This window comes from Accipiter gentilis, chromosome 5 (assembly GCF_929443795.1).
Source record: "Accipiter gentilis chromosome 5, bAccGen1.1, whole genome shotgun sequence".
Taxonomy (NCBI): Eukaryota; Metazoa; Chordata; class Aves; order Accipitriformes; family Accipitridae; genus Astur; species Astur gentilis.
This window is the reverse complement of record NC_064884.1, coordinates 20,634,988-20,777,932: the sequence shown is the minus strand read 5'-3', so window position 1 is coordinate 20,777,932 and position 142,945 is coordinate 20,634,988. Positions and strand designations below refer to the sequence as shown.

General features: G+C 43.8%; 3 protein-coding genes and 1 long non-coding RNA gene across 31 annotated transcripts in view; 3 read left to right on the top strand and 1 right to left on the bottom strand.

The window, feature by feature from the left end:
* B3GNT2 (UDP-GlcNAc:betaGal beta-1,3-N-acetylglucosaminyltransferase 2) overlaps window positions 1–7,523 on the top strand; it is a 553,121-nt gene extending 545,598 nt beyond the window's left edge. The window contains exons 2-3 of the transcript XR_007505966.1: window positions 6,159–6,198; window positions 7,416–7,523. The gene's annotated coding sequence lies outside the window, so the exon portion shown is untranslated. The remainder of the gene's footprint in view (window positions 1–6,158; window positions 6,199–7,415) is intronic.
* Window positions 7,524–39,356: 31,833 nt separating this feature from the next.
* TMEM17 (transmembrane protein 17) lies at window positions 39,357–44,275 on the bottom strand. 6 transcript variants are annotated; one of them, XM_049799774.1, is made up of 6 exons: window positions 44,094–44,195; window positions 42,015–42,133; window positions 41,189–41,257; window positions 40,808–40,911; window positions 40,439–40,552; window positions 39,357–40,035 (listed from the first exon to the last, which is right to left on the bottom strand). In XM_049799774.1, the coding sequence occupies exons 3-6, from the start codon at window positions 41,250–41,252 to the stop codon at window positions 39,694–39,696; spliced, it is 624 nt and encodes a 207-aa protein (XP_049655731.1). In that variant the 5' UTR covers window positions 41,253–41,257; window positions 42,015–42,133; window positions 44,094–44,195; the 3' UTR covers window positions 39,357–39,693. The 6 variants fall into 6 exon arrangements, with proteins under 6 accessions (XP_049655731.1, XP_049655732.1, XP_049655730.1 ...); XM_049799775.1 differs by lacking the exon at window positions 44,094–44,195 and adding an exon at window positions 43,732–43,784; XM_049799773.1 differs by lacking the exon at window positions 44,094–44,195 and adding an exon at window positions 43,530–43,640.
* Window positions 44,276–44,278: 3 nt separating this feature from the next.
* Window positions 44,279–103,252, top strand: LOC126038268 (uncharacterized). 14 transcript variants are annotated; one of them, XR_007505979.1, is made up of 9 exons: window positions 44,279–47,216; window positions 47,654–47,857; window positions 70,948–71,017; window positions 76,737–76,962; window positions 86,789–87,124; window positions 89,449–89,533; window positions 90,793–91,897; window positions 98,443–99,762; window positions 100,641–103,252. It is a non-coding gene; the product is annotated as an uncharacterized LOC126038268 (long non-coding RNA). The 14 variants fall into 14 exon arrangements; XR_007505971.1 differs by adding an exon at window positions 94,561–94,695 and having other exon boundaries at window positions 98,443–103,252; XR_007505974.1 differs by adding an exon at window positions 89,241–89,306 and having other exon boundaries at window positions 98,443–103,252.
* Window positions 103,253–103,853: 601 nt separating this feature from the next.
* Window positions 103,854–142,945, top strand: part of EHBP1 (EH domain binding protein 1) — a 226,635-nt gene continuing 187,543 nt past the window's right edge. For all 10 annotated transcript variants that reach the window (XM_049799736.1, XM_049799732.1, XM_049799731.1 and 7 more), the window contains exons 1-3: window positions 103,854–104,143; window positions 105,207–105,564; window positions 136,630–136,687. In XM_049799736.1, coding sequence (XP_049655693.1) covers window positions 105,461–105,564; window positions 136,630–136,687 — 162 coding nt within the window. In that variant the 5' untranslated portion in view covers window positions 103,854–104,143; window positions 105,207–105,460. The remainder of the gene's footprint in view (window positions 104,144–105,206; window positions 105,565–136,629; window positions 136,688–142,945) is intronic.

Here is a 142,945-nt window from a genome sequence, read left to right as displayed (position 1 = left end):
TCAGTAACGAGGGTGGCGAATTTCCAAGGTTACTCATTAACTGGGTGCTGATACTCTGTACGGAGAAGGGTATTTGGTAACCATGGCATGTGTTTTTCCCTCTAGCGCTGCCCAATTGCCAGGGAGGAAAGCCAGGCAGGAGGTGCCACCTCAGCCACCTGCCTGCTGCCTTGGGGCGGATCTGCAGCTAGAAAAACCAGTATATTCCTACCAGACACAGACTTAGAAGCTTGCTGTTTTTTCTCTTTGCCTGTTTTTATTTTGTTCTTTCCCCCCTTCTTCCTCTTTTTTCCTTTTACCTTTTTTCTCCCTCTTTTTCTTCTCCTTCTCCTCTTTCTTTCCTTTTTCCTTTTTTCCTTCTTTCTTTTTTCTTTTACCTTTTTACCTTCTTTCCTTTTTCCTTTGCTTTTTTTTTCCTTTCCCTCTTTTTCTCCTCCTTTTTTTCCTTTTTCCCTTTTCCTTTTTTCTTTTTCCACCCCTTTTCTTCTTTTTTTCAAAATTTTTTCCAGACCATGGGGGAACAAAGTCACCATATCCCCTGTAGGGAAGGTGGTGGTTTCAGATGAGCCCTCCTCATTTTAATCACAAAGGGGTTTTGGGGGAAATCACCTGGTTTGCTCATGGGGCATTTTCAATTTGGGTCCAGCCCTCAGCTGGTCTCTGTGGCCCCTCACAGGGCTTTGCTCTTGCTATGGGGCATGTAGGAACCGAGCTCCTTGTCCATGGGAAAAGGGGCTAAAATACACATTTTGCTAATTAATCAGCTGAAAAATAACTATCATTGATGCAGGAGACTAATCAATGGCCCTTTAGTTCAACCTTGTGTCTTCACCACAGATTATTGCAACTGGAAGTGGGGGCTACTTTCGGCTGAGGAAAATAACCGACCAAGCTTTGGGGGATGTTTGAGAGGCACAGGCAGTGTCGCCTTGCTTGTGGCTCCCCTCTGTGCTGCCCCGGCATTCCGCTGATGTTGCATCTCCCACAAAGGCTGAGCTAGATAAAAAGAGTATAAAAATTTAGTTTAGTTGGAAAATAGTAAAAAACAGTTTAAGAAAATGAATTTTAAAGTAACTCCATAGAGCCCTAACTTGAGTTCTAGCTGCAGCCTGCAAAAGGCTCCTTGCCTTGAGCTGGAAACTACATGGCCTTTGTGGGCTGGCTGGGGTGATGGCTGCTCTGACCCTCTTATCACCAGGTGAACCATGTCTAAGGCACTGCTAAACCCACCTCAGCAGCTTTCATCTTCTTTTTTGGTTGCAAAGCAGCTTTTCTCTCTGGACACAGGCCTGCTGGGCAGTGGCAGTGGCTGCCATGAGCCTCTATGTTGAAGTAGCAAGTCACTCTACAGGGAAAAAAAGAAAAAGCAGGGATTTTTTTCCTGCTAATGAGCTGAAGTGGCAGACCAAGGTGTCAAGGAGATGCTCGATCCAGCAGCAGGACGCACCCTATGAACCCCTCCTCTACCCTGCAGGATAACCAGATGGAGAAAAAAATAGTGCCAACACCTGAGGCTGCCCCCATGGGCTAAACAGGATGTTGCAGCTTGGGTGTTAAACTTGGACTTCTTGGTGGTTTCTGTTTTGTTTTATTTGAGCAATACTGTTTTTTAGCTGGATTTGTGCCTTCCAACTGCGGTCAGAGCTGACTGCAGGTGTTGGTGCAACTGGTTGTGCTTCTTTGGGGAGCGGGAGCATCCTTCGAGGTAAGGTGGGAGGTCAGAAGTGGGTCAGGACCAACAGCTCTTGTTTTGTGGATGTGGGAGTGGGTCTAACCAAGCCTTCCACATCTCAGTTGTGGAAAAGACAGGGACAATATTTTGAGTCTAAGCAGACAATTGCCTTGTGCACCTGCCTGGGTTTCTGGGATCCTGGAGATGTGCAAAACCTCCCCATCATCCTCCTCACACCACTGCTGGGAGAGCCTGCATCCCAGTGCTCATGAGTTTTAATAATATTCCACATCAAGCTATTCCAATTGTATTTGGAAATGACCTGACATTCCACGTGGTTTTCCCTCTGCCACCACCTGTTACCCCATGAGGAATCAAGGGCATTCCATGGGGGGATACTGTAGAGCTGCAGCAAAGTGTGATTTTTCCAAACCCTTATGTCCTGCTTCATGGGGATCCTCCTGGGGGGGTGTCATGACTTCAGGTGGCAGGAACTGAGGCTGTGCTTGGGTCCGAGGTGACAGCAAAAGCCATGCAGGAAAAACACATTTTGTGCTGCATGGGGTGCTGCTCCCTGGCCTGGGACTTTACACCAGTGACAGGGAGTCCTGGGAAGAGAGTTTGCCATAGGTATGTGCCACAGCCTTGGGAGCCCGGGACCTGGACCCAGGGGATATCATGGACCTCCAACACAAAGCCTTACATGAGTGGCAGCAAGTGCTTTGGGTGTTGGGAATGAAATACAGTCAAGGCAGAGATGGGGGCAAAGGACTGCAGGAGCCCTGCGCCAGCCTGCTTTTGGGTCAAGACCTCAGCTGGCCAGTGGGGTTGGAGGCACGTGTCCCACCGTTGTCTGCTGGGAAATGACTGTGAGCCATTGTTTTCTTGGCATGCAGCAACATTTGTTTCCATCTCATCTCATAAACAGGTCGAAACTCAGAAGTCTGTGGTCTTTCAAGCCAGGATGGGCTGTAAGTGCCCCCCCCAGGTACCATTTACAGGTCAAAGCGGAAACTGGGTCCTGCTGGTGTAGCTCTGTCTGCTTACCAGGTAAATGAAGAGAGCTAGGGACTTGCTCACTTTATGCAATTTATTATCATATTCAGGACTTTTTATGCTGTTTTACAGAGAAAGGGCCATAGATACATGTGGGGTCTACATCTGGACATTGCCACACAAACATCTGGGCTCTAAGGGCTCTGGAGAATGGCTCCATGCATACATGTGATGCTCTGCAATCAACAGTAGGAATCTTTAAGTCAAGATCTACGTTGCATATGGATCCTGTAGCTTTCTCCCACTGAGGTTAAATAACAGTGTCCACAGACTCCCAGGTCAGGATAAAGAAGGAATAGGTGCCTTGAAGGCATCAGAAAGCCCAGAGAAAAATCACTTTAGCTCTCCCATGCTACACATCTTCTTACACAAAACTTGCAGGTGTGCTATTTATGCTATTTGTCTGTAGAACTCCCACAAAGCATGAAGTCTAAACTATATATAGGTTTTATTAATAGTATTACAGTTCATCAGCAACACAGGTAAAACAGTCACCATGATAAACTGCAGCGTGATGGCATTGCTCATTTAAAACATCCCTGAGCACAGTCCAGAGGATTAGCAGCCAAATCAATGAAAAGTAGCTGGTGATCAAGGAAAGACAACTCCGTATTTAAGGAAAACATCAGCTCCTGAGAAATCCCTTACCTTTAATTGTATCTAAGAGCATAATTGCATCTTTGACCCCAACTGACCTAAAATCAATCAATCAGCCTAATGAGTGACACAAAGAAATGGGAATTAAACTGTGCTTATCTCTGGCAACTAAATACAGGGATCTCATTCTACATAATGTATATATAAATAATAGAGTAGCTCCTGCAGGCACAGCACTGTCAGCTCACTTGGAGGGACCAAGCCATTAAGATGGCCACCCCAGATGCATCTCCTGGTATTTAGCTGGGCACCTTGCTGAGCTCTAAATAGTAACACGACTTTTGAAACCTGTTAGAAAAAGACCTTATTGGTGACATTACCACTTTTTCCTAAAAATATTCTTGACTTTGATACACTGTTCCTCAAACATTTTTGCAGCAGCATTTAGCTGCCATCCATGTAACTCTTTGGTTTGTCCCCCTGTACTCAGCACTGGTGAGGCCGCACCTCGAATACTGTGTTCAGTTTTGGGCCCCTCACTACAGGAAAGACATTGAGGTGCTGGAGCACGTCCAGAGAAGGGCAACGAAGCTGGTGAAGGGTCTAGAGCACAAGTCTTATGAGGAGCAGCTGAAGGAACTGGGGTTGTTTAGCCTGGAGAAGAGGAGGCTGAGGGGAGGGAGACCTTACCACTCTCTGCAACTGCCTGAAAGGAGGTTGTAATGAGGTGGGGGTTGGTCTCTTCTATCAAGTAACTAGTGATAGGAAGAGAGGAAATGGCCTCAAGTTGATTCAGGGGAGGTTTAGATTGGATATTAGGAAAAATGTCTTCACCGAAAGGGAACAGGCTGCCCAGGGAAGTGGTTAGGTCACCATCCCTGGAGGTATTTAAAAGACATGTAGATGTGGTGCTTTGGGACATGGGTTTGTGGTGAACTTGGCAGTGTTAGGTTTATGGTTGGACTTGATTATCTTAAAGGTCTTTTCCAACCTAAATGATTCTATGGTTCTATGGTAAGTGTGGAGTGGTGTTTGCAGGTCTGTCTGTGCCTGCCATAGGACAGCGAGAGGGAATTTGGGGTGACTTTGGACATATGTAGTTACACAGGCAGCCGTGGGAGGAGGAGGTTACAGCCTCTCACTGGCCTTTTGGCCAGGGGGACTGCATGCAGGATGGGCAGAAAAGCTTAAAAACAGGGAACTAGGATGCAGTCGCTTGCACCAACGCCATTACAAACCCCAGGCAGCTGGTGAAGGTCTGACACACTGCTTGTTTCAGCTCATGAAAAAAATGGGTGTATTTGTCCCTGAACATCTGTCAGCTTGTCAAGCTGTAATGACTTAGAAGAAAGAAAGGATTTTTTATTTTATTTTGCTAAATCATGATTGACATTTTAAAAGGAATATTGTCAGAGCCGCATGTCAAACAGCCTAATTGCCTTATCTGCATGGCCCCTAATGACAAGTTAGACTATTACAGCTGAAAGAATTTTAAGCATCTAATAATTTACACATCATCACCTGGGCTATTTGCTTTCCACTCCTCGTCTCTAAGTGTAGATGAGGAGAGGAGCCACTTGTGTTTCAAGGCAGTTTCACCTGTTTCACTCAGTCCTGCATCAGGATGGTGCAGCCCCAAGGGAAATCAGCCCTCAGCAGAAGCCAGTTAAAATGTTGTGATGAAAACACTTCTACATCGGGGGGGGGGGGTCCCCCCTCCAGTAATTGAATCTTCTTTTTTATTTTAAGAGAACAAGCAACTTGGGCTCTGCTTCTGGGTCAGGTTCGGGTATCAGCATCACTGTAATTACAGTTTATAGCATTATGCATTATAAACAGATAGTGGATAATGCTTTCTCACCAAGACACCCAGCAATGGAGGAATACTAGACAGCAAATTGAAAGAGCAGGTCTGTCCCTAATGAGTGATAGCTGGCCTCATTTAATTGATTAGCTAATTGCTTTCACAGGGGTAACAGGGCAGTATATGAGTGAGTAGGGTCCTAGACTAGCTCCTTTACAGGCATGTGGTTTAGGGAGGGCCTGGGAAAGGTGGTGATTCCATGTTTGCTTTGCCTGGGGTGTTATTTTAGAGAGGAAGAGGTTTTCCTTTCCTTTTCTTTTTTTGGTCTTATTTTAATGTTGCACCTCTGGTAAACCTCTGCTATGAAGCCTTTGCCCACTCTGATGCTTCTGGCCCTGCTCCTGGTGCCTTGGGTGTGGGGACCTGCCACTGGCAGGCAGGCTCCTGGGGCGATGCTGAGGTCCGGCTGTGATGCTGCTGGCTGTGATGCTGCTGGCTGTGATGCTGCTGGCTGTGATGCTGCTGGCTGTGATGCTGCTGGCTGTGATGCTGCTGGCTGTGATGCTGCTGGCTGTGATGCTGCTGGCTGTGATGCTGCTGGCTGTGATGCTGCTGGCTGTGATGCTGCTGGTGCTGCACTGGGGGTGAGTGATGGGAAGCGAGGACTTGGTTCCCTGTAGGAAACTCCCTTCCTGGGTACAGTGTCCTCCCTGCTTATAAATCCTTCTCTCCTCTGCATGGCCCCTATGGATTAAAGCACAGATGGGTTTTGCTTGCTGTGTTTTTGTACTGGTTGTGGTCTAACAGCATAAAAGAGGCAATGCTTTTGGAGGTAGGGAGGGGTGAATGTTTATCATCACATGGAAGAAATGAGGTAGCCTAGGGGCTTGGTCCAGGCACAGGCAAAACCCCAAGCTACCAGGACACGGTGGATCTTGTTCTCCCTTCCCATCAGGTTTGGGTTGAGATCTCCGAGCAAGTATGGGTAGTGGTACTTGGGTCTGCAATAAGACTCTCTTTTCTTTATAGGCATGTGGATTGTCTTGGGAATATCAGAAGGTTAAACCAGGTAAGAGTTAATCCTCAGACCAGCCTTTTTTTTTTAGCCTGAATAAATCCTCCCCAGAATCTGTTGGGTACCTCAAGCCATGGTGTGGAAAGCTAGGAGAAACAACCTGGCCCTGGGGTAGCATGGAGAGGGAAGGGCTGTGGCTGATATTGAGTGCTGGGGGAGGGGAAAAAAATCAGTGCTAGCATGGGAGATAACATGTGGTGCTATCTTGCAGCTGCCAAACCCCTACCACAGTGCAGGACCCTGGAGGCAGGAGCAATGTGCTGCAGCAAATCACTGTTAGGCAGCAATTAAAACAAGCAGCAAAAGTTCAATCCAAACTTTAATTGTGCTCCTGTAGGGTAAACCTATCACTGGTTTGTGGCTCTTCTAGATTTGAGATAGTGTTTTTGGAAAATACTATATTTCTTCCCGCTCAAGGGGGCTTTGGGGGCTGACTTAGCTATGGTGAAATGCTAATGTTGCTCATCCTACTGAGGCTCTGAGGGCTTCTTCCTTGGCTGAAGCTTTTGCTTTAAAGGGTTGAAAGTGCTTTCAGGAGAGCTCTACCTCCCAGCTCTGCAGGTGTTTAAACAACAAATGTAACGGTGCACTCCTTGCTTTTGTAACTTGTCCAGATGTGGCAATTCCCCAAGCCTTTATCTTTGATCCCTAAATAGCCTGACCCTGCAGATGGGAACCTGCCTCCCTGGGACAAGTGGCACTAACTGTGTGGCCATGCTGGGACCTCTGTGCTCCTGCATGGTCATGTCAGGGGGACTTGAAACATGAGTGTGCCCTGCTCTGGGGTGGTAGCAGTAGGGGTACAGCCTGGCTCACCATGGGGCAGGAGGTGGTGGTGGCTGGGGCTTCTCCAGCTGCCCCCAGTCTTCTAACTACTCTGGAGTGGCACAAACAGGTGGGTTAAGTGCTGCTGGGGAGGAGGTTTAGGGTATGTTCCTAGCAGGTGTGGATGGAAACTGTCACTTAGAATGGAATTTTTAGGCTCACCCCAGGCTGGTGCATGGGTGCATGCTCAGGCGGCCTCCTCTCCTTGACCCCAGGACCTGATGTGGGGTTACTTGGGTGTTCTCCTGCTTGACAAACTGGAGTGAGAGGTGGCAAAATGGGGAGGTGAGGGACCTTGAAAATAATTTCTGGTAATAAGGACTAGGGACTCTTTTAGGGAAGTGGAGATGGAGGAAAACTTGAGGTTATTGCTTCTTGTCTTCCAGGGTCAGAGTCTCCTTGGATATTGGCATATGTGCCTGTAAGAAGCTGCCACAGAGTCCTGAAGGACAAGTATGGGGAGTTTTCTCCCCCAGCCTACCATGGTGATTCCCCCATAGACTTTTGGTGCAACTGGACAATCTGGGCAGGCTCCAGAAAGCATATAATAATTTATATTCAGGGCTTTATCACTAAGGAGGGTTGCAACAAAAATGAGGACAAAATCCTATTTGAAGGAGTTTCTTCACTGGTGGAAAACAGTGTGGTTTATGCTTGCTGGAAAAAGGAGATGCATGTTTTTGCCACATTTGCTCAGGCTGTCCGCGTTGTGTTGCTGAAGAGGTACTTGCCAAACTGCAGAGATGCACAATTTAAAGGGAAGTACTACATCTTCCAAGACCAGGAAGGTGAATCTTCCTCCAAAGGTGATGTGATTTCTGAAACTCCTGCTCCAAAACTACCAAAGCAAGATAGTATTTTTCAGTCTGGATGGGCTGAAAACCTTAGAGATGTGCCAGGCTTTGCAACCACACGTAGCACCATGAGCCTTGGCAAGATCACAGTGTTAAGTGGCGAGTTGATACAGGGAAGAGGGATCATGCTGGGTACTACTGATGTGGGAAGTCCCGTTGAGCTTGTCCCAGATGAACGGGCAAGGACACCACTCCTGGAAACAAAAGCTTCTTGTGCGATGGGGTCTGAGCTGCGAGGAGGTCTGAGATGCTGCAAAGAAGCTCAAGGCAGAGGAACACCTGAGGGTGTAATCCCCACTGCAGCACAGGATACCTGGGGGCAGAGTCTCTCTGTGAGTGGGGACATCACTGTGGGTTTTGGTTATATGCACAGGGTTTCAAGTGTGCTTTTGGAAACTCCTTTGCTTGGTGCCTTGCAGGTAGCAGAGCCTTTTCTGCACCCAGCAGGTGTAAGTCTGGAGAACAGCCAGTCTGTCTCACACCCTACCCTGAAGCTGAAAGTTCTGGGTGACCTACAGTTTACTATTAAACCAACATGCACAAGTTGCCTGGACTCAGCTGCACACTCGCAGTCTTTGTCCCATGGCAGAAGAGAAAGTAAAGAGAGCACACACACCACCATGTACCGAGGGCTCAGCACAGTCAGCTTAGAGAATGATGAAAGCCATCCCCAGTCGAGCATTCCAACTGATGGCACAGTGAGCAGTGATGCTGATGGCCTTGCAAAGGACCTGATGCCCAGCCTGAGTAGCCCGTATGAAGTGGTAAAGAGGGACCACTCACATCTGCTACCTGAGAGAAGCCAAAGATGCCAAAGCAGTTTTAGGGATTTGTCCATGACTCAACCTGAGCTGGGAACAACTGGCCTCCAACATACGAAGCTCATGGATATTTCCCCCTTGAAAAGATTTAGGGAAGTCATCAGAGGGGAAACAGTGCTGCATCCCACAGCACCGTGGGACGTCCTGCAAGAGCATCCTCATTCATGTGGCCAGAGAAGTCATGTCCTGCAGTCAGCCCCTACAGACCCTGGAAGCCTTCCCCAGAATGTCCAATCACACAACTGTCCAGCTGCTGAGAAAGCTTGTGTGTCTTCCTTGGGTGTACAAAGCTGCCACCATCAAAGTGACAGAGCTGCACAGCCAGGTCTGGTTGTACCCCCTTTGCCAACAGGGCTGGAGCATCCTCCCCCAGCCATGTCCACCCTAGGGACAGAAACCATCCCTGTGCTGGTGGTCTCCTGCACAGAACCTGTCCCTGCAGACTTTGGCTTTACTGATTTCATCCCTGAAGCACCTCTTTCTCCAGAAGTAGAGCCTGTATCCAAGCTGGTCTTCTCTCCACCAGCTGCTTTGGATTTGGACCCTGCCAGACTTAGGCAAAGGGCAAGCATCTTGCTGGCTAGCCCGGGAGGACAGAAGATGGTCTCCCCTTTGCCACCTCACTATCCATCAGTAGCCTCTGAACCGGGCACAAATGGGTCCCCCAGATGCCTTGGCCCTGGGATGCAAAAGCTGGTGCTGGGAGAGGTGGGTGACCAGCAAGGAGAAGCCTCAGCCTCTGTCGGCTTGATGGCCAGGGGTCCCTCCCCAGCTTCTGTCACTGTCCCAAGGCCTGGTGTGGTGTTTCCTCAGCCTGAGGACCATGTGAGCAGTGGCTCTGGCGGGGTGGCACCAGCTTCTGGGCCTGGCACCTGGGCAGTGAGGAGAGAGGAGCATGTGATGCCTGTGCAGCATCAGGGCACAGCTGCTAGTGACAAACTGGCATCTGCCTCCATCCTTGGGGGATTTAAAATGCAGAAAACCACAGAAGCTCTCCAAGTGGGTGCAGGAGAGCAGAGAAATGTCTCCTCAAGCACCGCTCCTGCACACCCTGGTCATCCCACAGCCCTGTGGGGAGAAACACTGTTGAAAGGCCAAAAGCCTCAGGAACCTTCTGATGTATCCAGAAACACCCAGACACCAGGAGGACAGCAACAGAAACATGCTGGTAGGTCTTCCAGTACTTTTTATCTTGGCACAAACCATCTTTAGAAGGCAGAAGTACTTGGTGGGGTCAAGGATGAGGCTGTGTCTTTCACCTGCAGTCCCTGCCTGGCAATTGTAACCTGCTGTCTGGGGAGGGGAAGTGTGGTGGGTTGACCCCGGGCTAGATGGCAGATACCTGCCAAAGCTGCTCTATCACTCTCCCTCCTCAGCTGGACAGGGGAGGGAAAATAAAATGAGAGGTTTGTGGGCTGAGATAAAGACAAGGAGAGATCACTCACCAATTACCATCACAGGCACAACAGACATGACTAGGGGAAATTAATTTATTACCATTCAAATCAGAGTAGGGTAATAAGAAATAAAACCAAATCTTAAAATACCTTTCCCCCACCCCTCCCTTCTTCCCAGGCTCAACTTTGCTCCCAAATTCTCTACCTCTTCCCCACCAGTGGTGCAGGGCGATGGGGAATGGGGGTTATGGTCAGTTCATCACATGTTGTCTCTGCTGCTCCTTCCTCTTTGTAGGGGAACGGAAAACCAGATGGGACGACTCCTCACTCTTCCCCTGCTCCAGCATGGGGTCCCTCCCACAGGGCACAGTCCTTCACAAACTTCTCCAGCATGGGTCCTTCCCATGGGCTGCAGTTCTTCACGAACTGCTCCAGTGTGGGTCCTTTCCATGGGCTGCAGTCCTTCAGGCACAGACTGCTCCAGAATGGGCTCCTCTCTTCATGGGTCCACAGGACCTGCCAGGAGCCTGATCCAACACAGGCTTCCCATGGGGTCACAGCCTCCTTCGGGAACCCACCTGCTCCGGCATGGGGTCCTCCACGGGCTGCAGATGGAGATCTGCTCCACCGTGGACCTCCCTGGACTGCAGGGGGACAGCCTGCCTCGCCGCGGTCTTCACCACGGGCTGCAGGGGAATCTTCGCTCCGGCACCTAGAGCATGTCCTCCCCCTCCTTCACTGACCTTGGTGTCTGCAGGGTTGTTTCTCACATGTTCTCATTCCTCTCTCCATCTGCAGTTGCACAGGATTCCCCCGCACCTCTTATCTGTGTTATCCCAGAGGCACTGCCACTGTCACTGATGGCCAAGGCCATCAGCGGATCTGTCTTGGAGCTGGTTGGCATTGGCTCTATTGGACACAGGGAAAGCTTCTAGCAGGTTCTCACAGAAGCCACCTGTGTAGACGCCCGACTACCAAAACCTTGCCATGCAAACCCAATACAGGAAGACTTCCAGCAAGTAGTATTTTTGGCCAAACCTCTGTTGGAAGCAAACCCACATAATTAAAGCTGCTGAAGGCTGGATGGGCTGTGAAGGGCCAGATGCTTGTAGAGCAGCTGGAGCCCCAGCTCAGCTCTAAATGCAGAGCTGAGATGTGGTTCCAGGGGCTGAAACTAGAAATCTTGCAGCAGGAGAGGATCTGAAATTGGCCTCTTCTGTGGCAATTTGCAGCACTTGTAGAAGTGTGGTATCCATGTCCTGGTGCATACAATAACTGTTGATGGCATGTTTCTTTTCTATGTTCCTGATGTGTCAGAGCTAGGACTTCCCTGGGCAATAGAGTACTTCCCCATCAGGAGCTGCCACCTCATCTTTCAGGATCGGTCTGGGATGTTTTACCTGCCATTTCTTGCTGACATTAAAACCAACATCTGGTGCAACTGGACCATCTGGGCAGGCCTCCAGGAGCATATTGTCATCTACATCCAGGGGTTCCAGGGGAGTGAAGGCTGCGGCAAGAACCAGGACAAGATCATCTTCCAGGGGGTCTCATCAAGTGTGGAAACCAAAGTGGTGTACGCCTGTCATAACCAAGGCACTCTGATCTTTGCTGCACAAGCTACTGCAGTCCATGTGTTGTTTCTGTCAGGGAGTGGTTCCCTAAGCCATGAATACAGATATTTTAAAGGACAGTATTATGTATTCAGAGACTCTGGAATTGTGGGCTCTTCAAATGATACCATAGCTCCCCAAGAGCCTGTCCAGAAGACCTCTAAGAAAGAGAGCTGGAGGACAGTGGTAACAAAAGGTTTCCTGTCTATGCTGAGAGCCTCTATGGGCCCATCAGCTGCACCTGCTGGTGGCAGGATCCAGCCTGAGCTTGTGAGCCCTGATGAAGAGGCCCAACACCCTCCCGATCTCATGGAAGATGCTCAGTCTGGTGCTAACCTGAGCAAGCTTGACCTGAGTGAGTGCGGTCAGCTGCGGGATGAAACCAAGCTGGAAAGGAACCTTAAGGATGGTGGCAATGAGGGCAGAGAAACTAAAGATGATGTGTTGGTGGAGCCAGCTCCAGCTGGGCAAGATGCTGGCCATAAAGCCAAGCCATCTGCCTTGGAGATTGCAAAGGTGGATGTAGAGCTGGTGTCTGCTCTGGTCACTGTAGCCCCACATTGCTCAGCGGGTGTCCCTTCATCGGAGGTGCCCAGCAACAATGTAGGTGTCTCTGCCAAACCATCTGGCCTGGATCAGGCCAGCGACAGCCTGTCAGAAGAAGTGGTTGCTGCTGCACGTTGCACACAGACACCAGTGCTGGAAGAGCCACTGCTAAACATGAATACAAAACCTTCTCTCTACCCCTCTTCTGGTGTGACTGCTGGAGAAGCAGTATCTCTGGGAGAAAGGACTGAAGAGCTATTTGGTAAGGTGTTTTTTGGGTTATTTGTGGCTGAACTGATGCCTGACACTGTGCAATATCCATCTCCAGTGATGCAGCACTCTTAAGAGGTTTTATTTGTAGACATGGATATTGTCTTCATTTGGTCCATGTGGTAGCACTTGTGACTCCTTCTGTATCCAAGGAAGGTGGTACTTGAGAACAGATAGGATTATCTGTTGTAACATGGGCATCTATGGGATGATGCTCTTAACAGGGACAGGCTGGTTTCTAATCCAAGTGCTTTGAATTATCCATGAAGGAGCCAGCCTCTCAGCCATGACTTTATACCCAAAGCAGACTATGAATGTTCATCTTGGTTTTAAACAGTTCTGGCTGTAGCCTGGCACAGTGCTCCTAGTCATGATAACTGAGTTTGAGCTCTGGACGTGAGAGGGAAGAGGGGAAAAAAGAGGGGTTGTCTCCTAAGAAAAGTTTAGTAGTTGATGGTAGACTTCTTTCACAGAAATATTTAGCCACTGATATGTATCAATTTCTGCCTGAAGGCAGAAGAGAAGATGTTTTCAATTGGTCTTTCTTCCTCTCCAAACTGTTCTTGCCCCTTCATTGTAGATGTGGGGAAAGGTTTATTTAGCTCTTTTGCAGTTGCTAATACACAAGCTGCTTTACTCCATTGGGGTCCAAGGCAGCTCTGTGGGTTGTAGAAGCTCTGGTGGCTTCACATAGATAACATTTCATCCACTTCCAGAAATGGAAATGAGGTTTATTGGGGTGATTTCCTTCTAAAAAGCACTTCCCACTGTAGAGAAGAGTAGATTGTATTTAGAGCTTGATACTTAATTTCAGTATAAGGAATATGGGAAGGAGCTGGCACATGGTACTCTTCTTGCAAAGTGACATATACCTAATGTACTTTTCCTGCCTCTTTCTGGTACACTGAGGTTAGCAGCCTGATTCTTTCCCTTGCTTTGACAGATCTGGTTTCTGCCCTGGTGTCTCTGGAGAACCACACAGCACTGCAATCCCAGCACCATCCTGGAGGTGAGTGATGCAAAGAGTTAAGGTTGTCCTAAAACACTGCCCTAAGTTCAGTGTGCATGGACATCACCTGCTTATCAAGTTTAGAAAGCAGTGGAAGGTGCTTCTGCATAGTTATCACTTGGAAGATTGTAATTTTTAAGATATCACTGCAGTCCCATAGTTGTGCATTGGTGACTTTGTACTTGGAGAAAGCTGAGTTCACATGCAAAACCTGACATAAATGCTGGCTTGTTCGAGTTCAAGCATTGCTTGTTGACTGTTTAAAGAAGATTTTTCTAAGGTGAATGAGCCTCAATTTCTCCAATATACTCTAATGGGGTGTCTCACGACTAACTGGATCAGAAACCTGTAGGAGTACTGCTCCTCAGACCAGGGAGAGAAGCAAAACCCCCTTATGGGAGCATTAGCAACTAAGCAGCATAATACTGGGCTTATATGGCAGAGCAAGCCACAGAAATAGCTTGCAAAAAGGAATCAATACAGAAGGAGCCTGAGCTTTGAATAGGAGAAATATTGCTGAATATATAAGTTTTAAACAGCAGACTCTGGCAAATCTGTGCCAGCCTGGATTCAGCCAGACCACAGAAGTTTATCTAAGCTGATCCCAAACAGAGATGGGTAAGAGAAATGGGCTTTTAGACTCCATCACAAATTATGATACTTTTGGGAAAGATAATAGCTAAAGAAACATGACTGTGATCAGATACATATTAATGCTTTATATACTTTTGCTGAAAGATCAGGTCTAGTATTCAGCACCCAGCATTAGCTAAGGTTTGTTTTCACCTGTTACTCTACAATTTGTTCTACCTAATGCACAACCTCTGGAAATATGCATGTGACACTGATTTATGCAAGCATGTCCTCATGGAGCTGTTCTGCTGGTGTTGGTGTTTAAGGACTAACTCATTTAAGGACCGTGTTTGTGTCATGTAGACTTACACATGCTAGGATCTTGTGTCTTCTGGTAGATGTGCTGTTTGAAGTAACTATTGAAATCAAACTCAAGGACTGGATTTCTCATGGTGGAAGTGAGCTCCAAAAGGGTCTTCTTGAATCTATGAAAAATCATGTAAGTCTGGGCATGGGGAGAAAAACAAATGGGATGTCCCAAATCTTCAACTACTAGAGACCATGTTGTGCCCTTCATTCCAGGGATTTTCTGTTAAAGCCACATGATGAACCAGCATCTGAGTTGCATGTGTTGGTTGTCATCTGAGGTCAATGCCGATGCCCTTGCAGGGTGCCTGGTGACAGTGGCTGGTGTTTAGCTGCTGCAGCCCTTCATAGTGCTGTGCCATCACAAGGCAGCAGAAAAGCATTGCAGAGACAGGGATATAACCAACAAAGGGCTGCAACTTGCCTCTAGAAATGGGGCAGGCTGTAAGCCACAGCCTAAAATACAGCAAGCGTATGAGCATCTACTTTCAGGGCTGTACCTAAACTTTCCTTTCTGGGGTGCAAACTGGAGCAGGAACAGGGTTCAGCCTGCTGCCTAGCCTAGAACACCACCATCCATCCACTGCTGCTCTGCAATGGTTTAGTACTCTTACCTGGGGCTACTGTTGCCCTTCCTCTTCCCAAATTAACTTGTGTGTTGGCAGAGGTTGAGATGAAGCTAAGCAGATGGGAGTGATTAATATTCTCCTAGAGAAAAGGTCCAGAGCACTGGGCTATGGGACATCTAATGTGTTGCAAGTGGTTTGTGAAGGGGAAGCCCAAGGGGGAAGGGGAGAATGAGAAAAACTGTTTGCTGCCATACTCCTGCCCATCAAACCTCAAATCAGTGCTGGTCACTCTGTTGCTTTGCAGATCCAGGAGAACCTGAAGCTTTCTGCCAACAGAGTCAATGAAATAAAGTTAAAAGAAATCAAAAGGTAGGGTTACTGCTGTGCTGCTGGCTTGGCATGTGACTCTGCTATAGCCTGTAGTACTTCCTGCATAGCAGTGGCTTGGGTTCTCATTCTCCTTCCCCAGGCTGAGAACCAGCCTTGCTCTTCTCCTGTGGTCTGTAACTTGACTTGAAAGTAGGAAAAAAGTCTGTTTTCTAGAGGAAAGATGGGAAAAATGGATGTTTAGTGCTGCCTAGGGCCTTAACAGGTCTAGACAGATTTAAACTCTGGAGAAAATGGGGATCCTCACACCTGCCATGGTGTCTGCTGGAGAAAGCTGGGAGCTGTCAGCAAGGTCCTTGCCACACTTGGTTGAGGCTGACTTGGGGCTGTGAATTGCCACTACAATTTGCCTTATGTGAATATCTAGTAATTTCAACCTAGCTCCAAGTGAGGAGCCATTACCAGGCTTTCCTTTTTCCCTTGGTCCAAGTGCAAAGCTTCCTCTTGTCACAAATAATCTTTGCAAGAGTCTGCAGCACCACAGTCTAATACGAGTGAGTGGAAGGTCTAAATGGGCTTTCAGAGCTGGGCCTGGTGGTGATGCTTTCCTCCTGCCTCACCCTGGCCTCTCCCCTGCCCACAGGATGAGTGGTGCCAACCTGCTACTCACCTTCTGGCTGCACCTGAAGCCAGAGGAGAGAAATGTGTCTCTGCTCCTGCGCTCCCAGCTGGAGGAGCTGCTTGGCACCTCGGTAGGAGTGGAGAAGCTGCAGCTTATTTCACTCTTTGTTAAAGGTGGGTGCTTCACTTTTCTCTGGGGTAAACCCTTTTATGCCAAGCCTGACTTGACTTATGGCACCTATTTCCCCCTGTTACAGACGTGAATGAGTGCAGCGCTGGGGTCAGCCTCTGCGGGGAGGAGGCGGAGTGTTTCAATGGTGTGGGCACGTACCTCTGCCGCTGCAAAAAGAACTATGAAGATCATTCTCCCACCAAGTCTGGCACCCTCTGCATCCGTGCTCCCCAATCAGGTAGAAGACAAAGTAGTGGCTCTGCTTTCTCCTGTGGCTGGGTGTTTTTCTCATGTGCATGGGCAAGTAATTTATGCAGCATCACTCTTGCCACATGCAACCTGGAGTGAGCGCATCAGGGTAAGGGGCTCTCCACTTGACTGGGGTCCTACCAGTTGTGCATTGCATGTGATGCTTAAAAATGGCACTGCTACTAGAGTGGTGGCTTTAGATGTCCTGGTCTGGAGTGGGAAGGATATATAATATCTTTGCAAGGCAATTCCCAGCTGGTTGTCCCCTTAGGTTTCCTCCTTTGGCATTAGGAGCTCTTCTTTGGGAGTTATGTTCAGATATGAGCAGACTTGGAAGCAAATATGATTCTTCTGGAAACTAAGGGGAGGCAGGAAGAGTGAGGTTTAGGCAGTATCCTAAGTTAGGATGAGAATCTTGTACTTAAACATGAAACAGCCTTTCCTGGGCTCCAAAGGCATCAGCTTTCAGAGGTTAGCCTAGATAGGCATCCAAGGGGTGACCTGCATCACATAACTGTGTCAGGTTAAAGTATTGCTGCTTGTTGGGTGTAATTCAGTGTGACATCTGTGCTCCCAAAGGCTCTCCTGAGTGGTGCCTGAAAGTTTTAGGGAGTGTTGCTGCTTCTGGGCACCTCAGTACAAGAGAGACATGAACATACTGGAACGAGCCCAATGAAGGGCCAAAAGGATGAAGGGACTGGAGCATCTCTCCTATGAGGAAAGGCTGAGAGAGCTGGGACTGGTTAGCTTGGAGAAGTTTCAGGGGCATCTTATCAATTTATATAAATACCTGAAAGGAGAGTGGAAAGAATTCAGAACTATGCTCTTCTCAGTGGTGCCTAGTGACAGGACCAGAGGCAGTGGGTACAAAGTGAAACATGGGATGTTTGCTCTGAATATCAGGAAACACTTTTTTATTGTGAAGGTGACTGAACACTGGCACAGATTGCCCAGTGAAGTTGTGGAGTCTCCATCCTTGGAGATATTAAAAAAACCTCTCTGGACATGGTCCTGGGCAACCAGCTCTAGGTGGCTCTGTGTGAGCAGGTGGGTTAGACCAGATGAACTCCAGAGGTCCCTTCCCACCTCAACTCCTCTGATTTTTCCCTCCCTGCTCAAGGGAGGCTGTGGATGGAAACTCTTGGTAAAGCTCATGCTCCCTGGGAGCAGTGAGTTGATGTGACAGCCAGCACTTGAACCTGGAGCTTAGCCTGGAGTATTTAACAGGTGTTTAAATACTGGTAACAGTCCATGGTGTTTGCTGCTGTGCTGGCTGTGTTGGCACTTGCAAGTGTAACCTCTCCATGAGACTTAGCCTCCCTTTACCCAGTCTGCTATTTTCTCTGCATCAGAGTTACATCTTGGCATGTGTGGCCTTTATTTCCCCAGACCTTCTGCACCCCCTGATCTTGGATGCTCAGGCTTGTTGCTATAAGCAGAGTGTGGCCCAGGGTAATTTATGAGTTACCTCTGCTGAAACTGATGTGATCCACAAACTTGGTTGCTCCTCAGAGTGCCCTGTGGTCTCCTGTCACACTCTGTAGATCTTGGTGAGAAAGACATTGATGTTCCTGGTGTTTACCTCAGTGCTCCCCTGACATGTTTGACATAAGGCTAAGCAGATGGCATGTGGTGCTTGATTATAATCAGAGCTGGCTAATCCAATCTTGCAGAGTAATGGGGCCTCCCAGCCTGAAAAAGACACCAATATTCTGCAATATGCACTCAAAACACTGCTGCTGCTTTAAAAAAACTACTCTTTGTCCCTGCAGCATTGGAAGTGGCTTAAACCTGAATGTGAGCTTGCAGCCAAATTGCATTTCTCATCCATCCTCTCACCTCCAAATTCATTAGCCAGTTATGCAGTCTAAGCCTATCCAGACTGGCTGGATATGGTGTTATATTCATATATAAATAATTTTATAAATGCATACTTATCTCTTGGGTCAAGGAGAGGATCCCTTCAGGTCTGGATGGGAATGGTAGCAGGTCTTCTAGCCTCCATGTAGCTGCATATGGGTTTGGCAATGGCTTTGCTCTGTTGGGGCTTTCCTGGGGTAGCATCAGCCCTGTGCTCTTTTCTGCAGGCTGGCTCTTCATCTAAATATTTCGTTGGGATGGAGGTTTGGGAGAGATGCTCTGCCCTGGAGGTGGCTGTGAGGGTTTCTGGAGGGCAGCAGGGGAGATGCTGACCCTGCTAGAGGAGCACCCACAGCTCCAGGTCTCGCCCCTGAGCTCTGCAGTCATGATGTGGGGGACTTTGTGAGCACAGTGGGGGTCACTGGGGCAAGCAGGATGAGGCCATGGCCCTTCTCTTGCAGGGATCAGCTTCTTCCTCCGCCACGCTGACATCCTGGTGGGGGCAGCCATCATGGCTGTTCTGGCAATGCTGGTGGCTGCCGGTGCCTGGTGCAGGGTGGCCAGATGGGGATGGCGCCCCAGGAGGAACCTGAGCCCCGAGGAGCCACCAGTGAGAGCTATGGAGGAGCCAGCGATGGAGTTGCATGACCTGGGGGAGTGCCTGCACCTCGACCCTTTCCATCTGAAGTTGCGGGCCAGGGCCCCCGAGTGGCTGTGGAGCATCCGGGCCCACTCTGGCCAGGTGTACCAGGTCTTCCCAGAGCAGTCCACTCTGCTCTGAGGGGGTTCTGGGGCTTCTCCAAACCCCCTGTGGCCCTGATGACCTGTGCAGTCACTCCTGCCTTACCTGGCTGACACAAGCCACTGGCTGTGCAAACCCTTCTGGTGTGTTTTATGGACCATGAATATCCCACTACAGTCTTCCTTGTCTTGTAATTTGATTTTTTTAATACTTGCTTGGCTTGGGAAACAAAGTGCTTGCTCCACACTGCTGTACATCTTCTCCTGACTTATCTTGCTTGAGAGCTGTGCAGAACTGTCAGCACATGGAAATTAAACACTTTTTAAGAAAAAAAAAAAGAAAATAAGGTGTTTTGTGCTTAATTTAAGAAATTAAAAAATTGTTCTGCATCTGCTCAGTGCTGCCTGCTTTCTGCTGCCTGCTTTCCACTGCCCCTAAGGTAGAGCTCTATGGGAAGCCTTGGCATGACCTGAAGATCTGGGGGTGTCTTCTTCCAGCCTGGCTGAGAAACATCCCCAGAGCTTGACTTAAAGTTTTGGGGAGACTCCTGGCCAGGTTATGAAACATAGATCCCCTGTCACACGATGGGGACAGCATTTTTGGTGCTTGCATGAATCTCAGCTGGTTGCTGAGATGCTGGCTGCAAAAAGCACCACCACCAAATAAATCCTCCTCGCTGGCAGTAAAGCACAGTTGTCTCCCCAGCTCGTCCTGCAGCTGAAGTTTTGGGACGTCTCTATTTGTTCAGTTTAGAGCTTTTAAAATTAGGATTACCTTCCCTCCCTCCCCGCCACTGGGAAGACATGTGAATGGTGTGGTGGCAAATGTCCCACTGGAGGGCACTGTCTGCCACCAAAAACCAAGCAAGGGCTGCTGCTGCAGAGCTGTGGCCCCGCACTGGCCTGGGCAGCGACTGCCAGATGTGGGGCACAGCTGAATCTGGGGGTCCCTGAGTGAACCGGCACCAGTTAATGCAGCTCATGGATAGTCTCTTTGTACTTGTTGACCAGCTTTGGCCAAGATGTGTCATGGAGGTGCGGGCTGATTGAAGCAGCTTGCACATATGCGTGCCCAGCTCAGCGTTTGCTTTCCAGGGTGAGCTTAGAAGGGGCTGGGAAAGGCCCTGCTGTGTTTCTCTGCAGGGAAATGGCAAGGATGCCCATAAAGGAGGAAAAAGGGACCTGGGAGATTTCCCTAGATTAACTCTTTTCCATCCTACCCCTAAAAAGCAATTCCTATACCTCGGCTGTTGAATCATGGGAGGAGCAACAGTTGCAGCGTGGATGGGGACGTGCCAAGGGGGGGGGGGGGGGGGAGGCTGTGGTACAAATTGGGACATTATAAATGCCAACATTGTGCAAAACCACGTGAGAGCATGTTACTTGCACTGAGATGATAAATAAATGAGCACCCCTGGCACTTGGCTGACAGCTGCGGTGCCCCTCTGGTAGGGAGGGACTGTGCTGCTCTCCAGTTAACAGGCTCATCCAAATTAGTTGATGCTGATGGGGCCCTCCTGCCTGCAGTGATATGCAAAGCAGAATGAACACCTCCCTGCACATGCTCCCCCAACAGCAAATCATTGCGGTGCTCTTTTGTGGCACCCAGGTTTGGGTACCGGTAAGGTTAGACAAAAATAGGTCTCCCAAAGACATCCTGATCATTGCTTCCTTTGACATACATGGAGCAATCAGCTCTTACCCAGCATTTTCTATGCATGGTTTTCAAAGTATTTGCAAATAGCAGGGAAATAAATGCAAATGTCTCCCTAGGAGGCAGATAAGTGTGTGTAATTTTCCATCGTAAAGAGAAGGAAACCATTAATGAGTTTGCTCAGAGTGTGCTTGTTTCCCTGCCGAAGTTAAAGAAAAGCAGCAGGGGCTAAAATAGTACTGTCCCTGTCTTGGCCTTGGATTTGGCCGGCCACCATCTCCCCTTTTCCCTCCTTGGCTCCATGAAGGGTGCTCTTGAGGCTGCAAACTCTGCTCTCTCCTACTAAGGTAAGGTTTGGATCCCAAAGCCAAGCAATTAATGGGCAGATCAATGTTTCTGCTGACTTCCCAGCTTTTCCAGGAGCAGGGTGAGCCCCAAACTGCTCCTGTGTGGGAAGCTAGCTCCTGTAATGCTCAGCAGGTTAGCAAAAACTGTGGTATCTCCCCAAGTCTACGGTGCTTCCAGGAACAAGTTAAAGGCACCAACTTACCTTCCATAAACATTTTGAGATGCCATTCCCTGGCCCATTATGAAACCAGTGCATCCCACTACTTTCCACAGCCACAGCATGTTTTGTCCCATTTTAAGAGGTTTCCTCAATTTTGATTATCTCGATTGTGTAGCTGCTGGAACGCATCAGAAGCTGGATGTTTAGTTACTCTCTTCCACAGTGTATTGAAGAAAGGGGTGACACACACTGGAAATGCAGCTGGTGTTTTCAGGAGCTCATGGCAGCTCTGCTGCATTGCTGCTTCTGTAAGTCACAGTGCTTCAAACTACATATTAAGAAAAAATAAATTTATCTATCTGTGCCACAAGCACATGCTATGAATGCTACCCACATAGCAAGAGAAATAATTCCTCTCCAGGTCATTCCCAGCAGCTTGATCTGAAAATTGCTCTCAGGCTGACCCAGAGCCGCTGCAGCACAAGGGGTCTTGGGGGGGACCCTGCCTGTTTTGGCACACTGGCAATGATGTGATATTCCCTGGCCTGGCTTGTTTCAGATACTGAGATGATTTAGGGCTGAGCCAGGCCAGGCAGCACCTGGGCCCCCTTACCCACTGAGGAGCTACATGATCATGGGGGGGTGGGCTGCCTCAGCAAATGGTCGACTGGGAGAGGTGCTGGTCTTCAAGCTTGCAAAAGGTGATGTTTTGCTGTCTTTAGGGGTTTTCTTTTCTCTTTTTGAGTGTGCTGCTCTGGAGGGAGGCAGTGAGGTGGCCTACAGCAGAGAGGGGCTGCTGCAAGCCCAAGGTCCTCAGGGTTTTCAGTTCTTGTTTGTACCGTGGTTTCCTCTGTGATTTTGGAGAAGACAATGTGGAGGTCAGGGACACGCTTTGGGAGGAAATGCAGACTTAGAGATGAGCTTAGTACCTGGCCTTGAGGGAGCAAGGTTTTTCCTGCCCCATGGGCCCCACCAAGGCAAGGGGTCTTCTCCCCAGCACCATGACCACTCTGGGATGAGCAATCCCTGTGATCCCCAAAGCAGAGGTGCTCTAAGGGGGAGGATGGAGACCCACATTTGGGGGTGCCCCACAACTGCAAAGCAGGGAGACAGCCTGCAGCATCCCCTGCTGTGCAAGGGAAGGTGGGATGATTGGCAGCTTTTAGTCAAGGCATCCAAACTTTGAGATAGTGTCTTGTACGTGCATGGGCACATACACAAGAAGGTGATGGGCTGGAGACCTCCTGCTCTTCATGGAGTGGTTGTCTTCATTTTCTGTAACCGATGCCTCAGAGAAGAGATGGAGTGAAAGATCCCCCCCCCCCCCTTTTGGTTTTTCTTTGGTCACAGAGTACCTATGATACAGTGAACATGAAGTGTTTTAATTGCTTAAAGAATCTGATCCATGCTGTGCTGATTCCCGGCCCTGCCTGTTGTAGCTGTACTATTAATAAGCAGCTCATCTTCCACACACAGCATTATGCTACCGCAGAGCACAGCTGGGACTTCTGGCAGCGCTGTGGAATTATCTCCCCCTTAATGGCTCATCCCTGCTCCGGCATTATGGCTGGGAGGTACACCCTCAGTCATATTACGGTGTACCACAGAGATAATAAACCTGAGGATGGAGCTGGTGCTTCCCCCCCAAAGCCTGCACTGCCTGCACCCGGGCCAATGCATGGTTAGCACAACCCCATCAGCGCTTGGCGAGAAAAGAAGATGCAAGGATGGAAACGGCTTGCTTGGTCTGTATGCTACAAGAGGGAAGGAGATGGTGTTGTTCCTGAAACAGACCATCAGCTGAGCTGTCATTTATCGTGGACGGGTTTCAGGCTGGATATGTGTGGCAAACACTACAGCAGAGGGAGCAGACTGGAAGGGTTTCTGTTCCTGGGTAGGATGCCAGCCAGCTGCATCTTTGCTGGCTTTCCCCTATTTGTAGAAATGCAATGTAATCCTTGCCTAATGCAAAGGGATGACCTACTCATAAGTGCATTCCCATGCTTTCATGTTTATCCCCTCCTGCATGAGAAAGTCAGACAACACCTTTCCTTATGTAAAACAAGCAGTTCCTTTTACAGGTCACGCTTTGAGAGAGGCCAGTGGGTTTCTCTGAGATTTTGGATGCTTGGGGTTGTTTCTGGGGCTGGCAGAGCCAGAAGAGGATGGCTGGGCAATCTTGTGTCCCGCTCCTGAAATGGGTGTCTCAGAAATACTTGTTCAGCCAGGCTCGGGCTGGATCTCTGGCGTGAGATTACCCTGAGCAAGCAGCCTGCAGGTTTGGAGGCTGTGGTTTCCCAGGTAGTGAGGACAATGGGCAAAGGTCTGCCTGCCTCTGCTTTGCCTAGCACATGGCTTAAACCCAGGAGGGGAGAAAAAGTAATGCTGTGGGGAAAGTCCACAGCATTTAATTTACCTACTCCAGCCTGTTCCCACGCACTAAGGTTGCCCAGCGAGGTTGTGGATGTCCCATCCCTAGAAGTGTTCAAGGCCAGGTAGGATGGGGCTTTGAGCAACCTGGTCTACTGGAAGGGTTGGAACTAGATGATCTTTAAGGTCCCTTCCAACCCAAACCATTCTATGATTCTACGACTTCTTAAATTCATGCTGTAAACCACTGAGGGAAATCCTGTGACTTCCACTGCAGCACAGCCAACTGCTGGGGGAGGACCCAGCTGTGTGGACCTGGTGGTCCAAGGCAAGGATGGGAGCTGGTTTCAGCTCATCATTTTTTATTTCTATTGCTTGCAGTCTGCACTGTATCTCAGGCATGAGGCTCCCACTGGACCATCTTTCCCTGCAACCCTTCATCCAGACAAAATGTCCTGCTGATGCTCATGTGCTGGCCCAGGGGGAGGGAGGAAAGCCCAGTGCAGCAATGTGCCCAGGCAGAGCTTGCTGCAGCAAAACTCACTACAGCAGCAGGTCCATCCATGCTCAGTGTGAAAGCAGGAGGTGGAGATGGCACACTGCCTCTCTCCTTATCGGCTGTGAAGTGACAGCACCTGCCCCTCATGACTGCGCTTTGGAGAAATGTCAGGCTTTTCTTGGAAGCATCTAAGGTGCACGTGTGATCTGTGTGTGAAACACAGGAGGACCTACATCCTGATATGAAGCCCATCATAAGCAATAGGTGTTACGGTTTCCCTGTTACAAATATCCACCATTTCAGTCCTGAATAACGTTGCTTTTTATTTTCCACTAAGGCCAAAGGGAGCTGCATGGAGTCCTGCTTCGCCTCATGAACGCCAGGCTGGCTTTAGGAACAGCCCATCCCTCCTTTCCTGGTCTCCCAAGTTGAATTGAGAGGGGCTGAATTTCTTCCCACTGCTGCAGGTCAGGCTATTGGCATCTGTTCTTCTCCCTCATCTGTGGTAGAGTGAACTAATAGACAATATAACAAGACAAAAAGTAAATCTTTTGGATCTGTAAATCTGAATTTGGGCACTACAGTCCAAGATTGACTGGAAGCTTTGCTGCTTCTGGCATCCAAAATGAATTTTTCACCTTGACGTGCAGCGCTCTGCTCGCTTACACTTGGCCACACTAAATGACACACTCTGTTGATTTAGGGGCCACCAGGTACAATTTTTTTTGCAGCGGGAACTGTTTTCTCATGCATTATCGCTGAGTGACTGCAGTGTGTGCAGAGGTTTCAGAGAGTCTGTGATTAACTTGGAAACCAGGAGATGTCCTAGGAGCTGCGGGGGAGGAACAGTATTTGAACGTCAGATGACTTTTGTTTTTTTTAAAAAGACATTTACTGAGCCCTGGTTGAACTCATTCTTCCAAAATGCTTCAAGTTCATCTGATTGGTTTTTCCCTGGGTTTTGAAGCAGGGAGGGCAAACCTCGTCTAGCCACAGAGCACTGTCCTTGGACACCAATCATCAAGCTAGGGGAGAAGATGTGGAGGCAGTTCCTTGTGGGAGACCCCTCACCCTACCCATTTGCATCTGCCTCCTCAGAAAAGCCATGAAGAATGGGAGACACCTCATTCAACATGTGGTGGCCATGGCTAGTGCCTCAGCAAAAAAGCAAAAAAGCAAAAGCAAAAAATAATGTGTGGGAAGAACTGTTGTGAAGGGAGATGCTGGAAAGGAGTTTGGTTTCCTTTCTCACAATGAGGAGAGAGATGGGAAAGGAATGTGGGTGCTCGCAGCCTGCTGGGACAGCACTTGTGTCTTCTACTGCTCGTGAACATCTGCCCATTGGTAGAGGCTGGGGTATCGCTGAGGTTATTGTCATGCCAAGGGAGATCTCCAGAGGCTCAGATGTCCTTGAGTGCCCTGGCAGGTTTAGGAAGACACCCCTCCTCTTGTTCCCTGCTGACCTCCTCCTCTCACCTTCCTTCTCTATTGCATCTGCATGCTGGGGAGGAACGTCAGACTCATCTAAGGAAGGTATTAGATGGTAGAGCAGCAAATGGGCCGTAAGTGAGCAAAGAGGGGATTTTCATCGACAGATGATAAAGAGACGTTTATAGGAGTGGGGATAAGATTGGAGACCAGAAGAATGCTTCAGCTTTTGCTGCAATTGCTCCATGTTGCAGTGGCAGTGGAAGGGGCTGGTGGCACCCAGGCACTCAGGGCGCCCATGGGCACCCTTCTGCCCTGGGAAAAACCCCACGGCCCATGGGGACCCGGGCTGTGTGGCTGGGCGGCAGCAGGGCTGGGGCATGATCTGCTGCTTCTCCCCTGCTGAAACAAGGATTCTTGCAGAGGACTAAGCAAGGAGGTAACAAACTTTGAGACAAATTTCTATGGAAATATTCATCATCTGAGATGTGGCTTGCTTCTTCTTGTAGTTACTGAGTAATACAGGTAGTAAATTTCCGATGGCGCATGGATGATCATTCAGCCTGTGTTCCACAAGGCAGGGGCTACCAAGGAGTCTCCAGAGAGACTTTCGCAGGGAAAGAGTTTTGGAAAAATTCCTGAGAAGGTAATTGTATGCAGCTCATCTAAAAAGGAGTGGTGGGGGAAAAAAATTTTCCTTCTTCCTATAGATGTTTTTGAGTGCCATTGATGCACTGACTTTGGCAGGATGAAATTAGCCATGTCCAGACATGAATAAACCCTGCTCAACTCTCTTTTCTTCATCTCCTCAGAGCAATTTGAATGCATTGCTGTGCTTGTTCTAACCAGACAGAAGATAAAAAATACTACTGGCCTTGCATTAAGCTTTGTGCTTTACTGAATTGGCCAGCCATGTGGCTACGTGTTGTAGCACCACTGTTGTATGAGGCACTCTGTGCCAAACTGAACCTTTCCTCGCCATGACCTTTACATGCAAGGTACATATGGGATATCCCAAGCAATCCCTTGCAGTAAAGGAGGGTGTGGAGGCTTGAGCGAGCCCCACAACCCCACGGGAGGGCAGGAATAAGCCATCCCTCAGGCAGGCAAGGCTCATCATGAGTTGCCTCTGCTTGCACTGCAGAAAACTGGAATGAAACCAAAGGCTGAAGCTCAAGAGAAATGGCAAAATGGCTTCAGCTTTTTGCTGCTGTTCAAAAATGCAGGTAGTCATGGGACTGGGTGGGTGATGAAAATTATTATGGTTGGAAAGGGCTTCTGGATGAAAAGCTTAGGGATTGGTGCAGCTTAGTTTAGAGCGGGAAGAAATAAAAGGCTCTGGTAGTGATATATATCCTAACTGGCTTGTCTCATGGTAGAGGAATGAGGGGACGCTCCCTGAAAGCAATCTGAAAAGGCAAACTTTAAACTCATAAAGGAAATATTATTTTTTAATCATGTGAAATGGGGCCGTGGAGTTCACTGACAGCAGATACAACTGAGAGCAAGTTCTGTGGTGCCCAAATGGGAGTTAGGTATGGGGGCAAGGCCCGAGGACAACCCATGGTTAAGTGAAAAATTATGATAAAGGGGCTGAAAGTTTCCTGCTTCAGGCCATAACTGGTGGGAGTGGAGCAGAGGTTTCTTTGCACAGCAGACTAAACCACATGGGGCTGATGCTCTGGCACCTACAGCTGGGACTCAGCTGCATAGGGTCATGCCAGCCAAGGATGAGGACCTTCCTCCGATCAGTGCCATGGCCAAAACACAGGTCTTTGAGAGGGCTGATGTGATGCTCTGTGGTAGAAATGGCTCCTTGTTCCCCACTGAGCACTGGCATGAACTTCTGGGGCATTGCTGCACACAGGGAAAAGTGGAAATGTGGCTTTAATGCTGTGGTTTGAATGGCATTAGGCTGGTGAAGCTGTAATATAATCACAAACCGAGGACAATCCCTCCCGGAGAAAGTTTTTTTTTACCATATCAGTTCAAGTGCAGAAACTTTTAGCAGTATTTTGTTGACTGACTGGGTGATACCCACCCAAGTGAGTGTTTGCGATGTGGAAAAACGCAGCAAATATGGCTAAGAAATTTCTTGAGGATTCTGGGGAAAGCCCCATCTCCTGGAAAGCTCAGGCTGCTTCTGAGCAGTGATTTCCCATTGGACTTCCCTGGGCAGCCCTTCGAGAACCAGCAACAGTGGTTCAAAAGCCCTAATACTAGCACTTAGACCATGGCACAGCCATCCCAGATGGCTTCGAGTTACACCAAATCCCTCAACATCAGTTGGAGCCGGGCTGCTGGAGAATGTGCAGGTCAGGCCACACAAGCTGGCGTGCAGCAAGGCAGCAAATGGGCATCATGGGGAAGAGGCGAGCACAGGGAGAGCAGGCTTGGAAAGCCTGCGGCTTTGCATCTGAGCAGCTTTTGGGCTGAAAGCTTTAATTAAGCTGTCTTGTGATGCAGGTTTGAGGACGGACAGTGACAACGTGGGGAGGCTGAAGCGGTTTCCAGTTAGGCACCGCCATGCCACAACAGGCGGTGTGGTGGATGTATTAAGTGTAGGTAGATCTGTGTCAGCTTCAAATGAACCAGGTGGAGCAGAGAAATGAAGCCTGCTCTGTTGTGAAAAGATGGTGTTTTTCTTCTAGCCTGATCTAAAAGCCTGTTCTCCAATTTCCTACATCTTCATAGGCAGCAGCTGAGGCTCCCCACCCACCCTGTGGATATTATATGAGAGTTTGATTTCTTTGTTGGAGCTGCTGCCATGTACACAGTTATTACCTGCAGATGTGTGTGTGCAAGCACAGGCTCTGTGGGGATGGAGCGGAGAAGCTGGCTTTGTCGGGGTGAGGAGCACTAAAGAGCGAGATTTCCTGGAAGGAGACAGCACATACTGCGAATTGGGTCTGTTCCCAGAGCATCTGAACTTGGAAGTGATTAGCTGTTAATTATTATGCTATAAATTACTTAATAAATGAGTATTCTTCACAGCACCTATTGTACCACATGACATCTGCTAAGCTGTGTGAAATACACATAATTACTGTTGCAGAAATGTAATTATAGCTCTTCCCCCCTCAAATTCTTGTGCGGCCGCCAGCCATGGCATGGGTGCTTGGTCCAGTGTGATGCATGGGCAGTGCCACCATGCATCACCAGCCACCTTGTTCCACCTCCAAGCTTGCTTTCAGCTTTCCAGCAAATGCCAGGATTTAACCTACAGAAGGCGAAAAAGCTGTGCCCAGCTGCACATTGCCTGTGTTTCAGCCTCAGCACCAGGCTTAAAAGCACCCTGAGGATAACATTAACCTCTCCGTAGTTAGCTTTAAAAAAAAAATATTTTAAAAATCCTACTAAACATACTGATTTTATCCCAGTTCTGTTTATAAATGTTTTTGCCTTGTAAGGCTTTAATAGTTAAAACTCCCAGGAAGAGTGCATTCTCCTGCTGGCGTACTTCAGATCAAAATGTTTTTCCGGTGATCCAATTTTGTTTATGGCCCTGAAGAGGGAGAGGTGGAATCTCTGAACTGAGATCATCAAAATATTTGTGCTGGTATGTGCGTTTTAGACCTGCCCTTGAAATTACTCAGTTTAGCTGTGGCGTGACTTGTTTTGGGCTTTTGAGCTTCAATTTCCCCCCCCCAGTTCTTGTTGGTCTGACTTGTGGTAATTGGCCATGGGACTGTGTAGTTGTTGGTTTGGGTGTTTTCAGCTGGTTTTTGGGGACATGCAGCAGTCTGGGCTTGCTCAGAGTGGAAGGGGAAATAGGGATGGAGAGTGCAGCAGAAAAACATCTGCACATAGCTGAGTAAGTGCAACAGCTTAAACTTATTTAAGAGGTTTTCTAACATATTGAGCCAAAGTGCCTCTCTTAAGGCGGGCTGCACATGTGAAAGACATATTGCAGTAAAGATGTGTTTGATAATGCTAACTGTAGTAGGGTTTTGGTCTTAGCTTCTACAGTTAAACTACATGGTCACAGTGATGATAAGCAGTTTTATTCTAGGATTTCCATGTTCCTTGCCATGTCCCTCAGACCTTGTCATGCTCTCCTTTCCACTCTGGAGACAGATCACAGAAAAGAGCTGACAGAGTTTCAAAGGTACAACCTGGGAGCATTTAAAGTGATCAGATTTTTTTTTTTTTCTTTGAAGGTGATGATGGGCATTTTCTAGAAATTAGATCTCTTATAGCGGACAGCTGAAGTCAGTATATCCTGGAGAAGGAGCTGCGTGCTGTGTCTCAGCCAAGAGGCTGTCCTCCCACTGCACACCTTTTTGCAAAACTTTTGCAAAGCACTTTTTGTTGCTAGTTCAATTCGTTACATGATGCACCGCTTTAAAATCTGGATCTATTTGCTCTTTATTTCTACCAACCGTAGAGGAGGAGGAAAGTAATCCCTTTTCTATCTCAACGAGTGGGCAGTAAGATACGCTATACCCACCCACACTGCCTCTCCCTGTGCCCATGCTGGTTACACAGCATCTACTGCATCTCCCCATTGACAGGTTGTGGTGCAGGCTGCTTATATTTTTTTCTATTTTAAGGAGAATGAAGGCACCTGAGATAGAGGGTTTAGATGACTTGGGAAGGCTTCAGCAGTGAATAAAACCCAAGCCACTGCAACTCTGTGCTTCCTCTCCTGCTACAGCTTCTTCATAGGTTGCAAGGGAGCAGGAAGCTATCAACAAGGATAATAAGCCCTAGATATTACAACAGGGAGTTCTTACATTGCTAGCAAGAGAAAAAGCTGCCCTGCCCCTCTGCTGCCTGAAAACATCATAAAAGATATTTCCAATAATTTTTCTTCCCCTAAAAGATTCCAGGCAACAGCATCCATGTAAGTGCATGCTGCTGACAGTGACGCCAATGCCTCCATTTTTATTAGTTTCCAAATCACACTGACATAGCAGCAGAGCAAACAAGCCCATAAGCATTGCTCTGAACACAGTCCTGAAAAGCGCCGTTCACATGTCTAACACATCAAAACCATACAGAAATGAAAGCAGGAACAAGTTACGTGTTAGAAAGCCTACAGGGTATTAATGATGTATAGTAAATGGGTGCTAAATAACAGGGCTGTCACAGCAAGGCTGCTGAAGCACTGAACCAGCTGTATGTGCCTGTTCTGCATACAAACAGCACCAGGATTTCTGCAGGGCTGAATTGCGTGTTCCTGGGTAAGCGCCTAATTCCCATAAAAAGTATGGGAAGAGCTGTGTTCTGAATATCCTTCATACGGGATGGTGATCTGATGGTATAAAATGGGCAGTACTGTATTATGTATGTGGCAAGCAGGACTGGCTGAATTCTTTCAGCTTTGGGGGAGAAGAGTCCATCAGCCTTCAGACCCAGAATATCACGTGTTCACTGACCGATTTCAGAAGTACTAACAACAAAGCAGTAAAATGTCTCAAAGTAGTGTGCAATTTCTCTAAACATCCTGAGCCTCCAAGCATGAAGAATAAGAAATTATTTATTTATTTTTACAAGCTCATTCCATTTGTTCAGTGGGACAATGGGCAGAGCTCTTACCTGAAAGAGATGTGGTTCCCCTCAAGGGTTTAGCTTTACTTCTTTAATTTTTTATGCTTGAAATAGGGCAATATCAATTTTTGAGTGTCTAGTCCTCTGAAAAGGTCCAAAACAATGCGGACACCTTTTGAGGATTGAAAGGTACCAGGTGACGTTGTTGGAAGTGACTGGTTTTCTGCAGACATCATGAGAAACAAGTTGTATTTACCCAAGGTGCTGGGGGTGCGGGTGGGGGGAATACAACTGATTTCCTACTCAAGCAGGATGATATACATCCTCTGGGGCACCTTGAGCAGCCCATGTGCTTGCTCTGGTTTTGCATTCACACAGACATAGCAGAAGCATGAAGGTAAGCTGGACACAGAGGCCCTGCTCAAGCTCCTGTCACAGCTGGTGACCACACCGTGCTGGAATATTAGCAACTGGCTACCAGACAGCACTAAAAATTCAAGCCGCTGGCTGCCTGATTAACTACCAGCAATACAGCCTGAAACAATGGCAGCTGGCCATATGGTGAAATTAAAAACACAAACAAACTCTTCCTTGGATCCCCACTGAGGGTTCATCTTTTTCTCAGAGTTAAAATCGCCATCAGCAGGGGCCAGATTTCAGCGCAGCAGCTTTGCTGTATGCATTTGTGTGGCTCTGGCACATGCCCCACCCAGGAGGGCCCCAAAACTGCCCTGCACCCAGGGACTGGTTTTGCTGAAGGAGGAAGGACCCCTTGGCACACTGGGTGGGAATGTGCTGGCCAGGGATCACAGGTAACTGTACCTGCTCCCTTGCGTTCCCAGGCGAGTAGCAGTCCTTTAGCAACATATAATTGAAAGCTGTACTGAGAAATGTGAACACAGGCAAACATGTCCCATCTTACTCAGAGCTGTTGGGCTGCTTTGTTGCAGGTGATGTTTAGGACTGAACCAAATTATTCTTTCAGTGCATCCTAAATAAACCCTTAAAGAATTTTCCTTGGCTGGGTTTTTTTCCTCTTTTCCAATCTCCGTTATCACTGTAATATTTCATGCTTCATGCTTCTGGAAAAAACATTTCAATATTCAAGAACAAAGCAATCCACAGCTTTCCTTCATTTCTGTCTTTTGTGTCCTAGGGCTGTCCTAACTCAATAACTGAGGGGGTTTTGTGTCACATTTCACCGTCGCTGACTGCAAGCAGCCTGGCTAATCCTTTTGCTGCAGCCTTATCAGTATTTTTTGTAATTCATTGTTTGTCCATTCTACTTTCACAGCTTTTAGGGTTTTTTCTTGTTTCCCCCACCCCCCCCCCAATTCTAGGACATTTGTGGCTGCCCTCTGTGATTGCTTGGTCTGGTAAGTGGTCACATACAAAGACAAGCAGGTAGTTAATATTGGGAGCCTGATTTTGGCAGCTGCCATCACATTTTCTCCAGTTAGGAAAGAGGAAAATTTCAATATTCTCCAAAGTTGACACACAGAAAGATTTCCATTACTGATGGGAATGGTGAAAGAGCAGAGAACCACCATATGATCCAACCTCCCTGTGTACAGGGTACAGATCAGCACGTGCATTTGCACATATGGAGAATGCTAACCTCTGTGATTTAAGTGCCAATGCCTGCTCAACATGGCATGCAAGCCCCAGTGACAAGACCCTACATTTCCTAGGGCACAGGTTGCAGCTGCTTCTTTTTCCTAAGTAAAATTGCATAAAAGAATAGTTTTAAATTCTCAAGCCCTGCCACACACTCAGGAGTGGGATCAAAGAGATCGTAAAATGACATTGTCTCTTCATTTAGAGAAATACAGATTTCACCGTGCTAATGCTCTGCTATGAGCGTGCTATCACATGGGAGCAAGTGCCTTCATGGTAGGAGAAGCATGTTGTTTCTGCTATCTCTCAATCAAAGCAGCTCTATCAAATAACTGGACAAGCTGTGATTTTTTTTTTGGCAGATGAGAACACTTTCAATTTTGAATAAATGAATATTTAATAATCCCTCACACTGGTTAAAAGTTCATGTGTGTATGTAGCGAGCAGTGCTCGTGCTTGCTTGTTACTCTTAGCACAGGACTGTAGATACTGTGCAGAGGTGGAGGCAATTGTTTTTCTGTTTGGGGATTATACACATACTTGTTTGCAGGCACAGAGTACTAGTATTTTGGTGCCTACCAGCACAAGACTAACCCTTATTTCTTTCTGCATGATTGATTTAAAAAAAAAAAAAAAAAAAGGAAAGAAAATCATTGCCAAATGTCAAAACTGAATGGCATTTCTTTTTGGTGGGACACATCAGCTGAGCATATGTGCTCTCATCACACACTCTTCAATGTGGCACACCTGAGCGGTTCACCAGGTCAGCCCTGCATCGCCTGCTGTTGCTGCTCCTCACCAAGTGCCCTTGTATCTCTTGGGCATGAGGAGACATCTGCTAATTGGCCAAAGTTACACCCAGGGCATCCCAAACAGCTGTCCTCATGCAACCCATTAATTCTAATTTCTGAGTTCTTTCAATCAGGGCTGTGAGATACTCCTGAAGTTGTTCCCAGCCGGGGTGCAGCCTGAGGTTATTTAATCCTTTTCCCCTCTGCAGTAAACTTTGCTCTTCTGGAGGTAACTTCTCAGGGTGGTGTTGGTCTTTCTAAACAGCTGTGGCTTTCAGGTGAAGCCTGAGGTAAGTGACAATCAGCCAGTTATTCTTTCCTAGGAGCATAGCTTTGTCTTGGCTAAAAGATGCTAATAACTTTTGGAGGTATGTTTCTAAGAGCGTGATAACATTGAAACTGTTCCATCATCATGGTCTCTGTTAAGACTGCTCAGCTGTCCTTCAGGGCACTCTGAGCCACTGTCACTGCATTTGAAGCACTCAGAATATAGGGGGTCCCTGCAGAAAGCAGCTGCCATATGCTGAGGATTTTCTACTCCCATCAATTCTGGTATTTCTTCATAGGCTGCTGGAATAGTTTGTGTGACTATTGGAATATCCTTGGCATAACACTTGCCCCAACCCCCCAACCCCTCATGTTTTTATACATGCTCTACTAACTGTGCTGAATCATTTGAAAAAAAACCCAAGAGTGAGCTTTAGGTTTCACCAGGATTTCCAAAGTGATGGAATTGTTCAGACTTGTTGTTCAACTACTCCCAGCTGCTTTGCAACAGGAGGATTTGTAGCATTTCTGGTTGTGGTAAGATTTCACTTCAAACTGAGGTGTTTTAAAAACAAACAAAAACATCAAACACAGAATCATTTAGCTATATATTTTAATTTTTTACTTTTACATTAATATCCTGCAGTCATTAGCATACTCGGGTATCTTCTGATGTGCTCTTGCAAGTTTTAATCTTGTGATAAATTCTGTATTTCCTGTGCAAAAAGCCATGGAGATAAGGGCAAAACAAAGAGAGAACAAATGTCCATGCTAAAATCCTTTCTGTAATTCGAACAGGAGATCAAACACATTGACTGTTAGGAATCAATCTGGATTGACAAAAGCACTAGGCTCCTCTTTAAGCAACTGGGGACCACTAGCTGCATGGAATAGGAGGTTCTGTTCAAAGCTCCAGCCTGCCATAGGCTTTCTTTATGAGTGTAAACTCAGAAGAAATACATCTCCCCTGGCATTAGCAGTACAAGTGATTAGGAATAGGTATATCCGATATTCTTCTCACCTTAATGAATTCAGTTTATGGCACATTTTCAATAAATTGAGAATGTGGTAAGTAAAGAGTGTTCAAGCATTTTTGCTTGAAATTTTTACTTGGGAACAGTGTGGGTCTACCAGTGTGAATTAAGAAGGGTCTTTTCTATCCCTTAAAGAACAACAGTAGCTTCTTTCACAGACTGCAGGAACTCCTTCCCTAACACTGGATGTTCAAGACAGCACTCAAGGAAGTCACTAATACTTCCTAAACTCACCAGGGAAGCTATAGGTCTTAGCATGGTTGCGCTTGCAGCTGCCTGACAGGTTTGTTAGTTTCTTTCCGCGGTTTCTCCGTTGTGCTCATGTCTCTTGGTGATTATGTGCTTCCCAGGGACTATATTTTTATTACTTTCAAACTTTGGATCATCTGAAGAAGAAAGTTGTTTTTTTTTTTATAACAAGCTGCAAAAGTTGCATGTATTTAATGAATGTGGAACTGTGTCCTGTAGACAGCTGCTGAGCTGGGGGAATAATGTTTCGTCTGAATCCCTATAAGATTTCAAGCTAGCAACCTCACACATTTATTTCCTTTTAATAAATCCTTTGCTTCGTGTACCCAGGGGCCCCATCAGTGGCATCAATCATCAACATACTCATTTTTCCTCAGTGTTATGCTTCTTGAACCTATTTATTCTGTTATAGTTTAAATTCTTCTTGGTCTTATCAGCTGACCCTTATATACTGCTTTGCCTGCCTCCTATAGAAGACCTCTTTCTTATCCTTGCTTTATTTGAAGCACTGAACAAAGTCCTTTTTAATTGCTGCCATCTGATCTTTGTCCTGGAGAAACAAAATTTGTTTTTTCAAAATAAATGATCTCTGCAGCTTTACCTAGCTATCAAATATTACTATTGACTATCTTATCAGACCGTGTAATGATGCCAATTCTACCTGTTTCATTAACTATTTAAAGATTAACACTAAGTCTAGTCTAGTTTATAAGAGACAAAGGCAAGAATGAAATGTATGATCTCATTCCTTGGGGTGCAATTCTTTCAGCAATCTGGAAGAGTGAATTGTTGATACAGAAAGGTTAATGTTGTATCCCCTTTTTTATCAATTGTCTGTTCTTTATCAAATCTGTGCCTTATCTCATGTCTGCTTTATCAGATCTGCTTGAGTAAGGTACATAATTGAAGCGTCTTCCAAATTTAATTTCCCCTTCTCGGAAGTGCAGCAACTATTTAAAAAAAAAATCCTTTTACAAAGTCTATTTTAGACAAGGAACACATGCCAAGTTCAGGTATTAACAACGCGGCAACTATGCCCTTGAACACAAAATACTCCTCATCTTCAAATTGATCAGTAACTTTAAAAAAGAGCATTTTAAGATAATATACCATTCCTCATTTCTTTTCTTCAGTTAAAGGAAATATGTTGGTACAAATTTCCTTTAAAATTGGCTGTTGGCCTTTCCTAACAGTAAACTTGGTGAAATGAAATAACTGAGTTCTGTATATAGACTTCTGCTGTTCAGAGATCTTGCTTGTGAAAGAAGAGCTATTGGTGGCTATTTAGATCATCAAAAACCACATTTTGTGGTTTTTCTCTGCACAAACCCTAGTGTGGCAAAAAGCTGCTATGGTACAGCTTGTGTTCAAAACTGTCTAGATATTGCTCAATGAACTTTTACTAGTTTCCAATGTTCTTGAGTTCCCTCCTTTCACCTTTGTTTCCATCTGTTCTGAGGGGGAGGGGGAACACCAAACCCCCTCACTCCCCAAACACCTGATTTGCTGAATCTTAAATTCTCATGTTCTACTCATGAGCACTTTGCACTGCAAGATGAGCTTATTCTTCCTGTTATGGGACAACACACCTGCCCATAGCTATCTGAGTAACAGGAGGAAAAGGCTTTATGAAGGACTGCTAGCTTTCCTGCTGTGCCCGTTTGAAGTTCTCATGTACCTTTCACTGCTTCCAGTCTGTTCTGGCAATTATTCCTGAACTACTTCATTAGAACCAAAACAAGTTTTCCTATGTTTTTCTTTAAAACATTAATGCCGTTATTGCTGCTTTTCTCTCGATGCTAAAAAGTTCCTCCACTTATTTTCTTATTTATACTTATTGTGCAAGTACTTTCTGTAGTGTTTTTCCCACTTTTCTTCTCCTCATTTATTCTACTTGATTCTCTTCCCTGCCTGCCCCAACATGCTTATAGAAAGCTTCTATTCCAAATTTTGCTTTTATGTGTCTGAAATTTGACTGTTACAAGTGACTAGTATATTTTCTGCTTGTGTGGCATCTTACCAGTTCTTGTAAAATTTGGAAACTGAAGGAAAGTTTCAGTGCAATTCTCCATTTGTTGTTTGTTTTCCTGAGCACTACTGTAATTTCCTCCTCTTATCTCTGGGTACATGAGCAGAAAACTCATGGAAAAACTGCAGCTGTAGGCACTTAATGTGAGTTCTAGGTGCTTGCAGGCTTTCTTCATAATTAAATGTTTAAACTGGTAACGATGAAATTAAAAACAGACTAGCAGGTCTGTTAGGAAGCCTGAGCAGAGAGAATGCAGAGATGTTGTTTATTGACTGTGTTGCTGAAGCTTTACACCACAGACTGGTTTCTACCTTAAGCATTTCCAGGCAACTCTACTTCTAACAGTGTTTCTCTGAATTCTATTTCCTGTATTGCCTCATTGATGTTTTCTTGTCGATATGATTTTGAATCATACCTCATGGCCTTAGCCTGGAGGCTAGCTCCTTGTGGCCAGCATTGGTGTATGGCTGACTTTTTTTCAGCTTTATGTTGTATTTGATGTAGTTGGCATTAAAAACCTTCCCACCCATTACACTCTTAATGTCACAGAAGAGTTTGAGTTTTAAACTTTTTAAGGTGATCCAGGAAAGAAAACCAAAGGATATGCCATTTTCTAGTTAAGGCAAGAGATCATATTACTACACATAATCACTCTACCTCCTCAGAGCTTGGCTTACTGTACCATCTCAGTATACTTCACTACCAATCTCCCATAGCGCGCTTTTAATAAGGGAAACAGGCAAGCTACATGCAGAGCAGAAGGGATGGCAACTGCCCTAGTGCACTTCTAAGCTGTCCCAGTGCTTGCCCTGTCAATGTTATCAAGGGCAGACTCCGAGAGCTGGTGTACCTATGGAAAAAAATACTGCTTTCCCTTAACTTGTACGTTCTCTTAGACAAACTATTGAAAGGCATTGAAAACTATCAATGCTTGGCTCCTACGCTGCACCATCAGCCTGTATTTCTCTAACACCCAGGTCTTCCTAGTGCTGGATGTGAGCTTGGTCTACCCTACATCTGTGGCCAGCAAGGGTAGCCTTTGGTGTTAGTCCCACCGTAGTTGGGCAGGAAGAGGCAGCTCTGTATGGTTACTGAGGCACTAAGATACGTGAGTTACTGGTGACAATCACTGGAGAAAAGAGGCTCCAAGGTATTTGATGTTTCTGGCCTGTCGGGACCCATTATGCCCTTATCTGTTACTGTAGTGGATCCTACCAAGCTTTCCCTGTAGCTCATGAGCCCTGACCTTGGCACTCTCCAGTAATGTAATTGTGGTTGACATAAAAGTATGTGCAATGTTCCCATCGCATCAGTTAAGAATGTTTTTACAAGTAGTTTCTAATGCTGTAAAAGTGTTTTTGAAATTACATAACTTCTGCTTAAACTTCACTGTCTCTCTTGCAGGCTCTGAATATGGGGCTCTAAATGTTTTATATTAACTGTTAAAGGTACTCTTGGAGACTCTTACAGAAAACTTATTTTCTGCACAATAGCCAATCCAAGCCAGTAGTTTGTTTAAAAACAAAGGGGTATGTGTTCTGGTAATATATGCTTTACAATAACAAAATGAGGAAGGAAATTTAGCAGAATTAATTGTACCACTCATGGATTAAAAAGAAAATTAACTGTTTTGGTATAAAACAAAGTTAATGCCTTCTTTTTGCTATAAGCTTTAAATATTCAGTAGATTTAAGCACACTGTGCCTTTTTCACGTTAGACCCATCTTCTTTACATTCCTTTGAACAGTTCGGATGTTTGTGCCAGCTCTCAAAACTGATGACTCTTGCCCTACTTAAGACTCAAAGGATTCAGATGAAAATTTTATTTTACCTTTTCATCCCCATCCCTCCTTGACAGAAAAAGTGAACTTTTAGCCATTACTGAAACTGGAGAAGACAGTCTAGACATTAATACAAATAATAGGAATGAGAGAACCTTGGTATATGCCCTGGCTTGTGAGAAACAGGCTCTGCCTTTCAGTGACAGAAACCAATTTTTTTAACAGCTGTAATTTTGTTACTGCTGACTCACTGAATCCTCTGTTTGAGAAAACTGCACCACCACCTTTGAACGGGTTGATAGTTAAAACTCTAGCTAAGACAAAGTAGGTGACTGTAGGAGTTTTGAGGAAGAAGTACTTTTAAAATTCCATCCCTAGTTTATTAGTAAGGAATTCCTAGTGATGGAATTATCTGGAAGACCACCTCTGAAACTGTAGTCTTTGTTCACTATCTTATTATTGTTCTTTGTGGGCCTCAAGATTTCTTGGGGTTCTTTGTTGTCTTGGGTTTGGGGGTGAGGGGGTTGGTGGGGGGGGGCTGGCTTAACTGAGGTACCAGACATTAAATATGTGCAACGTATCTGGAAGAATAGAGAGAAAACTGGTATCAACGCAAATGAAAACATGTATAAAAGATTTATTGTAAATAAAACAATTCTGTGCAAACAGTGAAGAAAAAAGGCTTCTGATTTTTTAAAAACACCACATGACTTTGTAAAATGTAAAAACCACCAAATCTACTCTGTTGGTACTCTACACAGTAACAGTCCACAAATAGTCCACTCAAGCCAGTTATGTAATTGGCTTTGATTTTTCTCAGAGAGGGGAGCTCCAATCTCTGAGGTTTAATGTTGGCTCTTAAGCAAGACCTATTCTTCAATATCACTGATGTAGGAAGGTAAAGAATGACCCAACAAAATGGAAACAGAGTTGTAGCAATGTGAGGCCTGCCTCTGTTAGCTTCTCAGGCCCTCAGTGTGTGATTTCCAGCCAGCACTGGGGCTCCTACCAGCCATGGAGACTACTCTTTCTTCTTTACCCAGGCTGTAAAAATCAGTCACAGGATGTTCCTCCAGCCAGTCAAATTCATTAAGGCGGAAGCGAGTTGCCAGTTCGTTCACCATTCTTTTCAACGTGACAAAGGCTGCAATGACTTGGAAGGTGAGGAAGAGGGCAAAGATGATATGGACTGCTCGCTCCAGTGGCTGAATTTTCAGACCTTCATTGAATAGCAAGAAGAGAATTATAGGCAACTGCAGGAGGAGACTCAGAAGCCAAAACCCAGCCAGCTCAGGGACCTATAACAGGGAGACATCACCTATTAACTGGCAGTTGGAGATGAAAAAATCCAAAATTTTGTGGAGAAAAACACATTTAATTTTTTTTAATCTTTCAAAAGCCACCACATAATGTAAAATGGCAAAAGTCAGGTAACGTTTCCATAGACTGTGTTTTTAACCATACTTTTTTTCCTGACAAAACAATTTTGGGGAGTGAAAGTGCTCTCTTCTGAGGAAAAACTTCTTGGAATGAACAAAATTAAGTGGAATCCGATGCCAAGGGAATAGAAGATGCAGACTGTAACTTAAGAGAAATAACCATCCCCTCAACTTAAATCTCTTAGATGAACTGGTAGACCACTTTATGTTAAACTCCAAAAACATCTCCTGCACAAATTAATACATACATGTGGTAACATACCTTCTCCTGCAGATTGCCCATGTATCCCAGGTAGAGTCGAATGACCTCTATTAGAGAGGCTAGGATCATGATTGTGACCAGGATGAACTTGTAGTAATCTGACAAGACTGGATACTAGAGGGAAGAAGAGAGTAAAAGTTTTGCTGTGCTGTTTCTTAACATGCTGTTTGTGATTAAATGAAGACACTGTATGCTACTGTAAGTTGACAGTGTTGTACTGGTTTTCAAATAGTCTTGAACATCCAGTTTCAAGGAATTCCCAAATAAACCTAATAATCTCTAACTCCAGTGACCTCTATGCCAGTACTAGGAGGTGTTTGATCAGAAATATATTACATTTGCAAACCATCACATTCCTTCAGGACTCACCTTCAGATGGAGCATGACAACTGTGCTGAGCCACCAAAATGGGAAAAAATAAACATTGAAATAGAGGGACATCTGCAGTGGTAAACTGGAAACTATTTCATTACCTGTAGACAGAGAAAAGTCTATTATTCCTAGTTTGTCTCATACTTCCATAAACATGACAGAAAGATACTGTTACATCTGAGCTTCAAGCAGGGCATTAACACTCTTCCCATTCAAATTAACTGTTAAGAAAAATATTTTTATATATCCAGAGGAAAACTTCTTACCCTATCTTGAGTTACACCATTTCCTGGAATCTAATGCAACTTTCAGTTCACAGGACACAGAATTTTTATCACTTAGTCAAATATTCAAGTTGAGTGTCTGATTGTTAATCACCTGGTGGCTTATTGCTTACTCCACAATCTCTGACTGATGGCTTAGCTCCAGTAGTGCTGTACATTGACACTGCAGAAAAGTAAAGTGGTTATTTCACTGCTGTTCCTAAGACGATGGCCAAAGTTTAAATGAGTACATGCTGGATTATTGTTATTTTGTAGGTGATTCTCCTGACTAAGGACTTACTGCTAGAGAGCAGGTTTGCATTGCCCACTCTTCATTGTCAAGCTTTATTTAAATAGACATTTGGATGGAAGCAATGTTGCAAGAAGTCAGTAATTCTTCTAGTTCTTAAGAGCTAACAATTTCAAATACGTGTCAAACTAAAACTTATGCTTTAAAGTCTGGAGAGAACAAAATGCATTCATACAATGTAGAGAAAAGCAAATACTGAACTCCTAACATGCAGGTGATAAGTTCTACATTTAGGATTTTATAATAGGCCTACAAGATTAGACTTAAAACAAGGAAAAATTAAAAGGGCATTCTAAGGGAATAATTCATTTTTAATGGGTGACATTTTATTGTCATATTCTAGTTAACTGACACTGTATTCACTATACTTCAATTACCAACGGTCTCCTTTCTCATGTTTTCCCCAAATGAAGTCTGTAGGCACATCTTCACTTAGTACTACCTGAGCAAGTTTAGGAAGTATTCATTGTGACCTGCTGATTTGTATTCAAGACCTGTGCCCCTGTCTGTCACAGTGGTGACATTCGAGTGAAAATGAGTCTCAACAGTCACATTGTCTTCCTTCCAGCCTCAGAACCACCTCTCTTCTGACACTGCCTTCTCTTTCCATATCTTCCAATGACTCTCATACCTGTCTTTGTTCCATCTCAGTCTGGCATCCCTTTTTCCAGTCCAGCCACATGCAGCCTGGTACACTCTGTTCCAGAAGTCTTTATGCCAGTTGCAGAAGTATTCATGGTAGCTACTAGACTAGATGGGAAGGGAGGAGGATTTGGGAACAGAACTGGGAGAGACCTTAAGGGTAGGGTGTGAGGGGCAGGGATTTCTTATACCGAAATAGAAGGTGCAAGACAACGAATATACATATATATTTAATAATCCCATTTTTAAGCATCAACACTTTCTTACACCTGCGAAGGAATGAAAATCTATAGGTACCTCAAAATCAGTTTTACCATCTACCTAATATTGTCCCAGCTGTCCTAATGCACAAAGCTCTTAAACACCAGGAGGACTTTGGAGGGCGCTGAGATAAAATTCTAAAACACTGTTTTATCTTCCAAAAAACCATGAGCATCCAATTACAGGTAACTATGTTTATGCCCTGTATGTATTGGATGAAAACTTAGTGGTACGTGGCCATGTTACTTAAAAACAGAGAAGCCAAGAGCTCTAATTTCAATTGTGATGACAATGTTTTAGGTATGTTAACGGTTTCATTGATATACATTGGTATTTCTAAGTTCTGCTCAAGTTTTAAAACTCTGTTTTGGATGAATGTTTAGCAATATAAGCCAATTCTAATTCATCTTTATCCCTAAATTGAACTAATGCTTATTTTCTGGGATGGCTAAAATTTATGGAAAAGCCAGAGAGTATTGCAATGGCCAATTTTTTATGCTAGAGCAACTCACTAAGGTATGTATGTGTAAACTTAATTTTTGAAATACTGATCTCCCAGAAGTTAGTGCTTAGGTACATTTGCAACTGGTTTCAGTGGGCTGGATATTCACATAGGAGTTTTCATAATGGGAAACAGAAAAAAAATTACTAAAAATAGAAGCTATTCCTGGAGTTAAGAAAAATATTTTGGTTTTGATAAATGATATGAAGAATTAGTAACTTAGCAGTATACCTACACAAAGAAACTGAGTACTCCTGTCTTGAAATAAGAATGACTTTTTGATTAATTTTACCAGCTTGGAATGGATTTATCAGTTGAAATGAATACAGCCTTTCTATGTAGAGAGACTATTTTCATGGCTACTCTAAAGGTATGAAAAGGGGGCATGTTGGCCTGCAAGTTTCACTGGCAATATGATGAAGGAACAGTTATCAGTCATTACAATAGAGCCGGAAAAATAAAGAGAAAGCTGGCATATTGCAAGCTTGAGTTTTTGCTGCCTAACTCTAGCTTAGTACACCTCTTCATGCTTTAAGTACCTGGTGTCCTAACTGTGCAGGACTACTGAGCATAAAACAACAGCTCAGGTCTTTTATTTGCTCTGTGTTCTCCATAAATCACTTCTACTTTTTATTAGGGCACAGGCAGAGTGCCCAGGGTGTGAGTAACAATGTTAACTGCAGTATTTTATGCAAGCTTGCTTACTAAGCTGTAAAGGCGGGTGTAGAGCGTTCTCCATACCTGCTTTTAAATCAAGACAGTTCCCCGTTTCATATTTTAAGCCCGTCTTAAGCCTGCAACACCGCGGCATGGGAAGCGCAGGGTCATAGCGCAGCTGCTGTAGTTTTACCCCAGACAGCATCCACGAAGCCCCACTACGCGACTGAAATGACACCAGACCTCGTCTAAACGGCACCTCTGCTTTTCACCGCCGGGCCGGTACCTGTGTTGCCAGGGTTACTCTGAGGCCCTCTCCCAGGACCCCCCTTGATCTGGAGGACAGCGACGGGGATCTCAGCCTTCCTGCCCGGCGGGGGCGGGGAGCGAGGCGGCTTACCCCTTGCAGATGGCACGGGTCTGCCTGGGGGAATCGGGGAGAGAGCCGAGGCAGCCCCGCCGCTGGGAGAACACAGCCCTCACGGCACTTCCCCGGGGCGGGCAGGGCCGTCAGCGCGAGGCCTCACCCCAGCGGCCGCCAGGCGACGGCTGACGCCGCCATCTTCATTCCCGGGAAGCTCCCCCCCGCCGCCGCCGCCATTTTTGTTGCTGGAGCGGAGCGCCGCCCGGCGAGGCGCTGCGCTTTACCTCCGCGATCGCCCGGGTACTGTGGGCTGCGGTGCGTGTCGGTGAAGACGGTGCGGCTGAAGGACCCCAGCTGCCTCCTCAGGGGCTCGGGCAGCGACATGCTGGGGCGCCGCGGTCCCCCGTTGCTGTGGCGACGAGGCGGGGGCGCGCAGGCGCGGTGGGGAGGTGGAGGCGCTGACGAGTTCCCGTCAGTCGTGGGCCGGGGCGTTGGTTGCCTCAGGGGTGCGGGACAGTGCGAGGCCTCTCCCGGCACTGGGGAGAGAAGAGCGGTGCCTCTGACCCGGGCACAGTGTTACAGTGGAGGTTTCTGGGAGAGATACCCATCCCAGAAATTTATGTTTTCTGGTATGATGTAAAAGCATGTTTACTTGTGCTATGTGCGCGAGAGTGGTCACTGCTGCCTTGGTGTGCGCTTACACGCACATAGAGGTACGTTCCCGCTTACTTCTGTGATGTCTATGTGTGTGGATGCAGGAGAACTTTTTTGCTTGTCACAGTCACTGCGCAAGCGTGGTGCTTTCCTGCCCTATTGGGACTGTCTTGTCGTCCCTGGAAAATGAAAAAGCAGCACCCAGTAGGCAGGTCACCCCAAGCCATTCATGGCACAGTCGGCAGTGAGCCCAGCGTGTGAGAGTTGCTCAAAACAGCATCCTTTTGCCTCAGAGGTGCTGGTGTGTGCCAGCCCCAGTGTCTTTCCTCAGCTCCTACATCGTCTTGGTTCCTTTCTAATCAGTCAGAGTAGATTTTTTTCCAGTCTGTTAGGGCAGGGTTTGGGTTGTTCTGAAAAGGTAATTATGAAATACTTGTCCAAGGAAAGCAGTTGCAGGACTGTTCTGCTTCTGTCAGGATAAATCCAGGGGAATGACAGTGCTCGATGGTGGCTGGAGAGACAGGGGAGTAAAATAAGGATGGATATTAACAGATCTATTTTAGTACTTAAGGTGTATATGAATGATCCTTGCTTTATGAAGATTCAGATATGGCTAAACTAGAAAATACCTTTTCCTCAAGGAAGCCTGTCCGTGTCACTGTTGAGTTAAAAGCAGCAGTGAGATTAGCACAGCTGTTTTATTATAGTTAGCTTTTGTCCCTTATAGGACACCCTCATGACATTATGCAAAGTTAATAATGTAAATACAAGTTCTGCTGCTTCTTTTATTTGGAAAATTTAGTCCCCCTAAAAATGAGGTAATCTGTTCACCAGGTTTTTCAGCACCCTTAGGGCCTGATTCCCTCTGAGGAGAAAGGATGCCGTTCTTATGTGCGCAGGAAATAATTTTCTGCACGATCAGGATGAAAGAGCTGCTTGTGCCTTTTAGTATAAGAACTGATAACATTTGTGATTTTACTGTACCTGATATGACACATCAACTCCTTTCTCCTACCCCCCCCTCCTCTCCCAAAATCATGTTTACCTACTTCCCTGGGTGATCATTCTCCAGTATGACTTTCCAAACTCAATTATCTCTGACTAAATAATTTAAAGCCTAGTTTAAATTTAATTTCATTCTGTCCCACTGGGAGAACTACAGAGAAAGATGGCTAAACAAGCAGGAGTTCTGAGAAATCCATTTGGCTTTTGAGCTGATGACTGATGTGGTATTGACAACAGATACTTTTCAAAGAACTTTTCCAAACACGGGTATGCCAGCAGAAATCTGAATTAAAAAAAAAACGAAGACCTTCAGAAGAAATGAAGAGGAAATTATTTTAAAATAATGGCAACAGATGGGAAGGGAAAAGGAATTAAAGATATCCCAGAATTTCAAGGGATGCTGTGCAATGTCCCCTTAGAGGCAGGGAGGGCAGCGGGCTTTGCTGTTTAAGTACTCCAGAAAATAACATTTTAAACACAGGTAAGGGTTATCCCTATTTTACAGATAAGACAGAACAAGAAAAGTTGAGTCCTGTGAAATGCTGTATGCAGTTTGTGTTGAAACAGGCACATTACAGAAAAAGGCACATAATTCAGCACATCCTGGACATAAGCAGACAGATAAGTCATCCAGTGAAAAATACTCCTTACAAAGTATCAAAATGTAAGGTAAAAGAAAAGAGGTGATATAGCTTTTGTCATACAAGATGTGTCTGTACAGCAGTGACTCAGCAATGCTACCTGGTCTATCTTTGAACTAGGTAGCTCAGGCTTGCCAGCAAGACAGCTCTACAAGCAAATAATTTAGTAAAGGTAAAAAGTCAGAGTATTTTTCAGGTTTTTTGACCTGACTATCTTGAACTGTGAGGCTCCCACATAACCAGCGTAGTGACTGTGATGCCTGCGCTAGCTAGCCTGTTTGGGGGTGAGTAAAGCAACACAAGCTGCAGTCATAGACATACATGTCGTGTTGTGTCCTAGCCAGATGTGGACCTCAAAGCTCTAGCTGTGAAGGCACTAGAGGTATGCTGCAGTTTCAATGATAAAAATCTGTGAGTGGATGCCTGATAATTGGCTACCTACCTCATAAATAACAGAAGAGTTTAAAGATCACTTTTAGATTTGAGGAAGCATTATGAAAAACAGCATTAATGTTAGAGAGGTTTCTGAACTTTAAAAAGTGCAGTCTATATTTGTTATCTTGCTAATTACTCTTAGGTGCTAGAAATGTATTTCCTGTCAGGCTCAACAACTATAATGGTGACTCTTGCACTATCTAGCAAATCTCACCATAAAGTTCTCTGCTATAGACAGTGGCAAGATGATGAATCTGTGCAAGATTTCTAATGAGATTGCCTGAAACCTTGTTTAACTATTGTTGCCTTGGTCCGGATCTGGTTAACCACTCTTTAAGTTAGGGAAACACTAGTCCCATACTCTCAGCTAATTAGACACAAGGAACGGGTTTATATGAATTAAAAGTATGCCAGGGTTTTGATTAAGTCAGATATTCACGGAAGTCTCAGGGTTTTTTCATAGTATAATCCGGTGGCCTGTAAAAGTTCAGCCTTTAAGGATTTTCCTTTTGATTACTTTTTCAGAATGAAAGAATGGAAGAATTTTGCCTGAACTGCACAATGTTATGCCTTTTCCTGATGCCAGTGGGTTTGAGTGGGGGCCCTGATCTCCCAAACACTTTGGTTTTCTTATGTTCCCCAATTCTGAAAACCTTTCAAGCATACAGCCAGGTATTCTGCCAGCAGCTCTGTGACAGTCAGTGGGACTTTGCAAAATTGGGCTCTCCTTATTAAAAAACTGTGAGGCAATCCAGCTTAGCAGTCAATTAAGTGTAAAACTGAGTAGTAGGTAAAGGAAAGGATGGTGGAATGCAGACACCACAAGAAATGCATGGATTTGCCATGTGAACTCAATTTCCACACTCAAGCTGTGAATCTGTGATACTTGGCAGCCTTACATTTTCAGCAAATGGCCAAGATCCTACATGTCCCCACGAAATAAAATTGTGCACACTTTTGTTTAATATTTTTGTCTATGCTTAAAATATTCCCTGAAGATGGAATATATAAACACACTTTATTTTACTAATTCTGTTTAATTTTCTTTAGACTGAGGCATACAATTTTTTTGTCAATGTAATGAACAGAATTCTTCTGATTTTCTGTAGGGAGGGTTGGAGAGCACTTATTTCAGTTTCAAGCAGAAGAGAATCTTAAAACTTCAAGGATCAGAACACCAGAGCATCTTCATTGACAAGTCAGTGCTTTCTGTAACAGAAGGATATAAATCTGTGCCATAAGAAGTGGAAGAAGAAAAAATATTTAACTGTTATGTGACTGTAACAGTTACAATGACCATCTGTACAAATAGTGTAAGTGTCCAGATTTTGTGACAAAACTGTATTTGGCCTTTTCCTTTTTTAATGGAAAGGCATTCCATTACTGGATTTTTTTGTGTCTATCCACATATGAATGGTTAAGGTAGAAATAACCAATTCTCTGTGCTTCTAAATAAGCTACTGAAATGTGAAACTGGAAGAAACAGGCCCATAATTGCACAGCATATTAAATGACTGTTTTATTTCTCTCCACACATGCTAGCTATAAATAAAACAAAAGTTTCTGAAAATCTTCCTGAAAGCTTTAAATCAGAGGAATATTGGATCTTTGTGTATCCACAGTAGTCCAACTAAGTTGGTAGACACTGGCTTGCCTCCCAGACCGAAGCTCCTGGGGCTCTCTGGCAACAGCACTAAGCCATAAACACCAGATGCAGTATATCTAACGAAATTAAATATCGGCAGTTTTTTTACAGTTGGCATTTAAGAAACACAGAATTTATTTAAATGGTGCCAGTGGTTTATCTTTGCACTTGAATCACAATTGCTATATTTCTGAGTATGCAGTTGAGGAATCTCACAAATGCAATTTTCCCTGGCATGCCTGTGCTGCTGTCTCTTATGTAGCCATAAGTGTGCAAGCAACAGAACTCACTCTCCTCCTTGCTTGCCCCTTAATACCTGCCCAGCGTTTTAGCAGAAGTGCTGTAAAGCATGTAAAAAGTGCTGGTGAGCCGAGGTATGTGCAGGCAAGCAGAGTACAGGCTTACTTTCTCCTCGTGTCCTCAGAATGAAGTGACGGATTGGGAGTTTCAACAAATTACAAATGCCATGAAGACTCTAATGTGTGTGTTTGAAAGGATCATGTTATTAGCTGTGACAGTGTCTGCCAGAGCAATTTCACAGCTGTGCTCCTGGCTTCCAATACCCCAGGACAATCTTTTCTCTGTGTCACATGTACACTAGTCCCTGGTGTTCATTTAACACCTACAGGATATTTGTGTCTGGTAAACAATTATTGTTGATGATGAGACTTATCCCAGGTCCCTGTTTCAAGTATTACATATTGCTGCAGTCATTCCATGGGTTAAATATATCTTGGCTATTTTAGTCTTAAGCATAAAGACAGCAGGAAGAAAAAAAAAGGGGCTATTACTTGCTCCTGTGGATTGATTTTCTTCTTGCTGTACTTGGCATTTAGTTAGAACCAGTCACTAGCTTGTTTTATTTTGTTAATTTGTAGTTTTGTCAAACATGTTGGGAAACTCTCAAGGCTGGCAGAGCTCTTAAACAAGTTTTACAATTTGTAGTTGCAAAAGTACTCCAGATTTTTTGTGATATACAAGGAGATTACTGTGAATAGATAGATTTTGAGCCAGATTCTCACTTCTGTGAAGATCCTTGATGTGCCCTTAAAGGACTCTCTGCATGACCTGGCAAGTGCAAAAGACCCCTTACTTTCAAAAGGTGGATTTGGAATAGTGAGCGAATGCCATGTTATAACACTGCAAACAGGCTGGTTACCTTTTTTTATTTTGCCGATGCCAAGTTTTGTCAGCAAAATTATGTTCTTCCTTTGCTTCCAGACCTTGTTGGGGATAAATTCTGCCCCAGTCATGCCTGCAGATCTGAGCTGGACTTGAGGCTTATTGAGGCTTGAGACTTGTACTTTCAGGAGGTACTCAGGAATGTGGTGGGGGCTCTCAGTAATTCTCAGCAAATAGTGTTTGTCTGGTGTGTGGTTGGAATAGCTGCACTGTTCTCTTTGTGCAGAAGTGTGCACTGAGAATCCTGCTTTGGCTCTAGAGTCGCTTTGCAGACCTCTGCAGTTTGCGGGGAGTATGTGTGGGAGGATCTTTGTGGCAGAGGATCTGATGGCTTTAGTCTTGGTCCCATCTTTGCTTGCATAGGTGGGCGAGGTAGTCTTTTCTGTGGTAATTGAGGTGTCTAAATATTATTTATACAATCCAAACTAGTTAGAGAGGCTTCATGTCTGTGGTGGGTTCCCGCAGAAGGCTGTTCATGGGAAGGAGTAATGTGCTTGCTGCGTGTGTCTGTCCTCCTCTGATTACTGGTAGAGTCTAGTTGTTCTGCTAAATCAAGGTGTCCAGCTGTTTGAAAACTGAACACTTTACAGAGATCTAAGCTCTCCCAGAGGTTGTTTTGTGGATCCAAGCTCTCCCAGATAGTTGGGCTGTTTGTGTTCCCTGGGCATTACACCAGATGCTTTACCTGTACTCAGTGTAACTTTGCAAAATGCTTCCTGGGATCTGGGCCCCGAGAGCGTTGGTGCTTTTTCTTTTTATTGCAGAATCCAAAGATGGCACTGTATTTAAAAATTTAACTCCAAGGTGGCATGCATGAGTGTTATGATAAACCCATGCAAAGGCAGGGTTTATTTTGTTATTGCATGCTGCTGACAGTTCCCTGTAATAGCTGTTTTGCACATCCTTTGCAATTAGTTCAAGCCGAAACCCTGAGTGATATGGGGTAACATTAGTAATTTGATCATTTAGAAAAAGAAAAAAAAAAAAAAAGCCACTAGGAAGAGGACTGTTGTTTAGTTAAGAAACTAATCTCAGGGTTGGGGTTTTTATTTTTAGTTTCTAAATTTCTATTTGGGCAGTTACATAAATGCCTAATTTCAAAAGTGTAAGTTTGTCAAAACATCAATGCAGCTTCAGTGGGAGCTGCAGCAGTGCCCTAAATTGAGGCCAGATATTTGGATTCTCTGATATGCATTTGGGTCCCTAAATTTAGATTTCCAAACAAGAGCAAACTCTCCCTCTGCTTTAAAGCTTTGCTGAATGTAAAGGTACATGTTGTGTTGTCAGGTCAGCATCAGTGTTTCCTTTATCCGTTCTTCCTGTCTAGGCCAACACTTCTTCCTTGTGAGAGTAAAGGATTGTGAGAATGACTGGAAATCCCACAAGTCTTACTGCCTAAGATTAAGGCATAGAAGCAGAGTTCTGGTTCAAGGCCTTTAGCTTCAAACATCATGGGTTATGCTTTTGGGGATGTTAGTGCAGCACCACTGCGTTCTATGGTATTTCTCTGTTGGGATGCAGATTTGGCTCCATATTTATTTTTGTTTGTAATCTGTTAGCTTCACACTCTTTGCTGTGTTTCCAAACAAAGCAAACTTGGCTCAGGTTTTCATCAAGTAGTAAGAAGTGTAGTGACTCTCCAAAGTTCCAAAGAGCACTTAATTCTTTCTTTATTACATTTTCAATTATTTAAGGCAGGGGCTTCTTATTTGTGGGTACTTGTGCCGTTATACCTCAGTCTTGGCTGTGATACTGGTTGCTGTCATAGTATGAATGGTCATTTTGAACAACTCTCCAGTCTGCTGTCATTGAAATGTAAAATTTCTACTTGTCATTTGAAGATGAAGTTTTTCATATAACCAGAATCTATAAACTGGTGATTAAGACTGGAGAAAGTCTAAAGGGATTTTTACTATAATGATGTTGCTTAAAATCAAGGAATTCCTTTCCAGCATGCTGCATTGTTCCCATTCATGGTGGAGGAGGCAGGATTGAAGGATCAAACCCAGCTTGCTTGCTTGTCCTCTTTTTTCCCTGAAATGCTTTATTACAGGACTCAAGAGCAAATTTTTCCCCCAGACTCTGTCTACAAGGTCTCACCTGCCCTTATGAAATATTGAATTTACAGCTGCAGGATTTATTGCAACTCTGTTTTAAAACATTAATGCTGGTGCAGCAGCTCTAATTAGAAATGAACTGAGTTCACTGTGCAAGTGAAGTGTTGTTTTTAAACTTCAGCATCCATATCAAGAGGCAAATACATACTATGTTTATACATGTTTAAAAGACAACCAGAGGTACCCATGAGAAAAGCTAGAGCCTGCTGTGAAGTGCCTCTGCACTGTGATTTCTTTCTCCTTTCATTTGCATTTAGCACAGCTTGGGCCAGACTTTTTTACCTCTGTAACATCACTGAGTTGCAGCAGTTTAGTTGAGAGGGAAGACCTGTGCTGAGGTGCTGTAGGCTTTGTGTTAACAGTGTGACAAATTATGTACTTTGCCATGATGAGCAGTAAGAAGTAATTAAAATGGGAGGTGGAAATCAATGAAGTCAACTTGACTAGTTGATTTCTATTCAGCTAGTCACTTTTGCTTTTAAAAAATCATGAATATCCACTAGGTCTTGTCTGGTGTAACATGGCAGATCTGTGACTTGCCTAAAATCCTCCGTGTAAATCAGCAAGGCCCTGAGGGAACGTCATCCTCCTGTCCCAAAGCCAGGCCAACCATGTCCAAACCACACCTCTCCAATGACAAAGACTATTCAGCCTTCCTGGGCAAACCTATCCTGGTGATCAACTGACTGTATCATTATGAAATGCAGTCCTAATACCTAGCCTAAGTCATGCTTTTTTCAGTTAGTCCTTTGCTTCTCATCCTACCCGCCATGCACATGCAGCTACTTAACTGCTTCCTTCTGCAGCTACCTTTTCATTTCTGTATTGCATGTTCCCTCCTCTGCTCTTCTGTAAGTAAAACAAATCTTACTGAACAGATCCATGTCTGTTTATGCTAGATGTTTATCACAGTACGTCTCCCCTGATTTCCTTGAGAGGAAAGCTAACAGGCAGAGATGGGAAAAGATTTAGGAGATGAATACGCTAGAATAGTTTTGGTGTACACTGCAAATTGCCCACTGCGGTATCAGATAGCCCTCATTGATCACACCTGAAGAACATGTTCTTTCCTTGAACGTTAAATGTGGCAACCCACTGTACTAGGACTCAGGATTGATATTGCTGTCCTGCAAGGATAATTAGGAATTTACCAGCCCAGATTAACAGATGCCTTGAGATACATGAGTATGATTAACTTCGTAAATACATATTATGAAATCCTGGGTAGTGTTCTAACTGTAATGTATTTTCCCTGAAGGAAAATATGCCTGAGTAAAGAAGTCAGAAAGAACTTGATGCCAAATGCAGAGTGGAAAGAAATTCCTATAAGGCTGGAGTCTATCCGCATTTTTTTCAGAGTGGTCTTTTCCTTTGAAAAATTAGATGAGGAGTTATTTCTCTTCATTTTATTATCCCCTAATCTCCAAACTCCGCATCCCTTTCCTAAAACACACTAGCATGTATCATGTGCATACATAACATAACATTCCCTAGGAGACTTGTTACTGCTTAATAGTTACTGCAGGTGAATTTGTTTATAAAAAAGGCAAGCAGCTACTTGAGACAGAAGGAGTATAAGTCAGTATTTGTTCCTATGCTGAAAGTGGATTTCTGAGTGTGTTATAGTATAAAGGAGATGATTTTTCTACAAAGCTGTAAGACCAAAGAATCCTAGAGGTGAATTCAAGCAGTCCTCATAAAGGTTGTTTATTATAAAAGTCTCAGTTATCAGATGTGGAGAGCCTTTAACATCAGATCTGGGATAGCTGTTTGAGTTTCCAAATTAGTCTTAAAGCTTTCGGGACCTCCAACTTGACATTTCAGCCTTGCCTCAAGGAGTTCTAGTTTAAGAGAAACTGAAAAAAATTGCTAGACAGTCCCGTCTCAGCAGTCTGTCCTGGGAGAAGCTGACATGTTGAGATTATTCTTGAATCCCGCTGACCCTTGCTTGTGGGAACGTCTGTTGGCAGTAGACATGGCACAGAAGAGCTTACAGATTGACCCAGCTTGCATGGGCGACTGGGCCTAGGATCTGGCAGCCGTAGATTAGATGTACACAAAGCTGCCTTAAAGCAGCCTCATGCCGAGGGTGCATTCTGCATTGCCAGGAGGGAGAATTGCAGCCTCAGAGCCTGGACTGACAGGGCTTATTCCAGCCATTATGTCCCAAAATCTCATCCTGGTGAAGGGTGGAGTTAATCAACTGAACAATTTATCCTTCAGTTATTTCCATTCTGTTCGCAGTGGTTCTTTACTCTGTGAGAGTGAACTTCTGCTGGACAAATATTTTAGAGCAGCTTTTTGCTGTATGCCTTTCAAAGGAGAGAGAAGAAGTGCCAAGTTAAACTAAACTTTAAAATGCCACATTATTTGGGGGAGAAAGCTCATGAACTAGAGTTGGAGTGCAATGGGTAAAAAGCTGTAATTCCTTTATTGGAATAATAAAATAAGTTGACTTATTTTTGCTAAAAGTAGACAATTAGTGTAGCTGTATTTTCAGTCCTGTGTGTGATCAAGGTCCTGACAGCACTGGGCACTCTGCTGAAGTGGGTTAAAGATGTGGTTTATTTTTTTCATGTAAGGAAGAGCTTTAACCTTTCACATGAAACAAGCCATGCAACTTCACTAGGCACTTCTGTAGTGAGCTTTGTAACTCCTGATGCAGTAAGAGCTTGTTTCTCGTCCAGTCTTGATTTAACTGGGTTCAGCATGTGCTTAAGAGCTTTGCTGAGTCTAGGCTGGGGAATACTTTTCATGTAGGAATGCTGCAGAAAGGATAATGACCATGAGTCTGGATAGCAGCAAAGGCTTCACCCTGATCCCTTTGTGCCTCAACTTGTCTCACTTTGACATGGGCAGTATGTCAAGATGTAGACTTTAGCTGAAGTAGAATTTTTATTCCAACAGATTTGTTTACTTGTTCTTTGCCCCTTGCTGCCTGCCTCTTTTTGTCTATGTGTAAGCACTTTTCTAGTCCAGGACACTCCAGATAAATTGTCATTTAAAAATCCTTTGCTAACTACACCTGAATTTTCAGTCAGAGTTTTCATCAAATTTAAGTGCTATTCAGTTCATCAGTGTTGGCTGATATTTGGGCTGATTAATTTCACATACTGCTTTCTGGGAACTGCAGTGCTCTATTGCACAGGCACATATTGGCCCAGCATATGGAAAATGGCTAGTGATCCAGCTGCTTTGGGGCTCCCAAGTAGAGATGCATTAAAAAGAGCAGGTTTTCAGAGTGCCTCCACCTTCTGAAATGGAAGTTTTTATTGGGTTTTACCAAGGCACTGAGGCCTTTAGAATCATTGCTGAATTTAGAATACTCATTGATCACAAATGCAGTTCCACTTTCTCCTCCCAGTATTATTCATCTTAATTATGGCAATGGGTTATAATCAAATAGTGGTGGAATAAAGGGACTAATATGCTATGCCGATGCAGCTCGATACTTGCTTGCAGAAGATACCTGAGACAGCACAAGCATATGGTTCTCAGTGTGGCACAGCTGGCAGTGCTGTACATGGTATGCCTCTATGTTAATGTATACTGGAGGGGTTCCTTACCTGTGATCAATCTTTGTGCTTTTGTGGTAATCCCTTACGCACACCACCAGTGTGCTCAGAGTGGTTTCCTTCCTGGTGGACCAGGTTGAAGTCATGTAGGAGTTCTCCTGATGGTAACCAGCTTGTGTTATGAGACCAAGATCCACCAGTAATTAGTGCACTGCTTTGCTTAGTCATGTTTGTGACCCGCAACTGATACAAGCCACATCGCTGGTAAAAGTTATTTAGATAAAAAGTCCTAGGACTGTAGCAGATCATGTCAAATCAATCCCCAAGGCTCCCCTCTTTATGCCATGCCACGGGGTGTTGTAGGTGCAGTCCTGATGCAGCTGCGCTACTTACGGATGCTGATAGTAGAGAGCACACAGAGACATACACATAGAAATAATTTAGACCAGACACCAGCGAAAAAGTCCATGGGTAACTCAAGCAATCCTGCTCACTTTGATCTGCTTGTTTGTCCACGTGTGGATTTGCAAAAATCCGCCCCATAGCAGTGTGTCCATACCGACATTGCAAAGCCACTTTGAAAGGATACTTCCTCTGTTCTTTGGGAACTGGTGGGGGACTTCCTCAACCTCGTGGTGAGAAGCCAAGAATCAAAATCAGTGGTTTTATTTTTGCTTTTTGGAGTTTGTTCTTACTCTTTGTAGCCCAAGGGAAATTTTCTGGTAAATTTTATGTGTTGGCGGCCTGAAACATGAAGTCTGAGCAATGTGCGCTTTAAAAAACAAGAGATAAAGCAGTTGCTTAAAATTTTGCTCCATGAGAAAGTTGGTAAATTTTTCTCTCTGATCATGTAACTTGTAAGAGGAGAGGGGGAAATAAAAGTTGACTATTAAACAGTTTAATTAAGAAATTACTCAACACTTGTTTTTCTAAGCTTGAAACTAGAAAAACAGTCTTCTGCTCAGTGTTTCCAACGTATCTATAGTCTACAGTCTTCAGAGAAAGCTAGTAAATTTGGCAGGTTCTCAACCTCTACTAAGGAGCATGTCTCCATTGCTTGTGATCCCCAAAGGCTTCTATAGATGGTCATTTGGAGCATCGCTTTTTTCAGCAGCTAGACACAATCATATGTAAAGGTCACATAGAAAATTCACATTGTTTTCCCATTTGATCTTACAGATTAACCTTTACAATCTCTCAGCTGTTTTTCTTAAGTTGGGAATTTTATCATTATTGGGCTCATCTCACAATGATCTTGGCCCTCTTCTAAAGGATGGGTGTAATTTGGGTCCCTCTGCAGTGACAGCTGTGTGAAGATGAGTTCCATATTCTTGTCAGGAGTTCTGTTACTTCATTGGCCAGTGCATTTAGAAAGCTGCTGTCAGTCCAGCTGATTAGTTTCAATGGGGTATCTTGAGGTTTTTCCAGTACTGCTTTTATTTATTTATTTTATTCCTGCATGTTGGGTAGTATCTTAGCATAGACAGCAACCTCCAGAATAGCTATTTCTTCTGCCTTTTTCTAACCCCAGCCATACTCCAGTGTGAGCACTGATTGCAAAGACATTGTTTGGCTTGGTTGCAACCTCTGTGTTTGATTGCTCCCTCTGCTTGCTGGGTTTGTCAGAGACCTACTGTTTCTCTAGGCATCTCCCTCCTGATACACTTAAGGCATTTTGTGTTATTTCTTCTGGCAATTTATTCTCCTAGATTTTTTCTTTAATGTCTCTTTTTCGTGTTTCCTGTCAAAGTCTCTTCCGTTGTGTTAAAGACACATGAACTGGATTTACAGTGCCTGAAATATTGTTTTGGCCCTAAAACTCACCCCCGGCCATACCACTAGAAATTATTGCAACTTTTCTGTATCTTTAAATATCGCATTGAACCCAGGCAGGCATGTGTGGTATTTTTCTAGCAGGAGAATATTTATTTAATCCCTGTATAGAGAAGCAGAGAGTGAAATCCGAGATCCATTCAAATCAGTGGGGCTTTCCCTGGGCTCCAGCCGAGCCATGCCTTAATGATCAGGTTTGTGGTCTGTAGTCAGCCTTCCAGTGGGGGAGATGGAAAACACAAACCAGGATTTTCACTTCTATATTCGGTGATGAGAGCTGAGCCAAGGGACAGTGTGCTACAGCAAGAGGTGGAGGACTTGGAGGACCAAGTTTTCTTCCTGGTTCTTGCACTGGCCTCCTAAAAGATACTTCCTTATATTTTAGCATTTGCCTGGTTGTAATATAATAAAGTTCCTCAGCAGCACAGTACTATTTAGATGTGTAGTTTTGCTGGTGTATTGCAATTATACTTGAGGTTCTGGAGATGCATGTCCATCTGGGACATGCTAAGCCCATAAAGCAACAGATAAGCTTAAGCTGCATGTTTATTCAGGTGCTTAAGTGCGTTGCCTGGATGGGGCCTTATTTTGTTCCCTGTGAATTGTGGTGGTGTGTCCCAGTGGAAGTCATCTGGTTTGGTGACAAGGCCGGCTTATTCTCCCAGCAGAGAAGCTTGCTGAAATAAGGTGGGTTAAAACAGTTTCCCCCTATTCCCATCCCTAGCTGAAGAGCAGTTTAAACAGCAAAAACTGTCAAGAGTGCTTATTCAGAGAAGCGATGTTGGAAGCTGAAGATAAGAGCATTTATCTTCACGTCAAAACTACTCAGTGTCTTTGATGGGCTCCCAACATGCTTTAACAAGGAGCTTAGGCTGGAGATGCTGGAATGCAGAGAGTCCAGGGGGTGGTGTTTATCCCACCAAAACATGGCACACATCAAATCAATTACACAGTGCAAGCGTATTTCCACCTATCACCAGCCAGTGTTGCAAGCTCGAAGAAAATATGTTCTCCTAGCACTAGAGGAGCCTCCTCCCTTTAGATGCTGATTTAATGTGAAATGTATATGAAAGGGGAGAGAGAGAAAAAGAGGGGGAGAGGGGGGAATCTCATATGTTCTCTAGCTGATTGCCACATCGATCTTGTCATTTAGGCAAACACAGTTGGACCTGAGGCTATGAGTCTGTGGGATGTGCTGTATTTCTGTCATGAATTGTCAGCCTCAGAGAAGCACAGGAGAAAGAGAGGCACCGTAACAGAGTAGAAAATGCAGTAATAAAGGCACCAGCAAGCCATTTAAGAACAAATCAAAGCAGTTGCCATTTTGGATTGCGCTCACCTTCAACAGCTAGAAATATGCTCTGCCCTCACCTCCTCACCCAGTGAAGCAGTGATGGGAAGAGACAAGACATAAGGGAAGGACTGGTGTTTCTATCAAGGCTGCTCGGCAGGAGTTAAGCTGTTCTGCATGGCTAATGGTACCTGCAGGTCCCAAAGGAGCCCTCAGCTTGCCCTGTGCCTGCCCTTGTACCACTTGTGCTGTGGCTTGCCAAGCCCTCCCTGGTGCCATCTCTGAGCCAGATCCTCCATGAGGATTTCTCCTCTGAGCTTGCACCCTGAAATTACAACCTGTGTTACACATTGCTGATGGCCGTTTTGGGAGCTGATGGGATCACGCTCAGGTTCTGCAGGGACCTAATCCTGGATCAGAAACTTTTCTGGAATAGTTCTGTCCATCAGGAATGTGGCTTAAAAACCTGGTTTTGTTTAAATGATTGCTCTGGTAGGCATTGCACTGCTGGTGGGTGCCACAGTAAGATAGTTGGAGTGGCTTCCCCTAGAAGGTTCAATCAAACAGATATGCTGGCAAACTCATCCTAATTAATAGCAGGCCTTGGGCATCCCTCCACCTGGATGTTTGTACCATGCTGTCCAAAATGATGTCAGTGCCTTGGGATACTTGTGTTTCTCCCGAGCAGAGCAAAGACACTAGAGAGCGCCATGTATTTGCAGATTTTGACTTGGGAAGCACAGTCTGAAGATGAGTGCTCCCAGAGGGGAGGACGTGGGAGAGAACTGTTCTCAGGACCCGGCCTGGGCTTGCTGCTGTGTGCTACTCAGGAAGACTTGTGTATGGAAAGGTGGTTTCCCTCTGCATATGTGTAGCTGCAGATGCAATGTATCTATGCATTTCCTCCAGCAAGCTCTGTGTCTTTGGGGGAGAAAAGGCAGTTTTGCTGTCAGGAGGAAATCCCTTTAGTCTCACTGCTAGTAGAAGAGATGCATATGAACTAGCAGTCCTTCCCAGCCTTCTGTGCCAACCTTCTGTCACATTGTCTTGAACATAGCAACTAAGAGAGGGATACCAGGAGAGGCCTGTCCAGCAATCTTCCATCTTAAAGAAATTCTCAGAGCAGACTAGGGTGAAGTGTCTCAGGAGCTGTCCTTGAGGCAGCTTCGCAGGAGGATTGCCATTGCTTTTGAGCTCACACTTTTCAGTCCTTGTGAAGAAAACATTTAATTTTCAAGTACTTCAATACCTAAACAATGTTTAATATTTTAGTATATTTGAATGGCTGAGTCATTTCTTTAAGAGCAGGCTGGAATTGGATTGTTTTGCTGTCTTTTATTTCCACTCCCCCAAATGGCATAGGCTCCATGTGGGCTCTACCCTCATCTTCCTCGTGGGAGGGTGGGAAGCTCATGACCATTCCAGCAGTGCAGGCGAATAACTGTCCTTGCTGTTACACCACACACTGTCCTGTATCTTCTCCCATCACCCAAGGCCTCCTGAAGCTCCTCTCTATCCTAACTTGGTAGGGAAACAGTCTACATGGCATCATGCTCCTCTTAATCACTGATCATGCGATGATGATGACTAAATTTTCATTACAATGAGCTGGCTTTTTTTTCCTCCTAGGTGAAATGTTTCCTGCAGAAAAAATGAGGCTTCACCAAAACCTGACTTATCTTTCAGAAGATACCCATCTCCATGTATTGAGAAGTACTTTTTCAGAGAAAAACTTCAGGTTTTTTTTTAAAGGGAGATGATACTTAGATAGTTCAGAATTTTAAGTTTGCTATATTTGTCCTCCTTTTCTTGTGCTACTAAGTCTAAAAGGCTAAATGAAGTCTTGCAGTTATTTTTCCCATCGCATCTTTTTTATTGTCTTGTGGATGTTTTATTATCTTGCTGTTTCTGAAAACATTTCACATTGGGAAAGCTCAAAAATAGTAAAAAAATAAAGAAAATTATAGAAAAGGAAAAAAGGGGTAGTGAAAAGATATTTAGGAGGAAATGGTTTTATTGCAGTTGCCAACAGGAGGAAAAAGAAGAGGGAATACATTTTTTTTCCTCATCAAAATTCTTAATGATGTAGATGTTTAGAAGTTTAATTGAAGAAAAAATACATATTTGGCCACATCAGAATGGATACAATTTTTCCTGCCCTGTTTTGACCTTCTTCAGTTCTCCTTGGCATTACTGCTAGCCCCTTAGGCTGTGTCAGAGGCATCTGGAAATAGCAGATAAGAAGGAGCCTTGGGGCAGTGCAGCTTGGAAGCTGTGGCCACGCTGGAGGGCAGGAGGCATCTGTGTGCTTTGGGGGAACTGCACAGACATGAAGAGCTGCTGTGTGCTGGGAGGAGCTCCTTTCCAGGGGGAAGCCATCAAAGGGGGAGCATGCACTTGTGTGCTTTGAGAACTGCCTCATCTTTCCTCTCCATTGAAGGGGGAAATCACCCATCCAGCACAGATCTAGGGTGGTGTTTGCCAGGGAGATGGTGTGCCTGGCAGTGGGCTGAGGATTGCTGGCTGCAGAAATAACTTTCCAGGAAGTGCCTGTCGAGATTTTATCTTATCATTTGGTGAATGTTGCGTCTATGCAAATCCCTGAGCACAGGGAAGAAACAACCCTGGGCACAGGGCTCTTGAAATGAATTAAAATGAGCCCTAAGTTAGAAAAATGGGGCAAAGCACTTGGGCCCAGAAATACGTTAGTTTGGTGGAGGTGTTGGAAGTAGCTTCAAAGATTCCTTCCCATTCCTTAGTGCAGTGGTTGAGACAGTGGTGGGAAGCATGAAGTGCCTCTCTGAAGGCTCAGTATCCTGTTAAGTGCCCTGTGTTATCTGTGGAATATCAGAAAATAATTGCTAATTAGACAGAAACACCTTCAGACTTCCCCTTTGCACTTACATGTAGCAGATAAGAGTGCAGATATGAATTACTTACATGTAGCAGATATGAATTGTTAGTCTGATTTCTTATACTGTCCATCCATTCTTTACCCTAAAAAGCTTTGGTAAGTTTTGAGCAGTTTTGATCAAATTTGGCCAAGAGGGAAAGGTCTGAAAAATATTTTTTTCCTGAAAATCAGTGTCAGAGTAGGAAAGGCCCATGGGAGTGTGGTCCCTAAGAAAGGGCAGACCCATATCTGGTCTGAGGAGGAGGTAGTTTCTAGGACCCTGCAGATTCTAGGTTCTTTACCCAAGGGGTAGTAGTAGGAATAAAGATAATAGGAATGAGCTGGAAGGTTTTGTGATAAGAATATTGCCAAACTGCAAATATTATTCAAATGTAATGGGTGGGGGAGTAAGGCATATAAGATATAAACTTCCAGAAAACCAGATTTTATGGCTCTGCTGTTCAGAGAACAATGTGTTTACTGGGAATGTTGGATTAAAACTGGATTTCTCCATCAACGACTGTGATCAGCGTGTGCTGTGTTGTAAGTGGGCAGGGGACTTTTGCCTGCGTTAAATTAAGGAGTGCAGTGTTATGAATAGTTTCCTTACTCAGGATGGCATTACTCCAAGCCTCAAGGTAATTTATATCTCAGGTAGGCATGCTGTAGTTTAACAAGGCTAAATATGGAGAAATGAGAGCCTGATGTGGGACCATATGCTCTGTAAGCAACAGCAGAGTTTATGAAGGGTAGTTTAATATTATTCATATTGTAGGAACAAGCATAAGCAGATTTTTTTTTAATTGGATTTTGGGACAAAGCACAGCTGGTACAAAGCTTTAGCAGGAATTCAAATGCTGCTGGTCATTAATGCAGCAAGTGATTATTTACAAGTCCTAGTTCTTTCTTTGCTGTTTAATACTCTGACAGCCATAGACCTACGTAGCATTTTACAAACATAAGGTTTTTAGAGAAAATCAGCTGCTTGTTCTTACAGCCCCTCTAGAATTAAGGTATTTTACCAAGCCTCTGGAAGGTACTTGGCAAGGCTGGAGAACTTAGCCACAACTCACTAGAGGTAGTCTTGCACCTTCCTTGGCAAAGAATGGGTGGGAAGCAAGAGACGGGACAGTGTGTAAGCATCCTTCTGGTCAGCATAAAAATAGCAAGCTGGAAAAAAAGTCACACACATGACTTAACCATTTTTCTTCTCTCTGCTTAGAGAACTGGGAAAAAGTGTGTTTGACAACACATGTCAGCCCTCAGCAAAAGAAAACCTTTTTAAGCAAGAAAAGAACCATCTTTTCCCAGTTACTTTGTAGTTCTTATTTTAGTGTTTTGGGAATAATGGCCATTTGGGGATTTTTTCCAAGTTTTTTTGGGGGTGTTGGGGTTTTGTTTTGTTTTGTTTTTTAACAGAGAAGGAAGGAGGCAGCACGTAGAGACATTAAGTGGTTGCTCCTTCCCTGCTTCAGGATTGCCGGTGGAAAAAGAAAACCCAGTGATCATCCTTAGTGCACATGGGCTTCATAGTATTTGGCACAATGCAGCACACAAGATGAAAGTGTGTCTCTTGACAGCCAGCTTCATACTGGCAGCCTTTACTCCAGGCAACAAATTAATCCACTCAACTGTGTTCTGCATAATTGTTGATACTGTCTTAATTGGTACCATACATTTCTCTGTGTCGACATGTCCATCATGTTAATGTCTAGGGACTGTTGTTTCCTGCCAACTTGGGAACAGCACAGCCTGCTCCATCCTAACTGAACTCCTACCTAAAATGCCGTCATAAGAAATTCGACTTTATGGCAAAGGGAAAATGTAGAGCCATGTTGGGGCATGACTTAAAATTAATGGGGAAAAAATATGGGACTCCTAATTTCAGTAGCTTTGGAGATGAGCCGGCTCTTCCAGGGCTCTCTAAAGGCAATTCAGTTCAGCTGAAGTCAAGTCTGAAGGCAAAGGAGCTTATTCTCCTGCTCCCAGGAAATCTGTGGCAGGGGCTGGCAAACATTTTCTAAGCATGTGTCACAGTGGGGCATCCAGGGCAAGGCAGCTGCAGAGCTAATTGACCCCAGTGCACTGGTGATTTTGTGGATTGGGATTAGCATTTTGAATTTTGCCCATTAATGAACTGGCAGCCAAGGCAGAGCCTGGAGTGCAAGCGCAGTCGGTTTCCCCCCCAGCTCTTCCGTATGCCATGGTAACAGGGGCAGGAATATGCTGGGGAGGTAGAAAGCTGGGTGCAGCCCAGACCATGCATGGGCATCGATAGTGTCACCTCCTGAGAGAAAATAGCCTTCTCATCACCAGGCAAAGGCATCACTGACCCTTCCCTCCCTGGCAAGGCAGGGTGAAGGCACTAGGAAGCATTACTGGATGCAGTTGCCGCTGAAGAGTCAGCCTCTAAAAATCCCAAATTAGGCACTGAAATAAAAGGGCACTTCTGACTGTCTCTATGGCCGCTTCCACGTCTCCTAAATAAGAAGTACCATTCCTTTGTTTCACCAAGGAGTTGCATGGTTACAGTCATTAAATCTTGCAAGCAGTCAGGATCTATAGGGTAGGCATCTCAGTGAGGTCTATATGGAAAATGAATAGTTCTGTGTTCAGAGAAGCACTGGAACCATAAGTTCATGCACAGTACATAAGGGTAGGCATCTCACTGAGGTCTATATGGAAAATGAATAGTTCTGTGTTCAGAGAAGCACTGGAACCATAAGTTCATGTGCAGTACATAAGGCATGAGCCAGTAAACTGAGTGATAAGGATCAAATGTTGAATAACTTTTTATTCAGTTAGTGCCACCTCTGCTAAGCATTGAATTATCAGGGATGAAAAAAATTGCATGTGATTATGAAATGTAAGGCTCTAGCATAAGGTAAATGTGCAGGGAGGGCAAATAATGTTTGCACAGGTGACTTCACTTTGGACGCCTCCAGGTGCTAGGTTACTAGACTTTCCTTCTGCAATGAAATTGTTTACTATATTATTGCCTGTGCACATATGCACATAGAGACTCTCTTATTTCCTCTCTCTGCTCCTATGGTTAATTGATATGAGCTACACTTATTTACATCATTTTATGTGCCATCATCTCTTGTTCAAGCTGTTGGCCAGTTTTAAGCAAAAATATTTATGTAGAGATAAGAAAAAAAAGGCTTCTTCCCTATCCTTTTGCAAAGCTATCACTGAATATTTAGGCTACTGCCAGTGTGTGGTTGAAAAACTCATTTAAGAGAGCAGCAAAACTCATGGTAACATGTTTTGTGGAGGTTTTAAATTCTAATGTTGACATTTGGATCTGGAGAAGAGAAAAGCAGGAGGGGAGCAAGGAAGAACTTTTGCATGGATTTTTTCAAAGGTAGCTAGAAAATATAAGTCTATTGAGCTATAGTGTTTTATTTAAGAGTCCTGGCATTCTTAGAAACCTGTTTTTGCATGTGGAGTGCAGTGGCAGTATTGGTAATCAATATGCCAAGAAAAATGTCATTCTTTTGAAAGCTGTGGGCTGCCTCGCCCTTTGTGGTTCCCAGGAATTGGTATTGGGAAATAAATAAAAAAAAAAAAAAAAAAAAAAGAAAAAGCTGCTTCAGCAAATAGACATGAGAGACAGATGAAATGGCTGAACTAAAGGAAAACCTTTATGCAAAAAAAAGTGCAAAGTGAGACCTCCAAGCTATTTCTGGCATCTCTCCGTACACTTTTGGTGTGCCAAAGCACATTTGCAGTGCTGAGAGTGTCCTGTCTGATGCAACTTTAAGCTCAGAATCATGCAATCCCACAGCTTCCACCCCAAATCCTTTCTACCCTCAGAACTCAAAGGATTTGGGTAACAGTTGGACAACCTTTTTCTTTCCTAAGTGTCTTGAGGAGCCTTCCATCAGTTTAGTCACTGCAGATGGGTGCAGTTGAGAAATACAACAGTTCCAGGTAGAGGTGATTTGAGACCTCACACAGAAAGCAAGTGGGCTCAGCAGCTTGTCTCCCGCCTGGGGTTTTCACCTGCTCCTGGGAGCAGGGCAGGATTTGGCCCCGGCACTGCTGCTGCTTGTGCAGAGCAGCCCCCTCCTTCCATTAATACAAATCATCGCTCTGGTCCCAGCATGGCTGGGAACAGGGAAGCAGGTGGGAGCCGTGATCCCCTGGCCATGATCACATGTGTCTCCTGGGGGGAGAGCCCAGCAGGCACATCCCACCTGGTGCCATGAGACCTGCACTTTCGGGCACTGCCTAAATGCCTCTTAAGCATCACTTAGCGCTGACTTGCTTTAGCAGCTGATGGAATTGTGGTATAAAGCGGTTCAAAACAGGGATCAAATTCGGGATCCTTGAGCTGCTGCTAGCAGGGCCAAGGTGTTTCTGAAGGAAAAAAAACCCTATATATTTATGATTATTGTAAGATACCCATCCTCCCCCAATGACTCTTTATAAAGCAGTATCTGGGGAGCCTTTCAGATTTCTGCACTTGTCTTGTGTGCTTCAACCTGTGGAGAAATCATCTTAGCTAGGCTTTCTAGAGAGCTCTGGAACATTTCTCTGGACTTACGCTGTAGCAACAACTCTGTAAAGAATCCTCAAAGATGTGATTAAGTGTGGTTTTTTCAGCACTTGAAGTGGAGATTTCATCATCTTGTAATATATGTATATAAAATCAAGTCATAGCAGTCTTCCATTTCATAATGTGTATCACTGCAAGGGAGACTTGAACACTGCATCTGCTGATCAGATGCATAGTACAGTGCTGCCTCGTTCCCCTACTGCTTTAGTTGCATGTGGTGGCAGTTTTTTAGGACAATAAGTTTGTATTATCTTTTCCACTTGAAACTTCGTTGAAGTTGAGTAAGGAATTGCAATTTGGGTAGGATATTGTGTCTAATGTAGTTCCTTGATCATTTGGAAAGATCATTTAGGGACCTTGAATGATAACAAACTGGGCTGCCTGATGCTTCTGAATTACATGTTGCTTTTCATGAGAATTCTCATTTAGAATATATTTCTATTATAAAATCATCCAGTGTTGTTGTTCTGTACTATTCAGTTTAACCAAAATGCCATTGTTTTCTCCATTCCTTCTATGTTTCTAGTAGTATTTTTTTGCAATTTTCTGGGGAAAGAAAAGGTCACAAACAGATTTGGCTCAAACACTACAGTGGCTTTTGGTTGCTTCTGCTTTTGACCAAGCCTAAACATTGCTTATCCCCAAAAGATGTCACTTTTGGAAATGGGGATGCTTTTCTGGGACTAATGCCAGCTGAGGGAGGAATGGTGTTGTTTTCTTATCACTTCTCATAGGCTGTAGTGGTGAATGCTGGATCTGCCAGTGACCTGAGAGCCTTCAACCCTGCCTGTCAGCTCCCACCTTGCCCTCCATAAACACCTTCAGCCAGTCCACCCTTGCTCAGCTTGTGAGGGGAACAATTTCAGTCCAAGCCAGAACCCTTGTAAATCACATATTAAAAATGTTTTACAAGCCTGTGCACTAAATGGGAAACATGCACACAGAGTGCATTGTTCACATATGGCTGTAACTGAAGCCAGAAACAGCAGGAAAAAGAGAGTGAGGCCACATAAAAAGCCCAAGGGAAATGGTCCCTAGTCAGGCAACTACATGACCATGGGCCCCTTCACAGGTTGCTTGCTGGTTGCTGCAGCTGTATTCAGCTCTCAGAAGCCTTTCTTAATTCAGACCATGTAAAGATGCACCAAAAGCATCCAGGAGCCAGACAAATTCAAATCCCTACTTAGCGAGCAAAGAGGCTGCTGATGATAATGAAGGGGAAAGGATCAGCTTCTCCTGGTGCCTTGGGGCAGAGAAGGGTCCAGGTGGAGGGGAGCAGTGGCTGTAAGGGCAAAAGGCAGCAAGGCACCTGGAGGGATAATATGAGCTGTCTCCCAGGAATGAAGGATGGGGCTCTTCGTCAGGGAGCAACAAATCAGTGCGAGCCCCACAGTCAAGGGGAAAATGTCCTGAGGACTTGCTCCAGCAGCACAGTTTTGGACTTAAAGCCTGGGGAGGAGTCTCCCAGTGGCTGCAGTCATCGAGGCAAGCAGCTGGGCTGCTGTGCCCCTGCAGCTGGAGACCTTGCACCCTGCAATTTAAATTAAGCTGGCACAGGCCTCAAGTTGTTTGTGCTTTCATCGTGGCCCAGCTAAACTTTGTCTACTCACTTTTTTTCCAAGCATGCAGACAAGACCAGGGACTTGTTAAATGGGGAGAAATAACCTTACATAATTATAGTATTTATATTTGAAGAAACAACTTGAAATAGTTTTAATGTTTAGTTGTAAAAATGGCTTTACTATTTGAGATGGGCCTTTATCCATCCACATAAGTCTTTCTTTTTTCCCCTGGGTTAAACTTGAACTTCATAAGCACTGATGATATGAAAAGATACAATTAAATAAATGTATCTAAAGAAATTAAGTGCATTAGGATGCTGCCAAGCTTTTGTGCAGGGCTTACCTCTCTTACCTTTTCTTCGGTGTTGCATCTAGGCTCTCTTCCAAGAGTTTTTACACCTTGCATAGCTTTCTTGGCCTCACTAAAGCTGCATCCCAGCATACAGTGCTCTCAGATGTAGCCATGGGAGTTGAATGGGTGATCCCCATGCCAAAGGCTGTGCATAGCTGGGGTGGTAACATATGAAAAAACAAGGAGATATAACATAAATGTAAGTTATGACTTTCAGAGCTGATTTGAACATCATGTTGAAAGACAGAGCGGGGCGAGGGAGATCTAGGCTGCCTTTGATTTTTTTTGTCAGCTGATGGTGGTACTGGCTACCCATGATCTTGCTGCTGAAGTGTCTTGTTGGCAAGCAGTGATTCTTCTGCTGTCCTAACAGTAGCTAACAGCTGAGTGCTGTACTTCTCACCAGGGAGGGTCTCTATTAAGAGTTGCGCTGAGAGAGGCAACTTTGAGAGGTGTAACCGGCAGTCACTGGAGACTCTCAGTGGTGACAGCTTGGGGACCTCAGCTCAAGGTTTTCATTGACTTTATGAAGGGTGTTTTTTTGGTTGTTAGATGGGTATTCAAGCTATCATGTTCGCCACGTGAGTGGAGGTCAGCAGGAGCACCCTGCACAACGAGGCTGGGCACATTGGGCTGTGAGGGGTGATTTCTAGGCAGCGCTGCTGAGCTGTTTTACACCCTGACATCAAACTGCTGCTCTCCAATGTCTGCAGCTGCCTGGGCCTAGGAAAGTAGTCAGAAAGCTGACTTCTTGGAGCTAAACCCACCATATTTTCTCCCATGTCCCCTTCAGGACTCAGCTGTTAGTGGCTGGAGTGCGTGCAGGAGGGGGTCTTGTCTGGAAAGGATGTGCAAGGCAAGCAGAAGTGATCCATCATAGTTGGTGTGATTCCCTTGGCTCAGTGCTGGTAAAAGCAATCCTAACAGTAGTGACAGAGTAGTCTTATCTTCTGTAGCACACCCTTTGCATCTTCTGTGCCAGGAATCTGAACTGTCATTGTCTCCTGGTCTTTGCTTTGTGAGCACCAAATTTCGGTCTATTCTGTAGACTTCTAGATTTGACAAAGATGAAGCTGGTATTTAAAGTAACTTGTACCTGAGTTCAAGCCAATTCAAGTCATATATTTCCTAGGTGTCACTTGGCTGGAAGCTTGGCCAGCCAGTACAGTGGATCTGGTATCTGCCACAGCCAGTTGATGTGGATATACTGATACAGGAGGCATGCAAGAAAAGAAATAGTGACAAATACCTTGTTCAAAAGTGCCCTTTTGGGTTAACCAAAGAATGACAGGATAACAGAGGCTGGCAGGAGTCTCTGCATGTCCCTACTCCAACCCCTGCTCAACACAGGTCCAACTGGATCAAGTTGCTCAGGGCCATGTTTCGTTGCTGTTTGAGTGTGTCCAAAAACAGGGGTCCCACCACCTCTCTGCACATCTCACTCCAATGTTTGACCACCCTCGTGGTGAAAGCACTTTTCCTAACATCTAAGTGAATTTTTCCATCTTCATCTTGTGCACATTTGCCCCTTGTCCTTCCCCTGTACACCTCCAAGAGGAGTCTGGCTCCGTCTCAGCTGTAACCCTCCATCAGTATGGAGTGAACTGGGCACTTGGCTGGTTTCTCAGAAGCAAGACGAGACGGGCGAATAGCTCTGTAAAGCCAGCCTGTATTCTGTGCATGAGAAGAGTGAAGTCATGCTGATGGTGACAGTACTTTGTGTTGGAGAGTTCATTATTAATTGTGTTATCTAGACTTTAATGCTCTCTTTGTGGTGTACTAAACAACCACTGTTTAACAATGCGAAGCACTCCATCTCTGTGTTAAAGAATACTTCTGGGTTCTGTCTTTCATTAAATTTGTTCTGCTGTGTGTGCACAGCATTCCTTTCCACTTAGCCAGCTATCCTCCTAGGCTTTTAAGCAGGCCAGGCCATAAAAAATATTTACATTTTTCTATAGCACTTGGTCTGTACACAGTCAAACAAGCATGGCACTCGCTAAGAAGTGGTGGGACTTGGATTCAGTGGGAGTGTGCTGTCTTAAGCTGCAGCAGGCTGGCTTGCCTGCTCCCATCCCTGCAGTGAGGATCATCCCTGCATTTCTCACGCAGAAATGTCTCTGTTGCAATGAAACTTCTTTGCAGGCCCCAGAAAGAGGCAGTGTGTTGAAACTGCATATCTAGACATAATTCCAAGCAGCAGATTGTTAACTTTATTTTACTTGTAGGAAAAGCTCTTTGTTTTAAAGACAGATGTGGTGTTCGTTCAAGACATGTTTGACACAGTTAAAGCCCCATACATAGGAAGGAGGTTATAGTAGATGCTCTCACCACTGCTTCAGGCTGTTAGGACAGTGTTAGAGGTGTCTTCTCTCTTGAGCCAGTCTTGATCCTTCAACCGCTCCCCTGCATGCTGCTTACATCAGCTCTGTGATTGATGGTGCAGAATCTGGCCTTTGGGGCTTATCTTGCTAAGCAAAGGTTTGGTGCTTCTATGTGCACGTTCATTGTTCCCTGTTCTTTGTACCCCAGTTTCAGAGCAATTGTGGCAACTAGGGGAAAAGTGAGCTCAGTGGAAGCAACCATGCTGCAGCATGGTACAACCTGGGGCATGTGGTCCTGTTCTGCAGCACTAGGAGTACTCACTGGTGCAGGGTTTTGCTGGAACTTATTGGATCCAGGTGTCTCAGTTCCACTGAAATTTGGTGGGGTCCTGGCTCCAGGCACTCAGTCACATGCACCCTGCTGTTACAAGTGAGACTTAAGTAGCTACAGAGATTTTCCAGCATGCCTGGGCACCTCACTCCTGCTAATGTCAGCATAAGGTAGCAGCCTTGGCGTGTTTGAAAATCCCACTAGACATTTATTGCAACCCTGCTCAGACAAACCCTTTGGCCAAGCTCCTTATCCTTTCGGCTGTACTGGAGTAGCCCTGGAGATAGAGGGAACAGAAGTGCAGGAATTGGGCCCCCAAAGTGCTGAACTTATACCTGGTTGTCCTGAAAGACAGCAAATTCTTTCCAGATGTTAAGAAAAGTAGCTTAGTTGTCTTCCTCTGTGTGGACTGAATTTATATCAATTTATGTATTTTTTTATATATATCTATAGGTATATTGCTGTAGCTAAGCATAGTACCCATTATACTGTCTGATGTGTCCACTGAAAGCCAAGAAAGTTTCTGTAAAAGCCACAAGGTATTGCCCTGTTCTACTGAATGGATGTATGAATTTGATTTTATGTATCCTTTCACATATGTATGTGTGTATAAAAACAAAAATATGGCTCTATAGACTTATCTATCATTCCTATAGAATCTCATCTGTCATTTCTATATATACTCTATCTATTATCTATCTATATAGTGTAGCTCTATATTCATCTGGTATATATCATGGCAAAGTGTTTTGGGGTTTTACAGAAATATTTCTTTGGTCTTTGTTTTGACACAGATACAGGAAGCAACTTTCCAAGATGACCCTCCAAGGAGTGCACGAAAGAGCTCTGGAGAGCTCGAGGGTGGTATGTACAGAGAGGGGCACACCTCCGAGCTGCTCTTGACTGCCCTGAGACATCCCATTGACACTGACATTTATGTTAAATGACTTCCTGCTGATCACATTATTGCAGTAAATACTAAATGAATCTGATGTTGAATGCTTACAGTCTTACCTTTCTTGATAACTCTATGTTAGTATTACATTAATTATTCCTGACTTACAATGCTGTTGAATGTTGATAAAGGCTGAATTGCTGCTTGAAATGCTGATCCTGACAGTCCTGTGGCAGGCACTAAAATGTGATTTCCAAGTCTTAGGGGAAAAGAGTGAATACACTACTACTTCTGATTAGAGGACTTCAGAAGAAACATATGCTAGTCACATCTTATGGAGCACTCACCTGAATTCGTCTTGCTTTCTTTGCACAAGACACAAAAAGAATATACACTTCACTTTTTTAATATAAAATTTTATGGTGATTGCTGATGTAGAATCAGTTCAGCATGTATGAACAGTTCCCCACAAGAAAGATGCTGTGTGTACGTGGAACAGTGGGCATTTCCTTCGCCTGTAAGAGCTGACACATGGGAGTAAAGCTTGTGGAGCAGAGAGACCACTTCTGACTCTTATCTCCTTCTCTGCAATTTTGGATCTGACCTTTTTGACTTCAGACTCTGTCATGGTCCATTTCTGTGCACTTACTGTTTATTTCAGGTATCCCTTGTGTAACACTGCCATTTTGGTGATGTAAAGAACGTGGAAACTATGTAGCAAAGCTGAAGACTTCCAGGACTGGGAAATCACAGTGCTTAATTTCCAGTGAGTTAAGTGAAATATTGGAAGAAAAAGGGATTGGGACAAAATTAACAACAGCACCTAAGTAGCTTAGGAAGCTTCAGCCATAAATTATTGAAAAAACCCTCTGTGGTGACCTCAAGTACTGCCTCTTTCAGCTGGGCATTCCTGCATGGGCAGATGCTCTGATGAATGCCCATCAAATGCTGCATTAATGCAGGGTCCCATCAGCTATGTTCAGCTGTTGTCCTCCCAAATCCCTTCCTCAGGTACTGCAGGAGGAAATAAGCAGCTGTGACATTTCTCAGTACCTCCACCCCTCCCCAAAGTCTGGATGGCCTGTGTGGCAGGGGAAGGAGGGACAAGGAAGGGAGGAGAAATGTTTATAAAGTAGGATTGTGGGGAGTGGGGGGAACCTTCTTCCACTGTCCTGCACAAGCAACCCCTCTGGCCTTCACTGTAGGAAAAATATTCCATCTTTCAGAGGGTGTTTGAGGTTTATGTTTGTTTGTTTATTTAAAAAGAAAGCATCTGGCATATGTATGCAAACATTAATGAGTCATTTAAAATATTCTCAGCACTGCATTTGTGAGGCTGTGATCTTCCAGCTAGAAGAAGAAATGTGATGGAAGGGAGTAGGCAGACCCTGAAGGACTGCTTTCCAAGCATGAGAAGGGGAGACAAATCTTATTTTTTAACTCTCTCCTCTTGCCCCCTCAGCACCATTCCCAGAAGCATTTCCAGCCCTCTAAAACCCCTTGGTGAGGACTTCGAAATCCAAGTTAAAATGACTGTCTTTGAGGCTGCTGTGCCCTCCGTAGAGAGCCCAACATGTGCTGGTGTGTTTCTCCAAGAAAAGCAGTTTATTTCTGGCACTGCACAGGGCCACAGATAGACTTGCCAGTGGGGAGGTAGAAGGGTGGGTTGGTCTAGCTCTGTCCTTTCTGCAGTGTCAGCTGGCAGCTGGAACCAGTCAAATCAATTAAAATTCATAAATATATGAGAAGTGAAGCTCTAAGAAGACTCAGCCACCTTCTTGGAGGTTTATGAGTAGCATGGTAGGCTGGGAATCTCTGGCTGGAGCAAGGTTTGAAGGCCAGCAGATGTGGGGATCCATCACAATGCTGGAATTATAGGAACTTCTGGAGTTCTTATGGGACGCAATTTCTTAGTCTAAACTGAACGTTTAAATCTTTGGCAGTGTAACACTTAGAGAATTCCAGTTTTGGGAGCAAGAACTCTTCTTGCTTTAGATTTGTTTCTGGGAAGGATGTATAAGCTAAATGTCCCAACAGGAAAAAGATACTCTTGTATTGGGTTACATTTTCAACATATGTTACATCAGTGGCACTATGATTGCATTGTGTTGGCTGTGCCCACGTGCTCAAAGGCTATTAGAATGAAACTGCTGTGCATATACAAATACTTGATTTCGTTTACTGCTTGTTTTTGTGTATTCCTGCTTCTCAGGCCTTTACTATAGAGAGGGGAACAAGAACTGAAGTAACTCTGGCACCTGGGACATGTTAAATGGAGAGAAGACTTGTGTGATCCAAGCATCTACTGAAATGTCCCCCTTCACCCAGAAAGATGCTCTCCTGGTTCTTCCCTCTGTCCTAGTGAACTCATTCATCCTCTCAATTGCAAATGCAAAGCATTTGACACTGTCATGCACAACGTCCTTGTGTCTAATTTGGAGAGACATGGATTTGATGGATGGACCACTCAGTGGATAAGGAATTGGCTGGATGGTCACACTCAAAGAGTTGTGGTCAACAGCTTGATGTCCAAGTGGACAGCAGTAACAAGCGGTGTTCCTCAGGGGTTGGTATTGGGACTGGTGCTGTTTAACATCTTTGTTGGCGACATGGACAGTGGGATTTTGGTGGTTGCCTCTTTTAGTGCTGCTTGTGAGGCTGAAAAAGGACTGATGCTTGGGCAAGAGGGAGCAGATGTCCAGCCCCAGAGCTAGAAATATGAGGGATGAATGAAAGAGTGGAAGAACAGGTAAATTTTTCTACAGATGGCAATGTTTGCTGAAGGGGCCACAAAGCATGTGACGAAGAGTGCGTCTACAGGATGCATTTCTGAATCCAGGCTGGTGTGATAATTAATCTTTTGTGATTCTGACAGATGCCTGCAGAGGAGCAGAAACAAAAGATCACAGTCTGACAGTGATTAATGCATTGTTATTTGTCAGACTAAGAATTTTGGAAGCGGGTAAATAAGCTGTAGGCCAGGCTGTTGATTGTGTTTGAGAATACTGCAGAGGATTACAGCATGGGGGGAGCTAGGGTTCAGGACTTATTTACCACAGGCACTTATTATGTTTGTTACTTGTCTGAAACTACCCTGTTCCCAGAACAGGAGGAGAGGAGGGAAAATGGGCGTACGATTTCTGAAACAAAGCTCTGCTTCAAGCTTTGGTTATGCTGAAAAAATGGCAAAGGACACAGCCAACCCCAGCCTATGTTGCCCTGGCATCCTCGTGGGGTATGGAGGTGGCTGGACAATGCCTGCTACCATTGTCCAAGACACTGCAACACTGTGAAGCATCTGTGAAGGAGGGAAACATGGTTCTTGCTGTATATATTCACAGCTGTGGATGGTGGCTTTAAGGTAACTGAAGGGTCTGCCATGCTGTGTGGTCTGCTGGAGAATGCTTCGGCCTTGATCCAAGAAAGGCCTTGTAGCCGCTGAACGCTTGGCATTCCCTGCCAGGCGCCAAGGCTGCTGTGGTGCGCCAGCCAAGCCACATGCCTGGGGTGAAGGGCAAGGCCCCGCTTGCTTCCTGGGAACTGCCTGTGGGCAGGCGATCCCCCACTGGGTGCCTTTCCCAACTGGTTCAGTCTCATGTTTCCTCTCCCTCTCGCACTGCCCTGGGGCTTGCTGTGTCTTGCTCCCTGTGAGGTGGCTGGGGAGTGGGAGGGCTGTTGGGGAGCTCCTTGTGCCCCACAGGGCAGGTAGCATACAGGATGGGAGCTGCACGGGGTAGCACGTAGGGTTGGGTGCTCCGTTGGAGAGCTCAACCTCTTGTGCTGCTGCAGCAAAAGGCATTTCTTGGGGGGTGGTAGTGCTTATCACCATGTTTCATCTGCAGGCTGTGTCACAGTGTGCCCCTGCTGCACCTCCCAGGGTGGTTCCTGCTGGGAATGGGGGCAGCACTGCCAGCCCCAGCCCCGGGCAGCAATGCCAGACCCTGGCAGCACTCAGGTGTGAGCTGGAGTGGAGATGTTTGGACTGGAGCAGCTCTGGACATGCTTGGGAGTGGGTTAACAGCTGCCTATGGAGGCTGGGAGCTGAACCAGGAGGCAGCAGGCAAGTTCAGGCACCTCCAGGGCTCAGCAGCAGCTGAACCAGAGTATGGAGCTCCCAGATTGCAGTTTTCAACCAAGGTGCCCAAATTCTGCCAAAATCTTGCTTAAGCTGCCTATGGTATTTGCAGGTTTTGTTTTTATTTTAATGGTGGCAGCCTTTAATCTCTGTGGCTCGCATTCTCCTTGTGTAAGATGGAGTTACTTATGCTCAACCCTGTTTTGCAAAGAGTGCTGCTATCCCTGGGTGAATGTTGCTGTAGACAACCACAATATTTAACATATAGCATCGCTCTGTGGCTCTGCCTAATCTCATATTGGTTTCCAAGCTTCTTAATGCCTGTACCTTGGGTCTGAGATGATTGTCAGTTAGTTTTTGGAAGAGGCGTTTGCCCAGGAGTAGATCTCCACAAAGGGCTGGGGAAAGAGGATGGCTGTAAGCCCTCATCAACCTTAATTAGTATGGCACAAACAGGGTAGGGGCTGCACACATCCCTTCACCTTGAGCATCCAGCACTGCACAGGACCCATTGCTCAGCACTGTGCACAGAACTGCCATTGAAGTATTAGTTATAGTCGCACATGGCAATCCTGTGTTTGCTGATTTCCTTCTGGGTGTCTGAATAAAAGTGCTTTAATCCTTTCAGTTCTTGGTATGAAAAGCTGTTCGCAACCTCTGTCTGTCCCACGTTGGTGATGAGTATAACGGTACAATCCCACTCTCCTGACTGCCCATATCGGAAGCTCTCTTGGGCCTGTTGCAGCTCTCCTCCAGCCCCAGCTCCAGCTCCCAGTTTCAGTCCTAGAGTGTTTTATTTTGTTTGCTGGACATTTCCTCCAGTACTCATGTAGTCATTCACTGGGACTAGTACTGCCCCATTTCTTCTCCAGAGTAATGCAAAGCAAACCAGCCTCCCAGGCAGGGCTCAATGCCCACATGGGCATCCATCCTGCACCATCAAGAGGCTGCTCAAAACATTTCAGGACTGACCTCCATGTCATGAAAATATGGAGCCATGTTCTTGGGCTGATGTAAACTGATGTAGCTCCATTGATGTTGATTCAGCTTATACAAGCCGAAAACACGCCTTAGAGTAAATGAATCATTCTGCTGAAATGTAGCCAGCTCTGAAGCATACCTGTCCTATGGGGATTCTGAGAAGTTGTTTCCATCCTTTTTGGCTGATAATCCACAAACAAGCCACAAATCTGGCATGGAAGAAAGGCTGTAGTGTAATGCATGAGTCACTTTACCCACTATTAATTGTCATCAGTTCTGGAGAGAGGTGCAGCAGCTGTTTAGCAGAGTGTAGCCCAGGTGGAAGAGATGGTCTTGTTATTTATGCAGCTCCATAAATGAACACACTGCTTTGCAAAATAATAGCTCTTCCTTGAGCAGTTTCCAATGCAACTTGCTCCAGAGCAAAGCGGGACTGGGCGGCCATGAGCCCGATGATGTTGCAAGGAAAGTCCCAGCCGCTCCAAAGGCCATAGGAGCAAGCCCTGCAAGAAAGACAGTGTGGTGTCACCAGTGGGGCCACAACTGCATGGGAGTGCATCAGAAAGGAGACAGGTAAGTACAAGGTAGGGGGAAGAAGTTACCCTCAATGTAGCTCTTTTGCTGTCTTGCAGGAGAGGTGAGGAAAAGAATTGCTCCGTCTTGCAGCTGCAGATGTGAGGCATGGAGGTTAAAGGCTAGATCTGAAACAGATTTAGGCCTACACAAAACAAGATGCCCCAAGACAGGTTTCCTCACGGGCGCCAGAGCCAGCATGGCTGAACAGCTCTCCCAGAGGGACCTGCTTTGCTGCAGGAAGATGCTGCCCAGGACAGTAACAGTTCTGTTACTAGAGCTAAGGTAACATTTTTCAGATTCCCCTGGATTCAAGGGTTTGTGACATCTGGTCACCTCCATCTTTTGTCTTTCTTTTTTTTTCTTTTTTGAAATTTCCTCTTTTCTCAGGGGGAGCCCAACTTGCAGGTACCAGGAGGCTTTTCTCATGGTTAGGAGTAGGGCTGCAGGACCATGAGCTCTGACTGCACACCAAAAGGGAGAAGGAGGTGGAGCAAACGGGAGGCTGGCTACTAGATGCTGTGAACCTGGGCTTTCCCCAGGGTTGTTCATGTATGTGATCACAGGTTTTTTCCAATGTGAAATGCATCAGCAGCCATGTTAGGTGATGGGGCAGGAGCAAGCATCGCCAATGCTACAAAGCTGCGCCCTGGAAAGAGCTGCCATGATCTGAAAGTGGAGTTTATTAACTCCAGATTTTCACAGTGTAGCTGGCACACCAACAATATGGTCCAAACACAAAGAATCACTTGCAGATATAAATCAGGGGTAGGCATCTCCAAAGGCTCCTGCTAGCCTGAGTCATGCACAGCCACTGTGCCAAGTGCCAGATGCTGAATGGCAGCAGGCCTGCAGCTGGGTCACAGACACCAAGCCCGGGGGCAATACTGATTGCCTGATTAGCAAAACCACTAAGAATGGCAGCTGCTTCACTGACTACAGAGCACAGGTGTCTTAAACAGTGGGCTTGTCCCTTACTTATAGGCCAAGGGAGTGTGGGCTACCTGGTTAGTTAATAGGGGAAAAGGAGAAGGTGAGTTATAGGTCTTGTGGTGGCTTAGCTGAGGAGAGGCCTTAGGGAATAGCTAAGGGATTTACCCCTGGTAAAGGAATTAGGGCAATAGCTATCACTGTCCCAGCCAGCATAACCCTCTGCCTGTTTTGAGATGTTTAGAAATACCTTTACTGCCATTTTGCCTACAGGAGCAGATGGAAAGGCTGGAAAGGTTACCTCTTACTGCTGCTTGATGCGGTCCCTCAGCTGGAAATAACTGTCCCTGGAGCTGAGCCAGTAGGGTGAAAATGTGTGCGCACCCTTTCTCTGCACTGGCACAGTATCAGCCTTCCTGCTGGGAAGGGTCGGAGTCTGAGCCTCCCCTTGTGTTGCTGCAGTGGGCTTGCATTCGCCCTGCTTGCTAGGGGCTTAAAGCTTCTAGCTATGCTTGGAAGAGAACCCTTCATTTTGTACTATGTCCTTTAGAAAGGTTTAGGAGAGGGTTGGATACAGCAATAACAGCTGACGGTAGGGAAAACAGTAAATAGGTTTGCAAGCAACTCTCTTGCTATGCTCCTCCTGTGTGATACGTCTTTCACCTTTTGACTCCACTGCTAGTGCTGCTTGAGCTCATTAGCATGCGCCAGCTTTCTAGGAGGTAAATGTGTAATTGTGTCTTTTTTTTTTTTTGAACGGGGAAAGGTCATATTTGGGGCCTGATGTTAGGTCAGAATTGGAACTGAAACTTTGAAAACAAAGCTTTTTCCCCCCAAAATGGTGCTGTAAGCTAGTTCCTCAGTCTTGTACTCGGGTAAGGGCTCTAAAACTGTTGAGCACTGAAAAAATTTGCTTGCTGCTGCTAAATACAGTAGGACTCAGGTGAATGGTTTTTGCTGTTCAGTTCTGTCCTGAACTTGCTACTTTTCATGTCCTTTTTAATAACTGATTATCTTGAACCTTCCCATTTTGCTTGGAGTATAAACTTTTCGTGAGGGCACTTGCCTGTTTGCCCCCACCCTGTAGATCGTGGTGTTAATCTTTCATTGGGACCTTGTTGGTATTTCTGCAGAGTAAATAGAGTTATCAAGTATATTCAGAACTTAAAATTCAGGTGAGAGCAGCTTGTGTGGGTGCAGAGATGTGCATAGCAGAGAGAGGCAGAATAAAAGTTCAGTTATTTTTCTTTTGTTTTGTGTTGCAGGACAAATAGTCCAAAAAAATTAAGGCTTTTCCACATGTTTTCTATAACCAGCCAAATAAAAGATTATGTTTTAAAGCATTCAGGGTCAGAGAAATAACTCGGGCTCTGGGCTTAGCATTTTTTCTTCCTCACAATAGCTTCTGCTGAATGATAATTTTTAAAACTATGCATGTGGGGGGGCCAGATCCTGACCTCCATTGCATCTGCTCTGCACTGCTGCAAAAAAATGCAGAGCAGGCAGAAAGTTAGCTTAGCTGGATTGCTGGAGATTACCTGGACCCAGTTTGTCAGCTGTGGTGCAGGAGACTGGGCACTGTGACCAGAGTATGGGAGAAGGAAGAGAATTTGTTGTGATACCTACCTATTTTGGGTACATGTTGGGTGGGGCGGATATCCCCCTGTTAGCACCTCAAGGGTGAAGTGGTCCCTAGCTACTCTCGCAACAGGGCTCTGGTGCTTGGCAGCAGCCAGAGCTATAGCTTTGACTGTTTTTCTGGATATATGTGTCATTGCCCTATGAGAAATGCATGTGTTACACGAAGCACAGCTTTTACAGCTTTCTCATGTGGGTGTTCCTTGATGCAAACTTCAGAGAGTGTTTTGTTGCTAGATAGCAATCTAGAGCAAGCACAGCAGCTGGGGGTAATCCCACCGCAGTCTTCCGGGTGATCGAGCTGGGTACAACCACACACATTTCTGTCATGAAGTGATCTCCTGTAAATGTTTCCTGGAGCATGTTTTCCTTTCAGCAGCAAGCATGGGCATTTGGTGTATTGGAGGGCCACCCTGATGTCTAACTCAGTGCTGGTTGCTACAAGCAGTGGAAACTTTTTCTGCATTTAAACAGAGAAAATCAAAGTGGAGTGGGCTGGAGCTATTCATAGAGCATGCTGTCTTTGAGTAACCCAGCCTTTTTCTTCAAAGACTCTGAATAGATTGGTTTATACGGCTTTTTTTCACTGTTTAAAATTGATATCTTGTTTTAACAATAATTCAGCAGTCTTGGCTAGTTTATTTTTTAAAAAAAAGTCTGCATTGAGTTTACCCATGATTATCCACCTCTGGAATTCAAGTTTTGCCTATTCTCCATTTTCTCACAAATTGACAGTACTCTGAGCTTTCCTCAGAGGCATGGATCCTGAAGCAGAGAATAAGGAGGAAATTTCAGTTTTCATTACAATGTAATATTGAAAAGCATACTCTTTTCTTTTGTAATGATGGAGAAAAGATTGAAAATGAGAGCTGAATGTACTCCACAGGATGAGGAACCAGAAAATTATAAAGAACCCCAAATTAATTGAGATTTTTTTTTTTGTTTGCTTGGGTTTTTCTGTTTTTAAACTAGCAGTGGGATTTAAGAGGCCTCATTGGCACATTTATCCTTAGCAATGGGCAATGCTGTGATCCTACTGAATACCGCAGGACAGCTGCTCCAAATTGCTCTGCATTTTCTCTGATCATTAGTCCCTCAACCTGCCAAAGGTCCTTCCTTCTCTTTCTACCCTGATCCAGATTCTCTTTGATGTCATTTACTGAAGCCTGGAGAGCTCATCTGTGTAGGGAAGCTCCCTTTGAGTTTGCTTCTGTTACTTGTGTTTGTGTGACCCAGACAAGCCTGCAGCTTGCAGGATAGGTGCCTGATGACTGTGCCTTTCACAGGCATTTCCCATAAGATGGGTGTCCACCCTGTCCGCTCCTGGAGTGGATTGCTGCAGGATATGAATAGATTTCCTTGATGTGCTCATCCAAAACTGGGTGATAAATGGCCATGCTTGGTAAAATACCAGGCTCTTTTAAGGACTGCTGGTGGTGGTGAACCTCCTTGCCCGGCTGGCTGGACTTCCTGGCAGTTTGTGCTTGGTGCTGCTGCCTGATTGCCCACCTGACTCACTCCAAGGGAGGGAGCCTCAGGTTCCCCTTTGGCACTGGAGATCCTCAGGGCTGCAGGAGGCTGCCTGACCCCATGGCCAGAAGCAGCTATGGCCATAGGAGGCTAGTATGATTTCAGAGTGTTGGTGTCTGCAGGCTCCCTTTGTGGTATGTGTCCTGTTTTAACTTTATGACTTGGCAGTGCTGGCTCTCCTCAGCTTTTTGAGTAGCCAGCCCTGCGTGGTCCTGGTGTTTCCTGCTAGGCTTTCCAAGGTGGCAGCTGGGGAGAAGTGCTGTGACTGAAATTACTTTCTTCCCTTGTCATCCTGCAGAGAGGGACAGCCTGCCCTGAGGAGTACCCTATCTTGCCATGGGCTGAGCCCGTGACCTGCCTGCACATGTTGTGATACCTCTTCCCCTGGGGCTACTCTGCGTGCCAGGTGGCTGTGAACCACACTGCAGGTGCCAAGCATCTCTACAGGTGGAGAAAAATCCCAGGGAAGGAGGTTAAAAGCACAGGTACTTTCTTGCTGCACATTAAGACCTTTTTGCCAGGACTTTGCTGTTTTGTTGCTAGTAAAGAGAATTGTATTTTTTCTGTCTCCTCCCAGATTTCTGCAAGAGTGCATGCTGTTCCCTACCCATTTCATGCATCCTGCTGTGCAGCCCAATCAAAGCCCCACTTAGGAGGAACAGTGCTAATCCTGGATCTCTTGTTCCCATCAGCATGCATCAACCAGTCAGGCTGCTGATGATGTGGGGAGGCACAGCTCTACCCTCTTTGCTCCTGAGTACTTTCTGCTGCTGGCTTTGCTTGTCTACTTGCTGTTTATAGTAAGGACTCATTAGAGATGTAAACTTATTAATCACACCCAAGCCACACTTCCCTGGTTCCACTTATAGTGTCTTCCCTCTCTATTCCTTTTCACTGCTCCCACCTTAGTCAGTACTCAGTTCTTGGCATCTGGGCTTTGTTTTTATTTAAGCTTGGAACTGATAAAGCATGAGAAAAAGGGGAAAATTCAGAAAGGCAGACCAATATAATAAGCAAAGTGTATGTAGGGTACATTTAATATTAGACTACTTGGCCTAAAGTGTATGGGCAGAAGACTAGCAGCAAAGCTATTGCATTAATTGAAATAGAGACCATTTACCCTAAAAAGTTAAAAGGCACAGGACAGACAAACAGGAGCCCTTTCATCCTCTTGGGACTTCTTGTGTCCTGCCAGCAGCTGAGATTGCTTTCCTGCCCTTAGCACTGGTCAGTCCAGTGCTGATCCTTGGCCACCAGCCTGGCAGGGAGTCCCATGGGCAGCCCACAAGAGGAGGGCAAGTGACATGAAATCTAAAAGTCTCTGCAGAGGTGTTTAGGTGCCTGAAGGTGCAGAGAGGCACTTAGTAGCCTTTTGGAAATTTCTCAGGAGATTGGAGGGAGATACGAGGAAAACTTCCATCTTGGGGATTGAGTTTGAAGAGCCTGACCCACCTCGAGGCCTTGGAAAACCTCACCAGGCACCTCTCTTCATGTCTAGACTCTTAAATATCTTGGAAAATCTGCTCCAAAGTGGTTATTACTTCTTTCAAACAGTTTTTGCCCACCCAAGGCTGGGAACAGTGTCTCAGCAGAATCCCTTCTTGCTGTGTGAAGCTGCTGCCATACCACTACAGTGTGAGTGACGTATGGATCCCAGGGAAGACATTACTCCAGCAGCATGTTTCTAGCTGACATTGATTTACAATATGGCTGTCAACAGCAGCTGGAGACCCCTGATCCTGGAAAACAATATGTCAGTTGCCTGGGTTAGTTTTAATTCTTTAATCTGCAACCTAACATGTTGCAGCATTGCTTAGAGATGAGATGTGCCACTGCTGCTGCTTTACTCTTGCTGTTTTGGAGCATGGGGTCTGTCTGGCCAGGTCCAGGAAGAGCTGGGAAGATGAACTGGCTTGCAGTACTGTCTGAAAGCTGCACAGACCTGTAAGTCACTTGTATTTATATAATTTTGTCTTTCTCTTTCTACATCTGAATTTTAAACATCCGTTATAAGGCAATACTGCTTTTAGTGGTGAGCCAAGTTTTTCTTCTAAAACACATGTTCCCTAAAGCCTTAGTACTTTATTTCCTTTGTTCTGATTTATTGCTGTTGTCTTACCACATGTGCTAGGCACAGAGGAGAACTACTAAACCCAAAAAAAGAGCCTTCTCTACCCCCTTCCCAGACTACATACATCAGGATTAACACACTAAGTCTATTATTTCAAGTGTTTCAACAATGAACTAATGTGCCTCTAATTTCTTAGCTGCCTCCAAGTAGATATGCTGATGAAGAGTGAGTGTAGATTAATAATGTGAAGATTATGGTAAACCCAATGAAAGCTACCATGAGGAACTGAAAATTGATAGACGCTATATCTGGAGAATGATAGTGAGATTAAAAAATAAAAATTGTTGACTGCATTTTCTAAATAGGGATTTTGTGGATATCAATTTTTATGTGCCTCTTATCAATACCTAAAATGGCCTTATTTGTAAAAGGATGAACTTTCTTCCACAAAATAAAGGCCATTTTTTGATATCTCATGGTAAGCATCAAACAGCTGAGGCATGCAATTGCTGGTCACTTGGAAAAAAAAAAAAGAAATTGGCTGTTACTGTGAGGTTTGTAGAGCTCTTTGACATAGAAAAGTTCTGTCAAAGTTTGCTTTCTTGGAGGCTGTTCAGCCTACAATAGCAGAACGCTAAATTATTTTCATTGATACTTATACTAAAGTTAGTGCCATGTTTTCCTCCTCAAATGTGAAGCGATAGTGCAGAGGTTGAGCTGTGGCCATGAGTCAGATGGACCTCAGCAGAGAAAAACTGATTTGATACTATAGGGTGTCTATGGCACCCACCTCCTGTACCCTCAGGTGCACCTAGGAAATACCTGAGTCCATACTCATAGCTGGTTTTGTTTTAATTCTTCAAAAACTTAACTGTTCATACTGGAGTTTAACTCATCGAACATGTATTGGATGTCTGGTGTCTTGGCCTTGTTCTTGGCAGGAGGCAGACTCTCTCCATCACCTCTATGACTACAGTGGAAATCGTGATAGACTTGCTACGTTATCTGTGAGGGCTTCCAAGATGTAGTTTGTGCAAAATCCCCACTGGCCACTCTCATGACTGTTGTGCACCAAGAGCAGAGCTGCTGGCTGGTTCAGGCAGTGCTTATGTGCCATGTCAAAGTGGCTGCTACCAGCATTGCACAGGATTTGGGGATTTTGTGAGTTGGTGGGTGCCACTGAGTTCAAAGACATTAGGATGAAGCCTCTCTTTGTAGACAGACCATTTGTGTTCCCAGTGGCAGTGCTAGCAGGGTACTGCAATACACTTTCCTCTGATATCACCATAGGCTTTAGAAAAAGTAAAGTGGTGAAACATATTTTGTCCCCATGCTCTGTGAACATAAAGGTCAAATAAAGCTAAGCAATCACGAGGGAAGGGATGTCCTGGCAGAGGGGAACACTCTTAAATACTTGCCTTCTTAAGGCTCTCCTCTTTTCTGTAAACCAACTTGACAGCAGCTTATGCTCTGCTGGGTATACTCATATCATTGTTTGAGCTGATGTACCATAGGCTGCTTTTCTTTACTCGCGTTCTCCCTTTGAGGCAGGCTATTGATGTGAAGCTCGTTGTGATGTTCAGGCCTGTTAACTGTGTTATTTAACAAAGCAGAGCATTCAAAAGCCTGCTCAGAGGCATGTTTGTCTTTTTCTTTTTCTCCTTTTTAAATGGAAACCAGCTTTCCTAGCAAAATGTTTTACCAAATCTGCTCCCTTGAAACCAGTATGAGGCAACAGCAGTGACTGCAGCTAGTTGCAACATCTCATCTTGCTAGATGGAGGCACATCATGTTACAAGTGGTGCTTCTAGCAAAACCTCTGTGAAGGAAAACTACTGACAGCTGTCTAGCTGGGGGTTGTTAACAATTTCACTTGGGTTTCTTTGAAGAACAAGCTGTACATACTCAAGCCAAGTTCAAGGAACTGAAGCTTCAGTAAACCTAGACCTGAATTTGAGAGAATTTGGGCCAATAAGTTGGTATTACTGAAAACTAACTCAAACTTGGACCCCAAACCAGCAAAGTTTTCTGATTTTTAACATCTCTTGAGGATTTAGTTAAGCCAGGAAGTCAGAGGCGGTGATAAGACAGAAACTTGGAGCTGGTGCATAAGTCTCACCTAAATCCTAAAGGCAAGATCAAATCCTGATATAAAATGGTCAGACCACTGCTTTGATGAAACTCAGAGCACAAATACTGTAAAATATATATCATTGAGCATCTTTATAACGGTAATAATCAAATAATTTTAGACTGTTTTCAGGTCCAACCAAACAATGCTTAAAGCAGTGTACTTGGTACCGAAGTCCAGTAAATTATTTGTATTAGTGTGGCTTGTGAGGTTCTTGGAAGCTTTCTCAAAGGGCAAGCTCTGTTTTGTTGGGGGTGGGGTGGGGGGAAGGCAAACCATGCTTCCCTGGTTGAAAACTGCTTGTGAGAAGATCTTTCTCAGAAAGACATAAGAGTATTGGGCCCTGTTTTGTTTTCTTAGGAAACAGAAAATGAATTTCAGCTCTGCAGTTAACTTGATTTCTTAAGTGACTTGCTTTCTATGATCACTTTTGGGTTCCGAAATGCTACAGAAATTATCTGAGGGCATTTTCAACACTTCAAAATTAAAATCAAATTGTTGAAATTGTGCCAGCATTTAAATGAAAATTATTTTCTTTAAACAAACACTTGAGGACTTTCAATATTTTTTTAATCACAAGAGCATTCTTAACCCAAGCACCTTTTCTTTGTGCTTTTTCAAGTATCCAGCCTGCACTGCTAAAACCAGATGTGTCTTAGGATGTAATTAAATTCAAGATCTTTTTAGCCAAAAACTAGATGAGCAGGGAGTGCTAGTTTTTCACACAGCACAAAGACATAAGTGGGTGTAACTGCAAATATGATCTCTGCCTCTGTGCCCATAGAAGTGTCTGGGCAGCAATACCAGTACAGACTTCTGCTGCATGGAGAGGGGTCAGGTGTGGGGCTGGGCATCTGGGGCCTGTGCAACTCATGGCAGTGAGCAGGGAATAATGGAGGCAGGAGCTGGCTGTAAAATTTGCTGCTGTGCAGATGCTCTGATATTCAGCTTTCCACACAGTGGAGAGGAGAGAGCCGCAGAAGCTGCTGCAGATTAATGAGGGAGGATTAGCACAGCCCTTACATCTTGGGGGCGGGCGGGTGGTAAGCTTATACATGGCTCAGGAGATGTTGCATGTAGGCAGAGAGTGAGTCTGGGTACCAGGAGCAGCACCTAGTCTGGAGCTCTGAAGCACTGGAGCTTCTACATGGAGCTCTTCAAACACTCAGGATGTGGGTGGCTCTTGCTCTTTTCCCATACAATGGAGTGTAGCTGGCCCTGAGGTATTTCATGGATGCTAAAGCTTCTCAGGCACAGGTTGGGCTTGAGCTGCAAACCAGAACAGCCAGAAGCTGCCCTGTATCCTGTTGTAGACACCTGGAAATCCAGGGACTGGCATTTCTGTCCAAGTCCACCTAGGCCAGCATCTCATTCCTGACAGAGGCCAGCAGCAGCCACCTAGAAGAAGAGTTTGAGAACAGGATGTGTGTGTGACAAGATCATTCCCTCATGCTCTCAGCTAGCTCTGGGATTTTTAAAAGCAAAGTATTTCCATGGGGCTCTGTGACCCTGTCCTCTAAAGAAAACCCCAGGCCAAGTTCCACATCTAGGCTCTGAGTGCCAACCCTGCTGTCTGTATAAGGGCTAAGGTTTCTAGCAGTGACATGTGAAAGCTTGTCCCTCAGTGCAGTGGCTCCTCTTGGAAAATGATTGCTGTCCCTCGGTGACCTTTCAGCCCTGCTAGAATAAGGCCTTGCTTTAGCCCCAGGCAGGTGTTTGGTTACAATTACTGGGTGGTAGTTGGCTGTGGGAATGGGAAATTAAATTGATGTCTATAAAAGCAGTGATTAAGGGTTTTTGTCATTTCATAGGTAGAGTTGGGAGAAGAAGCAAGACACCTTCAGGTCAAGGAAGCTAGCCTGGCGGATGCGGTCCATTATTATTGCCTCTTTGATAGCCCAGGAGGACTGAACAGGTGTTTCTCCTTTGCAGACCAGAAGTAGGACTGCTTGAGGAATATGTACCCTCTGGACAGGACTCTGTCCTGTCTGTGTGTATTAAATGAAGGAGCCTGAAAACAGTTCCTTTCAGCAACACAAATTACTTGCTGTTATCAACTAACTGCAGACCTTGTGTGTTGGCAAAAAAACCCCAACAAACCACCTTCCTAATCAACCCAGTGACACATGCTTCTCAATCAGCTGCAGGTGAGGGAGCCAATACTGTACGTATGCTTTCAGAAATGGTGTGGAGCAGACAGCATCCCTGGTGGGAACTGGGATAATTTTTTATCTTTTGGGTGCTATTGGTTACATGTGCTTTGTCAACAAATGCTTTTAACAAGTGCTGTCGTTCCTTTGCTGTGGAGGATGTGTAAGTACACGTGATCATGTAGCACATGTGATCCCAAGACTTTGATGTGTTTCTCCAATATATTGGATTTTCTGGTATTCACTTTGAGATTAACCACATTACAGAAGCCTGCCTGCAAGATATATTTCCTATAAAAATTGTTCTGATATCCCTAACTTTACTAGCCTTTTCCTGCAGCAATAAGTAAACTCTTTAAAGAACTAGTTGCAAGAGAAATGTTAAAAGTCTTAAGAGACTTCTCCTGATGTGTAACTTTAAGAGTTACAGCACTATGATCTAGAGAAAGCTACAAACAAAAAAGAGCTGCATAAAACCTTTTCAGCACTATGGACATGGCAGTTCTTCAGACCACAACTCCAGAATACTCTTCTCCAATACATATTGCCACTTATTGTGAAGGTAATGCTGTTACCCTCAGCTGGCTTCTGCTTAACTATTCAGGCCTGGATTCAGGGGCTGGAACTGCAGAGATGTGAGTGGAGATAGAATCTCCCAGAGGCTTATGTTGGCCAGGAAAATGCTGGCTTGGAAAAGGATGTGGAGCATGTCCAAATAAGAAGAGTCTGGAAGGAGTTTGTGATGGTCTGTTATTTCATTATTAGCTAGGAGACATGAAATTTCCTTTTCCAGATGAACACATTTAATGTTTTGTGTAAGACAGCAATTGCTTCTTGTAAGACTTAGGATTTTGCTAATTTGATGAGTGCATCAGTCATTGGAAAGGCCTTTTTCAATTTCCACAAGCATGTTTTAGACCTCTTGATAAAGTCAGTAGCATGCTGGACTTTCACAAGCAGAAAGACCTGCAAAAGTATGCAAGTTATTTCTGGCATGTTGTATTCTCAACATGTCAAGGAAACATGGATTATTTTTACACAGAGGCAAATCAAAATGGTTCCTTAGCAAGCTCCCATGAACATTAGAAAACCAAAACAAGAATCATTGCTTCTGAATTAAGTTTCTTAGATGGATCATGTTGTCACAGGTTCAGAAGTTCATTTGCACCAGTTTGGACCTCCGATGAATGATGGAAGGAGTGAAGGATAAAACAGAAGGAAAAAACAAAGACCAGGAATTAATTTGGGTATTTGATCTTTGAGTGGACTTTTTTTTCCCTTACTGTGAATTTATCATCAAATGTAGAGCATGACAAACTGCAGACACTTTTGGAAGTTCTTTTTAATAGCTGTTAATTGAAAGGTGATGTGTAGGTGTTGAGAGGAAAAGGATCTCTCGAGCTGAACAGGCCTGTGTGGAAAGCACATGCCAACAACTTGCTGAAAAGCACAAAGCAGTGCAGCAGCAAGATTACTGGAGTATCCTAAACTCTCTTGACAGGGCAGCACACAAATTAGGCTATACACTTTGCAAATATTGGAGTCTGTTTTGAAACTCCCTATTAAGGATTACAAGTGCTGACTGCAGTTTCTAGGCAAAGGCAATTAGATATCACAGCTATGGCCTCAGCTCAGTGTTTTATGTCTGAGCTAATATTACTGTGTAGGGTTCTTATGCATTAGATTACCTCAGCCAAAACCAAGTTATGACACTCACCAAAGCTGAGTCCTGTGATTAAGGTAAAAAAAAAAAAAAAGTACAGCCTTGACTCAGCATTTTTTTTCCATTTCAGTGTAGAAAAGTATTTTCCCACACGGTGAAGGGGCTTTTTAACAGAAAAGAGGTGTAAAGCATGCATAAACATTGATACTTAACATGCATCCTCATCCATAGTTGCTTCTCTGGGTAGTGTTTTTACTGGTTCGATACCCATGTGCAAATTCAGGAATAGCACTTGTTGCTTGGGCATGGTGGAGACACAGCCACCTATGTCAAGGTTCATTTTGACCCAGCTAGTGTCATTAATGCTTACACAGATGAATGTCAATAATTATCAATAATTATGCCTTTACTCAGTGTGAGGGTAGTTCTTTTGCAAATACTTTATCCCAGGAAAAATGAAAGGGAAGAGGGCATTTTTGTGCAGTCAAAACCTCCAGCGACAGAATGCTCTTCCAGGTATGTCGATGGCTAGTGCAACACAGAGACAGTGCTGCTGTGTGATGTACATTGTATCTACATGAAATGAAACTTCGCTGCCTTCTCTTTTTTCCTTTTTTTAAACCTTGCACTTAAAATTTGCCCTCTCTCCTCTGACAAGCCTCAAGAAGAAGCTTTGAATGTGGTGCCAGCACAACAGCAGACAAGAGTGAGAAACAGACAAGTACCTCTGATACAATTAACAGGTGATACTGTTATTTCCTGTTTTTCATCTGAATCTCCACTCCTGAGAATTTAAGCTAAATCCTAAGTTTTCTTTTTTCTTTTTTTTTAGAACAGAACATCCAGCAAGTTAAAACTCAGTATCACGAGGAGGTCCCAAGATGAGGTTTGCTCCAGCTTTCCGGCTGAGCAACCATTTACAAACTGCTGCTAAAAAATGTCAGAGAAGATGGTAGTTGCTGTGCTGTCACATGGGCTGATACAGCACAGAACCTGCTTAGCATTCTTGAAGGGAAATTATCCAGTGCTGCAACTCACAATTTATAATTGGTTGCATATTAATGTCCAAAAAAGGCAATAAAATCTACTGGGTGTTTAGAAAAAAAAAAGTAGGAGTATTACAAGCTGAGCAGTGAAAATCTGGAAGACTCTTTGGCTAGAGCAGACCTGTGTGCAGTGCTCTTTCTCCCTTAATTACAAGCAATTTTAAATCATCTCCTTCCTTCAAAGAAGGATTTTGTTCAGTGTTTGTGTTAATTTTAATCTTGCTAACGTAATACTCTCTTGGAACCTCTCCCTCATGTTGTAACAGCAAGACATGCTGCCTCTTTTGTCCCTGCTGTTTGGGAAATGCACAGCTACTGCTGCTTGTCACTGCAGCCCTGGGGTTGTTACTATCAATATATCTCCCTTTAAAGGAAAAGAAAACAGAAAAAAACCCAACAGCAGCATTTTTTTCCCCAGAGTTCACTTTTATTTGTAGTATTTAAGCTAGACTGTGCTTCATGAAAATCAGGGGTTTAAAATGTATAGTGCTGTATTGTAGTGGGAAGCATGTTATTCAGAATACTAATTATTTCTTAGTCACTGTGTTTATGAAATGTCTTGTAATAACTACCTCACCACAACGCAAAGTAAATAGTGCAAAATCAGGTGGTTTATGATTTTGACATTTTAGTGTATAAGCATATTCCTGAGTCTCTCGGGGGAGCTACTGGGAATTAGATACTGTTTTTATAACTCTAAAAAATTACATCGAATTTCATAATCTCTAAGACTCCATATATATAGTCCATGTTATGCATTTTATTACAGCCTCACTGGCTTATATGGCAAGTGTCAGCTGCAAAGAGAAAATGCACAAAGGCTGGTTTGTGGAATAGAGGGGTATAACATGGTAAAACCTTACAGTGCACACATCAAAGCCCTTGGGACAAGCTGTAATTGCACACGTGGGCCATGCTGGGACACCAGAATTCACCCTAAGCTTTTTCTGTTTCAGGATTGATTACAAAGCCCTCACTGAAGGAGGCTTTCTGGCCAGCGCTTGTTACTAGAGGATAAGTTTGGGTTTTTGTCAATCCCTGTGTGGATGACCCATTAAATCCAGAGTAACTGGGAGGCCTTGAGTGTGTATGAGTGACAAACCAGGAGTGAGTACAGAGGGGAAGAAGAACGGGTTGCTGCTCCAAGTGGGCTTCTGAGTAGTCCCACGTGGTCTCTGAGAACAATGGGTGGATGCTTACCGGAATATGTGATTTCATAAATTATTGTGCGTAAAACCAGGCCTTTTGTGCTCCTTTGCAAGCTTGCTTGGTGTTAGAAAAGTCGTGGGTCATGTGCTTGAATGCTGGGACAAGTCTCTATTGGCATAGTTACCAGCACCTTTCTGGAAAAGGGCAAGTGGTGATGAAGGAGCCACAGGTTCAGAAAACCTCAAATTGTCACTGAAATTAAGAGCAAGCCATGGCTTCTGGGTGACAGTGGCAGTAGGCGTCCAGCAGTCAGGCATCTCACTGCATGATCTGGACAATAGGGTTAGTCTGTCCATTTCTGATGTGGAGCTAGTGTTAGCAGCCTCCTGGAGACTTGGCAGTGTGTCAGAGCTGCCAGCCCACTCACACATGTACATGAGTACAGGATGGGGCCCTGAAACTGTGGTGGATCTGGCTGGGTCCTGCTTAATCTGAATTTACAGCTGTTGGCAGACTCAGGTGACACATCCTCTCCTTAGTGTTTTACCTGTTGGCATTAAAAAATTACAAGGAGTGTGATCTACCATACATTTTGCTGAAAGTGGTGAGATGATTCACTCTTTCCATATTAGGATATAATTTTCTTCATTTCAGAAACAGACTCATAGTCTTCAAGTTATTTAACCATAAATCTGTTTTAATTTTTCTGTGAGCTTTTATGCTTGTTATCAGTCTCAAGGTCTTGCAGAATGGTGATTTTCCTGAACTAAAGCTCCATGGAAAGTGAAATTTTGTTAATGAAGCAAAAGTGGAAAAATGATTTTTACCATTCCAGGTGCATGACTACTCCAACTTCCTTTTCCTTTCGTGTTCCAAGTGCAACAAATGTACCAACAGCTGGTACTGAGAGAGGTAGGAGGCTTTCGTGCATCTTTAAATATTGTATATATTTTCTGACCTTTCTATAAATAAAAACAGATATTAAGAATGCCTCTGGTTATTATATCCAAGAATAAGTGTTTGAGATACATGAGAGATGCTCAGGGAATTGGTAAGTCTTCGGGAGAAAAAAAATGTCCTGGGATCAATTTCCTGATTCAGTAGTGAAGTCCTCATATTATATAAAATATAATGTGATTGTCCATGGCTCTAAGAAAATATTGATTTTTCCACCAGGCTTTCATCTATAAAAATCAAATTTATCCAGCATTAGTCTGCATTTTGAAAGGGATAGGGTTTTTTTTGTAACAGATATGATAGTAATCCTTTATGGTACATTAATATAGGAGAACAGTAATCTGTTGCATTTTCTTCACATAGAAACAATCAGCTGGGAGATGTGCCTAATAATTGTCTTTGTCCTTTATTGTCACAGGCCATTAGCTAATGAATTTAAGCTGTACTTGGCTCTTGCTGCAATAAGAACACTACATTAGAGATCTTGTAGCCTTGGCATTATATAAAACCTTTCAGTGGGTTTTATTTTAGTCTCACTGAGGTGATGCTGCCATAGACTGAGTAATGCATCATGATTTTTGCGGTAAGCAATGAGTGGGTCAAGCAAGCTGAAGTGCATCTACAATTATTAAAGCTGCCAGATGCCAGACCCTCTTTGTTTGGTTCCTTATAATTTAGCCAAACTTTTCAGGCCTGCTTTTGTGACTGTTTCAGGTTCATCTTTTGGGTGGGAAGATTTGCTAAACTTGGTTCAGCTATTCTAAGATTCATGCTGGGGAAAATAAGTAGTTTGGGCAATGCTTTAAATAAGCAATAGGAGCACGTAACAGTAAGTTGAGCAGTTTTACCACCTTTTCAGTTTGCCCTCTCAACTAGAAGGCTGGCAAAAGAAAATCCTGTGATGGAAGAAGAGCTCTTCACTGTCCTGAGAAAATCCACTCACATTCTGACTATTTGTAGGAAAAGATCGTATACAAATGCATGGCAGCATTTGTTTAGCAATTGTTCCTCCCCCAACAAAATTATTTTAGCCTACTGCAAAGGGAACTGCATTAGAAATTACAAAACCTAGAGTACAAGTCTTCTTTCCTATTGACAGTTTGTAGCATATCTTGGTCCATCACAAAGTGCCTGAGTATTTTAATCCTACTTTTAAAGGTGGGTAAGCATTGTTATCCTCTTGCTGCAGAGAGAACTAAGAGGCTGCATAAACTAACCTTTGGCAGAGCTGGGAATAGATGCCACTTTGAGACCTTTAATCAAGCTGCTTCTCTACATGTGTCATTAGTGTGCTTGACTGGGGCCCTACTGCTCCTCCCACAGATCAGAAGGACACAACATGGGACACCTCCTCCTGCAGCTCTGTCTTGCCTCAGCTGTCCTAGGCCAGCTCTTAGGAGCTGTTGCTGCTGCATTGGGCACCCGCACCTGCAGGCCACCAGGCATTGCAGAGCGGAGCTTCTGAGCCGCAGCACAGAGAAGCAGCAGGATTGCTCAGCGGGGTGCCAGCTGCTCCAGCCTCAAAAGAGGCACTCCTGCTGCCAAGCCATACTGGACCACACCAGTCCCCCAGCTATGCTGTCCTTTTCCCCATCTGTGTCACAGCTGGGAAATGACACACCATTCCTACTGCTTCATGGGTTTTGCCTACTCCCAGGAAAGACACAATCCAAGAGTTCAGTTGGGTTGCTGCCACCTTTGGGCTGCCAGAATGGTGTGCAGAACAGCAGGAGCCAGAGACAAAATCCATACCACTGTCATTTGTGTTGGGCATCTTACTGGTATCAGAAAAAGGACCTGAAATTTCTAGGCATTACTTTGTATCTGAGCTTTAAGCTCATGGCTGTCTTAGATTTGGCAGAAGAATGGATGGTGACTATGTGATACACATCTGCTACCTGCAGAGACTCTCAGGAGAGCAGTTGTGATATAATTCTGCATCTGTTCAGGGATTATTGCTTCTGCATGAGCTGCAACACCACAACATTTGAGGAATGGCTGTGGCTAAACAGTGGTCAAGTTTTGTTGTGTCATGTAGAGAGAGATGGCGCCAGACAGCCAGCAGCACAGGCTATTTCACCTGCACAGTGGTGTGAGAAATTAGTTGAGACTGCCAGTCCTGTTAAAAGGCAATATTTGCTCCCTTACCTCTTTTCATCTCCATAACCCGAACCTGAGGTTTCCATGGCCTGCGGACCCCCATTTGGTTGTACTGTCTGCCTACTTGGGCAAAAGTTTAATAGATAGTAAAGGAAACGTTCTGAATGCTATATCCAAAAATGTGATGCTTCAATGTAAAATGAGCATTGCTTGTAGCAGAATAAGTGGCTAGAATACTTTGGCACTCTGAGGTGTGCAGAGGGCAGGTGCCAGATAGCAACAATCACCCCTTTTTCTAAACCAGCAACACTTACAGCCCTACTAACAGAGGTTGATTCACACTAGAAGAAAATTCAATATGCATGAAAGGACTCTTGTTGTTATTCAGTGGAGAGCATAAATAAAGACTGTCAGACAAACTAATCTCTCTCTGATAGTTTTCTTTTCAACATCATTGAACTGTCATTTCTCCTGGGCTTTGCCAGAATGTTTGATGTATCTGTTGTTTCTCCAAACAGGCAGATTTTGCTAGCTTGGATGATACAGGCATTTTTGCCAGGAAGAGAGAGGCTGAGATGCCTTCACCAGCATTCTGCTGTTGCTGTGTAGATCCTTTGCTGAGCTCCAGACCTCTGGTTAGACATGAAAAGAAGGTATCTTGGTGACTGATGAGGTTGCATCTCTGAATGTAGCCATGGAATTGTTCCCTGCACTTGCCCTGGGCTGGAAGCACATTTGCTGGTGCTTGGGGATTCTACTTTTCCTGGATCTAAACCCATTTATGCCCCCAGATCTTTCATTTCAAAACTAGTGATTCAAGATGGCCCTAGGCACCACTGTGTCACCTAGCTACAGTTAGAAAGTATCCCAAACTAGAGGTTTCGGGTTTTTTGATTGTCCTTCTACAGAGCTGGCAAAGCATCCACTCCTAAGCATGTGTGAAGAGTCAGTAAGATTCCTAAAACTATTCAGAGAAAAAAAATCTGAATGTACCCTTCCCAAGACTGTGGATGAAAGATATCTACATTGAGCAGCCTCCTCCTTCAGCTGGGGACTCTGCCATAGGGATACATGATCAGTAAGGTTGCATGTCCTCCATAAGCTCTTGCAGAGGAATTTAGCAAAAATAGGATTCTGAAGTGGGGCATACTGGAGGAGCCCAAACGCCACCGTGATCTGGCAAAATGAGTCCTACATGCCATTTGTAGTGAGCTCTAACATTTTATTTTTCTGATTGTGCTTCAACCATATACTCCCTAAGTTATCCTGGATATCAACACCACTGGAGAACTTACTTAGGTTATTACCTTAGGTATTTAATGTACCTTTTTTTCCCCTTGGAAAAAGTGTTTCTGGGGTCCTCAGGGCAGCCAGTGATTCTGGAAGGGGCTGAAGAATGGTGGTCCCATTCTGTAGCTTGGGGTGGTTGGCCTTCTGTGTAAGTGAAAGCACCACATGAATTAGTCGACATTTGCGGTTTTTTTTCCTAGTGCAGGGCTGCCAACAGAATATAGTAGGCAGAGTTTTAGGCTGTAAGGAATGCTCCCCAAATTTTCTTTATAATTTGTTGGAAGTGTTTAATGATTGATCACCAGATGGATTTCAGCCTACACTCCTGCCAGAGCATATACACCAGAATGCTCTTTGCCATCATACTAGGACCACCTGCAAGAGGTACCTTTTCTGCATGGTGTGATGCGTATTCTTTGGAGGACCTAGTAAGCAAACTCACAGCGCTTTATATAGATGAAGTTGAACACAGTGTTGCTGCATGCAGAATTTGGGAAGCTAACTGTCTCCATGTTTTCTGACAGTGTGACTTTAAATATACAGTTTTAAAAGTGTACAGGGAGATTAGTGATAACTTAAGGTCATACACTCAGTTAAAAATAACTTGCAACACCATTTAAATCCATGTGGGTTAATCTGGACATATCGAAGAGCAGTCTCTGAGTCTGGAATTACCTAACTTGGCTGTGATTATTTTGTTTCATTTCCAGATTATGTAGAGATATTTATCTAAACTGGGTGGCTGCTGAGATTTTAAAAGTTGCAGCAGGAAACTTTGCAGTCCGTTTTACAACACAATTAATTGCTTGTCCTTTCAAAACTGATTCTTTCCACACCACCTCACACCTGCCCCAACACCACAACCAAAGTCTGCAAACACCTGTCCACTTGCATACATGAATAGGTCCATGGGGCTCATTTTCATTAGCTATAACTTTGCTAACTATAAATCTTCTGCATGATGAAGGCCACACCGCATATACATATTCCTACTCTGTGCTTTGAGATCCTTTTCATCAAGCACTAATGTCCTATTGTATGTATGATGTTTGGGATTCTGGTTGTACAAGTTGTTAAATACAAATTTCTTCTTGGTCTGGTAGGAGCACCAGTTTGCATAATAGATTGTCTTATCACATCTGCAAGGTAATTGCTTTTAGACAGGCTTCCAAGAAGGCCTCAGATTTGATCTATGATGGTCTGTGCATTGCTAATGTCTGTACTCCAAGGAAGTGTACCTCTGTTACTGATGTACTGCGTGGATGACTGATGGTGTAGATCCAAAGTTAACTAGGCGTTCTCTTTAAAGGCAACATACAATATTATATTTGGGGAAAGAGGAATTTCCTGCATAACCTTTAGAGACAGCTCTATTACATTTTATGATTTCTCTGGCATTTATGCAGAGTTACAGAAATACAGTTAAGGCTTTAAATTTTTCCAGTTCAGTATTCTGATTGCATGTCCAGCTGCTCATTTTCTAATAAACAGGATCTCAGTAGAAAAAAATGTATGGGCTGTATACCCTTCACTCCTTGACCTTCCCACTTTGAATCAGCAGTTTCCTTAGATGCCTCCATGAAGCATCTACAGCTGGATAATCAGAGATTTGACATATCCAGCATCATGTAGAATGGGTGTGTGTATGGGAGCTAGGAAGCAAGTCTTCCTCTGAACTTGCTCCATCTCTTATTTTCTTAGAAAAGGGTCTTTCTGTTCTTAATCTTTGTCTGTAGAGAAAGAGTCCCGCTTTCGTACTTGTGCTGCCACACAAGTGGCATCTGAGATGCTTTTTCCAAATCCTAGCCATAGGTTGCTCCCTGTCTTTATCTTGTCTAAAGTTTTGACCTTTCAACTTCAGCTGTCTCCACAGAGCGTTGGTGGTAGTCTGTGTAACAAGCAATTAGGTTATGAAAAAAGTATATATCAAAAAAGAAGGCCATGTTCAAAGTTGAAAAGAATGTAGAAAAGAAGAAAAAAAAAATTATAATGAGAAAAAGCGAACAGTTCCAGAGAATCAAGGTCATTCTTTACAAAGGGCATCTTAAAGTAAATTAACAGCTGTGTTATTTGGTAAGAAAACATAGAATCATAGAATCATTTAGGTTGGAAAAGACCTTTAAGATCATCAAGTCCAACCATAAACCTAACACTGCCAAGTTCACCACTAAACCATGTCCCTAAGCACCACATCCACATGTCTTTTGAATACCTCCAGGGATGGTGAGTCAACTACTTCCCTGGGCAGCCTGTTCCAATGCTTGACAACCCTTTCGGTGAAGACATTTTTCCCAACATCCAATCTAAACCTCCCATGGAGCAACTTGAGGCCATTTCCTCTCATCCTATCTCCAGCCACCTGACAGAAGAGGCCAGCACCCACCTCACTACAACCCCCTTTCAGGTAGTTGTAGAGAGCAGCAAGTTCTCCCCTCAGCTTCCTTTTCTCCAGACTAAACAGCCCCAGTTCCCTCAGCTGCTCCTCATAAGACTTGTGCTCTAGACCCTTCACCAGCTTCGTTGCCCTTCTCCGGACATGCTCCAGCACCTCAATGTGTTTCCTGTAGTGAGGGGCCCAAAACTGAACACGGTATTCGAGGTGTGGCCTCACCAGTGCCGAGTACAGGGGATCACTTCCCTAGTCCTGCTGGCCACACTATGTGCTGTTTATTTTAAAAAGAGAGGGACAAAAGCATTCTTTACCTCATTAGTGCTGCAGGATGTCCTTACACAAGCATAATTATACTTTGCAAAAAGGCTAGGAAGACCACACAGGAAGGGTATTGAAGAACTGGAAAAGGTACAGGAGACACAAAGCATGATAAAAGATCGAAAAAGTTATTATTTATGGACAAAGTACAGGCTGCTTTTTTTTTCTTTTTTTTTAAGAGAAACTGGAGACACCAAGAGATGTACATAATTCTCAAGGATATTAAAAGGTTAATGACAAAACTCATTCAGACCATTGAAAGCTGACTAGCAGGAGAGTTCACAATAAACTTGGAAAAAGCAGTGCTAAACCAGAGTTTTATGATACAGAATAGGGAAACGCTGTTTGTAGCATGTGGATCTCCACCATCAATAACCCATCTTTTGTCTCGCCTCCACAGGCTGAACTACATTGCGGCTTCTGCATTTCAGGAATGTGACTCCTGTCCTTGACCTCGTCTGCAGATAAATACAACATGCTCCTTACTGCTGAGTGGTTTGGGAAGAATTTCAGCCAGACAAGAGGTGAGGATGTTTTTCATCTGCTCCTTTTGAACCAGTCTGCTTGACTTTGCCTACAAGACTTTGGGCAGTGGGGTTAAGTGGGGTAGGGCAAGGGAGTATGTAGTGCCTCTGGGGTGGCATAATGAAGCTGGTCACAGGAGAGCAAAGGGGCTGTGACAGGTTGCCACCCATGGAACAGGCCTTTTGGGTACGCCTTCTGGCACAGAGCCTGGAGGGGAGGCACTCGCTGCCTGGCTGAAGCACAGCAGGGTCTCACCACGCACATGTGCGGGCTCCAGCCACAGCAGGAGAATGTGAGAATAAAGAATCCATAAAAAAAGAGGTGCTGGTGAGTTAACCCAGCCCCTGTCTCTGCAGATTACCCTTGGCGGCAGAGCTCATGTGAGCTTGCCTTCTGGGGGGTTCAGGCTTGGGATTAGGAGGTTTAATAGGATGGGTGTGCCTGTACACAGGTCAGTGCCTTGGGCTGGGACCTGGCCCGGGCTAGGAATGCCACACAGGTAAGCTGGTCAGTAGCTAAGTACCAGGCCGGCCTGTCTGCCTCAGCCCATGCCAGAGCATTAACAAAACACAAGCCCACCAGAGCACATCCTAAAATCTACTTACTTTGCTGGTAAGGCAAGAAGAAATTGTGGTGGTTTTATGCCTAGTGCCTTAAGCGCAGCTGGGAGTATTGCTGAAATTATATGCTTTCATTACAGGCTATAACAGTAACTGGGCTATCTAATTCTGCAATGTGGAAATTGCCTTTTCTCAGCTGCCAGTCTCAAAGTCAAGCTTTCATTGTGCAAATAAAATGGGGTATTCCACCCTCCTCCCCACCCTCAACTGTCACCAATATCTAGCAGAGGGAATATTCAAAATGTTTTTCCCTCCAATACAGAATGGCTGGTGGGAGTCATCAGGTCATGTGAAAAGACAGCTGAGTGTAATTTTTTCAGCAAGAAACAAAAGAAGAAGGGAGGATTAAAAAAGTGATTTTGTTGCTGCATACATTTTTATGATTTGTTATGTGTGTATATATATTTTAATTACTGTTGGGATGTGAAGAAACAAAGAAAAAGAACAGACAAGCATGCTGCCATAGAACTTGGTGAATATTACTTGTTACAGAACTGAATTTTATGGTGTCACGCATCAGTTAAGTGACATGTATTGGTGACCAGGAGGATGGTACTTTACGCAAATTCCCTGAGGTCAGTGCAAATTCTCCACTACCTTCATTAACATGGGATCAAACTTTCGATTGGACCTAAAACCAAGAAAGTTTAAAATGTAGCAGGTGAGGGTAGCCTCATGTGCATAGCCCCTTGCCTCAGAAAGCTGAATGCTCTTGCAAATTTGACATAATCCAATTAGTTGATTTCCTCAGTGACATTTCTGTAGGCTCATATACAGAAGGAGAGGGAAACTGAGATTTATAACGATAGCTATTTCTAGCAAAGGTCATTTCTTTATTGGTGAACAATCTGTCCTTAGTCATGCTGATGATGAGGCATTGAAGGATAAGGGAGAGGCTGTATAGCTTTAAAGCTTATCAGCGAATAACATAAATAGAGCATAGATCATCTTTCTACTTGGACCAGGAGGCTTGCAATCTACCACCATCAGGCCAAAGCCAGGGAGCAGGAGTCAAAATCCAGAAAAAAAATAAATATTGGGATTTCTGTCGAGATTGTGAGGGAGCCTGGATATTTCAGTGTCACCATAGTCAGGGGAAAAGGGGAGCCACAGAGCACAAGCATATATTTTTGGATAGTAAGGGTGTCCTTGGTGGAACCAACTGCTTATAAAGAACCAGGTCCGGCTGCTCTGGGGACTCCCTGGTTGGCCCTGCCAACTTCCCAATTTGAGCAGCTCTCAGCATCCCGCTCCATGCCATTTCTAGAACAACACAGATAAGGGCATGCTCAAATATACACAAATACACTTCCTCAGCTGTCCTTCCTTAGGCAAGGAAGGCAGCAGTTTTGACAGGACTATGGTTTATATAGATTGTATCATACATATTGTGCATCTTTAAAGAATAAAACAGCATCTGCCTATTCATCACCACTATTTCTCCTGCTTGCAGAAGAAAAGGTCTTTGACACTGTACATAAAATGATACATCATTTTTTTCATAATCACGAGGACCCTTCTGGGATTCATGTGAGAGTGCTTCATTCAGCTATTGACCTTCAAAGTGAGTATTGGGTACTTTGGTGTAACTAGCTTTGCTTGTTTTCACCATCAAGCTCATAATATTGCATTAAGTAAAAACGTGACTGTTTCCCTAGATTTTGGCTCAGATCCTGAATTACGCTCTATAGCTGAGCTATGGTTTCTGCTGGGTCACTGACACAAATCAGGCTTATGGCTGGCAGGACTGGTCAAGAGATCTTTTCAATATGGCAATGAAGTCAACACAGAGGTTCATCACTGATCCATCAGAGTGCTCTGACCAGGGCAAGGGGTATGGGGTTCTTCATCCATGCCCTTGCTAATCCCTTTTTGGCAATTATTGATTCCTTTGGGGTCTGAGCTGCCAACAGAAGTCACAAGGGCTTTTGAGTTGGTCTGGTCTAGGACTCCGTCCAGTAACCTGAGAACGCTGCGGTAGTCTCTAGCTTCCAATCTGCAGTTGAAGACCTTGCCCTTCTTTCCAGAGTAATTGCTCACACCCTTTGAAATCTAAAGCTTTCCCCAAAATTGCAAGACCTGAGGACTGCTACTATTAAAAACTGTAAAATAAATAGATAATCTGTAGGATAATTGCCTATGTTACAATTCTCCCCATGCAACAAGGGAAAAAGCAACCTTATGCTGTGTACTTCTTAAGCCTGGTGTAACTTGAATCCGAAAGCTATGAAGGAAATGGAAAATGTTAATAAATAATGATGTTTGAAACACAAGTCACTGAACAAACCACCAGACCTTCTATGTTTATTCCATAGGACAGAAAATGTCTATCTCGGTTTGAGGAAAATAAAATCTTGGCTAAAGATATGTCCTAGGAATTAGCCTGGATGCTGCATGGTATTCAGAAGATAAATCAGAGAAGCTTACAGATGATTAATTCTTGGTAATGTATAAAGAATAAAGACAACTTTTGAAAAAAAATCACTACAACTGACTACTTGACATTTCCCTGGTATGAGGAAGCAAGGATCTCCTCAGGGCCACTGGAATTTTAAATTACCTTGTTTGATCCACTTTACAGCTGCCAGATTTCCGTCTGGTATTTTCCAAGTCAGAACCAAGCATATGTGTGCTCCAGACTGCATGTTCTTAGTCCGATGTGTTCTGGAAATCCTGGCCTCATTTCCCAAATCCTAAGCAGGTGATCTGCACTTAAAAAAACAGTAATGTCTCCCTCAAGTGTGTTGGAATTACTCTGTGTGTGCAGACCAGCTGCAAAACTGGAACAGAAATCTTAGACAAATGTGCAAAATCTTCAAATTGTAGCTTAAAAAATATTCAGGAAAAAAAAAGAGCATTTCCAAGAAAATCTGTACAAATAGTACAACTGTCTTTCACATTCCAGTGTAACACTTAAGAAGGAAAATCACTGCCTCTTCCAGGACAGCTCCAAATAGGTAGGAAATGCATGCCCTCTGGCAGCTTGGATAAGTAAATCTGTCTTGAGAGAAGGCAAAGGAATGAAGACTAGCACATTATAAGCACAGGGCTGACCTTTCTAATAGTCCAAATATTCACCCTCCCCAAAGTAACTGAGTCGAGCTTAGGCCTGTGGCCTTCCACATAGTCATTCTTTCTCTCCTTTCACTCCAGCTACTGAATGCTGGCAGCCTCTGCGATATGCCGGCACAGAAAGAGGCAGCTTAGGGAAGAGGAGGAAAAGACTGGAACAAGCAGCTTCCCAGTCCATGGATCAGGCTTGGACTCCATTTTGTTCGTCATGGGAAAGAACATAGAGGAGGACTGCAAAGCCCTGAGGCTTCAATTTCACAGCTGCTCTCAGACCTCCACTGCATTATCTTTCTTATTTCCCCGTGCTTCCACTTGATAGCTGGCTTAGTTTCTTACCTGGTTTCGGATTAGCTCCCACAGCATCTCACACAACCACGTCATCCTGACTCTGGAATCCCACTTGTTGCAAACATCGCTTTGGGATCTAACACTTAATACAACCTTATGGGTGTAAGGAGGCAAGCAGGCAAAAAGCTGTGTGGCATTTTCTCTCTGAACCAGAATAAAGCACCATTTCATTTTAGACCAATACTGGAATCAAGGGCTTACACCTGGCTCCTGACACTCCCTTAAGGGTGCTGAGCTGTAGAAATGTTCAGCCAGTGGGATTACTGGAAATTCCCAGCCCACCTCCCACAGGGATCGCCCCCCTCATTGCCCCCTTCTCCTCCGCCGATACTTTTACACAGAACATCCAAACCCAGATGTTTGGGTGAAGCTCACAGAGAACGTCATCCAGCTAAATCAGCAAAGAAACATCGCCCTGCCTGCGTTACTGAATTTCGTATTTCATCTCCACCAACTTCCCATCCCCACAAGAACTCCGGAGCACCTCCAGGACCAGGGCCTGTGCTGCAGGATTTAGGTCGGGCTCAGCGCTGGACCGACACCTCCTTAGGGCCGGGCCCCGCGCCGCTACTGTCCTTCGCGGTGGTCTTCCCTTCCCTCTCCTCCCCTCCCACCGCCTCCATCCGCTCCCCGCGGCCGCTCCCTCCCTTCAGCCGCCCCGCGCCCACCTGACAGGCGGTGTCCGGGGCTCCCGCCCCGCCCCTGCACCCATCCCGGCAGCGGCCCTTCATGGCGGCGCAGCCCTGGGACGGCGGGGGCGGCGAGTCCCGGGGGCCGCTGCCCGCCGCCGCGAGGCCAGTCCCCTCCCCTGACAGCCCGGTCCTCCCGCCGCCGCGAGGCCACTCCCCCCCCCCCCCCCCCGACAGCCCGCTCCTCCCGCCACGCTCACCCCGCGGCTTTAGGAAGCGTCGGGGCCAATCGCCGGCCGTTTCCTTGCTGACAGGCGGTCGCACTCACCTATCCGACAGCTTCTCCTTAGAAGCAACCCCGCCTCCTCGGGGGCTGCCACCAGTCAGAAAAAGGATTGAGTTGGGGGCGGGCGAAGAGGGCCTGCGAGCTCCGTCTTCCCTCAGTACCTCCCTCGCTCCGTTGCGCGAGGATCGCCCCTTTCGCCAGCAGGTGATTGACACGGGGCAACAGCTAATGGGATGCGGAGGTCGCGCGGTGAGGCCAATGGCGCGGCGGGGGCGGGCTGTGCCAGGCTCCGGGCGGCGGGGGGAGCGGCGGGGCTGGGGCGAGGCTAGGCTAGGCGAGGCGAGGCGAGGCGTAGCGTAGGGTAGCGTAGCGTAGCGCAGCGCTGGCAGGAGGGTGATGGTGGTGGCGTGAGGCGCTGGCCGCCCGGCCGGCGGGGCGAGGAGAAGCGGCGTGTGCCCGGTGCTCGCCATGAGGCTTCAGGAGGACGGGGACGGCCGCAGGGCGCTGCCGCCGGCGGGGCTGCCGCAGTAATGGACAGCGGCAGCGCTGCCTCTCGCCTGCCGTGTGGTGCCAGCGCCCGCGCCCGCCCGGCGGGGACCGCCCGTGAGGACCCAGGGGCAGGTGAGTGCCGCGGCACGGAGGGAGCCACCCGCGCAGCCCCGCGTCTCTTCCCCCCAGCTCCCCAAGCCGCCTCCGCCACTTGCTCCCCGCCGTTGGCGTTTTAATTTTTAAACCCCAACGGCTGCGGGGGGGCGGGGGGCTCTGCCCCAGCGGGCTGGGCGCTGAGGTGACAGGGGCTGGTGAGGCGGAGCGGGGCGCTCCTCGCCGCGGGGCTCCGTGGGGACGGTCCCCTCTAGGGGGACATTCCTGGACCCCAGGTTGCCTTCTTGCCAGCTCTGATGCCATCCTACCCTGTCTTCTCGCCAGGCGCGGCCACCTTTTTCTTCCCGTATTCCTAATGAAGAGGCTTTTTCCTCCGCGCCCGGCGGAGGTGCTGCTTTCCTTTGGAGGGAGAAGACCCATCTGGGTTTCTCCTCTCCCTTTTCACCTCCCTGATGAGCGTTTCTCAGTTGAGGATGGAGAGACATTTCCATTTCAATATGATGCAGCGAGAAAGATGGGGAATCCTGGGCAGCCAGGGCTCAGGAAATGCCCCTTCGTCTTTCATCGTCCTCCTCACCCTGGCACAGGCATTTAAGTAGTAGCACTCCCTTGCCGGCTTCTTGGCTGTTCCTTCTCCTTGGAAAGAGAAATGGGAGCGGGAGGTGTGTGCGTGAGAGGAAACAACTGTTACACCTTTTGTCATCAAGACAAAGAAGTTGTCTTCATCTCCCTGTGTCCCTCCCTCTGGGTGCACATTGGCAGCACCTCAGCCACTTCGCATTCCTTCCCGGAGATGCTTCATAACGATTCGGTGTTCCCTGACCTGCCCTTTTTTGTTGTTGTTGCCAATTATGATGGTGCTGATAAAAGGACATGTTGATATGTTTCCAAACAGACTCGTGGTTTGCATTCCTGAAATTGCTGCAGCATTCTTATTTATTTAGTTAGAGGGGGGGATGACAACAGGAAGGGGGTATGTTTTTGTGGGTTTTTTGTAGTTGTTCAATCACGTGCAATTGCAACACTGTAGTATGGAGTATATTAACCAATGCTTTCTCCCCCTGTCTTACTTGTCTTCCAGTCCTGCAGTGTCCCCATCGTCTGCTCCTATTGCATGCTGCTCCTGGCCAGTGATGAACTGTTCAGCTAGACTGCGATTTACCATGAAGAAGGGAGAGGCGGAATATGAGTTGTAGACAGCCCATCAAGTTCCTTGCACACTGTTTTTACTGTGTCTGTATATAAATCTGCTAGTATTGAGCACGCGCACTCTTAAACCTACCTTGGTATTCACAGAGTTGCTACTGTGTAAGAGGACTAGCATTTCTCACTATCATGGCCTCAGTTTGGAAAAGACTGCAGCGTGTTGGGAAACATGCATCCAAGTTCCAGTTTGTGGCCTCTTACCAGGAGTTGATGGTCGAGTGCACCAAAAAATGGTAAGAAGCGCCTCATGTTGCTGCACAAATGGTGGAGTAAGTTGCTGGTGCTGAAATAAGAAGGATGTTGCTCGTTTTGTCTTGCTTCCCCTAGCTTTCTCTTGCTTGCCTGTTGCAGAAGCAGCTGTGTGGGGTGCTTGTCTTTCTTGATGAGTGGTTGCTTTGCTGCATACTTATCTTGGACCTGTTGGTTCTGTTCTGTACTCTGATTTTCTTAGCTGGCACTGTTGTTATCATGCAGAGGATGGTGCATTTATTAGCTTGGCATCTGTGGCTTAGTGGTGTGGTTTTGGTTGTTGGTTTTGTGTGGTTGTTTTTTAAGGTTTCCCAAGAGCTGTTTTCCAACTTCCAGCTCAGCTCTTGGTGCTGAGTGTTATCTGCTGACACTGTTGCTAGCTGACTGAGGCATTTGAGATCAGTCCTGAAGATGGTGGTGTGTTAATCTATGGTGATCACCCATTTTGATTTTGACTTTTTTATCTGAAGATGTCTTGTCTCTCCTTCTTTTCCTTGTTCCTTTCTATCTTTTAATGGGAAGAGGCAAGAGACAGATCCTTGGGAATTCTCTTAAGGTATTTGTTTAGTCGGACAAGAATTTTGTGCAGTGGTGGTCCCATTGCATGGCTTTGGAGCTGACTAGACAGCAGTTAACAGTTAATTATATGGGTCTGGTGCATTTTCCTTCCTGTGCAAAATGAGCTTAAATAAATCTGCTAGGGAAGACTGGAAGTAGCTTTTAAATAGTAAGGCAAAGATCTCCATTATACAAATACTTAAGTGCTTTTTTAATATGTTTGGATTATTGATGTTACTGACATAATTCCTCACGTTAGTGTGAGTCTGTAGTGTCAGAGGACGAAGAAAGTACTTTCCAGACCTCATGGACTGAGATGTTCAAATTGCCTTGTAATAAATTGCAGCCTCCTTTCTAATACTTGGCCTTTCTTCTTGCCAACAAGTTTGGGACTTGCATTGGCTGATTTCACTGGTTATGAGTAATTGCCTCTACAAATTTAAATTCTGTCTCTTGGAGTTGGAAATCTCTGTCAAATATGCTGGAAGGATGCTTGCTGCTCTGTCTTAAAGGAACACTCTCAGATTAGAAAAATTTTTAACAAGTTATCTTCTTGCCTAAAATGTTTTGAAAGATTATTAAGAAGCAGAATTGTTTTGGAAGTTGAACTTGCTTTCACAGAATAAACTACAAATAAAAACATTTTAAAAGTTGAAAGATGCTGTTGTGTAATTATCTCATGGCATCTACTGTCTAGTTCAGGCCAAAGAGTTTTCCCCAGTAATCTTGGTTTATCAGGTTTATTTCAGCAGTTGTGTTTATTACTTTTTATGTTTTGTTTGCATAAACTAGTCTGTTTTGGCTTTCATTTTCACTTTGATTCACTCCTTGCTTGAGAATTTGCAGAATGCTTCAGCACTAAAGTATGAATGCTGCAGGGGAATGTTCTAATTGGATCTGCAGCAAACTTTCACTTGATTTAAGAAAAAGTCACACACAAAAGTTCTCTTGTGAACAATCTTGTTATTTTAGAAACACTTACCTTATTGTTTAATCATGAACTAGAGTGCCCACCGAGCAAAATGCCTGTGTGTGAAGTAGTGAAACAGCCTTTCAAAACCTCAGATATGCAAATAATTTTTTAAAAATATGTTGTCTTTCTGAACCTTCATTTTACTTTCTTGAATTTAAATGTAGGCAGAATCAGTGCTTGTGTTAGTTATGACAAAACAACAGTATAGTGGTGAAATGTGGATGAATTCTAGGAAAAATAACAATTGGGAAAGAGCATCACTCTCGCAGTCATTTGATTGTAGGCTTTTCTATTCTGCTTCCTCTTGTTTGGAGAACCTTAACAAAAACGTTCTTTAAGCAGGCAAGCTAAAATACAATATTTCTGCCATAAGTGGGACTCCTGTATAAAACAAAAGGGTAAATATTTATATATTTTGAGAACCTTCAGCTAGGTCTTTCCTTAACTTCGGAGAAGATAGTTTTGCATGTACTGACAGAATCACCGCTTCCTCTATTTCTAAAGCTTGTCTCTGAGTTTGGCCCATGTGAGAACAAAACAGAAGAAATGAACTCCATATGCTGTTCTTGGTGAAAGCATTCAGTATATATTGTCAGTGCTGTAGTCTGTAGTTTGTTTGATTGAAATGTAGTAAGCAGTAAGTTTTTTTTAATGTACTGGCATTTTAACAATCCAGTGTTTCTGGAGGAAAAGAACGCTGCATTCATATTTTAAAACAAATGACAATGCACATTGTCATAAGCACACTTAAATTGAGATGTGTCTGTGAGCGAGGATTGTCTGTGACCAAAACAGCCTGGGTGCGTCTCTGTGAACTGCTATCTTCTGTTAGGTTTACATTTGTCTAACTCTTCAGAAAATGACTTGTGTTTTAGAATCTTTTTGTAACTGATCCTGTGCGGTTTGCAATGTTGGGTGTATTTCTGGTTGGCTTTAATACTTTTTGTCCCCTCTGGACTTGTATTGATTTGAATATTTTTTTTTAAACTTAGTTTAGTGTTCAAAATAGCTCCTGCTCTTTTCTGGAGTTATGCTGGCTGTGTGGGAAGTTGCTACCACTCTGGTGTTGCTGCTTCACTCTTTGAAAGTGTTATTTCTAGGTACAGCAGCATTTGTCCAGCATAGGCTGAAACTCCTTTTCTTTGCTTTTTCTGCTCTCTGTAGTTTCTGATTCTTGTCTCTACTGATGATTAGAGACAGCCATTCTCAGACGATTGCTTTTCATTGGTGGTGCATTTGGGGGGGGACAGGTTGTGATGGAGTGTCCAGTGTTGTCACTGTTTCATTAGAAAAAACCTTATTTTCAGGTAATTAACAGGACTGAGTCGCTTCTGTGGCATTCTGGCTGCTCCCACTGACCCAGACCTAATTATTGTGGCTGCTTAGTACCTTTGAAAAATTGAGCAGTTGGTTCATTTAGAGCCTTTCATTAAAAATAAATAAATGTAGTCTTTGTCTTTAATATGGATTAGTGACTCCTGCTACTGTGAAAACGTCATACTTTGCATTAATCATATAAGCACTTGAGTTTTTTGAAAGGCGCTTGCTTGGCAGTGCTGGAGTGTGTCATCCTCCACTTACCCTTGGAATAAGCTGGGGCAGCACAGGATTTTCTACCCAGCCTCACCAGTGAGCTGCAGTCCTGGCCTGGAAGGACTATGCATGGTAGGAGAGAGTTAATTTAGTGCTTATCCTCAGCGCTATTGAATAAAACCAGAAATCAGTCTCATGTGTTTTGCTTAAGCTTCTGCAAAAGTTGTATTTGCTGCTCTGTGCTGTTGGAGCAGACTGCTGTGTGGCATGGGAGCGTGCTGGGCATCGCTGGCAGGTGTAATGCTGTGGCTTGCTCAGAGGACCCAGTTCAGTTGCCTGAACACTGGTGTCTAGCACTGTTTGAGATGCCTTTGAGTTTTCTGCCAGTCCCAGCTGCCAGTTTGGAGAAGCGCAGGTCTCCTGTGGATCCTGTGTCAAGCCTGCTAGCCTGGCATGCATCCCTTGGGTACCCTGCAGCTTCTCAGCTGCTGGAGGCCTCTGTTCAGGCGACTGAGTCAAGCAAGGCTTGTCTGAGGCACAGGCTCAGCAGAGGAGCCTCACAGGAGTAAAATATTCCTTTGGACCAGAGATCGGTTGCAGTCCTTGGACCTGCAGCTGTGATAGCTGTTTTACAGAGCTGCTGAAGCATCTAATGCTGAACACATGAGCTCTCTAGGATGTCTTTTATGTTTCCTTATTTTTGAGTGATATCTTGCAAGTCAAGGACTCAATAGAGGCTTCAAGTGTAGTATTGACTGGTTTCCACAGAGCCTAACTTACAGAGGTGAGGTTGCCAAGTTCCTAATGTCATTGTCCATTAGATGCTTTTATGAGCAAGAAAGCTGCTCACCTGAATGTAGGTGCTAACTGCTTAAAACAGCTGGAAAAGTGTAAACATAAGGATGCTTCTCGACAGGATTTGCCATTCAGGATTGCTTTAGAGGTAAAGAAATATGTTATTTTTTACAATGTTTGTAATACCTGTCATCTCCTACATGAACTTCTTTGCTTTTAAATCCCACTTAAAAATACAGCGAACCATGATGTTGTCAAAGGGTTAAACTTTTCTTGTATGCTGCCTTAATGGAAGACAGGCTTCATTTCCATGAGGCAAGTTGCCTACTTTTGTATCAATTAGGTATGGTCTGAATTAAGTTCTGTATTTTCAAATATACATCTTTCTCTTTTGGAAATGAAGTAATGCTTAATCTTTTTTTTTCCAAAAGGCTTTAGCCATCTGTTTCTCTCTTCTGTTGTAGTTTCATAACTGGATGCTGCAGGAATTTTAAGATTTGGCTTGCATTGTGCATGGGAGAGAAATGAGCTTTTTGAGATTCCGCGGTTCACACCAGTCTACTTGCCTTCTGGTCGCTGCTTTCCAGCAAACTCTTCAGTACTGAAGGCCACCAAGAGAACTGGAGTTAACTGGTTCCTGTAGAAATCATTGGGGGTTTCCTGTACAGGGTCAGGCTGTCAAATTGCTCAGTTAATTTCCTTGCTTTGCATGGTCATTAAGAGGGGATTTTGTGAGCACCTAAGTGCTTTTAGTTATTAAGGTTGATTGTATTGAAACATGACAGAAAGAGATACAGTTACAGCTCAATTCAGGATCTCTTTTGTTAGTTTTGCTGTGAACTGTGCTTTTTGTTGTGGGCTTGCTCTTCTGAGTTTTTGGTTGGATTTGCATGTTAGCCATGTAAGTACACTGTGACAAATATAGCTTGTGCAAGGAAAGCATCATGAATTTCTCCTGCTCTTTAGCTTCTTTTCTCCCTCTCAGTTAAATTATACTCAGTCCTTACACTCTTCATTGAGATCTCTGATTCCACACCAAATAATCCCCATCTGCAAATACACTTCAGCATTTTCTTTTCCATTCATTTCAAATTTTGACTGAGGACTTTTTGAGGGTTTAAATTGTGTGTTAAACATACTCTTTCCAAAGAATCACTGCCAGCTGCCTTACAGGTCAGTCTTGTCCCTTTCTTCCTGCAGTCAGTTAAAACACACTTACTGTCCACACGCAAAAGCAGTTCTCCTCTGCCACATTGCATCTCTCTTCTGTTTGTATCCAGAAGAAAATACTTGTTTCAGAAATGCAGATCTGCTCCTTTGGGCTCTCTGCCTGACTTCTGTCAGGATGTTGTCTACTGATCCTGACTCCTTAACACCAGCTGCTTTCCTTCCCTGCCTTACTGAGCTAGCCTCCTGCCCTCTTTTTTAGCCTTATGTCTGTTCCATGAACCACAAGTTAGGTATTTCTCATCAAAATTGTTGGTTGCATATTGTGCAGTGAAGAGATTTCATTAGGAGAGGTATGGGTGTATGTGAATTCTTGCTGCTGACTTTTTCAGATTCAGTGCTGCATACTTATACCCATTTTCTATTTGCAGCAACTCTTTGAGAGCATTTGAAACTGTGTCCAGTTCCTAAAAGACCTAATTGGCAGAAGCAGGCACAAAGTTTAGTGTCTGCAAGGTAGAAAGATTTAGGTTTGTTGTAAATACTTGTTCTGAATTTTATTTGTCTTTGAGAGACAAAATTCTTTCCAGCAATTTCTTGACATAGTTTACCGTCCTAGTAGTAACAAAAGTAATTGTCTAAAGCAGAGAAGATTACGTTATACCCAAGTGTAGACAAATCCATCTTAATGGTCTGTCATTCATTCAGTTAAATGGGTGAGGATGTCTCCTTGAATAAATAAAATACACTAACTTATGTTCTAACACAGCTTTATTTTTTGAGAGAGAAACTGTGTGTGTAACTTCCTCACAGAGCTTTACAAATAAATAAAATCTGGCTCTGTTCCTGTAGGCGCTGTGTTGCACGCATACAGTGAAGTATGTGTACTGTTCTTTGAACCCAGTGGACTTGAGCTGGAATAAAGAATTTTTTTTCAGGATTGGATCCCTGTGAATATTCTTTTCAGCTCTTGTGTTATGAGGTTAAATAAAATGAAATGTTATGACATTGTGTAGGCCTCATCTGAGCTGAGTCTTCGGTCTCTTAGACTGCTCAGGCTGTATAGTGCCAGTCTGTTCCTTCAATTAGTTTTTAATTGGTTGGAGAGAGCTGAAGTCCCTTTCACAGTTCAGTGTGAATAAGGAGAGGAGGAGGAGGAGGCTGGTAAGGTTGACTAAATCTGAGAAAACTCTTATAAAACAAACCCTTCAGTTACTGTAGTAAAAGCATTCTGCTTGGGTGGCTTTCTGAGAATATGGGGGCAGGGGGGTTGTTTGTTTACTTCTAAAAGCTTTCCCAGTTTACTCTGAGTGTGTGAAGTGTGTGTTTGTTTCCCTTGCCCCTCTCCTCTTACTCCTTGGGGTAGAAGCTGGCCCTGGCAGGCTCTTTACTACCTTGCTGTGGGACACTCCTGAGCTGCCCTCTGTACTAAGTCTGTCTTGTGTGTCCTGGAGTGGACTCTGAAACACAGGAACTATGCGGCTGAACTTTTGTTCCTTGAAATTAAGATATGCACACAGCAGTAGGGTAAATAAAGCCATCCTTGTTTTCTTCCTCTTGTCTTTATTTGAAAAATGTATTTCTGCAGCATACAGTTTTTGTAAGTTCATCAGAGCTCTCAGCTGGGAAGCTCTGTGTTTTGGCAGTTGAGGTATAGGGTAGTTGTGGCTTTTGGCACCTGGAAAGGCACTGCAGGGACTTGGGAACTGTGGGTTAAGCATGAGCTAAAATTAGCAGAACCATAACTAACATCGCTGTTGTCTAAAGCTCTGACTCATGAGGGTTTCTGGATTGAAGAGTGGAGCTGAGATGTCACTGTCCCTTAGCAGTAGTCTTCCTCTGCTTTCTTCTGCCCTGAAGCAGAGGTAGGATGACGGTAAGGCCGCCTGGTGTGTTAGTGTTAACTGCCATCAACTTCAGTTCAGATTTGTAAGGTGAGCATGAACTCCAGCAGTTGAGTGTACGCACCTCCCTTATGCTGCCCTGATGCAGTGGGGAGGAAAACCTGTCAGAGGGGTGAGACGAGCCACAGCTGTGGGCAAGAGCATCTTAAAGTGCTTCAGCTAAATCACCTGGATCCTGAGTCAGTGCCCTGTGCTGTCACTGTAGGGCTTCCAAGCACATAAGCTTTTGAGATGAATCAGAAGTGCAGGCCCTTCTGAACTATAGTTTCCAGCTGCCTGCAAACCTGTAAAGATGAGCAGTGCAGAAGTAGTTCTCGTTTGCCTGTTGGGGCTCTCTTTGTAGTGGAGAGTCATTATTGGGGATTCTTGTTTATTTCTCTTTTATTATTATTTAAGGAGACTTTCTTGAGGATTACTCCAAAGCTATGGCCAGGCTCTGCAGCTGCTTAACTGCAGCTTCTGAACTGCAATCTATGTGGCTCTGTGTATTTATTTTAGCAAAACCTGGTTTCAGGTTTTAGTTCACGTGCACACTCAGTCTACTGCAGTCATTCTGTGGGCTGTGTTTTGGGTGAGCTGCTGTATCGGAGCCTAACAGCACATAGGCAGATCCGATCTTCTTTTTTCTAATAGATCTGTTTTGAAAAATGACTTTGCTGACCAAACATCACATGGGCAAAATAATTTCTAGTTCCAGGGACAACTAAATTAAAACAATCAGGGGCATTTTTAGACTCTATCAGATCACATCAGTTTTGACTCCCATATTACCATGGCCCACATTACCACTGCTTGTTTCCTTGGTGCCATCTCCACAAGCACCTCTAACCAGTCACCTTCCACATTTACTGCCTCCTCTTTCTTTACCCAAGAAGTAATATTTGCTTCCTTGCTGCTGTCTGATGGGTCAGAGTTGTCTGGGGCTGCTGGATGGGTGGCATTGGCTGCTGCAGTGGAAGATGTGTGTGCAGCTTTTCTAGAAGCATATATTTATCTCCACCTGTTGAGACAAGCCCCATCACCTTTCTTGTAGGCCAGGCAGACCAAAAATGTTCCCTAAGTCAGCTCTGGGCTTTTCATTAGATATGTTGCAGCATGATGCCCTAAAGGTGATAGCTGTCTTGAACTTTCTTCAGGGCTAAGACTAATGCACTGATGCCTGTGCTTTTAAATCCAGTGTCATAAACTGACTTTTCCCTCCCAGCTGTGCTTGGGAATGGTATTTGCATAGCCAGTACTGTTAATATCAAAAGCCATATTAAATGAAGTAATTGGAGAATCTGGACCATTGAATACAGTTGGCAGCACATTGTATGCTGCCCCTCAGCATGCACTGCGAACTTCCTTTACTTTCAGTGACTGCTCATTAAGTAAACTCTGAATCCCTTTGTTTATGGCAGTACATAGGAAGAGATTTAAAAGAACAGAGAAGAGCTGTCAAAACAGCTTAATTCTCTTTTCCAGCAAAGATCTAACTCAGCAGCCTGTAAATTTCCAAACCAACCTGTTGCTGATTTATATGTGGTTTATTAGCATAGGACTTAACTTGACAGCTCCTGGTAACACCTGACATGATTATAGCTCTGAAGTCACAGCTCTGGCCATGTTGGGAGGTGGGTGAATCTGGCTGTTCTTAACTGCTTGACTTTATTTTTCTTCAGGTTGTACCTACTGTCTCCTGGAAAACTGATTTAGTGGTTTCTCTCTTCCTGTAGGTAACCTGAGCAATAGTTGTATAAAATTGAAGTTGTGAAAAAAATGAAGAGAACAAGGTTTTTGAATTCCCTTTTGTCTTCAAGTGCAGATCTTAACTGGATAAAGTACTTGGAATAAGTGTCTCTTAAGTCAAGTGAGTGAATATTCATAAAACTTCCTCTTGCATTCCTTTATCTTTGACATGTAAGAAAATTTTAAGAATGGGACAGTCCTGACCTGTTTTTCACCACGTCCTCTCACACCACAAAAAGCAAAAGAATCTAGCACAGTGTTACTTGGTTTTGAGGCACGTTTGGGATGATTCCTGTTCACTGTTAACACTTTTTGAAAGATCCTTTTTTAAAATACCAATGACAGTTGGTGTCTTCACCCCCCTTTTTTGGGATTTGTGCATGTAGAAAAGGGAATTTCAGGTTGTAGGCTTTGCTTTTGGTTTTTCAATTTCTTGCTAAAATTGTTTGCTTTCTTCCCTTTAGTTGGCTGCTCTGAGCTCTGGTGCCTGCATACCCTTTCAGAATACCAAGGCAGAGACAATCTTAAAACAGTAAAGGAATTATTTTCTTTCCCATGGATTCCTTTTTTCATATAGTAAATGGGATTTGGTTTTGGGTTGGGTTTTTTTTTCCATTTTGAACTGAAAGATGACCAACAGTAATCTTAACACCCTGAATTCTCATAGTGGCTGATATAATCGTGGGATTTTTTGACAGAGGATTGAGAAAGTGTGTGATCACCCATACTGCTAGTATTGTAAACACGTAGTGCTTGAGGCATGATGCCTCCTTTAGTCCATGGCTGTAAGGCTGTTCAGTCGGGTGCGGGGAGGCAACTCTTCTTTCCTGCCCCCATACTTCTCTTCCCTCTTTTCTTGGGTAAATGCTATGCCAGCTGAAAGCTAGCAGCTGCACAACAGAGGAGTGCTGGAATATGGTAATACAGAGAGCTTGGTAAAGGGTGTTGTGAGAGGACTGCCCCTGACACATCATCTGCTACCTGTGGCAGCCTACTGTGCCATGCTGCCTTGTCAAAGCCTGTCACACCTCCACATCAACACTGCTGTCGCTTTCCTAGAGAGCTCGGTCAGTGCTTTTCTGTGGGCATGCAACATTGTTATGGTTGATGGGGCAGTGCTGTCAGTGATTATGACAAGTTAGCTTGCTGTGTTGTTTTTCAACCTTGGGCTTCTCCCTTATTTTTAGCTATGCTTCATAGGGAAAAAGTTCTTGTGTGATGTCAAAATGTGTCTGAATTTTCTGTCTGGCCAGCAAATTCAGTGTCGTGTTGGAAAGTTTCAGCAGGCAATTTCAACCAAAGCTTATGGGGGTGGAAACCTCCAGCTATTATTTCCATGTTATTTGTGACAAAGGACCTCTGGATAGAAGAGAGGAGTCTTGGTCAGATCCCATGGCTGCAGGTAAAAAGCCAGTAACTCTACCCTTTATTAAACAGTGGAGAATCTGCAAGGGTGAGAGCTGCTGGCAGCTTGGCCTCTTTCCCTCTGCCTGGAACTATGGGTTTGTATCAGTTTGTGCTTACATGCGGCCCTTCATGCAAGTGTATTTTTGGAGCAGGGAGCTGCTAGGTACATTTCTGTGTTTCTCTACTCCCCATCTGTTACTGTAGCCACCTCCTGCTCTAGCTGCCTCAGGAGAAGTGGTATCGCGAGGGAAAATGGCAGTAGAAACAGGCATGTTACCTGTGCTTTCAGTTTGTGGGTTACTCGCTCCTGGTGCTTGGTGTTCATTTTGTCCACCATCAGTAACTTCAGTACATGTGATAGCATGGCTAATGTTGATGTAGTACCGCTGCAGATGACAGTGCAGTCCCTTGTCTCCTTTCCTATTGCTGTACCAGGAAAAAGGCTTGCCTATAGTTTCAGTCTTGTCTGGAGTGGACCCTAATAAAATATTTACAATGCACAGTCTGCTTCCTCCTGGCAAAAAAATGCTGACTTCAGTAAATACATTTTTCAGACCAATTTGTTCTTAGGGAAGTAGAGCATGTACTGTAGGGGGAAAAATAATACTTCTTTTAGCAACAGCTGTTAAAAGGAGGATGCTTGCTTAATTTGCAATGAATGATAAAGTCAACAAACTGTAATTTAAAAAAAGTATATAATCTTGAGCTACTCTTGACTATAGGAAGACTGCAATTTACCCTAACTTGTTTATGTCCACCTCATTGTGAGAACTGTCAGTATCTCTTATGGTTGACAAAAACCCCATTAAGGCCCAGAGAAGCAGAAACCTGCTGCCTCGTTAGCCTCCCAGAGCGGGTTTTCTGCCCCCTTCTTCCTTCAGTGCTGTGCCATAGGTGGGCTCAGAGAAGATGCGGTTAGGTTTGCCCCAGGTCTTCTCCTACAGGGTTAGTTTCTTCTATGCTGCCCTAGGAAGCCTTTAAAAATGGTTGGTCTTGCAGCTTTTTACATGGAACATTCGCTTGTTGCATTTCAGCATTGCTCAAGGATGGGCAGGATGTGTTGTGAGGTGAGCTGACCTGACAGGGAAGCAAGGCGAGTGAGGAGCAAAACATGAGGCTTTTCTCCCTGTTTGAATGTCTTCTGGTCTGCCGGGACAGGGTATACAAGGCAGATCCTGCTGGGTTTGGACATACAAAAACAGTGACCTAAATATGAGCAACCCAGGTGTGAAGCAAAAATAATTATTTCAGAGAACAGCCGTGGAGCCTTGTATTTCTGCCAATGTCCTCTCTTGGGTTAGCATGGGTCTTATTGTTGGGGTCTGAACTTCTCATACTGAACATCCCTTGCAGCAAAGGAGAAGTTAAAAGTGGTGGGGAGATGTTTCTGGAAGCTGTGCATAGTATGTACAAATATATACAAATATAGTTCAAGATGCGATGTGTATATATAAAATCAATGCATATTGTTGAACCATCTTAAGAGGAGGGAAAGCCTGGATGCTGCTGATGAATAGCAGAAGGGGTGGCTGTTGCTAGTAAGGGACAAATCTTGCCCACCTTCTGTTATTCTGGGAGACTCCTAGGTGTGCTGTGGGGTACATGGACTGAGCAGGGCCAGAAATCTCATCTTTCCTTACAACCTCAAGCCATCTCGCTGGTAAATTAAGTAGCTTTGGAATAGTGAAGTATTTCATGTTGCTGAAATGCTCAACGTAGTAGTAAACTCCAGGCCTTTATTCTCCTGTTGAATACAATTCCTTTCAGCTGTAATCAGATTTTTGTGTTTTATTCAGATAGATGTTTGTTGACCCAGGCCATGTAAAATTCTTGTGACAAAATGTGCCCCCTTTAAAATGGGAACTTACTGTGTCACGTTGAGCTTTCAAACGTGATTTTGCTGAACAAGCAATATGCACATATGTATACTTGGTCCTCATCTATATGCAGCAGCTCCCCTGTTCTACTGTGCCTTTGCAATCTATGTCATACAGCAGCTATTCTTCCCTTATAGGAAGGAGTCAGTGGTACAGCAGTACATTATCTAGAGTCTTTTTCATGGAAATAGCTGCACAGCTAGTTTAAGCACTTCTGTAGCAAAATAAAGTGCATTTATATTTCTGATTGTAGCAGAACAATTGTTCCAGTTCAGCGTAGCTTCCTTAATTGAAGTAGTTTTGTTGTTGCAAAAACTGTCCTGAGCAAGCCTTCATTATTGAAAATGTTGTGCCTCTGCTTGTGTTAAGGGAGAAGTAATCCATCGTTACTTGCACCTCTAAGTCTGAACCCTAAACCCAGCAGTGCAGGTCATGGGGCAGGACAGGTGCTGGCTTTGGTACTGTCTGCTCAGCCATTGCTCATGGGAATAAATCTGAAATGAGGCTTTGCTCAAACACAGTTCTTAATGTTTCACTTTCATAATTCATAATAGTCACAATTCTTTCAGAAACTGTTTTAAAAAGGAGGTTACATCTTCTCTTGGTGAATGCTAATTATGATTTCACCACTCTGAGTGACTGAGATAGTAGCAATCATACTGTTAAAGAAGAAATCTAAATTTAAAGTATTCCAGGGATTCTTTTTGTGCTGAATGAAAACAAACTGCATTATTTTAACTATTTCTACCTTTAAGACACAGGTAGAAAAAGTCTGACTATTAATATCATACAATGTTAAAAAAATTCTGAGTGCATTTGAAGGGTGTTTTTTAATAACATTTTGTATTCAAAGGAAGATTTATAGCTTTGTAAATAAAAATGCAGTATGTGTCTGGCCTTCTTCAATGTAATTTTACTTGGTTCAAATTGATGTCCTGATCTCTTCAATAATGTCTTCAACCTGGTACATCCTTATTGTCACCATGTTGTATTTTCCTCACTGTAAGTGGTTTTTCATATTGGTGTCACATGCCAGTTTCTGGGTAGTTGATGTGAAAAGGGTAGGAATAATGCAGCATACACCAAAAGAGTACTTGCATGCTTTCACCATTTGGTACATTTATACACAGTTACAGGGGGATAAGAACTTATTTATAATTTGGGCTTTTTGAGCTGATTATTGTATGAAAGCGTGATTTCTCTTTTTATTTGAACTGGGGAAGTTGATTTTGTACATGTGTGGCTATTGGAGTTGAATTTTTTTTTTCTATCCTAAGGCAAGTTCCCAGTGACAGCAAAGAAATTGCAAACATTGTTCTCTCTCTCACTACCCAGATGTAGTTAGAAGCTGCAGAGTAGTTTTTTGAGAGTACCAAAAGTAGAAGAGCTCGTGAAGCTATATAGGTTTTTAGTTACTAAAAGTAGTAGTAGTAAAGGTTATTTTTGTTCCTTACATAAATAATTCTGTGTTGGTCAGTTTAGCACCTCCATTTGTTCAGAGCAGACTCGATAAATTCTGTGCAGTTCTGTCTGTGTAGGTGTTTTTGATCTGGAGAAGGAAATAAAGTCCTCTTTGCTTCTTACTCTACTAGAGAGAGTGGTCTAGTGGTAGAAACAATATAAATCAGAAAATCCTGGTTCTACACTAGCCTTCCTTTCAACTTCCCTTGTAACTGTGTAGACAAGTCATCTTTTTCTATAGCTCCCTAATTTGTGTGCACAAATCATCTTCCGTCAACTTTTCTACAGGTTTACGTCCACAATTACTTATAAGTAGGATTTATGTCTCCTGTTAAAAGCCAGAAGGTAGCAGCTCTCTGTTCGGTAGTACTGGCGTAAAACAACTAAAAAGACTCTTTGCTGTGCTGACAATTTCTCTGTGCAAAAATTCTGCAGCCATGCAGCTCCATTATTAATCCAGTCTTACAAGACTGCTGTGTGATAGAGAAAAATGATCCCCATTTTATATCTCTGAAACTGAAATACAGAGAAATTGTGGAGAAGGTGCAAGAAACCCTGCCTCTCTGTACTGATAGGAATTGTACGAGTGCAGATTTATGGTAGCAAGACACTACATAACTGAGAAAGAAACCACAAGTAATACCTTACAAACTTAGAAAGATGTTGCCTCCCTTTTTCTTTTTGTTTTTTTTTCCCCCAATGTGAGTCATGTTAATAATGAGGTCTTTTACAAGTGTGTTTGGTCATATGGGGTCAGAGTGGAAACTTGCAGAACGGTGTATTGAGGTACAGCGGGACTGGTGAAGCAGAGTACCTGAGGAAAATGGGAAAAGTAATTCTGCAGGGGAGGTGATCGCATGATCACTGATCTATGGTTTTTGATGCAGGAGCTTAAGCAAGGTTTTGTTGTGGGGAGGGGTTTTTGTTTGTTTTCTATTTATTTTCCCTTTAGTGATGCGTAATTAAGAGTATGTGTAATGGATAAATGTCAGATTGGGCAGGAAGGAAGTAATTTGTACTAGGCTCTAAGTACATCCTTTCTGGATTGATGTTTCTAAAATATTTTATCCAGTGGTGGTGACGATATTAGAAAATGACAATAACTAAGGACCAAGCTCCGCTTCAGCAGAGGTGATGGATGCCTGAAGCATGTAATTGCACTTGAAAGGCTACATGTTGATTACTCCAGTGCAAAAAGTTCAGGGGACCTACACTGTTAGGTGTTGCAAGATTTCACTTGCAAATGTTGCAACAGTCTGCCTGACAGTTCAAACCAAAGTGCTTTATAAGAGGTGTTTACATAGAAACTGCAGCACTAAATGAAGGAAGAGAACTTAAGCTTTGTGAAGACTTTGGGGAATAAAACTGATAGGATGGAGCTCAGTTACAGCTCCCACAAAGCTGTGGCTGTGCAGCAAGATATAGGCTTATCATTACTGCGCTATAATCAGAGTTGTTGGAATATTCTGCTTAAGCTTGTTGACTTCAATATATACATACACTGGCTTGATTAGAATTGTTGATCCTTTCTTCCCTTCCCCCCCCCCCCCCCCCCCGTAAAATTTGTTGTGATTTATTTTCTGCTTGGACTTTGGGTGATAGCTTTTTCTTTGGTATACATGCACAAAATCAGTCCCAAAGTCTAATGCTTGTTGGAAAGAGAATGTGAATATGGGCAGGGGGTGAAGTAACATTTTATTTCCTACCCTTAAAAAATGCCAAGAATTCTATGCAGTGTTTGTTGCACCAGCATATTTGTCCTGTGACTTATGGTGTAAGAAGAGATAGGGTAGCACATGAGACATTTGAAATATTTATGAGGCTAAACTGTGAGAACTGGGTTTGAGTTTGGTCAGAGACAGGCTAAACTCTTAACTCTGACTCTCCTGAGAGAAGCAAACCTCCATCACCCATTTCAGAATTGCCAGTCTAGTTTGTGGCTGATTCTTCAAGGCCAGGATTGTACAGAAATCAGGTGCTTCAAAGCCAGAAGAAAAATGGAGGTACCTGTTCTACATCTGGTGCTGTTATTCATGTGATGAAGCTGCCAATGTGTCATCTTTACCTTATGGATATTTTCTCTTTGTATCATTTGATCCTTTTTTACCCCCTTTGGGTGTTCCAGCTCTAAGGTCCCTGGGTGCATGTGATCCCTGTCATGTCTTAGGCGAGGTAAGAGGGGGAAGGGAGAGTATGGCTGAGGTGAAGAGGGAGCCTGCATTCATCCTCAAATCCTGGGGTCATCTGTACGTGGAGAGTTTCATTTATGTTGGGTAAAGTGGGAAGAGTCTGATGCAAGAGCTTGTCTACACTTTGGCCCTCCTGGCCCCCATTTCTGCCCTGCCACTTTCTGCCATCCCGTTGCTGAGGAACATGCTTTATTTGTGGAATTGGTGGAGGGCTGTCAGCCCCTTGGGAATAAGGTCTGCACAGGTTGGTCTGCTTGCCTCAGGGAAGGCTGGTGGTGTGTGCCTGCATGTGCTGCTGGGGATGGGCCACATGCATCAGAGGTAGCTTGGACACTCTGGATTTACTGTGCATCTTTATGGCAGGGTCTCTCAGCTTGGAAGCTGGACATTGTAGAGGCAGAGCACCTGTAGGAGGTGTTGCACTACCTGGGCGTGAGTGAAAGCACATCAAGTTCTGGCATATGCAGCTCCCATGGGGAATCCTGCCCTGCCCCTTTTGGGAAACTTAGATTTCTTTACATTGTTCCAGCAATGTGAGGTGACGTTACAAAAGCCAAATGTCTGGCTCTGGTTTATGCTTTGGCTTCATAATTTTCTCCAAAACACTTTCATTGGCTTTGAAGTTTGAGGGTTTCAATGACCCAAAACATCTTTGAACATTAACTGCATTTAAATGAATGAGTAAATTCACACCTCATTTGGTACTATATTGCTTGTCTGGCTGCAGAACAAACAAACCCAAATCCTGTATATGTTAAAACTGAGCACTAGCTTTCCAGCCAGAGCAGTGAGAAATAAGAGCCCTGACTCACCTGCAGTGAAAGGGGTTAAAGGCTCTAGTCTACTAGGTTGCCTGTCTGCTTTCAGTGCTGAGGACAGAAGTTGCAGTTCCCCTGGCAAGGCCTTTGGGGAAGAAAAGTGGCTGAGAAGGCGTTGGTACTGTGTGGTTGAGAAGGCATTGGTACTGCATGGGGTAACGTGTTAAACAGCAAGAGCTAGATATGCCAGCACTCATCTGTCAAAGCTCAAGAGACAAGGTTAAATTAACAGATCAAGCTGAGATAAGTGTTTTGTGTAAGGTCTTGTCTGTGCTCAGAAACTGGAAAAGTTAAGGAGAGCTGACTTAAAGCATGAAGTACATAAAACCATGCTGAACTCTCCTGTGAATGCACACATTCAGGAGATTTGCTCTTCACTGTGGTAGCCCGGTGATCTTAATTTTCCTGAGTGTTCCTCTCCGGGCCTGCCCATCCCTTTGAGGCGAGTGTACTGCCAGAGAGTGGGCATGCACATGTGTGTGCAGTGCTGGCCCTGCCAAGGCTGATGTTCCATCTGAGTGCTCCAGAAGTAAATATGTTAAAATTTTGCAGGCTTCAACTTTTGAGCCTCGTTTGTTTTAAAGATGAAAAGTGCATTTTATATCAAATATGCTGAAATATGTGGAAAATCTTATTTTGCAGAATCCAGGGAGTTTGCCCACGCATCTGTATTGTCCGTGTTGATGACTCTGCACATAACTGGTTTTCCCCCTCAGTGCTCTGTGTGAACTCTGCACAGCTAAAACTGATTCCTATTCCCTTGATGGTTAGTTTACAGAGTGAATTTTATTCATTAGGCTTCTTTGACCCTAACTAGGAAAATATATTAAAACTCCAATTTGAAATTTAATCATTTACAGTAACTTATCTTCATTTCATTTACTGTAATACTCTTCTAGAAGCTTGAAATTAAAATTTTTCTCCCTGTTTATCCTCATGTAGTGCCAGATCCTGTAGCAGTTAATCTGGTAGGAGGTTTTTGCCTTTCACTGTAAGGACACCGTTCTTGACTTGGCACAACGAGGTGTTGCACTAAGTTTGAGAGGCTTTGTCTTTTACTTTGAGTGGATGGCTCTCAGCACTTTGCAAGATTAAGAGTGTATTTTGCTCCAGGAACCAGCCTAGCCTCCCTTTTTATTCACCTTTCTGCTTCCAAGGAGAACTGCTTTTTTACACCAGACACATTTGTATTTACAGATAAAAAAAAATTAAATTAGAGTAAACTTGAAATCTAGGGTGAGACAAAATTACTTAATCTTTTAAGCTGTGTACTCTATGGAATAGAAGGGCTCTGTCTCTTTATCCCTTTGCCTCATTTAATGGTACAAGACTGGAATCCAGCCTGCAAGACATCAAATCCACTTAAAAAATCTGGACAGCATCCAGGATTCTCTAATATGGCTGCAGATGTTATTTTACAACTACCCCATGCTAAGATCCACCAGCTAACTAAGGTAGCTATTAGGCTAAAACACAATCAGGCATTTCACTATAGGATGGAGAGGGTATGGGTTCTGTCTGTTTTAAGTTGACATAAAATACCAACCATGGGAGCACAGTAAGAAGGGAGAGGGCAGCATGGTAGCCAGCATAGTGACCATGTTTAGTCTCCAGTTACAAACTCGGTGCATGATGGGTAGCAAAAGGCCTGAACTTAAGACTTTGAAACAGTTGATAGTGGTGGTATCTATATGTCTTCATTGGCAATGTAAGCAAGGAAAGGACAGTGTTCTTTTTTAACAGTTTATATCTCAAAAAAATTCTGGGAATGCAAATGACCTTTTGTACCTCAAGGAGTGCCCTTCTGTTGAATGTTAGTAACCAGCTGTAAGCTTTTCAAAGGAGAGTAGGTACAGCTCAGTGTACTGAAAAAAAATGTGAAGGACCGCTACTCTTAGTTTCTTCTGTAGGGATGCCAAGCCAAAGGGCTGACCTAGCTCTGAGGGCTCTGTTTGTAGGAGCATCTGACTTGCGTGAAAACTAGATCAGGTTGTAACAGAAAAATATATAGGAAGATTGTTTAAAAAAAATAAAAACCACAAACAAAAATGGCTGGCTGAAAGATGTAATTTCTTTGTGCATTTTCAGCATCAGCATAAATTCAGCTATACTGTAGGTTCTGTATGTTTGCTTTTTTAAATCGAAACCTGTGCTTTAAAACAGTCATATTAAATATGCTATTAGTTTCCAGCTTAGCTGATCTTGAAATAATTAGTTACAATTCTAGTTTCAGATTGCTGTTTGTGAGATGCCCAACAGCAGTTATTAGCAAAACCTGTTTAGGTCCTTAGTTGTTGGTGGGTTTAGGGTTTTTTGACCTTGAAATAGAAATATTTCATCAATTGTATTGCAAATTAGGAAGATTGGTATTTTCAAAATACTTTCCAATACTTAAAAGCTGTAAGGTCATATTTTTACATTTCAAAATAGAAATAGAGGTCTTCCAGTTAGGAAATTTTTTTGCTTTTTTTGTTTTGTTTACAATATCCAGCCCCTAGTGTTGGCAGGAGGTTTTGCTTGGTCTCTTGGGTATCCATGAGTTAATATGCATTTTTTTCTTAGCCAGTACTTGCTGCTGGGTATGAGCCAGGGGTGTGACTTTGAGGGCATTAATTAAAAGACTTGGTCCGTTTAGCTTCCTAAAAATGATACACATTTTTAGACTTTGTATGTACAATTCTAGGGGAAGAATTGGTGATCTCTAAATAGAAATAAACAGTGTTGCTTTTGAGATTGACTTCTGTAATCAGAGGTGTTAACTTCTGTTTCAGGAGGCAGCTTGGAAGCAATGTAACAACTTAATTAAACAGACTGAGCAGGAAGAGGAGGAGTTATTCTAATTTTGCAGTATTTGGAACAGTTATTTAGCTGTAAATACTGATCAAATAATTTTTCTTCTTATGGCCATACCTCCATCTTAAAGCAGTTCTCAAAAGGCTACCAACATGAAATGGGGCGTCTCATGGGAAACAGTAGTGGCAGTTTTGAATGGCCTACGCAAGTTCCTTGGAAACCATATGCAAAAATTTTGTAATTCTGGTAATTAATGGTTTTATTTCTTAACATGCAAGAAAATCATAGCTTTAGTTTTGGAAACCACCCATGTATAGCTTGCTGCTGCAAAATTCATCACATTGGCTTATTCTCATTTTTCATATTTTGAAGGTCTCATTAAGCTTGGAGAAGACAAGGTAGGCTTTGGGGCTTTTTGTTTTGCTTAGTGCGCAAGTGTGTGACTTTGGTACCCAACTTTAAATGCAAGGTTCCCATGTTTCCCTGTGGTGCTTTGATGCTGTGGCTGCTTCAGAGATTTCCAGTAACTGGTGCATTATTGCAGTTGGTAAAATCTTCTAGTTTTGTGCCTCTGAAGGGTGGCAGGAAGGTGTGTTACTTCCACTGGTGCCCCAGCTATTGAGAGGAGGAGGAGGAGTGTTCCTCCTGGTAACCAGGTGCTTTGCTGAGAGCAGGTGATTTGTAATCCTGTGGTTGATCATAGAGCCAAGGTGATGCCAGAATCAGAGCTGAGAAAGCACTTCAGGATCTCACCTTTCAATGCCCTCCTTCCCCAAAAGTGAGTTCATACGTCTTGATACCATATCTGTTATGGCTGTGGCAGAGAGCACCTGACAGTATTTGCAAAGTCTGGTTTCCTGGGCAGAGACAGGGGAAAGGAGCTAGCACAGCATGTCATGTTTTCACTTCCCTCCTTTCGACCCCCGTCCCCCTTTTTTTTTTCTCTTTGTGATATTAATTTGCAAAAGCGAAAGGAGGCTGCTGGCAGATGAGGAACCTTTAATTGGAGAGCTCATTGTAGGTGGGCCAGGAGTGCCCATGTCTCAGAACAAATGCTGGTTAATTTAGGTCTCACTGAAGTCATCATTTAGAAAATGAAGTGTAAGTTTGTATCATACCAGCCCTTCCATGCTGCTCCCTGTATGGACACAGCATACCATAGATCTACCCCTTAGCTTACTATATACTTGTGTTGTGCTACCCAGTGTTAGGCTACAATCTTCTTTGCAGTGTAAATCAAGAGTTTGCACTGTCTTTATAGCTTCAAGCATATATTCAAGCTTTTCAAACTTTCCTGTATTGAAGAAGCAGACTACTGTGTGTCTTAGCACTCAAATTTGCTCTTTGTAGGTATCATCCTTTTTAATTAAAAACACTAATTACTGTATAAGCATCTCAGTCCCATAATCCAGGCACCTGAGGTAGTGACACAAACTTTCTCTTTAGACAAACCCTTCATGCTGGTACAATTCTGCGCTTGCTACACCCACTCAGAAATGTTTCGTTTGTTCACAATTTCTGTACATCTTCAAAAGACAGAAGTTGCTTTGTGTAATCCAAAACATGGCCTTAAGAAACAAAAACAAACATGAAAACCCTGGTGTACTTGGTTTGGAAGGGAGCTTTAAAAGATGTATGGTGTCAGATTCTTCTATGCCTGCCCATGCTGAACTATAATTTTCTTCAGTATGAGTCCATGGATTGCAAGGAGAGGAGGAGAATGGAGGCATCTGAGACTTGCTTTGTCCAAGTCCTAACGTGGTTGTTGGAATTTCCGTGGAACAGAAGTCAAAACCTTTGTTTTGGTATCTGTGTGTGAATGTGAAACTCGCCCAGGCAGTAAGAACAGCAAAGATTATCCCCTTTAATTGCTCATAGTAGGCTATGCAGAATTTCTTAAATCCATTTTAGACAAATTGGAGGAAGAAGATTCTGTTGTGAATAGTTCAGTTTTCTAACACTGTGGTTTTAGTGAAAGATACACACTTTTCTTCTGTTCTGCAGGAATTGCAGAAAAAATAGATATTTTTTTTTTTCCGCTACTGTTTCCAGATTGAAAAACAGAAGGGCCTTCTGTTTGAATGCTATTTGAGGAAAAAAAAAAAATTATGCTAAATGGAATAGGATCTGTTTTGTAATGGGGTCTTATTAAAATTGACAATGATGTGCTGAGAAGCCTCTTGCATATTTTTAGTACAGAAATACATTGTTTGATGCAGGCATTTGTTTTTGATAGGTTGAAGCTACATTTCAGGCAGCATTTGTCAGTCAAAGATTTTTATTTTAGCTATGCTTTTTGCACTTTTTATTGTGAGAATACATCTAACATTCACATTTGTAGTGCTTCAGAATAAGAAGGGGTAACAATAGTTTAAGGTATGCTCAGTAATGCACATACGTTGTTGTACAGAGATATTATCTTTGGTCTATAGGTAAAGGTATAGGTAGGTCATGGAGCATGACTAAAATCAAAGGGAGGGTTGATGCTGCTCAGTGTCTGTCTGAAAATTTTCTGAAGGCTGTATAGTCAGTGTGGATGGGAGTTGGAATTTGAATTAAAAAAATCCTGGTTTACTTGGTCAAGTTTGCTAAAACCGTGTTTCCCTGATCCTTGTCACTAATCTGTTTTATTGTTTTACACCACAGTGAACATGGACATTCATGAAGAGAGGGGCAGATAATGCTGATCACTTGTGTCCGCTTAAGGAAGTGCGGGATGTGGAGGCTGGGTGCACGGAGGTCTGCATTCAGCACTTGGGTTTCACAGAAGATAGATGGTCTAGCACTTCACCTTCTTAAACCAACTTTCAAATGCGCTGTTACATATGAGATGAAAATAAGCTTGATTTCTAACTAGTTTGTGTTTATTCACTTGGCAGTTGTCAGGCCCCAGCTCTGTAGGGAAGAAGATCAGAGTAGCAAGTTCACCGCGGGTCAGGACTGGGTGGACTGTGCAAGCAGGTTTGTGTAGCGCCTGCTCTTGCCATGTGCAGCTCAGGAGGAGCGACCTACCAACTCTAAACTGAAAGTGTTTTTTAAAAAACTTTGATTCATTATTGTTAAAATGTAGACGACTAAATATTCTGAAAAAAAGAACATAAAAAGGAAAATCGCTTGTGTGAGAAAGATCTGACTCATGGTAGCCTCCTGTGAACTTTCCACTATAAAGCAACACGCTCCGCTCTTTCCATTTAAGGTTTGTCTGAATGGCTCTGTTAGCCTGTACTCCTCCCTGCCAGTTAGCCTGAGCCCCTGCTAGCCAAGCACAAAAATCTGACCTGCATTTAGTGGTGTTCTAATGCTCTGAACTTACTTGACTGGGAAGGTTGGAATTACAAGCAAGCTTTTAGGTGGCCTTAAGCAGCTCTTGTTTTCTGTAGGCATTGTTTGTTACAGAGTATTGGGAGGCATTTCTAAGCTCTGGTGTGGTAGGATGTGTAGTGTAAACACGTGGACTAAGCATTGCTGGAGTAAATGTCTGCCTAAGGTAAGTGTCTATGATTATAGCAGAGTGAGATAAGACATCCACTTGGTCCTTCTGGTGCAGTACTCTTAACCCCTCCTTGGGACAAGCAAGGCTAAATTGGACCAGGCAAAGAAAGCTTCTACATGGAGGGCAGCTGGATGTGATGTAAAATTCAGGGCCTAGTCAACAAATCCTCCTGTTACTGCCAAAAGGACGTTAAAGAACACAATTTCTGAAGACTAGGGTCAGTTTGTGTATTCTGCAATATAAAATTCTGTTGCAAAAAACTTTAAGAAAAGATTTGCTAGATAGTTCTGTTGAGATTGTTTTGTTTAAGATTCTTTGCTGCAATAACTCCTTGAAAAATGAAGCTGAATCTGTCCTTGTCGGTTGTTCTGAATAATGGATGAACTTGGCCTTTGTTTAATCCGGCTCATTCTGCAAACTTTGTTTGTGTTTGGTTTAAGAAAACCAAGTCATCAGCAATACATGCTACACATTCCATGCTCAGCCTTGCAAATAGATGCTGTGCAGATTCAGTAGGTCTGACTGCACTTGTAAAATAGTTGTAGTGTCTTGCTTTGTCCCTTTTTTGTTTAAACCAAGCAAAGCCAGACTAGAACTTCTTCGAAAAGCAAAGCATAATCTTAAGTCTTGCTGGGGCCAGTCTGTTTAGCTGCAGATGTATTAAAAACCCCTAAAATTCAGTTCACAGGGAAAATCCTGGTCTTTTGACAGCTTGTGTAGTCTTGAAAAAATAGAGACCTCTGGTGGGAAGAAATGAAGGAGGAATTTTCTGTGTTAAGTGTACAAAGTGAAGATGCAGAAGCAGAGGGATCTCAGCTATGGTGTCTTCTTGCTGTGCCTGTTTTAAAGGTTTCTCTTTTGAAATTTCCCAGCCTTGACAAGACTACTGGATCACTGCAGTGAGGGAAGAACAAGCCTTGTCTTATTTTAGGGGCTTGATGCCTATTCTGCAATGAGTTAGGTTGGGAGACTGCTGTTTTTATTCAGATAGTCTGATGTGGTAATGCTGTGAGATGGTTCAGAAGTCTGTTCAAAGGCCTTATGCAGGACTCCACAGTGAAGTGGGAGCAGATGGACTAGGCCAGGTGAACATGTCAGCCATCCTACCTTAATTTGCTGGTGGATATGTCCTGGCATCTTGTACAGCTACGCTGAATGATGTCTGGGTACAGAGTGTTTTGAATACCCTTAACTTCCACCATGGAAGTTAAGGGGAGGTGGGGAAGAAAACCCCAAACCCCTTCCTAAAATTGCAAAGCTTCATCTCGTAATTGTACTTCATCTTATAATTAGCTCAGATGGGTTTTATCTGCATGGTGTTTTATTTTCTTCTTAACGTTTCTGGTTTTTGCAATCAGTGCTGTACCTTCACTCAGCAAGAGGGCTCATTTGGCAAATGTATCAACATGTGACATCATTCTTACCAGCATCTCTAGGCCTGTTTGAAGTATCGGTGGTGACTTGACTGCACTTCCTGGAGTTATAGGCAGCTGTGGAATTTCATTGATCATGACCAACAGGAAATTCTGAAGGAAAAAAACCTTAGTACAAGGCTCATGAAAGGCCATGATTAGTTCCTTGGCTAATGGTAATACATGGCATAGTGTAGGTCCCAGTGCAGAAGAATACACTGCAAAGAGAGCTTTTGAAAGTAGTTGTCTGTAAAATGAGGAAAAGTAATGTTCATCTCAAATTAATGGTGGTATAGAACTGATCACATTTTTTTTTGAGAAACCATTAGAGAGCCTTGATAGCATTCCAGCAGTTGTATAGAAAGCTGTTTGCTCGTGGGGAGGGAGGATTGGTTCATAATGAAAACCTTGCACGTCATGCTGGCATGCACAATGCAGAGGGGACAAAAGGTTATTTTAAAAAAAAATTCTTATCAGAAGTACTTTGACATTAGTCTTCAAGTAATTATTTTTATCCTTCAATAGGTGCATCTGCATGCTATTGTGCTAAAACTGCTGCTTCTCTTGTTAATTATACTCCTTTAAGCTTGCTTCACAAGAGTAATCTAGCAGCCTGTAATAATTAATGCAGTTCATATTAAACACAGTAAGAATAAAACAAGCTCAACTGGAAAAAAAAAAGAGGGGGGGGGGAAGAAGGCAAAACCTAACACTTAAGCATTTTGATGCCAAAACAAACATGCAGGCTGTAGTGTGTCTGTGTACATACAAAAAAGGTACCTTGTGCATTACAGGCATTTAAAGGTTATTGAATGTTATTAAATGTAATGATACCTTGTTATAAACAAATACTGTTACCTATTTGCTCTCCTTTCACCAAAAGGTTGTTAGTAATTGGTCTTCCATTGGTTTCAGTGGCTATAATTAAAGTTAAGTGCATTTGCAATTCTTTCCAACAACAGATTCTAAACATAAGTTTGGTTTGGTTGTTGTTTTTTTGTTTTGTTTTGTTTTTTATCAAATGCTAAGGTTGGTGGAGAGATAGGTCCTGGTTAATGTTATCTGCTTCTGCTGAAAGGTTTACAAAACAAGAGTTAACAGGAGACTGATACCTTTTATGTCCTTCTTTCACAACTGATATTTGGAGAGTTCTGTAATCAAAATATTGTGCAAATGTTTCCTGGAATGATCAAACCAAACCCCAGAAGACCTTGAATCTTGCACAACCTCCTTTTCAATCGGTGAAATTTGTGGCATATAAGGTAATGACCAGATGACATAGGTTTTTTTCCAGTCTGGGGAATGTTCTTATTACTTTATTTAATAGTTGTGGATATGGCAAAGTCTGGTTCCAGTATTTTATTTTATTTTATTTTTTAAAGCAGTTGTTTCAATGGGAGAATTGAAGATACTGGAATCATGGCTTCTGTCTGACAGGAATAGCAGGCATGGTTTTGAATTATGTTTTATTAATCTGTATTTTAAATCTTATTTTAGTTACTTAGTATGCAGGGCAGCGATGAAGCTCTTTTACTGAGCCACAAACTTTGAAATCATAATCTTCCCTGCTTTGCTGAGTAAGTTTCACTTGCAAATAACAAAATAAGCTTACTACTATAAGTTGCCTTTCTTCAGGGATAGTTTCTTGTGAACCACACAAAAATGAGTAAACAGCAAATACAAGTTTATGGTAGGTTTTATAAAATACGATCTTTTGGATCAAAGCTGGATCCTTCAGTACCTGCTGCTGGGTCCCTGCCTTTCACGGTGGCAGTGTCTGATGCCCCAGTGCTGCCGGCTTCCTTCAGCTCCCCCTCCCAGGGGGCTGCTGCTTCTTTGGCAATGCTGCATACTGGCATGGGGTGAAATGCAAAGCACCACCAAGCCAATCATGTTAGATAGTACAGTATTAAATGTTCCCACTGAAAGATTGGTGGTGTTGAATTGTACAGATTGAAGCAATTACTTGGCGTGGAGATGTAGCTGTTCAGCTAAACCCCACTTCTTTCCCCCACTCCGACTCTATTGTCATAGGGTTAGTGGTGTGCTATTCCTTACCTTAAACATACTGGCTTTGCTGGAGCTGAATAAGTGACTATCTAAAAGCTGGCGGGTTTAAAGGAATGAGAAATGTTGTTTGTGCAGCACAGGAAACTACTTTTCTAAATTTTTTTTTTTTATAGCTGACCATTAGTATTTGTTCAGTTTGCACCATTGTGCATTTTGTATTTGGAATGATCTCCGAGTTTACAGAGTAAACTTATAAAGGATACTAAAACCAGTGTTCAGCCTAATTCATCAGAAGTTATTTTATTTGCTTTTATTGTTGGTTAATGAGCAGCCCAGCTTTATGATGTTGAAGGAGGGGAGAAGTCTGAAATGCTTTAAAGGAGCAAACTGCATTATGTGGGTGTGGCCATTTCCTAGCACCGAGACATCACTAATAAACTTGAATGCAAATTTGCCGATTAAAGTATGAGCTGGGCTTTTTCTTCTAGAAGTGTGTTGGCATATAAGAACAATGAACAGATTGTGGAAGAAAAGGTTGGTCTTGGCTTAATTCGTAAAACAGTTCTATGGAGATATTTTTAAATTGTTGGATTTGTGACTTTCTTGAAGAAAATCCCTTAGAAAAACTGCTGTTCTTTCTCTGTTGTTTCAGTTAAGCATGTGCTACGCTTAGTGGGGAAACTCATCCTTGGGAATATTTTTTTCTCTTCCCTTCTCTCCCCATTCCATTTTGCTAAATTTTCTGTCTCCATATTCTGGTAACCTTACTTGTTTTGTTTTGGCGCAGTACCTCTGGATGTGGAGATACATACTTGAAGCTGAAGGAGCAAAGTATACTTAACAAAATAAATATACTGGTGAAAGAGCCTAGGGGAACAAGTGCTGCTCATGGTCTCCCATCAGCATGGCTTGGTCTTCTCAGTCTGAATTGAGACTCTAGTTGGCTTTTTCATTTTAGTGTATTTCTTTATATTGCTGGCAGAGGGAGTTCTTCAAAATAGGGAAATAAATCCAGGCTTGGTGATAACTGTGTGTGTATGTGATGCAGGCACAGCTCCTGCTGAAGAACTGTATTGAAGCACCAGCTGTCTCTGACAACCTGTGTAAAGGCAAGCAAGCAATGGCATGGTTTAAAATGAAATGAAAGAATTAGAATTAAATGTAAGGTCAGTGACCAACCTGGAACACATGCATACCAGTATCACAGGAGATGACTGTCATGTTTTACTGCCCATATCTGATTTTTTTTTTCTTTTTCCCTGTCCACACTTAGAAGGATTTCTGCATTGAGGCTTGTCAACCATTGACCTTTGTTTTATGCTACTTAGTTTTTCAGAATAACTGTGTTGTATCTACATATAGCCTCTTCTTAACTCTTGTCTTTTCTTGAAGCATCTGGCATAGCCACAGGTCTTTTCTAGAGTACCTCATAATGAAAAATATCTGTGTTGCCGGAGTGCAGGTATGGATTCATTTCTACTTTGAATCGACTCACTTCGGCACTGACACTGACACTCCTCCTGTTTCCTCGCTTTGCTTTGCTGTCTTGCTTCTCTTGGCCTATTTGTTTGCACACGTATGTAACTGTTCTTGGGCCATCTCCACTGGGTGCTGGCCTCCTGGTTTAGATGTTGGCACCATGTGGAACTGAGTGTGCTGCTTTACTTTTCCAGTTTGTGGCATGTTTTCCCCCGGGAAGATTATCCAGTGCCATTGTAAGAAAAAATCACTTCTGATGCCAACATAAATAAGACAAGATCAAAACAGATCTAGAGGGACAATGCAGTGTCACCATTACCTGAGCTGGAGCTGCAGGGAAGGAAGGGACCTGTGCAGGATCCTTCTTAGCCTCCCTCACAGGATCTCTAGAGAACTGAGTGCTCTTCTGATAAGAACGTTTGGAAATCTAGTTTTGAAATCCATGTGTTGGAATTCAATGTTTTCATGATCTACTAAGTATACCGTGAAGAATGTCTTTTTGTCTCTTGGGTGTTTCTGATAGCTGGTGTTCCTGTACACCTGAGCAGGCCAATGGCATGGCAAGTATAGCGGCTGGCTGTGCTGGTGAGAAAAAACAGGGAGGAGACATTCTGCTAAGCACTGTGTCCCTTTAGATGAAAGGGAGAAGAGGTGGAGAGCTGGTGGCAGTGTGGACTTGTGCTCTTAACCTCTGCAGGCATTGTCCTGCCTTTTCCTACTGAAGGTCCTATTTGTGTGATTCCTGGGACACAGAGTCCCACTCTTGGAGGGAGGGTTGTCTTCAGTGTAACCACTGGTACTGCAGGAATGCATCTTCTTTTAACTTTTTTCTCTTCCCTCCCCCACCTTCCCCTGCTTCTGGCATTTTTTTTGTGCTCAGAGGCAAGTTTAGGATTGAATGAGTCAAGGTTAGATGAAATTTGGTTCACAGGCTAGTTTCTGAAATGGGAATAAGTCAGTTTAAAGTGCGAAGTCAAATAACTGTGGAAAAAAATTTTTATTGTAGGCATGGGTTTGGATTGCTTCACTTCAAGGAAATTTTTGGGGGTGTTTGTTTTCTTTTTTCCTGGTGGCACAAACACAGCTCCCATCAAAGTGAATGGGGGTGTATGCCAACAGATGAGAACCTAACACACCTGACACCAAGTGAGCAAAGAACTTTTGAAGTACAACAGTATGACCTCATTACTGAGCAAGGTTTTGCAGGAAGAAGCCACAAGCAGAGTGTCCTGGTTTCAGCTGAGATAGAGTTAATTTTCCTTCTAGTAGCTGGTATAGTGTTATGTTTTGGATTTAGTATGAGAATAATGTTGATAACTTAGTTGTTGCTAAGTAGTGTTTATATACTAAGTCAAGGACTTTTCAGCTTCTGATGCCCAGCCAGCAAGAAGGCTGGAGGGGCACAAGAAGTTGGGAGGGGACACAGCCAGGACAGCTGACCCAAACTGGCCAAAGGGATATTCCACACCATGTGACGTCATGCCCAGTATATAAACTGGGGACAGTTTGCCTGGGGGGATTGCTGCTTGGGACCTAACTGGGCATCATTCAGCAAGTGGTGAGCAACTGCATTGTGCATCACTTGTTTTGTATATTCCAATCCTTTTATTATTGTATTATTATTATTATTATAATTATTAGTTTCTTCCTTTCTGTTCTGTTAAACTGTTCTTATCTCAACCCCTGAGTCTTACTTTTTTCCCTGATTCTCTCCCCCATCCCACTGGGTGGAGGGGGAGTGAGCAAGCAGCTGTGTGGTGCTTAGTTTCTGGCTGGGGTTAAACCACGACAAGAGCCAACCTATAGTTGAGGTCACCTAAACAAGTCATGAGTGAATTTGCACAATTAAATGCCGTAGGTTATTTCACTTTCAATTTATCCCAACCTGGAAATTAAGGGATATATTAAAGGAGTAAGGTGCAATACAGAATAACAAATAAAAGCTTGTGTCTTAATTTCCTTTGCAGCATCTGCCTTTAACTCTGTTTTTCAGGAGAACTTTAGTTTGAGAGGGGGTTTAAATGTAAAGCATAGGTGATGTATTAGTTTTGTTGTAGCCTGCAGAAATTATGAACAGCTAAATGGGAAGGTATATAATACAGCAGCCAGCGCTTCCATGCTTAAAATGATGATTAAACCAGTTGGGTTTTCATTTGAAAAGATAGTTATGAAGTAGGTGGTCTGCCTGTGAGGAAAATACTAGGATAGCAGTGTGAACACTGCTTTTTTTAATTCAGAATACTTGTGTGGATTTTTTTGGGTGCATCTTTCAATAATGATTTGAGCGCATTGGATGTTAGCAAGAAAAAGTCAAGATATGTTTTGGTTTTCCCCCCATGATTTTTTTTTTTAAACATGAAACAGGGGTTTCTGTTGGCTTTAGAAACATGAGATTCTTACACCAGTGTCTCAAAAATCCAAGCAGCAATTTTTTTCCAGGCAGAGTCACAGGTTTAGTGGAGATGTGAACTCCATTGAAAATCATTTATGGGTGGATTTGCAGTCAGGCTTGTTGATGGAATTTGGGTCATCAGCCAGAACACAAAGCTGGAATGGTGAGTCAGGAGCTTCTGGAAGAGAGGGGTCATGGGTCTGGAAGTAGGACCAGAAGTGTGGTGATACAATGGGAAGCGTATCATGGGCCAAAAAAAGAAGCCTGGAAGTTAGGTCAGTATCAAAAAATCACTCAGAGACAACTGTAAAACTAATAAGGTGGAAGTAATTGGGCTGTAACTATTAACCAAGAAATAAATCTTAAGAAATTTAAAGAGAAAATAATTTGTACTAGAAGTGTCCTTTGAGTTTTCCATGTACATTCGTTACAAATACCAAATAAACAATTGCTTGGAGAGCCACACTGAGTTTCAGCATGTTTCTCCTTCTGAGTAAAAGTTGAGGAAGCGCTGATTTATCTGTCTCTGGTCATCCAAGGAGATGTTGAGGAGTAATATAGGACTTGATTCTCTTGGTTTTTTAGGTATTCAAGTAGAAAAAATAATCATTTGGGGATGAAAAAGTGAAATTGCCTGTTTTCTTTGCTGCTTAGCAGTACCTTTTCAATATGTCTGCATAGGAATTCAAACTAGAGCTTGCACTGATGTTTATTTGGGGTACTGGATTGTTTCCAGGGTGTCTTTGAAGAGGTTGGATCCTGTTCTCTGCCCCATGGAAGAGTTTCTGTTCAGGTGTGCTGCTGGCTCTGGGGAGATGCCCACAGGCAAGGAGAGCAGGAGAACAATGACATTAGTGTGCGGATTGGAGGACAGCCTTTTTCTATAAATACATGTTATTTTTCTTGTTAGATAACAATGTTGAGAGTGGTTTTTAGATGAGTTATTTTTAAGAGATAATGTATCCACTAAGGATGTCATTATGTACTGCAAGAGTTTTTAATATAAACTGTTTACATATTGATCTTGTAAATTAAGCTGTTTCTTCCTTATCTTCAACAGGCAGCCAGATAAACTAGTGGTGGTTTGGACAAGAAGAAGCCGAAGAAAATCCTCTAAGGTTAGTTGTTTGCTTAATAAGTCCCAATTTCAGTGACAAGAAGGGTCAGCTATTTGAGGGACTGGTTTCTTGAGTGTGGGGAGCAGCCAAATAACTGAGAAATATTTTAATTGTGTTTCTTTTCAACTCAGTTTAGCCATGAAGTTCAGAATAAGCTGCTGTTGATAATGCTAATTTATGGAAACAGTTAACTCTGATTTCAGCTTTGGTTATTTGTTTAGCAGAACTGTATCATCATCAGTTCAATTTCAGTTATTAATTGCTAGACCTAATTAGAAAGGAGAATCTGTTTCACTACTAAAAGTGTATTAAACATAATAATAAAAAGAAGTAATAAAGAATCTGACATGACTGCAATAGGGAGATAAAGTCTGAATAAGAGGCTATTTCTCAACCAGAAAATACTACAAATCAAAAAGAATAAACACAGGCTTTTTCAGCTAGTATTGTATATTTGAATTAAATGTTAACATTTTACTCCCACAAATGCTGTGAGGAAGCATGTGAATTTGTGTTTTATGGCTAGTGACTTGGTAGCCTGAGGAAAGGGAAGCTCTAAGTGAAGTCTTTCTAGTATTTGGGTGTTCATAAAGTTTGTCTTGCATACGGTTGGGCTTTTTGATATGTAAAAGTTTGCAAGCAGATTAGCCCTCTCTTCTGTGAGCTTCACCTTACTTTTCTTCCTGCAGTAAGAAATCTGAAAGCCTTGTGAGATTACTGTCTCTTTGTGAAATGGTGCTCAGTTTGTCCAGACTGCTGAATTTTACTGCTCTGACAGTAAGATACAGTTAGCCTCTGTGGAGCCTCCTTTGGGTCTGGGGTGAAGGGAAAGGTGAGACATTCTCCGTGTGTGGCTTGGTTTCCATAGAAAATGAAACCTGCAACACTCCCCATTTACACCGAGATTGAAACAAATGGCAGTCATTTCTAAACTTCTTCAGTGTCCAATATGACAATGTCTTGTATAGTATTGTATTACTGACTAATAAGAGTAAAATCTTTTGTCTATCCTAGCAGTCAGTTGTTGTTGTTGCCCAGGGGAGCCTATTTCATGCATACAGCAGTCAAGCAAAGGTCTTTGTACACTGGTTGTATAGCAGGATTTCTTTTGTTGCCTTGTGCCCTCTGGTATAGGGCTGTCCCCCATCTGTCCAAAAGCTTGAGAAGGGCAACATGAATGAGCTGAGGAAAAGAAGCATCCTAACCACTGGGCAGGTTTGCAGGGGACAGGAGTGTATGCTTGTTTCCTCCCTTCCCAGGACCATCTCCTCTTTGAGGTAACTCACCTGTACTTGCTCATTCCCTCTCCCCACAGCTGTTGCATCTCACCCTGGTAAGGCTTATGGCAAGTGGCCTGGACTAGAGGGGAAGTTTTGGAACTCAGCCTTTTAGTAATTCTTTAATTTAGTTAAATAGAGATGGTCTAAGCGCCTGTTGTTTTTTTGGTTTTTTTTTTGGCATGTGCACGTAACTCAAAATGACACTTCAAGAACTCTGGTGGAGAGAGGGCACCCATGATAGAGAAGATACCTTGAAATAATCATATGTTGAAGAACTTAAATGTTTAGAAAATGTGATACACATTTTTCTACCTTACTCAGGAGAGACTTCGGGGTTCTTTTTACTGGTACTCCTCTTTTTCTGACTTATTTTTCTGATTGTCATGCATATTTGCTGTATTTTGTCTTTTAACTTGAGGTCTGAATTTATTTTAAGCTGTTTTACCTAAAGGCTGGTTACTGACTGAAAGTGACTGCACAACCAAATGCCTGCTCCAGTGTGTGCATCCTAAATTCTGCTTTAGGGTATGAAAACCCAAAGGTGTTACCTCGTTAGTAAACAAGGGTGTGAACTTAGTCTGGCACATTTTCCAAGGTAGCTGCTCCTGTTCCATGTTCGTACTCTGCAGCAAAGCCAGTCAGACTATTCCTCTTTCATTGAAGGATAAACTATCTCAAGTTACCTTGAATTTATAGCATGGTGTATATATATCTAGGCAGTAACTGTTGATGTATGGTGTCTGTTGTGGCTTACCCTATGATAACTTTTCTATCTTAGTTTTGTTTAATTTCTGTAGAACAGAGAAAGATAATATGGAACAGTAAATTCAATATTTACACAAGCATTGTAACCCTGAAAAGCTTGGTGAGAAGCAAGGTATTTGTCCATGAATGACTGGTTTGCTGAGATTCAGAATATGTTCAGAAACAGAAGTCCTAACAAAAGTCCAGTAGGGCTTTGTGAAGTGATGGGTTTCTGCCTGTGGTGTTATAGGCATGATGCTGTAGGCTTCAATGGCAATATTTCATTGAGGCAAGAGAATTTTCTGACACTAGCTCAGCTTTTTGGGCTTGAAGTTTTTTCAGCCGGACCATAAAGTTCCAGGATATGTCCTCCTGTGAGTGTCCTCTCTTTTGGTTACCTGGCAGTAGAAGCAACTTTGGATAAACTGGCAGATTTACCTGAGACTCAGAAAAGTCTTTCACTAACTAATTAAGTCATGCTTAGTAAGATCCCACAAAGGTACTCTGAAAGTGGCTGAGTGGCCCTGAGGCCTGGGCAGAGGATAGAGTTAATTTTAAAGCTTAGGTAGTTGATATGATTTGAGCTGTTTTGGTCTAAGACTGTAGATCAATAAATGTTCTTGTTCTCTTAGTCATCATGCCAGTAAAATACTTTATTCGACATTTTTTTTTCATCTAATTGCTTTCTTGGAAGCAAGTCAAATGACTATTTCCTCATATTTTATTTTTTGACAGACACTGGGCTCAGTCAGTACAAGGCATTAATAATTGTCTATGTTCTTCAGCTTCTTTGAGAAGGAGGAAGAGAGGGATGAGGTCTTAACTCACTGTAAATATGTTGTAAAGACTTCTTTGGAGGTTATGATTTCTGAACTTTTCAGATTGTTAGGGATAATGAGGGATATCCCTAACAGATAGTTCACCGACTTGCAGAATGGTTGAGGCTGGAGGATGTCTGGTCCAACCCCTCTGCTTAAGCAGGGCCACCTGGAGGTGATTGCCTAGGACTGTGTCCAGATAGCTTTTGAATATCTCCAAGGTGGGAGACATCACAGCCTCTCAGGGCAACCAGTGCCAATGCTTGGTCACCCTTACGGTGAAAAAGTGTTTCCTGATGTTCAGAGGGAACCTCCTTTTTCACTTTGTGCCCGTTGCCTCTTGTTCTGTCACTGGGCACCACTGAGAAGATCTTGGCTCTGTCTTCTTTGTACGCTCCCTTCAGGTATTTATATACATCGATAAGATCCCCCTTCCCCTGAGCCTTGTCTTCTCCAGGCCAAACAGTCCCAGCTTTCTCAGCTTTTCCTCTTATGAGAGATGATCCAGTCCCTTAAACATTTTCGTGGCCCTTTGCTGGACTCTTTCCAGTAGCTCCATGTACTTTCCCAGTACAAGAGAGACAAGAGATATGTTAACCAAAAATGCGGTGCAACTTCAAAGATGGTATGGTGGTGCTATGGACATATACTGGCACTGGCCTGCTTGACTAATGTAATCTTGAGATGCTGTTGAGCTGAAAGCAGAGTTCTTGATGTCCTTTGAAGCCCTTATTTTTGTGGTTTTCTATGATTTTGATAAGCCTTTGGGCCACATACTTTCTTTCCAAGTAAACTACAGCGGTCTCTTGGTTAGAAGAAATAATGAGAGACATCATGTGCAGGAGTCTGAATATTTTAGTTGTTACTATGGGAAACATAGGATAGAAGCTGTAGATATGTTAAATTATACTAAGTTTTAAAGTGTTGCATATGAAAAGCAATAACTATTTAGAAAGGGCATTTAAATGGCAGTCTGATGGATGGATACAGGACCATAAATGTGTCCCGCAGTTACTGACCTTAGTGCAGATTTAAGTTACTTATAGCTCTATTCTGGGATCCCTTCTTTCTGGGTAAGTCTGATTTCGATGCTTTTTAAGGGGTGTGTCAAGACAAGATGGCTCTGTATGGTTGGGGATCTTCATTGTGTGTGCCAGCAGTTTACAGAAAATGGTGATTTGCAGTCTTGCTGTGTTTGGCAGAATTAACTCGGCAATCCTAGAACCAAAATGAACTTTGAGCTTGGGGAGGGAGGGAAGTCACCTATCTGCTGGTGCAAATGTTGTCTTTCAACACAATCAGGTAGGTGAGGCTACCTCATTTAGATGGTTATCAGCATCCATAGTTTACAGAAGGTACAGAAGGTGGAGCTTGTAGCAGTGGACTTGCTTAATTCTTCTTCTGTACCCTGTCCATGCTGGCATGTTGCCCCCAGGTTTTCAGGCCATGGGCTTTTGGACTTTTTTTTTTTTTTTTTTTTTTTTGAGGGGGGGGGGAGGAATGTCTTTGTTCTACTGTACAACAAGGGAAAAACGTGTTGTAAATATGTTTACTTTCATTTCACTGAGATGCTCTCGCATTTCCGGGCTTTGAACTAAGAAATTTCAATTTGAAAAGAGATGTTGCCATGATGTCAAGGAGGTACTTTCTGCTATTCCTGTGAACACATATAGGCTTATGGTTGAATTATACACCTCTGAAGAATCAAATTTGCACTTGCTTCTGAGAACCTGACAGAATTATTCTTCAAAGATCCTGTTTGTATTAAAGCAGAAGGAAGGTGCCTTAGCTTAGTGATTTCAGCACTTCTGCTGCAGGTTTATCAAAAACTGTTTAAACACAGAGGAGAAGGAACAATGTCGGGAACAGGGAAAGGACTTGAATGCTAAGAGCAGAGCCAAGAGAAGCAGAGGGACAGGGAGTAAAAAGGATGTATATGTAGGGAGTACAAAGGATCCCTTGTTGTCCACAACAGCAGCCCATCCAGCCTTTTTTCAAGGATATGCCATCAATAAAGCAGCAGTTGGGTCATCTGTTTTGCTGTTCTTGGCAATCTGTTGCCTTTTCTGGCTACCTCATTGCCTACTGCTAGCCCTGCCTGTCACTACCAGCTTCTTCACTGACTGTAGTTATAAAGGCATGTTGTGACTCTGACACGCCAATGACTGCCTGGGACCAGCACAGTTCAGTAATGGCACTCCTGGGGCTTCTTGGTTTGTTAGTAAAGTAAGGAAATCATATTGGATGGCAAATGTAAGCAGTCAAAATTAGGATGAGTCATTCTAATGGTTGATCTGTACCATTTTGGGCATATGGTATAGTCTTTAATAAGGCAATTGCAAATTGTTTTCCTACAGCATCGCTGCCTCGTTGAGCAGACAGTAGTTAGGGAGAACAGGAGGACTGAGTTTGCTTGCTGAGTGAGCAAAACAGCTTAAGTGATAGAGAAGTTGGAGGGTGTTTGTTAAAGAAGGTATAGGATATGAACAGAAAAGAGTGCCTCGCTGTTATATGGTTAAATGCTGCCTTGGGGAGTTCAGTTTGGTCCCATCCTCATCTACAAAGTTCCTGACTGAGGCTAGATAGAATATTACAGCTAGATTTGATGTATCTTTACATTTTGTGGGTGTTTGGGGCATGGAGACTGACTTGCAGTGGTGTTGAGCAGCCATCCTTACAGTTGAAGTGAAAAACGTCTGCTTTGGAAGACAAAACAAAAGGTTGTTTCATGCTTGATCCCTATAAAGTAAGGTCATTGCTGATTTGAGAAGACTGTGCCAAATTGGTGGAAACTGGCTATTATTTCGCTGCTTGTAAATTGGGGGCCATAATACCCTTCTTTTTTCCAGGGATCCCATAAAGATAAATTTTGGTGACATTCTGAGATGCAGTGATGGATGTCCCAGAAACTATGAGAAAAATAACAGCATTCAGTTTTGGGGTTTTGTTTGTTTGTTTTGGGTTTGTTTTTGTTGTTTTTTTTTTTTAATGAGAAGCCCAATAGATAAGGCCAGGAACTGCTTGATGAGAAGGGGAAGAGCCTCTATCTGAGCATCATCTATTGTAAGCAGTGGATAAGGCAAGGTTTGGTGAAAGAAATAGCATGAATCATGTATTTAAGGAATATGTCATGAATGTGTATGTGTGAAATTAAGCTTGAACAGCTAGCCCAGTGCTAGATAATCTGTTTCCTAGTGAAGATGAGGCTTTGCTCATTTTCCAAGCTTAGCAGTCTTTCTGTAGCTTTTTAGCAGTAATACTTGGATGCATAATTACAGTGTAACACATATGTGCTGATGAATTGGAAGACATTCATGGGAAGACCTGTGGGAATCTACTAGTTTCCTTGTCTACTCTCAAGGGAAATAAATGGACAGCAATGGGTTGAACGAAAGCTGCCTGGCATTGCCAGGGCT

Bases quoted from the DNA above. Each gene is read 5' to 3' on its own strand.
- TMEM17 (XM_049799770.1), bottom strand. From the start codon at position 44,193: ATGTCGCTGCCCGAGCCCCTGAGGAGGCAGCTGGGGTCCTTCAGCCGC. The intron at 43,870-44,093 runs GTAAAGCGCAGC...CGATTCCCCCAG, and splicing joins GTACCCGGGCGATCGCGGAG to GCAGACCCGTGCCATCTGCA. The intron at 40,553-40,807 runs GTGAGTCCTGAA...TCTTCCCTCTAG, and splicing joins TTGTCATGCTCCATCTGAAG to TATCCAGTCTTGTCAGATTA.